The sequence below is a fragment of the Gopherus evgoodei genome, chromosome 23 (genome assembly GCF_007399415.2).
Source record: "Gopherus evgoodei ecotype Sinaloan lineage chromosome 23, rGopEvg1_v1.p, whole genome shotgun sequence".
Taxonomy (NCBI): domain Eukaryota; kingdom Metazoa; phylum Chordata; order Testudines; family Testudinidae; genus Gopherus; species Gopherus evgoodei.
This window is the reverse complement of record NC_044344.1, coordinates 10,185,395-10,329,227: the sequence shown is the minus strand read 5'-3', so window position 1 is coordinate 10,329,227 and position 143,833 is coordinate 10,185,395. Positions and strand designations below refer to the sequence as shown.

The 143,833-nt window shown below is 49.8% G+C and overlaps 1 protein-coding gene across 2 annotated transcripts; it reads left to right on the top strand.

The window, feature by feature from the left end:
• The first annotated feature begins 38,973 nt into the window (after positions 1-38,973).
• CRHR1 (corticotropin releasing hormone receptor 1) lies at positions 38,974-134,635 on the top strand. 2 transcript variants are annotated; one of them, XM_030541562.1, is made up of 13 exons: positions 38,974-39,284; positions 57,378-57,462; positions 90,936-91,055; positions 99,350-99,435; positions 103,140-103,246; positions 105,541-105,661; positions 108,588-108,741; positions 109,681-109,741; positions 110,886-110,958; positions 117,364-117,449; positions 120,131-120,266; positions 120,948-120,989; positions 133,964-134,635. In XM_030541562.1, exons 1-13 carry the CDS (start codon positions 39,249-39,251, stop codon positions 134,150-134,152), a joined length of 1,296 nt encoding a protein of 431 aa, XP_030397422.1. In that variant the 5' UTR covers positions 38,974-39,248; the 3' UTR covers positions 134,153-134,635. The 2 variants fall into 2 exon arrangements, with proteins under 2 accessions (XP_030397422.1, XP_030397423.1); XM_030541563.1 differs by lacking the exon at positions 133,964-134,635 and adding an exon at positions 127,042-127,280.
• Positions 134,636-143,833: the final 9,198 nt, after the last annotated feature.

Below are 143,833 nucleotides of genomic sequence, written 5' to 3'. Positions count from 1 at the left end.
ATATACTGCACCCCGTGGACGGCGCTTCCTGCAGTAAGTGACTGGGGAGCAGTAAAACGAAGGGGTGATTAACCCCTGGGAGCGTGTGCCCAGTGAGAAGGACTTTGCAGTAACAGGGTCCCCCGGGGGATTGCAGCGAGCGGTCCCAGGGGCAGAGGAGTCTGCAGCTTGACCCTGGAAGAGAGGTGGTGACCTCAAGAAGGGCTAGTGCACTAGGGGTCCCCCTGGAAACCGTGGGGAGCGGCAAGCACCCCGGCCTGTGAGTGGCCAGCAGGAAGATGTATGCCAAGCGGCGCAAGTGTGACCTGGTGGAGCTGTGCAAGCAGAGGGGGCTGCACACAGGGAGGCTCAGGAAGGACCAGCTGATTGCCCAGCTGGAGCAGGGAGACCACATGAATGAACGGAGCCCTGTCTCTGAGGGAAGCAGCCGGGCAGATGCAGCGCAGGCACCAGTGTCTGTCCCCGCTGGGAGTGGTCAGCCGGCGGACGAGGGCTTCCCGAGACCTCCCCTTCCTAGGCCTAGGGGAAGGGCGGGGAGGAGCCCAGTGTATACCGAGGGCACCGTGACACCCCCGGCCAGCAGGGGATCTGCCCAGCAAAGCTCACCCCCCAGCAGGGGATCCTCCCGGCAACGCTCAGCATCCGTGGAGCGGACGCGGCTGGAATATGAAAGGGAGCTGAAATGGGAGGAATTCGAGTTAAAGAGGAAAGAGCTGGAGGAGAAGGCGAAACAGCGTGAACATGAGCGGGAGGAGAAGGAGAAACAGTGTAAACATGAGCTGGAGCTGGCCCGGCTGGCGAGCAGTGGGGCCCTGGCTGCGGTGAGTGAGGGGGGACCCAAGCCTACAAAGAGCTTTGATAAGCACTTGCTGCCCCGGCGTAAGGAGGGGGAGGACATAGATACCTTCCTGACGGCCTTTGAGAATGCCTGCGAGCTGCACCGGGTTGACCCTGCAGACAGGATTGCAATTCTCACCCCCTTACTGGACTCCACAGCTGTGGAGGTGTACAGCCGACTGAAAAGGGCGGAGGCAGGGGACTACGAACTGTTCAAACAGGCCCTGCTCCGCGAGTTTGGGCTGACTCCTGAGATGTACCGGAAAAAGTTCCGGAGCCAGCGTAAAACCCGTGAGGTCACATACCTACAACTGGTCAACCGGGCGCAGGGGTATGCCCGCAAGTGGACAGCTGGGGCCCAAACTAAAGAGGACCTGCTTGACCTATTCATACTGGAGCACCTGTACGAGCAGTGCCCGTCCGACTTGAGGCTGTGGTTGATGGACCAGAAGCCGGAGAACCCACAGCACGCAGGCCAGCTGGCCGACCAATTTGTGGACAGTCGGGCAGGGGATGGCAGGGAGGAGTCTTGAAGGAGCAAGCCTGCCTCAACGCAGAGAGAGAGTCATCATGGGACCTCCCAGCGGGGTCCTATGGAGAACCCCCCCAAAAGGGGAACATCCAGCGGCAGGTCCCTCCGACCCACTCAAGGGGACCCACGAGACATGGGCTGCCATCGCTGTGGCCAACGAGGTCACACACGAGCCCTGTGCCCCAAGCTCAGGGACAGACCAAGCAGACCCAACCCGGAGGGGGTGGACTGGGTAAAAACCCAATCGGAGGAGGGGCTACCTTCCCAGGAAAGGGGGGCTGGCAACGTACCACCTGTGGATGCTCCAGGCTCCGGGTTTTTGGTTTACCGGGTGGGCGCGGGGCTGCCCCTCCGGAAGGAGTGCATTGTTTCCCTGGAGGTAGATGGGAGGAAAGTCACTAGGTACTGGGACACGGGCGCAGAAGTGACGCTGGCCCGACCCAAGGTAGTGGCCTCAGATCGGATGGTGCCTGACACCTACCTGACCCTGATGGGCGTGGGCGGGACCCCATTCAAGGTGCCCGTGGCAAGGGTACACCTGAAATGGGGGGCCAAGAAGGGCCCCAAGGATGTGGGGGTACACCGATATTTGCCCACTGACGTGTTAATGGGAGGGGACCTCGAGGACTGGCCTAGTAACACCCAGAGTGCCCTTGTCGTGACTCGTAGTCAGAGTCGGCAAAGGGCACTGCACCCCGACAACGGGGAAGGTACTCGACCCGAGGTGCAGGACCCTAACCCAGGGAGCGGGGAATGCCCAGGGGCACGGTGCAGAGAGCCTGCGGCCTCAGACCCAGCCAGCAAGAAAGAGCCGGTCCCCATCCCTGTCCCAGCTGCTGAGTTCCAGGCCGAGTTGCAGAAAGATCCCTCCTTGCGGAAGCACAGGGACCGGGCTGACCTTAGTGCGGTACAGATCATGAGGAGAGGTTGCAAGGAGAGGTTCCTGTGGGAGAAAGGGTTCCTGTACCGAGAATGGGCTCCCCCAGGGGAAGTAGAGTCATGGGGGATCAGGAGGCAGCTGGTGGTTCCCCAGAAGTTTCGTCACAAGCTGCTGTACCTGGCCCATGACATCCCTCTCGCAGGGCACCAGGGAATCCGACGCACCAGGCAGAGGCTGCTACAGAACTTTTACTGGCCTGGGGTCTTTACCCATGTCCGACAGTACTGTCAATCCTGTGACCCCTGCCAGAGGGTGGGGAAGGCCCGGGACAAGGGGAAAGCGGCTTTGAGGCCTTTACCCATCATAGAAGAACCTTTCCAGAAGGTGGCCATAGACATAGTGGGACCCCTCAGCAAGATGACCCGGTCAGGGAAGAAATACATCCTGGTGGTGGTGGATTTTGCCACTCACTACCCCGAGGCGGTGGCCTTGTCCTCTATCGAAGCAGACACAGTGGCAGATGCGCTGCTGACAATTTTCAGCCGGGTGGGGTTCCCCAAGGAGGTCTTAACGGACCAGGGGTCCAACTTCATGTCGGCCCTGCTCCGGTCCTTATGGCAGAAATGTGGGGTCCAGCACAACTGGGCCTCAGCGTATCACCCCCAGTCCAACGGGCTGGTAGAAAGGTTCAACGGGACGCTGAAGATGATGCTAAAAACATTTATGAACCAGCACCCGCAGGATTGGGACAAGTACTTACCTCACCTGCTGTTCGCGTACAGGGAGGTGCCCCAGGAATCTACCGGGTTTTCACCTTTCGAACTGTTGTATGGAAGGCGGGTGAGGGGGCCCCTAGACCTGATGAGGGACGAATGGGAGGGGAAGGCCTCTCCCGAGGGAGAGTCAGTGGTGGAGTATGTCCTGACCTTCCGGGAAAGACTGGCCGAGCTCATGGGCCTGGCCAGGGAGAATCTGGCCCGAGCCCAGAGGAGGCAGAAGGTCTGGTATGACCGCACGGCACGGGCCCGTGCCTTCGCCACCGGAGATCAGGTGATGGTTCTCATCCCAGTGAGGAGAAACAAACTCCAGGCCGCCTGGGAAGGGCCCTTCAATGTTGTCAAGCAACTGAATGAGGTAAACTATGTGGTGGAGCTGTCAAACCGGGCACATCACCGTCGGGTGTACCATGTGAACATAATGAAACTATACTATGACAGGGGGAATGTGGTGTTGGCCATGTGTGGACATTGGGAGGGGCAGGGAGATGACCCCTTAGTAGATCTATTCCCTGGGACCAAAGCGGGTTCCCCCCTGGAGGCGATTCCCTTCTCTGATCAGCTGACCCCGGGCCAGCACGCTGAGATCAGGGGGGTGCTGCATCTATACCGACAGCTGTTTTCCAACCAGCCTGGATGCACTAATTTGACTGTCCACAGGGTGGAGACCGGGTCACATCCCCCTATAAGATGCTCCCCTTTTCGGGTCACTGGGAAAACTGCCCAGGATCTTGAAAGAGAGGTCAGGGACATGCTGGCTTTGGGGGTGATCCAGCCGTCTTCCAGCCCTTGGGCCTCGCCAGTGGTGCTGGTTCCCAAGAAGGATGGGTCAATCCGGTTCTGTGTGGACTATCGAAAGCTCAATGCCATCACCGTATCTGATGCCTACCCTATGCCCAGGCCTGACGAGCTCCTAGACAAGCTGGGAGGTGCTCGGTACCTCACCACCATGGATCTTACCAAAGGCTACTGGCAAGTGCCGCTGGACGCAGATGCCAGGCTGAAATCGGCCTTTATCACCCCTCTGGGGCTCTATGAGTTTCTGACCCTCCCTTCGGCCTCAAGGGAGCACCGGCCACCTTCCAGCACCTGGTGGATCAGCTACTGAGGGGGATGGAGAGTTTTGCCGTGGCGTATATTGACGACATCTGCGTCTTCAGCCAGACCTGGGAGGACCACATGTCCCAGGTTAAACAAGTCCTGGACCGACTCCGAAAGGCTGGGTTAACAGTAAAGGCTGAGAAGTGCAAGGTGGGGACGGCTGAAGTATCTTGCCTGGGCCATCGGGTGGGGAGCGGCTGCCTGAAGCCGGAACCAGCCAAGGTGGAGGTAATCAGAGACTGGCCTGCCCCCCAAACCAAAAAGCAGGTCCAGGCCTTTATTGGGATGGCGGGGTACTATCGAAGGTTCGTGCCCCACTTTAGTGCCATAGCCGGCCCCATCACTGAACTGTGCAAAAAGGGGAAGCCAGACAAGGTGATCTGGACTGAGCAGTGCCAGGAGGCTTTCTGGGCGCTGAAGGAGGCTCTGGTTAGTGGCCCAGTTCTGGCAAACCCAGATTTTGACAAACCCTTTATGGTGTTCACCGATGCCTCAGACACGGGACTGGGGGCGGTGTTAATGCAAGAGGATGAAAAGGGGGAGAGACACCCCATCGTGTACCTGAGTAAGAAGCTGCTACCCCGGGAACAAAGCTACGCGGCCATCGAGAAGGAATGCCTGGCCATGGTGTGGGCCCTTAAGAAGCTAGAGCCATATCTCTTTGGGCGACACTTCACCGTGTACACCGACCACTCTCCCCTGACCTGGCTGCACCAGATGAAAGGAGCCAACGCCAAGCTCCTGAGGTGGAGCCTGCTCCTGCAGGACTATGACATGGACGTGGTCCAAGTGAAGGGAAGTGCCAACCTGACAGCAGATGCGTTGTCCCGGAGAGGGGACCCTGAACTTCCCCAGGTCACTGGGCAGAGTGACCCCACTCAGTTCAGTCTCGAAGGGGGGAGAGATGTGATGCAGTAGGGACTGTCTGTGTGGGGAGTGGGAGAGCAGGGGAGGACTTTAGGGGATGGACGATGCCAGGGCCTGTAACCTGAGCTAGCTAAGGGAGGGGAAAGGTCAACACCTTTGCCCGGGAAGGGGACAAAGGAAGGGAGTGGCAGGAGGGAAGCAGTTTGAGTTTGGGCTTGGGGCTGTGTGGGCGGAATTCAGGGTATCCTAGCTAGGATCCAAGCACCCTGAAAGCCCAGAAGGACTCGGTGGAGGGGTCCTGACTGTGCCTGCAAGCCCTGCTGTAACCTGTGTTCCTGTTGTCCAATAAACCTTCTATTTTACTGGCTGGCTAATAGTCACTGTGGGTCCCAGGAAGAGGGGTGCAGGGCCGGACTCCCCCACACTCCGTGACAGGGAGTCATTCCCATTTTTGTCTTTGCGCCCCCAGCCGACCTCAGCTAGGGCCAGCCAGGAGCACCCATGAAAGCAGCAGATGGTACAGAACGACTGGTAACCATCTCTGCTACCTTGCAATGGCAAATGAATGCTGCTGTGTAGCACTGCAGTACCACCTCTGTCAGCGGCATCCAGTACACATACGGTGACAGTGACAAAAAGCAAAACGGACTCCATGGTTGCCATGCTACGGCGTCTGCCAAGGCAATCCAGGAAAAAAGGGCGCAAAATGATTGTCTGCCGCTGCTTTCCCGGAGGAAGGATTGAGTGACAACATTTACCTAGAATCACCCGCAACACTGTTTTTGCAGCATCATGCATTGGGATCTCAAGCCAGAATTCCAACGGGCGGGGGAGACTGCAGGAACTATGGGATAGCTACCCACAGTGCAACGCTCCGGAAATCGACGCTAGCCTCGGTACATGGACACACACAGCAGAATTAATGTGCTTAGTGTGGCCACATGCACTCGACTTTATACAATCTGTTTTACAAAACCGGTTTAAAAATCGGAATAATCCCGTAGTGTAGACATACCCTTAGACAAACATTTTTTCCTTCCTCAGAATGCTGTACTGGCCTGGCAACCTGTTTCTGTCTAAATGAGTGCACTCAGAACTGAAGCACTTTAGTACTAGCAGGTGTCAGCTACAGACAATCAAATCATACTAGAAAACAAGTTGAATGGCTCCTTAAGCACTTATGTGTGCGGGCGGGGAGAGCGGGGGTAAGCTGCCAGTACTAAAACAGCCCTAGAATTACTGAATAGTATAGATGACAATTTCCTCACTCAAAAAGTGTTGAATTCTATAGCAGACCTCAACTCAACAGATAAAGAGGAACTGGTTACAGAACTTTAAATGTTAGTGGTAGCTTAGGCACAAGTAATCAGGACTTTATCTCATGAGTTAAGTGCAAACAAGATAAAGCCCAAATCAGTAATATAGATACTTGGTGCTTTAAAAGGGCCAGTTTCACAAATCTGAAGACAATTATGAGCCAATCCAGTTGAGAGAAAGAATTTAAACAGAAAAATGTGAATAAATGGGAACTGTTGAACATTTTATTAGATGCCCAGACAGTCACAACCAAGAGAAAAAACACAACAACATGGCATCCTTGTGGCACCTAACAGACTAACAAATTTATTTGGGCATAAGCTTCCATGGGTGTAGACAAGTGGACTCACCCCTGTGGCACCTCCTGCTGGTGACTTCCAGGAATTAGCTCAATTTCCAGCACACCCTCTGCAGGCCAGTGATCTGCCTGTCCTCTGCGCCCCACCCCCACATCCCTCCCTGGACCCAGTGCCCTTTTACATGGGGTGCTGCCCCCTGGCAGTAAGCCCTTTCTCTCAGGGTCTCCCCTCCCCAGGGAAACCCCCACCTTCTATTCCCACCTTGCCACAGGATAAGGCTACTGCCAGTCACTGTCTAGCCCCCACCCCATGGGGCAGACTGCAGCATCAGCCACTCATCACTGGCAAGGAGGGTTTGGACCAGCTGCCTTGGACTAACCCTGCGCTGCCCTCTGCAACCCCCAGTACCTGTTGGCCTTATGCTGGTCCACAGCCTGAGGCTTTCCAGGCTGGAGCTCCCCAGCTCCTCTGCCTTTCCCCAGCCCTGCTCCACTCAGGTACCTGGTGTCCAGCTCCCTGCAGCCAGGCCCTTCTCCCTCTACAGGCGAAGAGAGACTGTTTGGGCTCGGGCTCAGGCTCTGGCTCACAGCCTCATAGGGGCCAGCAGGACCTGATTGGAGCATGACCACAGCTGAACCTACTTGCCCCAATCAGCCCAGGCTTCTTGCCCCAGCCACAGCCTTCTCCTGGGCTGTTTTAAGCCCTTCAGGGCAGGAGCAGGGGTCCACCCTGCTACAATGGGCTACAGCCCACTTCATCAGATGCAATCAAGAGAGAAGGACATGCTAGTAAAAAAAAACAACAATCTGACTTAGAGGGGAAGAGAAACTATGAAAAAAACTTTGTGTGTGTTGGAAGCAAGTGGAAGCAAGGGAAGGTTGACAGGAATTAATATAAATCAGAAGCTAGAAATGGTAGGAAATTGATAAGGGAAGAGATATCACTGACACCAAATGATCTGGATCACTTGATAAGCTTGGTGCAAGCAAGCAAGATGACTTTTAATGCAGCCAAATGTAAAGTCATACATCTAGGAACAAAGAATGCAGGCCCTACATACAGGATGGAGGACTAGATCAGGGGAAGCAGTGACTCTGAAAAGGTCTTGGGGGTCCTGGTGAAGAATCAATTGAACATGAACTCCCTGTGGAAAATGTTAATAGTGATCAGGAATAATGATCCTGACCTCCTTAGTAAAGCACTTTGAGATCTACTGATGCAAACTGCTAGATCAGAGCTAGTCATTGGGCATGTTTTCCCCATTTTAGAGGAAATTCTGGGGAGAAATATACATTTCCCACAAAAATATTTTTGAGGCTTTTTACAAAAAAAAACCAAATCGAGTAAATAAATGGATTTTTTTTAAAAAAAAATTGTTTTTGAAAATCATTTTTTCTTTAAAAAAAGACAGTTTTCATAAAGTGAAAACTTGTACTAAATACCAAGTTTTTACTCATTTGTTTTTTTCCATAAAAAATTTCAGTTTGGTCGAAGATCCATTTTTCATCAAAAAGAAAAAAGAAATAAAAGGCCAGGACAAATTCTCACCCAGCAGCCCGTGGCACCTCAGTAGGGATACCATTGCACGTCCTAGCAATGCCATGCTCACGACAATGCCCGTGACACGTGGGAGTGCGTTCACCCAGCACAGATGACACAAAGCATTGGCAAACTGCCGACGCTGATTGCATGCCTTTGCTCTGGATATAATGCACCAATTAGCCGGATCATCCGAGGCGCTCGATTGAATGAAAGGGGATCCTGTCCCTTGAAAGGGCATGTTCCATCTTCAAGCCCTACTAAAAATAAAAAGAAAACCAGCTATATGCTTGTGCCATCCCCGGAGTATGGTGTCCCCATCTCCTTCTTCCTGCAGCGCTGTGCAAATGGAGTACCCAAGCGGTGCTCGTCAAGGCAACCACGCATCTAGCTGCTTGGAAAGCACGTCCTCTAGTAACGAACGAGGCATCTCGGCCCTGCAGACCCAGTGCCCTAGAGATGCAGCTCTTCCCAAGCAGGGCGGAGGGAAAACTGATCGCTCCTGGAGTGATATTGTTTAGATTCTTCCCTGGGACCACAATAGCAAGTGACAATTCTTTTCTCCCTGTACTCTCATGGAGTGCAGCTGTAACTAGACACTGAATTCCACCTGTCCATAGAGGCCGGAGATTTCTGACAGGCAGAGAATGCTTCCACTCCAGCTCTCTGTGCCAGGCATGCCAGTGGGATATAGCCTCACAAGGTGACCTTGGAGGGGAATGTGAGGGTGGGGGAAGGCAGGCTTCCTGCTTAAAGAGAGAAAAGATGGCATATGGGATCTCCGGGGAGCTGTCAGAGGAGTACAGACGAGTACAGTGCAGGATTCCAGCTTTTACTGCGGCCCAGATGCAGGCAGAACATGGGAGGCCAGTTTCCCAGTGCAATGTGACAGGTTCATTCTTAAAAACCGCATTGTCATACGTGCTCCTGAAGTCAAGAGTAGAGCTGGGTGAATAATGGAGTTTCCGTTGCACTGGCAATTCTGACTAGTTGTTTCTAGGTGGAACCAACCATGAAAAAATGTGGGTGAATAGAAAAGCTGACAAAAGTTTTTGGCTTGGGTCGAACGGAATGAATTGTTTGGAGACAATCAGGACACTTCAGTTCAACGTTGAGCCTTTTTAAATGGTGTTGAATTTTAAAAAAAATAAAATAAAAGTCAATTTTGAAATGGAAAAGTTGTTTTTTTGACTTGGAAATGGACACGTTTGGTTTTGTCAATGTCGCAATGAAATGGTTCTGTTTTTTCAGATTTTTTGGGGGAGGGTTCCCCTATCAAAACAATTTGGCAAAATTGACATGAATTTGCAAAATCTTTTCGTGTTGTGCTTTTTTTGGGGGTCCCCTCCCCCCAAAAGCTTTGGATGAAAAATTTTACCCAGTTGTACTTGAGTGTGCAAATGCCTTGGGCTTGATTCTGCTTGGGGTCTGATCCAAAGCCCACTGAAACCCACGGATGCTTTTCTGTTGGCTTCAGAGAGCTTCAGATCAGGCTCTCACAGCAGCATGATACCTCTGTTCAAGCATTGGCATGCGTCACTTTCCTCTGGGGGTGAAAAGGTCTTTGCAAACCTGCAAGCCATGCAGGCTTTGGAAATTAATTATTTTGTATTATTATTAACTTGCAGCGACAGCGTTATTATGTCAGTTGAGCTTTATCCAAATCAATTATATGATGTTAATTAAATGTTATTAGCATGCTAATTAAGCCTCCTCTACTCCTGTGATAATGATCATGAGCCTTCTTTTATGGATTGGGAAACTGAGACATGAGGCAATGAAGTGACTTGCCCAAGGGCACGCTGTAAGTTGGTAGCAGAGAGCACTGGAGACTTGGCTCTAATGCCACACCCCCTGCTGTGACACCCTTCTCTGAGTAACTGATCAGCTACAAACCAATCTAATGATGCCCACCTTGTGTCTTGACCACAATCTAATGATGCCCCTTGTCCCCAGGGTACAGATGGGAAACTGAGGCACAGAGAGGTGACTTGCTTCAGAAGCTGTGTTTACCACAAACTGTACCCAGGGATTCTTGCATCTGGCTCTAAATTACACCTACCCCCCAGGGAACACCTTCTCAGAAGTGTATCCCTGCCCCTTGGGCTAGAAAAGCTAGGGAGGTCCTCTCTCCTTCCAGAGATTCCCAGGAAGGGGCTTTCATAAGGTGTTTTTAAGACTGTCCATCCCAACTCAAGGTTACCTTTGTCAGACTTAGCTACTACTATGGCCCCTGTCACCCTAGTATCTGAACACCTCACAATCTTTACCGTACTGATCCTCAAACAGCCCTCTGGAGCAGGGCAGAGCGATTGTCCCTTGTAAAGTGGGAAGAAGTGACTCCTCCAAGGTGACACAGGGAGGCCGTGCCAGGGCAGGGAATTGAACCAGGCCTCCCAGATTGCAGGCTGGTGTCCTGACCACCAGAACGACCCTCTTCTCCCCACGAAACATCCCAAGTAAGCCAGCCCGCTCTGGGAATGGGATTGGCTCAGAGGATGGATGAATCGGTGTCAATCATCTTGATAACTCATATGCCACAGGAGAACCACAAGAGGCTTTTTCAGAGATCTTCCCCACCAGACAAAACACTGTCCTGTTCTTACATTCTGACCTCCTCCTCCCCCCAACCCCCTGTCCTCGCTCAGTCCCCTGTTGGGCTGTGATTCATTTGAGATGGTAAGGGCAAGCACTGGGCCATTCATCTGGCTGCAAATCCTCCAGCGTGCTCCAGGTGCCGGGTAAACACCAGTAATCTCCAAGTGGATTCCCAATGGGAAACTCAACGGGCTATAAATACAACCAGGGCTGGCCATACATTTTTCATCAAAACTGTTTTTCAATGGAAAATGGAGGGGAGGGAGGCTTGACTAGGTATTTTTTATAAAACATAGTGGGTTCCTTAAGAAATTTTTGGCTTTTCATCAAGAAAACCCCAAACTCCTGAACACCAAAATATTTCAGCCAAAAACCAAACTGTTTCCATTTGGAAATCTTACTGCAGCCCCTCACGGGCATAGCAGTTCTGTTGCCTCCTGTCCCCATTCTCATCTCTAGGCTAAGCGCCCCCAGCTGGACCACATCTCCCATGGCACACAATATCCCATAATGCATTGCCTCCCCTCTCAAAGTGATGCATCATGGGATATGTAGTCTGAGAAGGGAGCCCCACCCATAGAAGGGAATGGGAGCATGAGACACCCAAACTACAACTTCCATGAGGCATCATGGCAGTATTTCCAACCCGAAATGGTCCTGTTTTCAGCTAAAATATTTCACTACTTGAATTTCTGCTGAAAAATTGACATGTTCTGTGGAAAAAATAAATAGTTTTCAACCAGCTCTACCACGTCACTTGTGTAATTTTCCCACTGGAATGAGAAAAGTCCTGGAGAATTTATTGTAGATAATATCCTCATATTAAGCCACAGAAGAATGGATAAGAGATAGCCTGGCAAGTATTTACTGTGCTGAATTACTAAAATTGTCTGAGTGCCTAGAATGTTTCTTTTTCCAATAAAGGTTTAACCCTTTCCATAATTCTCCCAACTGGAACAGTGAAGACCGGTTCAAAGGAAGAGAAAGGAGCCCCCAAACAGTCCCATCACTAAAGATGCAGTCCTGCAAACTGCCCCGTGGAGCACCCCAATGAAAACCCTGGGTGCTCCATGATCCGTCGTCAAGGCAGTAGCTTGAGGGATCATGGCTTAAGCATGCCTGGATGAAGAAGTGTTTGGTACAAAGAGAACGTTTGGTGCAGGTGCAAAATATCTCTCTCTCTGCAGGCAATAGCAGAGGCACAGTGCCCTTGCTCCTTCACCAGAAATTCTTAGATACACCCAGACCCAGATGGGGAAACCTAGTAAGGTGAAGTGGTCTGCAAGGCCTAATCATGGAGGAGAACTTGAGATGAGGGGCAAGAGCATTAACTAACCATATTATTGCAAAAGCAGATGGAGATATTCTGAGTGGGTCAGGCACCTGCCTGCATCTTTGACCTATGAACTCTTCCACAGCAAACACTTTTGCAGGAATTCCATTCTAATCAGGCTGAAAGTCATCATCTAGCAAGATGCTATGGTTGCTAGGTAATAACAGCTGGTGGTAACCTCTACACATCTATCCCTTTGGATCCTGCCGATCTCCTAAGTGTTTGATTTTTGGCCGGCATCCTGGCAAATGCCAGCCTCCTAATTAAGGCCTGAGAAAAGTAAAGGGGAATCAGCTCAGAGAGCATACCAGGGACTGGAAGGGAAAGTTGCTGACATATTTTGTTGCTATTATATTTAGGGCTCAATCAAATTCACAGCCATGAAAAATATGTCACGGACCATGAAATCTGGTCTCCTCCCCTGTTGTGAAATCTGGTCTTTTGTGTGCTTTTACTCTATATTGTACAGACAGGGCAGACCAGCGTTTCTCAGGTCCTGACCCAAAAGAGAGTTGCAAGGGGGTCACAAGGTTATTTTAGGGGGGGTCGCAGTATTGCCACCCTTATTCTGCGCTGACTTCAGATCTGGGCAGCTGGAGAGTGGCGGCTGTTGGCTTGGTGCCCCACTTTGAAGGCCGTGCCCCCACCCCCAGGCAGCAGCGCAGAAGTAGGGGTGGCAATACCATACCATGCCATGATTACTTCTGTGTTGTTGCTCTGCTTTCAGAGCTGGGCTCTGGGCCTGAAGGCACCACTCTCCAGCTGCCCAGCTATGAAGGCAGCGCCGCAGCCAGCAGCTGCACAGAAGTAAGGATAGCAGTTCCACAACACCCCCCCCCGCAATAACCTTCCGACCCCCCCCACACACACACATCCTTTTGAGGTCAGGACCACTACAATTACAACACCATGACATTTCAGATTTAAATAGCTGAAAGCATGAAATTTATGACATTTAAAATTCTATGACTGAGAAATTGACCAAAATAGATGGTGACTTTGGTAGGGCCCTAATTATATTGCAACATGGCACTTGCAAAATCTGAGGCCGGCTACATGCAATGACAAGGGTAAGCCGTTGAACCATTAATGGATCCCCATCTGGCTCACCATCTCTTCTCAGCCAACCTGTGCAGCAGACAGACTGCATTCCATCTATCCCACGGTTGGATCTGTGATCAGGGCACTCAGGATCATCACCCTGGGTTTTTCCAGCTTCATTGACCATACGTTGTTGGGATTCCAGGGTCTGCTTTTAATTGCATGTTGTGTTTATGCAGCTGAATTTATAGCAAGCAGGACGGCTGAAAATAAAGCCGGTTTCAGTCGGGGGAAGAGGAGGGAGGAGGAAGGAAGGGCCTGCCCAGCCTCATTGTACCTCCTCAATGGAGAGTGATGTGTCCCACCCGCTCCTGCCATTCCCTTCATGCCAAGCCATCTCCGCTGCATTCCAGAGGACAGGTCTCCTCAGCACTAAAGCCATCACAGCTGGTAGTAACTTGCCCCGTTACTGAGTCCTCAGCAGAGAGGCAAGTGAATTGTGCAATGATTGTCAGATTGGATCAGACCTGAGATCCATCTGGATTCTGTCTCTGACAACGGCCAGCACCAGATGCTGCAGAAGAAGGAGTAAGAACCCTGCAGAGGGATAATCTGCCTCCCATATTAGGTTGCACAGAAATCATTTTAAGCCCTGAAGCACGAGGCTTAATATCCCTTTCAGAATTGTTGTTAGCACGATAACTCTAGGTGTTCTTGTTACCCATAGAAATGTCCAATCCTTCTTTAAACCCTTCTCTCGCTCCACAGTGGGTGCTTTGGGCTCAAAGCTGGTGCTGTGGAGTTATGGGGGCTTTTGCACTACCCCCGTTCTGTGCAGAAAGGACTGATAAAACTGATAGAAGACAACGCTTTTTCACTCAACAGGTAATTTGACTGTGGAACTCACTGCCACAGGATACTGCAGAGGCCGAGAATTTAGTAAGAGCCAAGAGAGATCAGATGTTTACATGGATAACAAGACTATCCAGAGTCATCATAAGTTAACACTAAAAGAATAACAATGGAAGGGAGATAAAACCTCATGCTTCAGGGCTTTAGCTGATCTCTAACTATTAGGGATCAGGATGAGCTCTTCATAGAGAGCAGATTATCCCACATCTGCTCCTGCAGGGTTCTTGCACATCCAACTGCAGCATCTGGGCACTGATTGATCTTGGGTCTGACACACACAATTTCCATGTTCCTAGAATACCCGTATCCATGGCTGTCAAGCTGACACTGTGACCAGCACTGGACCTGGAGCCGGATGAACTTGGTTCTGTCCTCAACTTTATCATTGAATCCCTGGGTGAGTTTGAGCAAGTCACACACACAGTCCACCCCCTGTGTGCCTCAGTTTCTCCATCTGTAACACTGAGGTAACGACATGAGCCTCCCTTTGTAAAGCACTTTGAGCTCTCTGGAGGAAAGAGGGCTATGAAAGAGTAATGTTACTATTCAACCTCAGCTGAAACTCTCTCGCCCTGCAGAGTTATTTTTAAAAACACAACAACCACCAACCCATCACAGCAAAGCAACATTCCTCACGTGTAACAAACACACTCCCTGCACTCTCAGCACATCGTCCACCTCCGGGTATCACAGTCATCCAGGCATGGCCTGCTGCAGCCCTTACTCACCCAGGCCAGGGGCAGTGGAAGAGGGTGTATGGACCCCGTGTGTTGGAATTATTATTAATACAGGGTATCGCACGACACCAGTTCAACCATGAATTCCCTTATTAAATCTAAAGGCCAAATGGTATTTGTACAGTTGCTCCATACACATCTACCAGCTCAAACAATAAGCCAGCGCTACCTCCACGCAATGAAACACACTCATGAGGCTTTGATCAGAATACTCACAAACGGGACCCAGCGATGCTCCGACACACCGTGACGGGCGCCAGGAATTTGTAACGAACCTTTAAGAACTTCCCCTGTTCAGACTTGTTACCAAACAAGCGATGTCAGATTGACTGTTACTAGCTTAGCTGAAAACCGGGCTTTGCCTGGCTTGGGGTCAGTACTGGTTTAAGAAGCACAATCCTTTTTATTCTTCAAAGTAATCAGAACTATCCGTGATAACTGCCCTCCCAAGGACTTTTTCGCCTATCTTACCAGTTCCCTTTTGGGTCCAGTTTTTTTCAATTAAGCCACATTCTAAGCCCAGTCCTTCCCTCAACCCTACCCTCTTTCACGTCCTTCCTCTATTTTATTTAAATTACAAAATGCATCTGTTTCCCAGCATTCCTATCCCCAGGCTACGCTGGCCGCTGAGGGGTTTACTGGGAGACTAGCTGGCATCTCAGCTGAGGCTAACTGCTGGCCTTATAACAGGCTGCAGGCCACCAGCAGCCAGAGGTGGCTGGCACTGAGAGGGGATCCCCTCAGCAATGGATTGGTAAGAAGCCGCCCAAGAGTGGGAGAATCAGAGCATGAATCTGGGAAAAGCCTGATTTAGCTGGAGATTGGTCCTGCTTTGAGCAGGGGGTTGGACTAGATACCTCCTGAGGTCCCTTCCAACCCTGATGGTCTATGATTCTATGAGATGGGAAGCAGCGAGGGAGTGGGAAGAACTGGTTTCAGCTGCTCCATACAGGGTCCTTGGGCTGGGGAAGCAACGGGTGGACCGGGGTTTCCTGCCACAGCGAGCAGAGGGGATAGTGAGGACTTTGAAGCAAAGAGGTCAGGGCCCTGTTGGGCAGAGATGGTCAACCCTTTGCTAGGGTCGTTGGCCTGCTGGTCCGCCAGATTCTGTATTGCCCTCCATGGGGAAAGGCTATAAATGACCTGGCTGGAGTCCTAACAGGAAAGCCCCAAACACAGAACGAAGCGCTTACTGGCAGCGAGGTGGGTGGATTGAGTCAGACTTGCTGCAGCATCCCACAGCCGAGGAAGGCAGGAGCCGGGGAAGGCAGCCCCGGAACAAGACAAGCAGCTGGGCCCTGCTCAGATAACTCACTGAGGAGCAGCAGGGGCTACTTGTCTGATACTCCCTGTGGCAAGCAAGCGAAGCGGTGGAGAGTGGGAAGAATCCTGGCTCCCACCCACCCCACAAAAACAATCACCAGCCAGGATCGCTGCCCTGGTGCACTGGAGGAAGGAGCTGCCCCCAAATAAGGGGAGGAATTGGGACTTTCAGGGTGCCCCGGGGGTGATGCTGCAACACGCCACCCCATGCCCAGCGCAGATTGGGCAGATCAGTGCCCTCCCTGTTTCCCAGATGGCGGGGTGGGGAGTGAGCCCCAGAGGGCTGGCGTCTGACACCCTGAGTCTGCAAGAATCCCAGCGGGTTAACCCGCAGTAAGGTACCACTCAGTGTGAGTAAGGGCAGCCCAAGGTCACAGCCCAGGGATGGGCCCAGCTCCCAGCCCCACTTCTCCGTTTGCTAGACCACACCTGCCCTTTTTTCCCCATTGCTCTCCAGTTCCTTTGTGAGACCCCTGGGTCTGTTGCCAGCGGGGGCTGGAGCTGCAGAGAGGAGAGGCTTGGTCCCCAGCTGCAATCACAAATCTAAGCCTAGCGGGGTCAGCCTCTCTATTTGATTTCAGCATTTCTGGACCCTTTCCCAGCAGCGCGTAAATTGGATTCCCAAGGAAGCAGCCCTAAATAATCCTGGCATTGCTTCACTGCTGTCCTGGCTAGGGAAGAAAACGCAGAGCTTAGAGTGCCCCAGGAGATACAGTGCCTTCCTCTTATGGGCAGTTCTCTCCAAAGCCATTACCTCTTAGACCCAGTGCGGGAACAGCCTCCCACCTATGGAGAAAACAATTGTATGGGCTCAACCCTAAGGGTTGGGCTGGGCTTCAGGCCCTGGGCGCACTGTTTTGGGAGTTCGTAGCCTAGGAATATCGTCTGCTGCAAGGAGAAGATGAGGGGTCAGACCTGGGTGGGTTTGGGCTGAGCAGTACCCAGCTCTGCGGGGCTCCCTCACTTGGGAGAGCTCAGGATCAGACAGGGGAGGGAAACCAGGTGCCTGACCCACAGCCCATTGAAGTCGGTGGACAGAATCCCATGGGATCTGATCCCACGTGAGGGGGACTGGCTGGGAGAATCCATCCCAACCAGAAAGACTGGGCTGGGGATGGGAACTGAAGTCTTGAGAAATTAGGGGGGGACCTTTTCCCTCTCCCTTAACCTGTGTCACCTCCCTGTTCAATCAGATCTGTCTCCTCTCCCTTGCTTGGGCCAGTCACCCCTCCACACACACACACAAACGGAGAAGATCCCTCCCCCCACATACCACTGTGAAACCTCACCCCTCTCTGCCCCAGGACTTGGCACCAAAGCCCCCATGTCCCGGCTGCCTGTCGCCCCCACCCCCAACCCCACCCACAGTGGCTCTCTGCCTGGGGGAGGGCCGAGAGTTGGCAGCCCTGAGGGGCAGGTGACACAGAAAGCTAGCAGAGTCGGAAGGGAAGCTATGGACAGAGCAGGGCAAGATATGTGCCTCCCAGCACCAAGAAACCTGCCCTCCTACCTGGCACAGTAACCCCTGGGAATGCACCTATGCCCAAGTGCCATCTGTCCAGGAATGAGCTAAGGATTCCTACAGAGCCAAGCTGCTTCTGGTCCCTTTGACACGTCACCCCCCTGCCATGCTTGAACATTTCCATGTCCGTTACGCCTCGGGGCTAACCCAGCGGTGGCTGAATGGGGGAAGTTGCCTGATTTACTGCAGTTCTGGGATCCATTGCCATTGACACCAGGATAAGAGAGAGAAGAATCCGGGACAGAGAACGAGAGGGGTAAAAAAGGAGAGAGGCAGAGAAGGGAGAAAACACAAGATGAGACGACAGCGGCTACCATCCGTTGACTAAGAGACAGGAGCTCAGACTGATCTTGGAGCTGGACACCAGGATTTCCCGGGAACCCCAAATGAATTGCTGGCTGGTTAGTCACCCTGCTGCGCAATGCTCGGGCTCGCATGGGGAATATCTCTCTGTGCCAGCTTTCAATATTTACCTTCAGGTAGTTCCAATTTCCCCAGCTGTCAGTCAGAACAACAGTCCTGGGGCTGGCTCCGAGCACAGAACCTCTGCAATGCAACTTCGCTAATATCAACCTGATGCCCATTCCCAAGGGGGGCAAACTGCAGCAGCCCCATTTAAAGAACCAAAGCTTGTGTGACGTTGCAACATTTCACACCTTGACACACTGGTTTGCAGCACAAATGCAACAAGGTCATCCCTGCGGACACATTGGGAACGGAGGGCTCATTGGGGAAATAAAGAGGGAAACTCACAGGCCTGATCTTCCTCTCGCATTGATGTAAATCAGCATTACCTGCAGGTGTCCAGCTGAAGTTGTGAAGAAAGTGTCTTCATTCCTCATACTGGAATTAGACCAGTCCGCGGTTCGCACCCTGACCCTTGCAAAAGATGGCCCCAGGATGTGGTGTAAGTATCAGCCATCAGGGCCTCTGCTGTGCCACTCAGCTGAAAGAGGCCACCCTCAGTGTCCCTATTATCCTATGGCCGCCTCAATCCTACTGACACACGGAGACCACGGCACTTCCTCAGTCACCAGCATCACTTCCTGAAAGCCCGGTGCAATTCTTTCACCCAAACGCTGACCAGACTCCATGCTGCTTAACTTAAGCTTCCCAGGCTGCAGCCCAGCATGGTAGAACTGCAGATAATGGCCCAGCTTGGAAGTCTTCTCTGGGCTCTGCCACAACCCTTCTGAGGGACCTTGGGCGAGTCACTTGACTGCTCCATGCTGCAGGTTCCTTCTCTGCAAAACAGGTCTAACCCTGTCTGATGCTCTGCCATGGCTGGTGGGAGGCTTCCTTCACGGATGTGAGCAAGGGGTGCAGGGGCAGCCGCGAGGCTGATTGTGAGCTGACATGGCCAGGAAAATACGCTGTGAAGAAACTCAGCTTCTTGGGGAGGCCTTGGCTTTGTTAATGACACATTTCTCCCAGCTGACGATGCTGTGAGTTACACGCTGCCTGCCTCTGGGAAGGACTTTCTGTCCAACCTACCCCCGGGGGGGAGGGGGCAGAAGAACGGGCTTGACAGCTGATCTGCAAACTCTCCAGTGACAAGTTTAGAGTGTGATTCCGAGATGGATTTGTTTGTCCTTCATAAAACTTTTATGTGCAAATCCCACCACCCCTGTGAAGAAAAGCAAAAACACACAGGTTGCACTGAATATAAACGTAAAGAGGCAAGATCAGGCTTTACATTTCTATACGAGCCAAATTCCCTTTTCTAATACAGGTCATCTAGTGCCTTTGACTGGTTTCTGAGCATGCCCTCTGTCCAACGGATCCAGTGCTTCCTGGGCAGCACCCTGCTTAGAAGCTGGCCCTCAGCTTCTGGAAGCAGTATGTTCCACAGGTTAATTATGCCTTGGGAAAAGGTCTATGCCTTTTCCAGCCCCAGTGCCAGGCAATACTCCCAGTACTTTTTACTCGTTGCTGGACCTTTGGCCTGAGCATTTTGAACAATATTCGAGGCCTTTGCAGGCTTTTTGTTTCAGTTAGGATGAAAAATCAATACGAGTGAGATCTATTTGTGGCCTGATCTTGTTTATTCATATAGTCCTGTTTCCCTGAATGCAGTAGAAACAGACAGCAGGGAGCATCCTTGTTCAGAAATCCCCACCCTTGCCCCTCCAGTTTTGAGTTCTGTGCCCAAGAAGCCCCGTCTCTCTGCTTCATCTCAGGGCCAAGCTCACAATCCCGTCTGGCTTTCTGCCTTCAACACAGGCAGCCTGCACCTGATAGCCTAGCCCTTACATTTGCAACCAGGGAAACCACCATCAATCTATCTGGCTTAGCTCTGCTCTACCATTCGGCCTGTTGCCTTGGGTGGTCACCCACATTTTACCACATAAATGGGCTTTAATTGCTCCTTCTGTTGGGCCTGAAAGAGAGCACTTGGCTCCCATTGGCTTTAATGAGGTCTGTGAATGGCTTTGCCTCCAAGACCTTCCCTCCACCCCCGATGTCAAGCCATTAGCACCATACAGCATAACACTGTTATAAATACTAGTACAAAGACATTTTCACACCGGGCCACTCTTGCGCTTCTTGAACTTTCCACGATTTCTATTGAATTTATTTTCAAAATGTATCTTTTTTTTTTGGTAGCCTTTGATCAAGTTTGAAAATCCAGCTGAGTTCTTGTTTGCTCTTGAAAGTACTTTCCCTAATTAATGGGACTAATCCCTCAGTAAAGTAATAACGGTTGAAATGAAAGGCCAACAGAGATCTACATTTTACCCCATGGGCTTCAGTCATTTGCATATCTGTGCTCCATGGTTTAGCAGAAAGGGGCAGGAGAGGGTATAGAATTGTCCATTACACTGGGGAACTTTTTGCTTCATTCTGCTTAGCCAGTCAGCGCGTCATTTCTCTTCGGCATCAGTCAATTATTTTTTGGAGAAATGGAGATTCATTTTTCATCCAACGCAAGTAAAACTAATAAAACGCGTTTCCATAGTTCAGCTCCCGCGTAGGGTAAATGTATAAGCCCAATTATTACAACCGGTGGCACGGATGAGCCTGAGTCTCAAACTCCTTAAAGAGACAGCTCACCCTGTGGCAATGCCCTTAGCCTGTAACTGGGGGCATTCTGCACTCCCTTCTCTGTTTAGGGGCACAACACCCTGAAAGCTCTAAGTGGGGACTCAAGCAGAGGCCGGAGGCTTCCCACCACACTCCTGCACAATGGAAGAGGAGGCTAACCCCACTGACCGTTCTTCAAAGCATTTCTCCTTTCCCAACAATGTTTTGCCGGATTCCGCTCAAGCCAGCTGCTCCTCATGTCGTTGCCACTCCCCTGGTTTTCCATGTGGTAGGGATTAGTACCATCTGACCTGAAAACCTCACTCTGAGACAGCTGGTGCTGGAGAGGAGTGTGGGGACCAGGCAATGACATATATTGTTACTCTCCTCAGGCTTTATTGTGGGCTGGAGTTCAAAGGCGAACTAAAAAAGTTTGCAACTGCTCAGGGCAACCATCAAGTCCCTGCTCCATTGAAGACCACATTTTGATCCATGAACCACTACAAGAGCGGGGATGATGCACATCCCTGAGATGATGCACATCCGAGGCCAGGGTGATGCAGGTGAGAGCTAGCGGAAAAAAACATTCTCACCCAAGCAGATCCAGCCACAGAACCACTCCCAGGTGACTCCAGAGGTGACACTGAAAAACCTTCCTCTTGGGAAAATTTTCCCACCATAGGAACAATACAAACTTGACACTTCTTCTAGCTATAAACCTTAACCCAGACACCCCTCCTGCCCCTACCAATCCAAAAAGGAAATTAAGAACATAAGAACAGCCATGCTGGATCACACCAAAGGTCCATCAAGCCCAGTATCCTGTCCTCTGACAGTGGCCAATGGCAGATGCCCCAAAGGGAATGAACAGAACTGGTAATCATCAAGTGATCCATGCCCTGTCGCCCAATCCCAGCTTCTGGCAAACAGAGGCTAGGGACACCATTCCTGCCCATCCTGGTTAATAGGTCCATGAATCTATCTCGCTGTCTTTTGAGCCCCGTTATAGTATTGGCCTTCACAACACCCTCTAGCAAGGAGTTCCACAGGCTGACAGTGTGTAGCGTGAAAGAATACTTCCTTGTGTTTCTCTTAAACCTGCTACCCTATTGATTTATATTCATTACTATTAAATTAATAAAATCTACAGCCAAAAACCCTCCTGCAAACAGAGCTTTTAGCCGAAAAAGGGAGCCAAGCCAGAGACTCATGAAATCTACAAGGGATTTCACTGCTGCCATTGATTTTATGTAGAAGACCGTCAGATACTAGATAGATAGGCCGGCCGGCCAAGAGCACTATGCTAGCCTGGCTGCTCAGAGCGGAGTATTTAATTCATACGAAGTGCCTGAGAGCAAAGGGGCAGTTAAGGAAAGAGCCAGCCAGCAGCGAACAACGGACAGAGCCAGCTAGCAGCGATCAACTGTGAATGGAGCTTACACGGCACAAGCTGCCTGTGTATATGAACTGGCACTTCTGTGACACATCTAGGTTTCGAATGCATCTGCTAACCCCCTCCAACCCCTTCTCTCTGACTTTGCTCCGGAAAGCCTGGGACCATCGCACATAAGCCAGTTTATCAAATGTGTCTATAAGCCACCATCCCCCTCTCCTGCTGGGGCAGATGGAAGCTCCCCGGGGGCACAGGTGCAGCCTATAATCCCTGTCCATGGCAACAGTGCTGTGTAAATAGGAGCTGGCACAGAGCTTTAAATGCCACATTCTTTCCATCCTCTGGGCCGAAGAGTAAATGGACAGGGTGCGAAGGAGCCTGGCAGCATGGTTCTAACCTCACCGAGGTGGGCGATACCTCCCAAACATGTCAAGCAGACACCCATCCCACTTTGGATGCAGCGGAGTCCAACCCAAGGCTGTTTCTGTCCTGCAGGGAGCTCCCTCATTAGTGACCTAACTCACCTTTTTCCCCATGGGTGCATGCGGCCTAGGGTAAGTGCATGGAGACTGAGAGCCAGGGTCCTTGGGCTCTGCTCCCCGCTCTGGCAGGAGCAGAGGACTGGGAGTAAACACTCCTGAGTCCTTATTTTTCTGCCCTGAGTGGGGACAGTCTCACCCTCCCTACTGGCAGCCCCAGTCCAGCACCTGTTAGACACATGCATGGGGGTGGGGGGCATTGCTCCCTCAAACTGCAAGCCTCAGGGAGGTGCAGAATTTGCACACGCAGCCTCAAGTGGTCCCTTTAGCCTGACTGGAACTGCCCCCCACTCTCCCCCCCCACCTCCCAAATACAGAAGTCAGACTTCACCTATGGCCACGCGGTGATAATGAACTGGACCGGGCAGATCTGTCATCAGCACAGCGGTGGGAACTATGCCACAAGTCACATTACGTGGGGCAGAAAGTCACTTTCCTTTGTGGGGGTGGAGGGGTGGGGTTAGCCAACGTGTGGAAATAGCACATGGAGTTGTATGACTGCTCTCTGGCTGAAGCTGAGAGCTCATACGTAATGCCCACCCAAGGAGTGGGGACCAGAGCCCTTCTTCATCCTTTACCACACCAGCTCTCTGTCCCCTGAGCAAGAGGGAACCAGACTTCAAAGAGAAGCTGCTAAGCTTCAATTCATCTGCAAATTTGACACCATCAGCTCAGGATTAAACAAAGACTGTGAATGGCTTGCCAACTACAAAACCAGTTTCTCCTCCCTTGGTTTTCACACCTCAACTGCTAGAACAGGCCTCATCCTCCCTGATTGAACTAACCTCATTATCTCTAGCTTGCTTGCATATATATACCTGCCCCTGGAAATTTCCACTACATGCATCTGACGAAGTGGGTATTCACCCACGAAAGCTCATGCTCCAAAACTTCTGTTAGTCTATAAGGTGCCACAGGATTCTTTGCTACTCTGGATTGAGTTAGTGCGGACGAATGTTCATGTGCATACATCATTCATTTGCTTTGGTTTGGCTGGCCTCCAACAGCTATCCCACATTGCTTTGCGTGTCACTGTGACCAACGTGTCTGTTCACCAGGGGACCCTCCACTGCTCTAGGTTGACCGGATGTCACATTCCTCTTCAGCAATGTAGATTGTCAGCTCTCTGGGCAGGGATCATCTCTTTGTTCTCCATACAGGGCTAGCACAATGGGATCCTGATCCATGACTGAGGCGCCTTGACACTGCTGCAACATAGATAATAATAAATTCATCTGTACCTCAGTTTTCCCATCTGTACAATGGGAATAGCACTTAATGATCTCGCAGGGTAGGTGTGAGGGTATGTTCATGAGGTGCTCAGCTCCTACAGCCATTCACACAAAGCTAAGCCAGTACACTTAGGTTAGTCACCTCCCCCCTCTGCGTTTCAACCCTCCCATACGTACAATGGGGCAAACACTATTTCTCTATCTCCAATGGCCCTGATGAGGCTCAATTAATTAATGCTGCTAAGCCAAGTTGCAAGAGAGGGCAAAGCATCTGGATTATTAAGAAGTAAACTTGCAGTGTATGGAGCCTGCCTGCGATGCATCATGACGAACCCTGCAATGCAAAGGTACGTAAGTAGAGGAAGATTTAATAGCAGCATCGGTTATAATCTCCTTTCCAGAGCCTGCAGGGATTATGTGGCAGGGAGGTTGATTTGGAACTTCTGGGCTGTTTGAAATAGATCCTCTAAGAAAACAAAATCCTTGTCCTTTTTCTGTACCCGCCTGGTTTTCGGGGCTCTGGGGTCACTGCTGGGTTGTCCTCTGGCCAGTAGGGCAAAGATCTTCCAGTGCACCCAGTCCTGGGCGTTACGCTCACGGCATACACACAGAGAGTAAGACCCAAAACAGAAATACTTTCCCGGAAAGACTGCGACATGACATTACTTCATGGATCAGAATCCAGAAATCCGATGTACAGCCACCAAAGACAGAGAGAAACAAAGCAAGCTGTGAACTCAGCCCACCTTCCTTCAGACTGGCTAAGGACCCAGATCACATGCTTCCCTACAGAGCCCCCCTCGCCTGCCAGCAGGACCAGGACACCTTAGAATGTAAAGCCGTCACTTGTAAAGTTAACGCCGTTTTTAATGCACCATCTTCGGCAACAGTTCAAGTCTCAGGTGCGCAGCTGCAGGAAACAGACATTTGAAGCAGCTGTTCCAGTCCCGGGCCCCATAACACTGTGAAGCCCTGGTGATTCTGCTCAGCCTTCCAACCCCTGAATCCTGCTGCTTTCTCACCCATGCACAAGGCGCAGACCTGGTCTTTCATGCTTCCATGACCTGGATCATCTAGGAAGAAGACAAGTCAGGTTTCCCTGAGACAGCAAAGTGCCTCTTGCAGAGTACAGGAAGAGGGATGCAACCTAACACCCCTATGCCAGTCATCCACGATGGGGCCTGGAACCACTGCATCTTAATCCATTAGCAGCTGCTGCCTCAGCTGAAAGCAGCAATGCTGTATGAAAATGCTGAAACAGGATCCTGGGTCTCTAGATGGCCCAGCCACCCCTCTGGAAGAGGGCAGCACACCGTCCAGAGTGGGGGTGGCTTTCACGTACTTTCTCTCCTGGATGTTCCCTGGGGTTGGATTGGGTCTGATCTGTTTCCAGTGCTGGCCTTCCTGAGTCTGCCTGGCCACGTGCTTCGGGAACAGGGGCTTGTTCCTGTTATTTCCGGGCTGCCCGGGGAAGAGCCCTGGAACTGCTTCGAAAATGGACTGCACCCACAGGCTCATCGCAACAGCCACCAGCTAGTAGCAGAGGACCAAATGAGCCAGGCAGGCGTCTCCATCTCCCCCTGCACCTCCTTCCCCACCCTCTCTACAGACTCCATACACCTCCTAAGGAAGCGAGTTGCTTAGGAGAGTGGTACCAGGGCAACCAGACTTGCAGTGTCTGATCATCCTGTAGACAGGTGAATCCAGTAAATTTCATCCCAGCTGACTCCTGCTGCCTGCTGTCAATGTGGGCATCTGGCCAAAGGTGCCAGGGAACGGTCTGAATGTGACACCGGGCACTGTGGTTACATTGCCTCTTTATTTGCAAACTGCTTGTCTGATTAACTTCAGCTTTGGTTGGGAATGTCTCCTTTTCCCATCGACTAGAATTCCGCCCTCCCTCAGCTCCCATGTGGACAGCTTCCTGATGCCGCCAGGCAGAGGGCACGGGGGTGCTTAGGATTTTACAGGGATCAGATATATGCATATTAGTTCACCAACGGTGACATGTAAGATCTCTACCAAGAGCCAGTAGCCTGCTGGTCACTATAGTCACTGTGAACTGCACGTAAGGGTCATATTTAAGCAGATACATATCTACACTAAAAATAGTATTCTTCAGATATCGAAGGTAAACTTGCCCCAGACTCGCTGGGTGACCGTGAAGTCACCGAGCCTCCCTGGGCCTCGGTTCCCCAGTAAGGATAACAGCCCTGCCCTGCCTCGCTGGGGAGCTGGGAAGGTGAATGCATTATAGATGGTCAGAGCGGGTGGTAAAGAGGCCAGAGCAGCACCCAAGACAGACAGCAGCTGGGCAAGAGTAGGCTTCAAATGCTACTCCAGCAGACTAGATGTGATCACTGACCCAGGTGGCCGGCTGCACCAGCTCAAGGGCTTGTTGCTCGTTAAGGCCACCGAGCCATTTCGATCTCGCTGCTTGAAATCTTAACTTTAAAACTACAAGTTAAACCAACTAGTCTTCGGCCTCCCGCGCTGGATCACACCCAGATGAGTCCAATACACGACCTTCTCTCTCCCTGCTTCTCAAGTTGTTTTGCAACCAAGTGGCAAAATCTATTAGCCTGTTTGAACTCTGGGGAGCAGCCTGCATTCCTTGGCTGCCAGATTTTGAGAACACCTTGTTCAGTAAACTTCAGACCTGAGGGGAAAATTCAACCTTTGCCTCAGACCTAATTTATCAGTTTCGATGTTCAACGTGCCTTTGCCTGTGGATTTTAGAGACAGAGCCAGTAAGAGGCTCATGGCAGAGACTCATTGAGGCCCATTTCTGTGGAGTAATTACCAGCACTCCACAACAGCGCTCACCACGGGTGTTTCATCCACACAGCACAGAGCACTTTATAAAGGGTCCCAATGTACAGATGGGGAAACTGAGGCACCAAATTGACTTCTGACCTTACTGTGCCGTTTTCCATGCGTGTCCCAATGCACCGTGGGGCTTCGTGTTTATTGTCTCTTAGTGATCCCAGAACAAAAGTGCTCAGCTGCCGACTAAAATGAATTCAAACTGCGTCATCGCTAGGAATAAAGGTCTGCAGGGCAAAGCAGGCCCACAGTGCAGTCCTGTTACTGTCAGCTGGTGTGCCCAAGTGTCACTGACTGTACTTCAGTACATAATTCTGCAGACAGCATCCAAGCAGAGATAGACTCCATCTGCCTTGCCCTTAGCCAAGCTGCACAGCAGGACAGAGCAAAGGCCAATTGTCCTTTTAGTCGCCAAAGCCAGCAGATCTGACTCTGATGTACCCAGAGGGGCAGCTTGGCTGAATGAGACGATGACATGAGCTTTGACTTTGGGGTTTCATAATGATCGCCCCAAATAATGGTCTTTGAGATGACGCTGCTGGGAACCCAGAAACACAAGGAGCACTTACAGAAGGAGAGGCGGGAAAGAGTTTAAAGGCATAAAAGTCTAGTTCAAACTTCCCCCCATGTGATCTTTCAGCAAAGCTTTTTCTCTTCTCTTTACCCTTCCCTAATACCAGCTCCTGCCTCAGCATCTCCGCCATGTAAAGGAATTTGAGATTTACCATGATGAATGTACTGTCTCCATTTTCTCAGGGACTGGTTTATTTTTCCTCTGCCGCCTCTGACAAGTTGCCTTTTGCCATAAATCCCTTCAATTAGGCCTTTAAAACAGCTCTGCAGTCATTTCCTTGATGTATGGGGTTGGAATTAGCTTAATGTCCCTGGCAGCCAATTCCTTGGCTAAAAATAGTGCCGGCTGGCTTCGCTTCCCCTGCCTCTCCTTCCTTTCTCCTGGCATCTCAGATGCACTGTCATTGAGGTCCTCCTTCCCTGGGACTCACAGACAGCCTGGATGGCTAAGAGTTAACACCCAGACCTAGATGGGAGCCACTCTGCTGCAGTCTGTTCTTTGCATGAACAGATAGTTTGCAGTGCTGGAAAATCCTCATTCCAGGTGGCAATGGCTATCATGCATTGACTTTGTGTGGAGGAGTGCGGGGGTGACAATCCTCTCCTGTGGGTGGACCTTGATGAAGGCTAAACCATGCTGTTGAGGGTTGTTAAATTAGTCCTGCTTAAGCTCAGGGAAAGAGGCCTGTGGCTGGAAGACTGTGGGGTCCAGCTCCAGCTTCTGCCCCCAGCCGGCCGCTGTGTTGATCCAGCGCTTATGCCTCTCTTCAGGACAGGGATCCCTTATAATGCAGCAGAAGGGGCAAAAGCAGATCATGGTTCTGCTAGATGATTTTAAAATTGGGGTGTGCTCACATCTGAGGTTGCCATGTGCCCCCTGCACAGCATCCCCCTGCCCTGCTATTATGCCACTGGTCAGTGCTGAGCTGGTCCCAGGCCAGCAACGGGAGGAGGAGAGGTGAATGGGATAAATCATAAAATCATAGAAGAATCATAGAATATCAGGGTTGGAAGAGACCTCAGGAGGTCATCTAGTCCAACCTCCTGCTCAAAGCAGGACCAATCTCCAACTAAATCATCCCAGCCAGGGCCTTAAAAACCTCTCAGGATGTAGATTCCACCACCTCCCTAGGTAACCCCATTCCAGTGCTTCACCACCCTCCTAGTGAAATAGTGTTTCTTAATATCCAAACTAGACCTCCCCCACTGCAACTTGAGACCATTGCTCCTTGTTCTGTCATCTGACGCCACCGCGAACAGCCGAGCTCCATCCTCTTTGGAACCCCCCTTCAAGTAGTTGAAGGCTGCTATCAAATCCCCCCTCATTCTTCTCTTCCACAGACTAAACAAGCCCAGTTCCCTCAGCCTCTCCTCGTAAGTCATATGCCCCAGCCACCTAATCATTTCTGTTGCCCTCCGCTAGACTCTCTCCAATTTGTCCACATCCCTTCTGTAGTGGGGGCCCAAAACTGGACACAGTACTCCAGGTGTCTTCACCGGGGTGAGTCAACTGCTGCCGCTCCTCTGTCAACTCCACCTGGAGTACAGGAGTCGATGGGAGAGCTCTCGGGGAGGCAATTTATCGCATCTAGACTAGACACAATGAATTGATCCCGGCTGGATTGATCACTACACACCAATCCGGCGGGTAATGTAGATATACCCTCAGTCTTGTAGCCCTTACTCAGGTACAATTAGCCTTTAGAGATGATTGAAATCCTGCATTTCAGTCCCAGAGGAAATTCCAATATCTGCTTTCATCCCAAATTAGGACCAAAAGGGAAAATCTCAGAATTTGTTGCAAAATGAAATAGAGAGCAAATATTTTGTTTTGACTTTATCAGAATGATTTATATTATATTATGTTATTATAGTAATGAAGTCAGAACAAAACGTATCAAAAATTTCCTGCAAAAATGCTTAAAAAATGGATCCATTCCTGTGAAATGTTTCAATTTCATACAAATCAGCATTTTCTGGCAGAAATTGGTTTCCTCTGAAAATTTTTGACCAGCTCTGCTCCCATTATAATCCAAGTTCCTGCCTCCCAAGGTAGCTGATACCAAATGCTTTAGAAGACAAAACTAAAACATAATGGGCCTTATCGTATATAACTATCTGAGGCATTTCTTCCTGACCTCAGTTGGGAGTTACTCGTGCCGTGAAGCATGAGGATTGCTACTCCATGTAATTTTTATCCTAGTTAGTATAATTCCAGTGTAGAGGCTCTTCTTATGCCTATGAGTCGAACGTTTTTTAAAAAATCATATCAAACTGCTTGTTAAAATCCTGCCACAATGAGTTCCAAGGCTATCATAACCTAGTCCCAGATTTGGACCTTAGCATCCAAAATATGGGGGTTAGCATGAAAACCTCCAAGCTTAGTTACCAGCTTGGACCTGGTAAAGCTGCCCCAAAAATTAGAGTGTTTTGGGGCACTCTGGTCCCCCCAAACCTTCCCTGGGGACCCCAAGACCCAAATCCCTTGAGTCTCACAACAAAGGGAAATAAACCTTTTCCCCTCCCCCCTCCAGGTGTTCCTGGAGAGTTACACAGAAACAAGCTTCGTGAATCTAAACAGAGGGATTCCACCCTCCCCGTTTCCAGCCTTGGAAAACAGAAGTACCGAGAGCTAATCTCTCTTCCCCCCTCACCAAGAGGGAATGCAAAGTCAGGCTAGTAAATTTAACACACACAGATTTCCTCCTGACTTCTTCCTCCCACCAATTCCCTGGTGAGCACAGACTCAATTCCCTGGAGTTCCCCACTAAAGAAAAACTCCAACAGGTCTTAAAAAGAAAGCTTTATGTAAAAAGAAAGAAAAATACATAAAAAATGGTCTTTGTATCAAGGTGACAAATACAGGGTCAATTGCTTAAAAGAAATATGAATAAACAGCCTTATTTAAAAAGAATACAATTTAAAACACTCCAGCAACTATACCCATGTAAATACAAAAGAAAAACAATAGAAACCTTACTGCCTTACTATATTTGTACTTACAACTTGGAAACAGAAGATTAGAAAGCAGGAAATAGAAAAATCCTTCCCATAGCCTAGAGGGACAGGCAGAAGACAAAGAACTCAGACACAAACTTCCCTCCACCCAGACCTGAAAAAGTCTGGTTTCCTGATTGGTCCTCTGGTCAGGTGTTTCAGGTACTTCTTTCCGGGTGTAAGAGACATTAACCCTTAGCTATCTGTTTATGACAAAGGCTTAGTGTATATGTTTATATAGGCTTGATATGGAAGCTGTTGAAGTAAAACAGAATTGGACCGTAAAGACTACTGTCTTGTTTCACCACCTGTTGGTGCTCTGGGATGTTATGAGACATAAGAAACAAATAATAAATGGCTTGAATTTTTAAGGCTTTTCATGATTTTCAACTATTTTCTTGGCTAAATACACATCATAATATTTGAGGAGTTTAGTTTGTAAAAGCTGGCTAACCCCCCTTAATAGATTACAAGTGGCCAGCAGGTAGGGGGAAAGTAAGTATATTATAAGTTTTATTGAAAGTGCCTAGAGCATGTGCTCATCAGGAATTGAAAGAATCTGTTCGATTCCTACAGTCCCTTCCATACCAACACTCCCAAAACAGCCTACAAATATAGACAGGAATCACTTCACTTGTCACTGAAATGCAGCCACCACTGGTGCGGAACGCAGCAGGTGTTTTATCAGTGCACAGCAAAACTACCTAAGAGTTAGTTCAGGAAGCGAAGAGGAATTCTGACTCCAACTGCAAAGGCAGGCAGAATTCAGGTGGGAGAAATGTAATTACCGAGGCTGGAATTTGACCAGGAAATCAGATCTTAAATTTTTCTTCTTCTTGAATAAGGTGCCTTGGGATCACTCACGTTTGGTACCCTGATGGTTTTATGTCACATCCATCAGTGAACCTCCTAGTATCTAAGTGCCTTCTTGTTATATTATGACAACACTAGGCCTGATCCTCACATACCTCAGGGGAAGTCATCCACTGGAGTCAATGCATGTCCTGTGAGAGAAGAATCAGGCTTTGTGTATATCTGTGATCCTCTGCTTCTGTTGCCCCATCAGCTGTCACTGGTCTGTGAACCCCATTTTGGAAGACTAAGTCCAGTGGCGCTGGGGAAGGTGGACATGTGGAGGTCTGGACTAGCGTAAGACCCACCCAGACTCTGGTACACGGCTGCATAGGTGCCGATTCCGTGGGTGCTCCAGGGTTGGAGCACCCGTACCTAGGAGCCACAGCTGTTTTGTGGCTAGGGGAGAGGCTTGGGGGAGAGCAGCAGGTGGGTGGGGGCCTCGTGGAGGGGGCAGAGTAGGGGGCAGGAAGAGGCAACGTGAGGGCAGGGCCTGGAGAGAAGGGGCAGAGCAGGGGCTGAAAGCAGCAGGGCGAGGGCGGGGCCTTGGGGGAAAGGGTGGAGTGGGGGAGGTCTCGGGTGGAGTGGGACAAGGGAAAAATAAAAGTCAGCGCCGATGCACTGATGGGCAATGGACTCAGCCACATCCCCACAGCACCTGCCGGATGTACACGATGTGCTTCCCTTCTGGTGCTGGGCCGGCCTAGAGGGGTGGGCAGAGCCATAGGTGCAGCCCCTACCCCAACTCAGACATGCTCTGCCCAGGGGCGACTCCTTGCACCACTTCTCCCACAGGAGCCCTGTTGGGGGAAGGGGTCCCACGGCCTCTCTCCCGCTACAAACACCTCGGCTCGGGATGCAAGAAGTTGTGGGGGAGGGATAGCTCCGTGGTTTGAGCATTGGCCTGCTAAACCCAAAGTTGTGAGTTCAATCCTTGAGGGGGGCCATTTAGGGATCTAGGGCAAAAATTTGTCTGGGGATTGGTCCTGCTTTGAGCAGGGGGTTGGACTAGATGATCTCCTGCTAGTCTATGACCCTTAGAAAGCGCAGAGATGCAAGGAGAGCCATAGCTTCCCTGGAATGATGAGCCCTGAGGAAAGGAACTGTCACTTCCTGGGTCCAGGAGGAGCTGCAGTCTGGCAGGTAGCATGAGAGGAAGGGTGGCCAACTGGGCCTGTTCCTTCCTCTACCCTAACCTGTGTGAGCTTGGGCGAGTCACTTCGCCTCTCGGGGCCTCGATTCTCCAGCTGTACAATGGGGATAATGGAATTGCTCTGACTCACAAGGGGATTTTGAGACTCAATGTGTTAAAGGTTGTGCTCAGGTATCATGGAGACAGGGGCCCCAGAAGGGCCTTAGTTTCCCCATGGCAGCTCTGAGGAGCTAATCCTGACTCTCCCACTTCCCTACCCACAAAATGGAGCTAATCAGCCTGATTTAGCCCACGGGGAGAAGAGGAGTCAGGCTGAAGTGACAAAGGGCTTAGGGAGCTAGATAACAGATGAGGCCCAAGTGTTGTGTTTTGGTCCTGTGTCAATCGGCTGACGCATCGGCCTCAGCTGGCGTGCTTGAGATATGATGTTTGGTTTCTGAGAGGGACAGTTGACCATGGATGGGGTGGTCAGATTTGAAAATGTGTTGGTGGAACATCTCTCTCCACACACACGTTTGGAAAGGATCACCAGAGGAAGGCAAGAGACATGAACAGATCAAAGGGCAACCAGGGCCCTGGAATGACGAGTTGTTACTATTTCACAGTTGCTCAGGCATCAAGACCCTTTAGACAGCTAGACCAGCAGGCTAAGCGAATAAAAACCCAGGGTCTAATGGCTAAATCTCTTCACTAGTCTGAGAAATCTCTCTCTTGCGGCAGCCTTTCACAAGAACGTACCACCAGTGCCGCTAAAGAGACATCCTCCTTTTCCCCCCTTCTGTGAATAAGTAAAAGAATTTTAAATCCTGTTAAATTAATAGCAAACACTGACATTATACGATGTGCTGGGAAAATGTGGAACCTGATGACCTCTAGTATTATAATTAAAATGTGCAGGAAAGGGAAGTCGACCAAAGATTGTAAACTTTAATGCCCGGTTTTACCTCAGGGGCAATCCAGTTAGAAAAGAAAGGGGCTGCATTCATCGGGGTCACTTTTAGTTTAAATGATAAAGCAAAGCAGGCGTATGCTCTCAAATTAGTGAAATACACCTGTGCTGAGAGAGGCAATAAATAAAAGGAACTAAAACCAACTAATGTGTTTATAACATTTGACCACAGACTGGAATAATCAGAAATATAATGTTTGGTGAATAATGCACAGACACAGCTCAGCCAAGCATGCCAAGGTCCCACCATTGTTGTTAGACCAAGGAGATCAGAAATGGGAGATTTATACAGTTGTTCCAGCCAGATGGAGAACTCCAGTTCTTGATGTGACTTTGCAGGATGTCTAAAACACGTTTAAAGACCATCAAAGAATGTGGAGAGAAATTGTATAAATTATCTGGACTTTAAAGTGGCCCTTTTGGCAGTTAGCAGGGTGCTGAGGGAAACGCTGCAACATGAGCAAACATTACGGTAAACTTGAGCAAAGGAGGTACCACAAAAGCGCCCATAAAAAGTGACTTGTGGAGGTAAGTGGCTGAACGGCACAAAGCTGCCAGAGTTGCAGGTTTGTTCAAAGATGGTTGTATCAACAGTTCCGGCCTACCTTGCCTTAAACGAGGTGGTGTGATCAAATATGTTGCACAAACAGACTGGAAAATTCCAATCCCAGCTGCAAGATCTCAAAAGCTGATGTCTACTTCCCAGATTGGATTGGTGAGAGAGGACGGCTCTCATTTTGGTTGGACATTTTGAATCTTCAGAAGATGTGTGGGTCACCATCTGATTGATCCATGCCTGCACCTCCAAGAATAAGAACCAAGTTGGACCACACAGCAGAAACAAGGTAGAACAGCCTATCTCCTTCAGCACATCACTTCCTGAAAGCCAAAGACACCTGGAAGAGAGACGACTGAGGTCCTGGGCTAGCCACCTGGGCATCCTGGTAAAATCAAGGACTTAGGCACCTTTCACTGTCTCGTTCTATTTTCCAGCAATTCAGGTAGCCCACTAACACACTGGGAAAAGATTATAGCTGGGTCTGTCCTTCGCTCCACCCTTGTTTGCAGCGTCAACACCTGCTGTGAACAATAACTGAGCTGAAACTGATGGCTGAGCAAAGATCTGGTGATAAGCATCACAGACACTTTCTCTTGGGTGATGACCCAAATCAGTAAATTGGCCACTTTCTGAAACTGAGTAAGGATGCGTATATGCTTTTTTTATGCATTTTAAAGAGAATTACTGTGTCTTTGTTTTATAACAGGTTAGTCAAGACTGTTGTAAAACAGAACCAGTTGTCGTTGTTAACTAAGAATGTAGTTCTCTGTACACGTGTCTATTATGGTTCATGGTCTCACCTTGCCCTTAACATTCTAGGGGGGTAGAGACATAAAATGAGACCAGCTGTGCATGCTTTTTGAACTTCACTAAGTCTGTAATAAATGTACGAGTTTAGTTTAGATAGTTAGGAGCATTAGATGCTGAGGCTAATATAATTCATGGGGAAACAGGTAACAAGGTTGAATACTAGAGATCCACTGGGAAGAAGACCTTGGTAAACTGGCAGTAACTGACCCAATAGTCTGTGACCTAGCATTGGACTGTTTTTCCTATAGTGTGTTAGCAATCCCAGAGCTGATAACCAACTGGTACAAGTGAGGTCCTATTCTAAGGGACTCAGTCAAAAATGTAAACAAAGTCACCTTCCCTCCAAAGTGACTGAGTATAAGGTGTATGTTCTACTGTGGTTGTGTACTTTGATTCTGAAAACCTGAATGGTTATCTTGACCAGTTTTCTAGCGGATGTTAGCCAAGTCATAGTCCAATACGTAAGAATGTAAGAATGGCCATACTGAGTCAGACCAAAGCTCCATCTAGCCCAGTGTCCTGTCTTCCAACAGTGGCCAATGCCAGGTGCTTCACAGTTAATCATCGAGTGATCCATTTTTGCCTTCTTATATCCTATACTATGAGTTACTGTTGTTAGGGATATTTTACAAAACTCTATAAAACTAAATTCAACTCTTGGGTCCTTTTCTTTAGTTAAGCAATTGAAATTCAAAGAGCCCTAAGAATGGTGATACGAGGAATCAGCTAAGCAGTTGCTTAACTAAGGTTTGTTTTATACCCTAGCTTTCTTACAGTACTGACCTCCTCTTTATCTGTCCAGGATATTCTGAACCCCAGGGTTGCTCTTGGTCATAATAACTTGCAGAAGCAGTGTTTGAACTGACAGGGACCTGCCATTTGAGCTGATGGCAGGGGATGGCTAACTCGATGATTGGCTGTTCTGTTCATTCCCTCTGAAGCACCTGGCACTGGCTATTCTCAGAAGACAGGACACTGGGCTATATGGACCACTGGTCTGACCCAGTATGTCTGTTCTTATGTTCTCTTGCTTCTGCTGGAGGCTGACTTCTGCCACCATGGCTTCATTATGAAGCAACTGCCTTATCTTTGGAATATACCCAGAGAACCAAGCAGAAGTAGGAGAGGGAGCAGGGGGGCAGTGTGACCTAGTGGACAGTGCACTTGACTGGGACTCAGAAGCACTGGATTCTGTTCCTTGTTCTGTCCTCCTGGGTGATGTTGGGCAAGTTGCTTCACTTCTCTGTACCTCAGTTTACACACCTGTAAAATGGGGATAATACTGCTGCCCACCTTTGTAAAGCACTTGGTGATCCACTGATGAAAAGCAGTACATTAAAAAGCAGGTGTTGGTATTATTATGCCGTTCCTAGTGAATAAAGGCTGAATGTCAGGGCAGGTGCTGCTCCCTTTGCCCCAGTTCAGTTGGCCAGTCCAGAGAATAAGGGGAAGCTGGTCCCCATGTGCAAGGTGATAGGATTGGGGTGAACCTTCAAGCAGGGAATTTGCCATTAACTCCTTTTTGCTCATGCCACATGCACGTACCCTGACGTCTTGTGATTGCTTACAGAAAAGGACCTCGGTGACTAGCTGGTTTTTTCCTACTGAGTCTTTTTTTTTTGTTTTTTTCCAGGAAAAAGGACTTTTTTTCTCTCCAGTAGATGTGGAAAAAAACTAGAGACCTCTGAGATTGGAGCTGTTTCACACACACAATGTACGCATGTATCAGATGTTTAAAAGACCAAATGCAAATATAATAGTCCCATTTGGGCATGTTCTTCAGACAGCTTCTGAGCTTTAGCAATAACTTCTTCAACAGGACCAACCACTTAAAAAGCCTGTTTTGGTAACTGGTCATATTCACCAGATAAAATGCTATTGAATCCCTTGATTGTTTCTGTCAAGGTTTTTCCCCCACTTTGAACCGTAGGGTACAAAAAGTGGGGACCTGCATGAACACTTTTAAGCTTAATTACTAGCTTAAATCTGGTACGCTGCCACCAGCCAGAATTTAGTGTCTGGCACTCTTTCTGTTCCCCCAAAACCTTCCCTGGGGAACACAGATCCAAAACCCCTTGGATCTTAAAACAAAGAGGAATTAACCATCTCCCTCCTTTTCCCCCCAGACTTTCCCCTCCCTGGGTTGCCTTGAGAGGCTTCTCACCGATCCAAACTCCTTGGATCTTAAAACAAGGAAAAATCAATCAGGTTCTTAAAAAGAAAGCTTTTAATTAAAGAAAGAAAAGGTAAAAATTAGCTCTGTAAAATCAGGATGGAAAATGCTTTATAGGGTATTCAGATTCATATAGACCAGAGGGACTCCCCCCCACCTTAGATTCAAAGTTACAGCAAACAGAGGTTAAAATCCTTCCAGCAAAAAGACACATTTACAAGTTAAGAAAACAAACATAAGACTAATCCGCCTTGCCTGGCTATTACTTACAATCTTGAAACATGAAAGACTGATTCAGAAAGATTTGGAGAACCTGGAATGATGTCCCGTCCCCTCTCAGTCCGGAGCGACCAACAAACAACACAAAAAGCACAAACAAAGACTTCCCTCCACCAAGATTTGAAAGTATCTTGTCCCCCTATTGGTCCTCTGGTCAGGTGTCAGCCAGGTTTACTGAGCTTCTTAACCCTTTACAGGTAAAAGAGACATTAACCCTTAACCATCTGTTTATGACAGTTTCCTTCACAGGCACCAATTTCATTCCAGGCAGGTATATTCCCAATTCATTTCCCTGGGGCTGGCTAACCCCAATCACCCTTCTACAAGACCGCACCACATTCTATCACCATTGCCCCGCCAAAGCCTGCAGGAGTAGTTCTGGAAGCAGGGGTGCGGAGGGTCATGACTGCAGAGTGCTGGCGTGCACCTCACACAAAGCAGGATAACCCAGGGTCCCATTAATGGAGATTGACCCATAGGAAAAATGTTACAATATAACATCCCTGAACACTTCAGTAACGCCTCAGTACACTACAAGGGCTAGGACCGTTAGGGAATATTACATCCATCCAGGTAGCCCGAGTATTATGGCCCCCAGAAATGTAGCAATGTTATTGCATTGCAATACTTTGAACCACTCCTTGACCTCCTCTTAGAAAGTCACCTCTTCCTCTGCTGGCTTCTCCTGGAAATGATTCTGCCCAGGCCCACTAGGCAGCCAGGAATAAAATCCTCTGCCCGATCTATCCCTCCTGTCCTGGAAACAAATTGAAAATTGTACCCTGGCTCCTGGAATACCAAGAAACAAAACAAGAAGCGGCAGCTATATTGTCCTGACTCTATCCCCTAGCAGTCCCAGGGAAAGTGACCATGAGGCTGTCACCCCTGGGGGCTCTCTCTCAGCTCTCTTTCGGAGCACTTCCCAGGCTCTCCTGGAGTGGTAGTTAGAGCACTGGAGGTTAAGAGCCAGGACCCCTGGATTCTACTCCTGGCTCTGCCACCGACTCACTGTGTCCCCTTGCGCAAAGTCACTTCCCCGGTCTGTGCCTCAGTTTCCCCTGCTGTAAGATAGGGATAAATTACACTGATTTTAATTCGGGTTCAAAGTTCATTGGCGTCGGAGTTCACAGGACTTGCTCTGAAGCTCTCACGTTTCCTGGGTCAGACAAGGGACTGGGGTATGGGAGATGAGCCATGTGTCTGCAAAGACACCTGTGAATTAAATCTGGGGGTTGCAGGTTAGTGCAGGGCTGTCATAGAAGGAGACGGGGGGTGCCCTGGGCTGTGGAGGGGGATAATCGCCCTAGGAGTGGGGGTGGAAGGGGGAGGCAGACTCCCACAAGGCCCAGAGCTGCTGAGACTTTCCTAAAATCCCCTGCCCAGCCGCATCTCCCCCAGCAGAGCCGGAGGACGGAGCCAGGGCGCAGTACCGCCCTAGGAACACCAGAGGCGGCTGCTGGCACAGGCGTGGGTCCCAGCCCCCCTAGCTGCGGGCAGGCGGCAGAGATCCACCCCCACCCGGGACAGCTCCCAGCCTTTGTCCCGCTCCCTGCAGCCTGCTGCCTCCCGGCTCCGCCGTGCGCCCTGCGCCCCAGCCTGCCTGGCGCGCTCCGGCCGGGCTCCTCGGTCCCTGCCTTGGACAGTTTCCCATTGCCATGTCCGGCCGCGCCGGGCGTCCCACCGGCTCCGCGCCTGCAGCGCTGCAGGAGTGAGTTAAAAATACCCAGGATCCTGCCTCCTCCCCCGGCCACAGCCTCCCCCCTGCAGCCGATGCGCCGGGCTCAGCCCCTGCAGCGCCAGCCTCGCTGCTGGCATCCGCCGGCTGACCCGCTGCTGCAGGAGAAGGGACTGGCCGAGGCATTAGGGAGCTGCAGAGAATCGGGTCCTCCCCTTGGCTGGGCAGGTTGGAAGTAACTGTTGCAAAGGGCGAGGGAGTGGGAAGACGAGGGGGGAGGGCTGTGGAGGAGGAGGAGGAGAGAAGCTGGTGGGAGGATGGCGAGGAGAGATATAAGCCAGCCCCATCCGAACAGGGGAGCTGGAAGGTGGCGATCCAGGAGCCGGAGAGGAGAGAGTTTATAACAGGAGGACATAGGCTGGAGCAGAGGGACAGCGCCTGCTCCCAGAGACCTTGCTCCCCAAGCTGGGAGACCTTGGCTTCCTCCCAACCCCTTCTCCTTGACGAGAGCCTCTGAAAACAGCCCAGCGCCTTGCTCCCAACCAGCAGAAGGGAGCATGCCTGGGGCAGCTGGGCCGGGGAGGAATTAAAAGCCCCAGGATGGTGCTGTGGACATGTCCTCATATCTTCCTTCAGGTAAGAGCCTCTCCGGTTCTCCTGCTGGGTTTGCCAGCCCTGTCCCCCGCCCCAGAGATAGGGCCCCCTTGGGATGTCGTATCCCTGGATTGTGAAACACTGGGCTGGGGATTCTGCTGGGTGACACTGTAGTTTGGGGAGAGTGCCCTGAACAGAAACATCGGTGCACATACCAGATGAACTTCCAGCCAGGAAGCAAAGAGAAGTGGAGGTAGTTTCTGCATGACTTTGCTTTCATGCAGATTAGAGTCAGTATTGTGAGCTGGGCACCCACAAGGAAATGGGCTTAAAGGACATTCTCTGGTGTCCTAGAGAGTGAGCCAGCAGTGAGAGAGTGTCAGTCCATCTTTCCTCCAAGCAAATCCTCTGGCATGATGCTCCGCACCTCTCTTGCTTCATTTCCTAGTAAAGCCATCTGCTCACCGGTTTCCTTAAACTGCAGGAGAGGAAAGTCCCCCTCTGCCTTGGCTGGGAAGAAGCAGTCATGGCAAATACATGTCATGCCCTCCCCACCTGTGTTTCGAAATAAACATTCTTTTCAAAGGAATATACTTTAAAACAAAATTGCTCTGAATAAAGCAGTCGCCGCCTTTCATTTTTCAGAGGCGCAGAAAACGCAACATTCCAACTGCTCAGGAAATGACATTTCTTTTTCTCCCATGAAAATGTTCAGGGTTTCATTGAGAAACCAAACACTTACAAACCGAATGTTCTTCCACTGCCAAATGGGGAGGGATTGTTTTTCGATGAGCATCTGAATGTTTTTCACCAAACCGGACATGTGGATTGAAAAATGCCAGATTTTTCTTGACCAAAAATGTATTGACAGAAATGTGTTTGACCAGCTCTATGCAAAACACTGCGTTAATGGCACAGTAAAGGCTGCATTCTTCAAATGACAGTCAGCAAATGCAGAGGTTTGAGTTCTATCATCCCTTTTAGCACAGTAGCAGTTTGCACGCTGTGTGTCTGCATGTTAGGTTGTATGTTGTACAACAGGAATGGTAAGCAGTATTTAGATGCTCATTTTAAGCAGCAAAACTAGGAGTCAGAAGTGCCAACAATCGCTAATAATTGTTCATAAGTGTTAATAAGCTGTCGGAAGCTTCTGTCTTGAATGATCTGAGTTTCGGATTTTTAATTGGGCAACCATCCTATTGCATTAACAGAGTGTTTTGTAGCTAAATTCCGTGGTGGTTTTTTTAACAAAAATAATGGGAAATATTGCCTGTTTCGAGTTAGAATTTAAATGGTTCTCTATACTTCCACTGTCTTTGATCGCAGAAATAGCTGAACCTTTCCCCGATCATTCTTTCTAAGTTTAACTCACCCTTGGGCAGAGACCAGTTCTGGAGAATTCCATCCCAAACGATTTGAGAAATTATGATCAGTTCACAAAGTGGGGTAGAGGGATGAGAACAGAAGTAATTGAGCAGCCTTAGCAACAGTAGGTTCGAGATCTGTGTGTAAAATAATCAGTAATATGCCTGACTCACCATAATAAATTTACATCTCAATGCGCCTCTTAGAGTCATGGAACTATACGGCTGGAAGGGACCTCGAGAAGTCATCAGGTCCAGTCCCTGCGCTCAGGCAGGACCAAGTAAACCTCACCCATCTGTAGACTATCAGTCACTTTGCTTCCTTCCCCAGACCTGAGGAGGAGTTCTGCATAGCTTGGAAGCTTGTCCCTTCCACCAACAGAAGTTGGTCCAACCTCTCCCACCTTGTCTCTGTCATATCCTGGGACCAACATGACTACAACAACACTGCAGACTAGAGCATCCTTGACAGTGTTTGTCCAAGCTGTTCTTTAAAACCTCCAAAGATGAGATTTCAAAACCTCCCTTGGAAGCCTGTTCCATAGTTAGAAAGTTTTTCCTAATATCTGACCTAAATCTCCGTCACTAGGATCCTGGTTTAGATGGTTATCTGAACTAACATACAGTGTACTCACCTCTGATGGATCACACCATGCCCCATAGCTCCCTTCCCGCACCAATACTTTCCTCCCAGCACCTCTCATCAGTTCCTCCCAGGCAGGGCCTCTCCACGGAAAGGCTGGTGGTTTCTTACCATCCTGTCTATGTAGAGTAGCTGGACTGTTCTCCAGTGTCTTCAGGGGCAAACCAGGCATGGCCTCTGTGTTGCTCAAGTCCTGGGCAGTCTTTGCAGGGCTTGAGAGAACTAAGAGTCCCTCCTCCGTGGCAACAGAGTGGAACAGAGATGTTCTGAGTGGCTCAAAAGTCAACCAGGGCCCCGGAGACAATGAGTCAATATGGCTTTTTCTAACTCTGTTGACCACCCAAGTGAGTTCAACCAATCAGGGAACCAGAACCAATGTCAAATGATTTACGCAGCCAATCACAACCATGCAACCCAGCCTGAAAGAAGTCAACCTAAAAAGAAATAAAGTCATTTAAACTTTAAAAAAAAATAGAAAATTAAACCCCTCCTCCAAGTAGAATGTTTGCTCCAAAAAGAGAGAACTGCCAGAGATGCCATGAAATCCACTAGGGACTTTGCTATTGCTGTCAATTTTGCGCAGATACTGTGGTGCTGGATGGCGGTAAAAAATCCAGAGAGAGAGGTGAAAATTTGCTTCAAAAAGTTCACCCTTATCCTACAAGTGATTAAAAAACCCAAAAATGTTCATGTGACATTTCGTCAAGAAATGTTGACATTTCATACAATTACTGCAATTTCCAAATTGTTTTACCAGCCACAAAATTGATGGGAAGGGAGGTGGGGGAAAGAAACCTTTTTGCTGCCAATCTTTTGCCCGGCTCTAATAATAGTAATAATGAAATTCAAAACGGAGACACCTCTGCTCAAAAGCCTGAGGGAAGTGTGTGTGTGTGTGTGTGTGTGTGTTTCTGTGTCTGTGTATGAACTCATCACCTGGATTGTGTCATGTCTCCAGCAAATGAGATAATAGTGCAATCAGTGCTATCAGATGGCTGTACAGAAATACAATCTGAGAAGCCAATGGGAAAATCAGAAACCCTGTGTAGAGTCCCTGCATATGTTTACACAGATCCATTGGAAGGTTTGCGTCCCAAAAGCCTCTCTTGAGTGGTTAGTCTTGAGTGAATAGATGTGGAGTTATGCATCACCAGCATTTTTTTCACTGCGTCTAGGGAAAGATTTAATCTAGCAGACAAAGGAATAATGAGATCCAGTGGTTGGAAGCTGACAGTAGGCAAATCTAGACTGGAAGCAAAGCCCAAATTCCTAACAGGGAGGACAATTAACCCCTGAGACCAGGAGAAGGTGGATTCTCCATCATTTGAAGCCTTTACATCAAAGCTGGAGGTCCTCCTAAAGCACATGGTCTAGTTCACCTGGAAGTTACGGACCGCATGTAGGAATCACTGGGAGCGGTTCTCTGGCCCGTGTGATGCAGAAAGTCAGACTGGGTGAGCACGGTTGTCCCTTCTGGCCTTAAAAAACCTATGAATTCGTGCCCTCCCGATCCCTGCGGAGTCACTTTGTACAGAGCACATCCACTCTGAGCATGTCGGCCAATCTGAGTCTCTCTCTTTGAAATAATGCAAAAGATGGGGGCCACGCTACAAAGCCCTTCAATAAACCGTGACCGAATCCCCCTTGGAAGCTTATTTCTGTGCAGTGAAAGGTTGCCCTGGATTTGGGGCTGGCTCCTTTCCCTTAGAATCAGAATTCTGCCTTCATTTCTGTACTTATTGATTTTTGGACTAGGAGAAAACCAGAGACGGTGAAAATAACAGAAATTCATCTACAAACAGGCTGGGAAGGGGAGCTGCTGTGAGAACCAGCACAGTTTTCAGTTAATCGACAGGTTCATTGGAGTGACGGCGACTGGAGAGGAGACTGAGTGATGAAGAAATTCACTCAGAAGGGCCATTTTTCTTATGCCGCAATATTAGACTCCTCTCTAGTCAGTCATGTTCTGAGGAACTCACCTGAAAAATAGCTGACACACATAAGGTTGAAGCACTATTCATTTTTGGCTTGTGTCTTTTTCCTAGTCACTCTCCCTAAATCTGGGCTCTGCATTATGTCCCCTGTCTGTCCCATGAGCACACACAGAGAACAGCTCCCTTCATATAGTGCCTACTCCAAGGGGGTAGGTCTGTCTTTCTTTTTCATGTACAGTCCTTCCCCAGTCTGCTGGTGTTCATAGCTAAAGCTCTGTGTGAAATCGTGGCTTCATTGAGGTCAATGGTAAAACTTGCGTTGACTTCAATGAGGCAAGAAGTTCACTGATTCCCTGGCAAAGGAACCAATGTGATCTATATATGGAGATATACCTATCTCACAGAACTGGAAAGGACCTTGAAAGGTCATCAAGTCCAGGCCCCTGCCTTCACAGTAGGACCAAGTACTGTCCCTGACAAATGTTTGCCCCAGATCCCTAAATGGCCCCCTCAAGGATTGAACTCACAACCCAATGCTCAAACCACGGAGCTATCCCTCCTCCCATCTCATCTGAGCTCCTGCAAAACACCTGCCAGAGAACCTCACCCAGATATTCCAGAAAAACTTCTCCCTTTACATTGTAGAGCTCAAAGTGCTAAATTAAGGATGAGTATCATTATCCAATTCCATGGATGGGTAAACTGAGGTGCCCACAACCCCTGAGTGAGATGGTAGCAGAACTCAGGTCTTGTCCCAGGCAAGAACCACAGTGGTCCCAGTTGCAAACTCTCAGCTAACTAATTATATTTGCACATCCCGTGCTTGTTAGAAAACTAAAGCTGCAGGGCTGAGCTGAAAAGTTCACCTTGAGGGGATATGTTACCACCAGAGCTGTTCAGAAAACGGAATTCCCATCCCATAGGAGCCCTGTATTTCAACGTTCATTTTTGTCCTGAAACGGGACCAAAATATGTTGACATTGTGTTGCCGCACAAAAGGCCCCCAAACAATTCCAGATCAGCAATGTCTGAGCATATCATTTTTGACATTGTCACTTGAAACAAAACATTTCACTTCCAAAACATCGGTGGTTTGGACATTTTCCAACCAGCAATGTTTCAAAATGTCAATATGAAATGAAATGTTTCCATTTAGAATTTTCCTGTGGGAGAAATTTGTTGAAATTGACATTTGCCTATGAAAAAGGTGGTTTGCCGCGCTATGTTGGGAGAATGCTTTGGTCAAAAAAACGTTGACTGGCTCTAGCCAAGAAAGACGTCCACAGCACAGGAAACTTACAAAATACTGTCCCTGAGTCTGTCTGTATTATTATAATTAGCTGTATTACTTTGTATTGGTAGCATCATAGAGCCTAGCAGTTCTAGTCAGGCCCCCATTGCGCTAGGTGCGGTACAAACAAAACAAAAAGACAGCCAGTGCCCCCAAAGAGTTTACAATCTAAAGAGACAAGACAAGACCGACCTCGGGTGCAGGAGGGGAACAGATAAAAACACAAGCAGAGGGACCAACGTATATCACTGTATAATCTGTAACAGGGCAGCCTGCCCCTTTAGGCGCCAGGAGGCTCGGGACTGGTCAGCCCCATTCATTTAGCCCAGCCCTGATACACACGTCCGGGGTGTGCATTTCAGAGGAAAGTGATTCTATGACCCTATTAGCCATGCCCCTGGTGGCCATTAACCCTACCCATGCCACGGTTCGGAAAGGCACAGCTAACACAGCCGGACGACCTTACCTCTCCTCACACCGTGCCGTAACCATGGGAAGGTGGCTAAGGGCCGCTGGAGTTTGTGGGCCCAGCTTTGCTGAAATGGCAGTGGGCAAGATCAAACCGCATGGGGTGATGTCAGATTGGGGTCAGCCGAGGGGGCATGGGGGGTGAGCTTGAGTTCTGGTGTGAGCAAAAATAAGCGATAAGGACTGGAAATATTTAGGGGCGTTGTATTTTGGGAACCCCTTGGCCAAATGGCCTCAAATTTGTGCTACCAAGACAACCCTGGCCCCCGATGGAGCTTGGGAACTTTTGGGACAAGCTGAGCATGCATGTGGCTTTTAGGGCACTTCGCCAGTAAACAGCAAGCTCCTGAACTGTAGCGGTGCCACTGCCCCACTTTGCTCACTTAACCCTCTATATCTCTTACTAGATATATCACTTCCTCCCTTAAATACTCCAAGAAATGACCGACTGAAACCGAATAGAACTGCAGCCCCTTCGCTCTGCTTCTTCTCGGGGGCTCTCTCAGCCAGGGCCTCTGCTGACTTGCAAAGCCCAGGGAAGCTGTTGTGCTTCTGGGGCCGTGGAAGAAAGTTGTCCGGCCTTCAGCTTGGCAGCCTGGCATGCACCGCCTGTCAGGTCCGCCTGCCTTCGACTGGCCGGTGAAAATCCTTGCTGTTCAAAGGCAGTGCGGCGGGTCCCTGGGATCTGGATGGAACCGAGAGCGAGTGGGAGGGTGCTGTCACGTCTCTGTCCATCCTCCCCCTTGGTTTTGGTCTGGTATCGTCAGAGAGGTTTGCCACGGGCTCCTTACAGGGCGCTGTGCCTCCCAGGCTAAAGTCTGAGTCCTCCCCCGCAGCGTCGCACCTGATTGGGTCGAGATGGACTCCGGAAAGGCAAAGCCCTTGGGCCTCAGCTTCACTTTACGGCTTCACTGACTTGGTGAACTTTTCACATGCCTGTTGCAGAGGGATAAGTGAGGACACCAGGCAGGAGGGAGGGGGGATCCTCCCTGCTAGCAAGAGATGAGGGATGCATCCACTCTGTCGCCTCGGCCGTTTCTGGCCCTGCCATCAGGAATTGCAGAGCTATGTAACCCTGGATAGTGCCAGGGGCCAGGGGAGTTAACCAGGTTCTATCACACTGCAGGAAAGGACCATGGTTCTCCAGGCAGGAACAGTCTCTGGTTTAGGGCTGGGTTTTGACTGATTTGATTCATTCCACAGGCTGCATCAGCCCAGCTGGGAGCTAGCGAGCCCCCCTGGGTCTGTCCGTGTCCAGCCAGCCTCAATACAGGAGCCCTTTGATGTCATTACTGCAAAGCCAGACACTACAGGCTGTTTGTGAGCTATTCGCTGCAAGTATTTGCCTCTCACCCTAAGCTGTGGGGCCCGTCCCTTGATAATACCTGCCATAGCCATTCTACATCACTTTTCATGAGTAGAGCTCAAATGGGGAAACTGAGGCACAGGCGTGGGCAGTGTCTTGCTCCCGGTCACCTACCAAACCTGTCAGGGCTGAGAATGGACCCCCAGTCTCCCAATGCCCGAGGCAGATGCATCATTTCTTTCCCTGTTTAGACAAACAATCCTTTATGGGTGACTTCTGCTTCCCGCTGAAAATGAATTGCGCTGGCTCCCAAAAGCTACAAGGTGATTAAACGCACCTCAGCCATTGCTGCCTGGGCACGTGCACGCAAAAAGTGAGCTGATGCAGGGGAGGCATGGGCGTGGTCAGAGCCACGTCTGACAGTGAAGGGACCAAATTCTTTGCAGGGAACTCTCAGCTGTGAAAAGGCCTCATCCAGAGTATTGTGTCCAGTTTCGGTCCCCTCACTACAGAAAGGATGTGGACAAATTGGAGAGAGTCCAGTGGAGGGCAATGAAAATGATTAGGGCGCTGGAGCACATGACTTATGAGGAGAGGCTGAGGGAACTGGGCTTGTTCAGTCTGCAGAAGAGAAGAGCGAGGGGGGATTTGATAGCTGCTTTCAACTACCTGAAAGGGAGTTCCAAAGAGGATGGAGCTTGGCTGTTCTCAGTGGTGGCAGATGACAGTGTAACCCTTCTGCCCCTCTGAGTTGGCAGCAATAAGGGCCGGGTTCAATATCCAGGGGTTCCGTTTCAGTAACACAATGCATAACCGGCTCGAGCCCCCACCCAGTGACCTGGGACACTCACATACCACACACCCCAGGCGCCTCTAGGAGGCAATACTTCCCCTCTCGCAAGCACGGAGTCTGAGTGTAGCAAAATCTTTTTAATAAAGGAAGGAATTAATGCGGCATCCCACTGGAGAAACACCACAAACAGGGTTATAACACAAACCATAAACAAAAACCCACCTCCAAGTACGTTTGGCACTGTCCTTTTTCCCCTTAGGGTTTTAAGTCCAATCACCCCAAAGTCCAACAACTCAAAAGTCTCTGGTCAATGCCACCCCAGAGTTCGAGAGTTTATCTGTAGAGGTCCCTCCCCGCAGCCTGTGTAGAAAGGGGCACCTTACGTGGTCCGGGGCCAACTGCCCTGCCTCTCCGTGGGTTCTGCTTCCGCCTTCTCCACGAACTGCTCCGCTTTACCAGCCACTCCACGCTGCTCCTCCAGCCGTCCTCAGAAACTGCTCCGCTCCACCAGCTGCTCTGCTCCATGAGCTGCTCTAGTTCTCCCTGCAAACTGCTCGGCTCCGCTCGCTCTGTGGGCCGCTCCACCCGTCCCACAGCTACTCCACTCTGCCAGCCGCTCTGCTGCCACCAGCTGTCCCGTGATCCGTCCAGCTGTCCCCACAACTGCTCTACTCCACCAGCTGCTCTGTTCCACAGCATATCTTCAGGCTCCCCCACTAGTTAGCACAGTACTCAGTGCTCTCAGCTCAGTTATTTCAGCTCTTAGTGAGGGAGCCCCAGTGCTAGTGCACCATTAGCCCAAAGTGAGTTGAGTTCAGCTCAGTAACCTGTATTTAGATTCTTGAGGGAATAAAAAAAATCAACTCTGACATTCCAGAGTGGAGAGAGGAGGGGGTAGAACTGGTGCTTCTAGCTCCACAAGGAGACTGCACCCCCAGGCACAGATACCTGTCCCCAGCCTCTCTCAATTCACTGGGTTTTGGAACCCATGTCCCTTGTCTAGCAAGTACTACCCAACTGAGGGTGAGTCATTTGTCACCAAGCAGTCCCACAGCTCGGCAGTCTGGGATAGGGTAGGCGTGCCTATGCAAATACACTCTCTGACATTCTTTCCACCAGATGTCAGGGTAGAGCTTATCCTGACTCTGCTTACATCAGAACAAGGAGCAATGGTCTCAAGTTGCAGTGGAGGAGGTCTAGGTTGAATATTAGGAGACACTATTTCACTAGGAGGGTGGTGAAGCACTGGAATGGGTTACCTAGGGAGGTGGTGGAATCTCCTTCTTTAGAGGTTTTTAAGGCCTGGCTTGACAAAGCCCTGGCTGGGATGATTTAGTTGGGGTTGGTCTTGCTTTGAGCAGGGGGTTGGACTAGAACCTCCTGAGGTCTCTTCCAACCCTGATATTCTATGATTCTATTAAACTGCCCTCTGTCTCCCAGCACTTGTCACGGACACCCCATGAGGCGCTGCCAAGAACACAGACACTAACACAGCTGCCTGGCATGTCTTTGTTCTGCAACGCACGGAATAGTTTGCTTAATAAAGCTTAGTGGCTCGCGCTCCAATTTCAGCCCCGCTGAGAGGGGGAAACCCAAGCTCCATCGCCCATTGCTAATTAGGCAGCTGCCCGTCCATCTTTCTGCTCCGAAGCTGTTGCAGGCCTTCAAGCCGCCCCGCTCAGGTCTTGTCCGGAGCAGGGAAATGCTTGGACTTGGACATTAATTAATTAGGTAATGGCTCTGGACACTTTGGAGATGGAGCAACACTCAGCGTTAATCCTAATGAATGAGGATTTCGCTGTTAGGTCACTGGCGGCTCAGGGGTGGTCACCATGTCTCCGTGTCCACCGCTCACACACCTCTTAGCAGCAGTCACCGCCAGGGCTCTCCTCCGAGCTGTTTCATGCTAACAAGTGCTGACAGCTTGTCTCTCAGCCACTGCCTTTCTCTCCAGCAGGGAGGAGACCGGCCCACAAAGTACATGGTCAAGGCCAGATTCTTCTCTGAGGCTAGGGAGGAACTGGAAAAGTAACGCACAAAATCGGAAATGCACGCTAGCCTCGACCGGGCTGGGAAGTGTCCGGAGATGCACGCCAGCCTCAACCGGGCTGAGAAGTGTCCGGAGATGCACACTGGCCCTGACCGGGCTGGGAAGTGTCCGGAGATGCACGCCGGCCTTGACCGGGCTGGGAAGTGTCCCACCCAGCAATGGTCTGCCCAGAGTGAAGAGGTTGGGCTTGATGTGCATGAGTGCAGGGTGGGGCTGGTGGGCCTGTGATGTCCCGGGGATCAGACCAGCTGATCTGTGCTCCCTTCCAGCCTTAAATTCCATGAGGGGGGCGGTGCCAGAGAGTGCGTTGCACAGGGGACTTTATAAAACCGAACAGGGGCTGCAGTGGGAGCCCTGACTTCTAGCTGGCAGCAGGGCCCGATCCTAATGTCACATTGGAGGGCGTAAAAGAGGAGTGCGTAACTACGCTGCAGCCAGTGATTTACACTGCGGGGAGGTGGTGGCGTGAGACCAGAGAGCGTGCCTCAGGTAGGGTTGCTTAGGGTTTTATTTAGTTCTGAAGTCAGTGTGGGTATGTCTACTCTGCCGTTCGACTCCTGCGGCTGGTCCGCGGCAGCTGACTTGGGCTCAGGTTCAGGGGATGTTTAATTGTTGTGCAGACATTGCGGCTTGGTCGATAGCCCACGCTCTGGGACCCTCCCCCTAGATCCTGGGCTCTAGTAGGAGTCCAGATGTCTACACTGCAGTGGAACAGTTCCTGAGCCCAAGCCGTGCAAGCCCAAGTCACTTTCACAGGCCCCTCTCATCCAGCAGAGCCCAGGGTCCTGGCTGGAGGCTCTCGCGGTCAAGAACAAAGCTCAGAGGCTGGCATGTTATCCAAATGTCTGTGCGGTGCAAATTCCCAAAATGGCATGCCCGCTTCAGGTCCCTTTTACACAGGAAGGTTTGTATCAGATTAAAGAGCCCAGTGGCATGTAGCAGAATTGGGGAGTAGCCTTTTAAATGGTGCATGACTTCTCCATCCGTCAGTCCCCAGGTAAAAGCGAGGTCCTGGCAGGTTATATTCATCTAAGAGCCGCTGGCACTTTTGATAAGAAACAAGGTGTTAGCCCAGGTGTCTTGATTAAAATGCACTTCCCTAAAATCTCCCTTGATACTTTCAACTGGATTTGCCCCTCTTCTTCACTTCCAGTCCTACTCTGTTCTGTAGTGCTGTTAAACAACACGCACGTTCCACCCCAGAGATGGCTGCATTCCAGCTTGCCTCAAGGAGAAAGAAAGGGCTGTGAATCCCTTGACATTGAAATAACTTCCTTGTGGACCAGGGCTTCCCTTGTGAGGAGAATGTTTTATCCCAGGGCTCTGCCTCTCTGTCTTAAGCAGGATCCCTTGAGGCAGAATAGATGAGATGTTCATTTATAGGTCCCCCAGCTTTGAAACCATGGCACATCTAGCTGGTGGATTGACCCAGCCTAGATATTACATTCCTCCCATTCGTGACCCTCCAGCTAGCCAGCGAGACAGGCTGGGGCTGTCCCTTTGAAAAATGGAGTGGGTTGTCTCCCACCTCCCACATCCGAAGTGCCATCACTTATTTTTAGACAGGAGACAATGAGCTTTTCCAATTAAATCCGGGCAGTGGCAGCAGCCATCAGATAGCATCCAGGTGGATTCAGCCTACACAGTCAATATTAATATCAAGCCTGTTCTCAGAGTCAATGTTCAGGTTATTAATTCCGGCACTTCGGGGGCAGGGAGGTAGTGGCATGTCCTTCCTGAGTGTCGAGCAGCTGTGGCTTTAATGGGAGTCCCAGGCTCCACTGCCCCTAAACCCGCTGGCTTGGAAAGGTATCCTGGAGACAAAGGGAGAAAGAGAAAAAGGAAATCGATTGCCAGGGCAGGTCAGCTCAGTTCACACAGGGAAATCTCCCAGCCTCCGGCCAAAATGCCAGACCCACCTTTCAGAAAAGTCTGCTACCCCGTTATTGGGGGGAACTTTCCCTTTTTGCTGGGGACTGAACTTGCCACTTCTGGCCATGCTGGAGGAAGCCACCGTGTTGCGAAAGAAGCTGCCGGGCAGAATTGGCAAACAAACTTCCGTAAGTGGTGAGGTCTCCGTGGTGAGCAGACTGATCCCTCTACATGCTGCTTTTGGATAGGAAGACTGAGAGTTCGGGTAAAAGTGCCAGAAATGCCGAAATGACTGTGACACCCTGGCACCCCGTTATTCACCATTGTCATGTAATGAGGATCTGCCTTACACATAGCCTGTCTTGTGAGGTGTCACTCTAAAAGTCTTGATCTGCTCGACGTTAATATCTCATTGGATTGCATGTGCTATCGTCGTGTGTGAAGTTATGAAGTTTGGCTAGGTAGGTGTTACTGAAACGTTGTGAGGTTGAAAACACCCACAAGCAGCCTTTCAGGTACAATAGTAGAAAGACCAAACAATGTGAGTGGCTTATTGAGGAAATGCACACAAGCACCAGGATTACCCCAGGAACTGTGTGCAGAGCACTGCACAATGGGAACTGTCTGACCCAGGTCACAGCAAAAGAGCTTTCCAGCAAGTGAGGAGAAGAGATAAAAGGGAGAGAAATGACATCATGATGGTACCTCACTCTCCCTACAACAACAGACCTGAAAACACCTGAGGAACAGGGACTGCACTGGAGAAAGTAATGGTCCCAGGCTACAGGGATTTTTAGCCTGAGTGTGAAAACCTGGGAAAGCCAAGGCGACTCGTGCCTTAAGAGTCTGCCAGCCTGTTTATCACTCAGGGTGAGAATTTGCTAATTTATATCCTACTTATCTAGTGTGTTAAGCTCAGTTCGCGGTTTTGTTTAAGTACTAAGGTTATCTGCACAATGCAGTTGCAGCGTCTTCAGATACTAATTGCCAGCTCTTCTATAGCACTTTTCCTAAACCGTCCTCAAAGCTCAACCCAGTCTTTACTCCTCACCGCCGGCGAGGCAAGGAAGTGCCATTACCCCCGTTTTGCAGATGGGGAAGGTAGGCACAGGGAGACCGAGTGACTTGGCCAGCATCACACAAGAGAGCTGTAGCAGAGCAGGGAATTGACCCCTCATCCTCTACACTAGGGCCCTAACCACTAGGCCTTCCTCTCGAAAACAGCTGCTGAGGAACATGCTGATGCTTCGCAGACTAGTGTGAGAAAAGCCCCTTAATCCAGCCTCCACAGCTGGCCTGCAGACAAAGAGAAGGCTGAAGCGTTCTTCATTCCCAAGAGTCAGGAACATCCCAGGCGTAATTCTATTCCCAGCATCCCGCTATAATTACCTGCTGTGATGCCAGAGGCTGTGCAGTGATAGCCCAAGCACCTGTCTGGCATTGCAGGAGGAACATCTGAGCCCCAGCTTGGGGAAAACAGGCCTGGAACCAGGGCCAGAGGGGGTCCTGCTGACTGTTAGCTCTGATAAGAGCTGCAGAGCAAACTCCATTCTAAGCCTCTGCTCCTAACTCCCAGTCTGCTATTGCCCGTGGCTGGGCCTACATTTTCCAAAGTTACTAGTGAGTCTGGGGGCTTCTATTCTGTTCTGTCCAGATTCTTGTCATCACCGCAGTATCTGAGCGCCTTCCATGGGCCTGACCCTTGTGTTTGTTCTTATCCTAAAAGTGCATGCAGGGGAGGGTCTCATTTTGATAGGAGGCTTTTAATTATTTTTAGGGGGTGAAAAGTCTTCAATGTACAGGGGCCCAACAGGAGACCCCTCGAAGGGGCCAGACTTTAAGAGAGGGTAGAACACCTAGCACCATGAGAATCAGACTTCTTTTAAAGGAGTCCCCAATCTGAAGTACCCAGGATCACTAGCCACTTTGGATAGCACGGGCCTCAGTCTCTGCCCAGCGATGAAACTGATCTGCCGTCCTGGAGGATGAGAAGAGAAAGGACACTTTGCCCTCTGAAAAATATTCTTGCCATTTATTCACCATCTCTAAAGCCAAAGCGGTGAAGGGCTGAATGCTGCAATCGAAGGAAACAAGCCCTCAGGGTGGATCATGGCACTGCCTTCCCCTGGCGGGAACTGGCTTTGATGTGACTGAGCAAGGAATGTTTGGCTTGAAATGGGATCCCAGAGGGTGAAGGTTATGGGAGCCTGGTGTGCCACACAGGAACTAAGTCCGATGTAAAGAGATGCAGAGCTCCAGTGGAAGGGACTGAAGATGGTGTCAGCAGTGGGATCATTGGGACAGGACAGTGAGTATTCTGAGCTGTGCTGGGAGGAGGAGGTCACATGCACTGGGGCATCAGGGACTTTTGCAGTTGTGCCGAAAGCTGTACGAATTTAAAAAAAAGATGGGGCAGGAGACAAGGACTGAGATGCCCAGAGCTACCCTTCTCTGCCAGCAACTCACAGACCAGCCGTGTGGTTCCCCTGCTGGCGAAATAACTCCCAGTGCTGGAGGTGTGGTGTGAGAAACCAGTTTGGGCCAAGTACCCGCATTCCCTAGCCCCGTTGCAGCAGGCGCAATTGAGAGATTCAGACATTCCAAGGCCAGAAGGGAGCACTGTGATCATCCAGTCTGACCTCCTGCGTTACCTGCCCTGAAATAATTCCTAGAGCAGGCCCGCGAGAGAAACAGCCCATCCTGCTTTAAAAAATTGTCAGTGATGGAGAACCCCCCACGGCCCTTGTTAATTGTTTCAATGGTTAATTACTCTCACTGTTAACAAATTGTGCCTTATTTCCAGTCTGAATTATACTCGCTTCAGCTTCCAGCATGGGATGGGATGATACTTTTCTCTGCTAGATGGAATAGCCCATCATTAAATACTTGTTCCCCTTTATAATACTTGTCGGCTGTGATCACCCCTCCCTTGGCCTTCTCTTTGTTAATTGAGTTCTTTGAGTCTATCCCTATAACGTATGTTTTCTAACGCTGTGAATCATTCATGTGGCTGTTCCCTGAACCCTCTCCAATGTATCAAGATCCTCCTGAACTGGGGGCACCTGAACTGGACACAGGATTCCAGCATCAGTTGCACCAATGCCAAATATACAAGATTGCCCCATTTACGCCTTCCAGGATCACATTACCTCTTTCAGCCCCAGAGTCACACTGGGAGCTCATGTCTGGCTGATTATCCACCACAAACCCCAAATCTTCTTCAGTCAGTTCTTCCCAGAATAGAGTCCCCCCCTTATCCTGAAAGTGTGGCCTACATTCTTTGTTCCTAGCTACATACGTTTGATTTTTTGCCCCCAGGTTACCAAGCAATCCAGATCGCTCTGATTCCATATCCTGTCTTCTTCCATATTTACCACTCTCCCAATTTTCTGCAAACTTGATCAGTGATGAGTTGATGGTTCCTTCCCGGTCACTGATAAAAATGTTCAATAATCTAGGGCCAGGAACTGATCCCTATGGGGCCCTTCTCCCCCTAGAAACAGACCCACTTGATGATGATTCTCCATTGATGGTTTCATTTTGAGTAATATCAGTTGGCCAATTTTTAATCCATTTAACGTGTGCCATGTTAATTGTATATTCTTCTAGTTTTTTAATCAAAATATTGAGTGGTACCAAATCAAACACCTTACAGAAGTCTGCATGTATTACACCAATACTGTTGCCTCTATCAATCAATTTTATAATCTCATCAAAAAAAGATATCAAGTTAGTTTTAGAGGATCTATTTTCCCATAAACCCATGCTGATTTGCATTAATTGCATTATCCTCCTTTAATTCTTTATTAACCGAGTCCTCAATCAAGTGCTGCATTATCTTGCCCGGGACTGATGTCAGGCTGACAGGCCTATAATTACCCAGAACAGACTTGGTGGAAAGGAGAGTCAGCTGGAGCATCATGACTGTAATAAAAGTCTGGAGCCTTTCCCATCGGTGGCCTGGTAGAACAGCCAGTAAGAGTAGCCTTCACACACGCCGCAGGGACTTTTCATCCTGAAGGGACCCTGAGAACTTAGAGTGACACACAAACCAGAGTGGGGTGGAACATCTGGCAGCATCACAACCCTGAACCAGAATTTGGGGCAAGAAGCAAATAGACAGAGCCCTGGTGCTTATCATACACAGCAGCAAAGAATCCTGTGGCACCTTATAGACTAACAGACATTTTGGAGCATGAGCATGTTAGTCTATAAGGTGCCACAGGATTCTTTGCTACTTTTACAGATCCAGACTAACACAGCTACCCCTCTGATACTTTACATCATATACACAGCGTTTCACTAGAGCACTTTATGGGCACTAATTACCTACCCTTCTTAACAACCTTCTGAGGGAGAAAAATAATTATCGTCCTGTTTATACAGATGGGTAAACTAAGGCAAATTCTGTCCTGGTTAGTGCAGCTGCACCTGGGATGAATATGACCCAGTGACTTCCCTAAGGTCACACAGTGAGCCAATGACCTTACTAGGAATAAAACCCAGGACTCCCTTCTCTATAGGGTGACCAGATAGCAAGTGTGAAAAATCAGGAAAGGGACTGGGGGGGCAGGGTAATAGGAGCCTATATAAGAAAAAGCCCCAAATATCAGGACTGTCCCTATACAATCAGGACATCTGGTCATCCTACTTCTCTATCCCCTAAACTCCCCTCCACAATCTAAGAATAGAATCCCGGAGTTCTGACTCTGGTTCCCTGCTTTAACCACTAGTCCCTTCTCCCATCCCAGACCTAAGAACAGAACCCAGGAGTCCTGACTCCCCTGATCAAAGCACTAAACCAGAGGTTGGCAACCTTTCAGAAGTGCTGTGCCGAGTCTTCATTTATTCACTCTAATTTAAGGTTTTGCGTGCCGGTCATACATGCTAATGTTTTTAGGTCTCTTTCTATAAGTCTATAATATATAACTAAACTATTGTTGTATGTAAAGTAAATACGGTTTTTAAAATGTTTAAGAAGCTTCATTTTAAATGAAGTTAAAATGCAGAGCCCCCCGGACCAGTGGCCAGGACCCGGGCAGCATGAGTGCCACTGAAAATCAGCTCGCGTGCTGCCTTCGGCACTAAACCCTTCCACTCCCTCATTGTAACACTAGGCAAACCCATGCTCCCAATGGAACACAACGTGCCCTCGGACAACCTCCTTCGTCGCAAGTGACTGAGGACCGAGCCCAGGCTGCTTTGCAATGAGCAGAGCCTGCCGCTGAATGTCCTGCCGCGAGGGGAGGGCTTGCTAAATGACCTTCCCGGGCCATTTCTGACAAGCATCCCAATTATTTATCTTCGTCAGAGGGAGGCGGTTTTATTCCGGGGACCTGGAGCTCAAAGCTCATCTCAACAAACCACACGACAGTACATCAGGATATAACGCTGCACCCGAAGAAATCAGAGGCGCTGCCTCTCTCCGCCAGCGGCTGCAGTCGAAGGACAGCCCTTGCCTGGCATCTTGCTTTACCACGGGCCAGAATTTTCCCAGGTGCCCATAAATAAAGCAAGACAGACGGGTCAGTGGCGAGGGGGCCAGCCTGTGTGTTAGGAGACCTGAGTTAGCATCCGCTGTGGTACACGCTCTCTGTCTGACTGCGGGCGGGTGATTTTATTCCAGTTTAATGGCTCCATTTTGGAAGCACACTAATCACTGAAGAATAAAAGTGACTTTTACTCCGGATTAGAGTGTCCACACAGGTAGCGGTGCCAGAGCAGCTTGTTCTACAATAGCAATTCTGGGTAATTTCCCCAATCAGACAAGCCCTTGGGTTTTGCTTTGGACATCCACCAACTTTAACCAGGTTTGTGACTGTCTGTAGCTCAAAGACCCCCCCGATGGACGCCATTAACATCTTCCAGCTTAACAATGTAGTAAAAGTCTGTGATTTTATTAGCAGCACTATAGTATTTATTATTTGTCTTCCATAAGGGAACAGGGTTTGAATGTGAAGACAGCTTTGCAGGCTTTTTCTCTCACCGCACCATGGTACCTGCAACTGCTAAGGCTGAACAGGAAGATGATAATTGTTGTGCCATTGCTAAATAGGGTCAGAGTGGGTTGCAAAGTGTTTCCTGGGGCTGTGGTGGGTCAGAGTAGGTTGCAGTGTGATCCCTGGGGCGGTGGTGAGTCTGAGAGTCATCCCAGGAGCAATTCCTCTGGCTCCAGGGGCATTACGCCAGGGATGGATTTGGCTCTGAGCAGCTCATTGGGCCAGGATCAGGTGGTTTTGTGCACAGTCCTCACTCAGAGAGGGTTGATACAAGGGAAGGTCTCTGAGGCCCCATCAGGAGGCTGGGACAATGTGACCAAAGCAAACCTGAGTTACGTACGTGAGATCAGAATCGCCCACTGTGACAGCCACCCACAGCCCTAACAGCGCTTTCTTCCTCCTCTTCTGTCTGCAGGTATTTATCCTCTGGATTAGCCCCGTCTTGGCTTCCATCCAGGATCAATACTGTGAGAATTTACCTCCGAGCAGTAACACCACTGGTAAGCACGCTACCCACCCTCCCCTCCACCAACCTCCCTGTCCCATCTAGCTTTGTTCCTGGTGCTGCCAAATGGACATTAGTGATCAGGTTGTCCACTGGGGTAAGGGCTAGTTGGGCTGAAGGGCTCTGGGGTTCCGCTGGGGTCAAATCGCCCATACTGCAAACTCAGGGAGGTTTTGTCCTGGGTGTTAGAACCTGACTCCCAGCTCTGGCTCAGACCTCGCCCCAGTAGTTACAAGGACACCCCGAGACAGATTCTGGGCGGGGTCTCTAACTGGTGCAGTATAGACCTCCTAGCCTTCTGTTCTTGGCGTTGTGGGGCTCAGAGACTTCAATCCACCTTTATGCCCTCCTAGGCCTGGGGTGCTCCGTGGGCCGGAGAGGCCCTCAATGTACCTCAGCCAGCCCCAGGGGGTGGTGAGGCTTTTAAGCTCCTTTATGCTACTCTGGTCCTTGTACACAGGGGACTGCACGCCAGCTGAGAACTGGCGGAGTGCAGACATGTTCCATCTCGCTCCCTCCTGCCCCCTGCGCTAGAGGGGCACCAGAGCTTTGTGTCCGCTCAGCACTCCCTACAATGGTGGGGGAACATCCTTGCTGGCCAGTTAGAGCCACATTACATCATTCATATTTTGGGTGTTCGCCCTGCACTATTGATCATCAGCCTTGTCGTCAGTAGAAAACTCTAGGCAGAAGGAGGCGATGAGCAGTGAGCGAGAGCTGTCTAAGAGCAGGAGACACAGGGTGTGTCCACACTGCACACTAAACCTGGGCTGTGACTTGGGTTCGAGCCCAAGCCCCCACTTCCATCCACACGCCTGTCAGTCTGACTGGCACCAAGGACCTGGCTCGTTGGATCCTGTTTGGGGCATGGGTCAGAGCCCACGTCCCGCTATGACTCAGGTCCAAGCCCTGTCATTTTGCAGTGTGGACGCAGGCGAAGCCACAGACCCAAGTCAGAAGGTCTGCGTAGTGCAGCACGGATGCATGCGCATGGCTGTGAGACCCAGATCTGGCCACTGCAAACCCAAATTTACCATGCAGCATGGACATTCAAGCGTGAGCTTGGAAACACCGAGTCCCACCGACCCGGGCTTGGGTTGCAGTGTAGACGTACCCGCAGAAACCCAGAATGTCAGCCCCTGAGAGGACTCAGAGACAGAAGCAGCAAGGCAGAGCTGGTGGGAGCTGAGTTTGAAGGGGGAGCAGTAACTGAGCAGGGAGCTTGGAAGAAAGCTGTCGGTGGGAACGGAGCAAAACTCAGGACCCCCAGGGACGAGAAGGCTCAGGCAGTGGCCCCTCGGAAAGGGGAGGCTCCAGCTGGGTCAGCGGAAGCCAAGCCCAGAAGCCAGAGGGTTCTTGTGGGGCAGTGGATCCTGCTGAGAGGGGTACAGGCATGGAGGAGCAGGACAGTGCAGGAGGGGGAGCTGCTTGGGGGAAGATACTGGACAATGGGGCCCTCAATCAGGGCCAAAAGGAACTGGTAACAAAGTGCTGCTATTAACCCTCAGGTGGGTGACTTGGAGGTGATGTCTCTGGAGAGGGGAATGGAAAAAACCCTGCAGTATCTTTCTTTATTGTGGGAATTGGAGAATGGTTTTTATTACAAGGTTGGGGGTGGGGGGGGGAGTTGCTGCACTGTATGTGAATAAATTATGCCCAGAGGCAGGCTTTGTGTTGGACACAGAGAGATTATGTTCCTTTCTTGGGCACACAAAAGGGGAAACTGAGGCAGGCACACTTCTTGTGCCATGGCCTGAGGCTGGAGGGTGCCTCAGGTGGAGACTCGCTCTATCACAAGTTGGAAATATACTTCTACAAAAAATGAAAGCTGAGATTATCACCTAATCCCATGACTCCAAGAGCTGGGGCTTTACAAAAAAACCCACTAAATGTCATGAGAGTTGTGATAGCACTGAGTGAGCTGTCAACACTGAGTTTGGGCCTGATCCTCAGCCAGCATAAGTCAGCATAGCTTGGGTGAAGTCAATGGAGTGATACTGATTTACACCAGGAAAGGGTCTCCTGTCTCTCTCTCCCGCTTCAGTCACTGAGAAATCCCCTCCAGGGGACACAGCTAACCTTTGGTTAGGTGAGAGAGCTAGCTAACTGGGCCTGCTGTATAGCCAAATGATTCTCCTCTCTATAGCCTGCAACTGGTTTTGAAAGCAGATCTGGGCAAATCACAATTTTTCCATTCACTAGCCATTATAAAAAAAATCATTATTTGGTCTTTGGTCTGAAAATTAAATGTTCACAAGCATTGACAAATCAAAAAGATAAAACACAGGTCAAATGAAACGTTTCATTTTGATTCTGACCATTCTAAACTTGTTTGATTTTTTTTTTAAAAATACAGTCATAGAATCATAGAAGATTAGGGTTGGAAGAGACCTCACGTGGTCATCTAGTCCAACCCCCTGCTCAAAGCAGGACCAACACCAGCTGAATTATCCAGCCAGGGCTTTGTCAAGCCTGACCTTAAAAACCTCTAAGGTAACCCATTCCAGTGCTTCACCACCCTCCTAGTGAAATAGTGATTCCTAATATCCAACCTAAACCTCCCCCACTGCAACTTGAGACCATTGCTCCTTGTTCTGTCATCTGCCACCACCAAGAACAGCCGAACTGCATCCTCTTTGGAACCCCACTTCAGGTAGTTGAAAGCAGCAATCAAATCCCCTCTCACTCTTCTCTTCTGCAGACTAAATAAGCCCTTTTCCCTCAGCCTCTCCTTGTAAATCATGTGCCCCAGCCCCCTAATAATTTTCGTTGCCCTTTGCTGGACTCGCTCCAATTTGTCCACATCCCTTCTGAGTGGGGGGCCCAACACTGGACACAATACTCCAGATGTGGCCTCACCAGTGCCAAAGAGAGAGGAATAATCACTTCCCTCGATCTGCTGGCAGTGTTCCTATTAATGCAGCCCAATATGCTGTTAGCCTTCTTGGCAACAAGGGCACACTGTTGACTCATATCCAGCTTCTCGTCCACTGTAATCCCCAGGTCCTTTTCTGCAAAACCTCTGCTTAGCCAGTCTGTCCCTAGTCTGTCGCAGTGCATGGGATTCTTCCGTCCTAAGAGCAGGACTCTGCACTTGTCCTTGTTGAATCACATCAGATTTCTTTTGGGCCAATCCACTAATTTGTCTAGCTTACTTTGGACCCTATCCCTATTCTCCTGTGTATCTACCTCGCCCCCCAGCTTAGCATTATCTGCGAACTTGCTAAGGGTGCAATCCATCCCATCCTGTAGCCAGGTTTCTATCCACCTTATAGTCCATTCATCCAATCCATACGGCCTTAACTTGCTGGCAAGAATACTGTGGGAGTCCGTATCAAAAGCTTTGCTAAAGTCAAGATATATCACATCCACCTCATTCCCCATATCCACATTGACTCTTCTTAATCACCTTCCTCTCCTCCAAGTGCTTCAAAATGGATTCCTTGAGGACCTGCTCCAGGATTTTTCCAGGGACTGAGGTATGACTGACTAGTCTGTAGTTCCCCAGACTCTCCTTCTTCCTCTTTCAAAGATGAGCACTATATTTCCCTTTTTCCAATCATCTGGGACCTCCCCCAATCGCCACGAGTTTTCAAAAATAATGGCCAATGGCTCTGCAATCACATCATCCAACTCTCTCAGCACCCTCAGTAGCATTGCATCCAGCCACATGGACTTGTGCATGTCTAGCTTTTCTAAACAGTTCTTAACCAGGTTCCTTCACCACTGAGGACTGGTCACCTCCTCCCCATACTGTGCTGCCCAGTGCAGCAGTCTGGGAGCTGACCTTGGCTATGAAAACCGAGGCAAAAAAAGCATTGAGTACTTCAGCTTTTTCCACATGATGTCACTAGGTTGCCTCCCCCATTTAGTAAGGGCCTCACACTTTCCCTGACCACCGTCTTGCTGCTAACACACCGGTAGAAACCTTCTTGTTACCCTTCACCTCCCTTGCTAGCTGCAACCCCAATTGTCCTTTGGCCTTCCAAATGAAAGGACATTTCTAAACAAAGTCATTTCAGACTAAAACATCATTTGGAAAAAGATGAAATGAGCTGTTTTGCCTTTTTCTAGGCTTTTTTGGGGGGAGGGGCAGTTAATGATGTCTCTCGGGGTGTGGATTTTCCACACTCCTGCATGACATCTCTATGGGTACGTCTTCACTACCCGCCATATCAGCAGGTAGCAATCGATTGCTCGGGGATCGATATATCGCGTCTCATCTGGACGCGATATACCGATCCCCGAACGCGCTTATATCGATTCCGTAACTCCACCAACCCGAACGGAGTTGCGGAATCGACAGGGGGAGCCGCGAACATCGATCCCGCACTGTGAGGACGGTGAGTAATTCGATCTTAGATACTTCGACTTCAGCTACGTTATTCACGTAGCTGAAGTTGCGTATCTAAGATCGATTTTCCCCCATAGTGTAGACCAGCCCTATGTCCCTGTAGCCTTTCATTGCAGAGCAACCTTTAAATGCTGGTCTTGGTTTCTCTGTGAGAGCCCATGACGCTCACAGCCAGCCAGTAGAGGGCGGTCACAGACACACAGTCATTCACCCGCCCCAGGAGAGCACAGGCTGCTTATTAGCATTATACCTGCACGACAAAACAGACATAAGCTAAGCAACGGCCACGAGGAACACTGTGTCTATCTGACAAGCCCTGCTGAGTGCTGCCTTTAATAATTGGTATTCGTTTCTATTAATTAAATACTCCCAGGTAGTCCAGGCACGGGCTTTACTGGTAGAGTTTCTCCTGCATTAGATTTGCGTAGGAATTAAAACACTGCCTGTAATTTGTGAGCTGAGTCATAGTTAGCTCCATGGCTCCTGAGCTGTTCCCTTGCAATAAGGTGGCAAGTTCGCATCCCCTTTGAGCACAGGAGAGTCACTGCCCTTTGATGGACCTTTGGTCTCCCGAGTGAAACGAGTTTGGCAGGTCTCAATCCGGCACCGCCATCACAACTGGCCTTGTTGGAAATCTACACCTTGAAGCCAGAGGTGAAATAGGTCATGGAGAATGATCCCCCTTCTCAGTGGGGAAAGTGGGGGGCAGGGGTGCCTTGTTACAGTCTCCATGCTGTGCCTATCCAGTGTCCTGCAGGCCTTTCCGGCCCCTCTCGCCATGCTGGGTTCCCATCCAAAATGAAGGTCTTTTCTTTTTATTTTCCCCACCAGCAATTAAAACGCATCAGTATTTCCCCCTGAGGACAATCGCATCTCTGTGTCACGTAGCCAGCGGGGCTGGGGAAGGATGCAAAGGAAAGCAAGAGCCTCACTAGTCTCTTGCATGAAAATGCTGGAAAGTTTTATTTTCCAATTTGCATGAAAGAAACAGTAGCCTCAAAGAAATCTCCTGGCCTGACCCAGCCCCTGTAATCGGCGCCCGGTCAGGGTGACTGATGGACTCAGAGGAGCCGTGCTGATGGATGATCCCTGCCACGCAGCTCCAGTTAGCATGCCTCACAAACTACTTTCTGAAATTAAATATTGGCACCGGGGCAGGGTGACTCCCTCCCTCTCTGGCTGGCTGCTGCTGGAGAGTAGCGAGCCTCCAGCTGGCAAAGCAAACACTCTGCATGCTCCACACAGCAGGGGAAGGAGGGGGGCGAGGGAACCCCGCCTCAGTGCCAGGCTCGGGAAAGAACTGGCCGCAGAGAGCGAGCCGTATGGCTGCGGCCTAGGATCGCGGCTCGCAGCACAGCTGTCGGGAAAGGGCTGGTGGCACGGCGGCAGCAGCTCGCCCCCTCCTTTGGGAGCCCGAGTTCAGGCTGTGCAGGTCCGGAGCAGGATGAGAGCTGGGAGAAACACAGAAGGGATGTCCACACTTGCAGCTTCAGGAGACATACCCATGCTAGCCCTGATCAGGAGAGTGCACTAAAAATAACGTAGCCACCACAGTGCAAGCAGCGGGAGGGACTAGAAACCCCAGGTGGGTACCTGTCTGAGACCCCAAGCATATCCTCAGGGTGGCCAGCCCCTCCTGCCACTCACTGTGCCATGGCTACCCTAGACACATACGTGGTTCCTGGGAAGGAGGTGCCAGTGGTTTGCATTGCTCTACAGCAATCTCTTTGGCCAAGGCATGGAGTGGTGTCGACAGCCATAAATATCCTGAGAAATCAGGAGGATCCACTGCCCACCTCAGCTTCCCTTGAGGCACCGCTCCCTCCCCTGAGGTTCTCCCCTCACATGTAGGGTTCTGCCCTTATACGCCCCTGGAAGGTCCTGGCTCCCATGGGCCCCTGCTCCTTCTGAGACCCACACCAGGACCCAGCTCCCATGAACCCCTTCTCCTTCAGAATCCCACACCATGACTCAGCTCCCATAGTCCCCTGCTCCCTCTGAGCCCCAGACCCAGCTCCCATGAGCCCCTGCTCCCTCTGAGCCCCATGTCAGCATCCTGCTCCCTCCAAGCCCCAGGCCTCAGCTGCTCTATTTCTTCCAGCTCGAGTTAAGGCTCTGATTCTCCTGCCCCACACCTCAGGTGTCCTGCATTGGCACGACCCCTGTGCTGCCCTGCAGTAACTGAGCAAAATCAAGCCTTTCACAGTTACGAGGAGCAGATGTCTGTATTATTATTATCCATTGCTAGGACTCTCAGGTTAGCAGCTAGAGGCCTTGCTCAGGGATTGGGACCATACTGTGTCAGGCGCTGTACAAGCCAGTATAATAGCCAATATTCAAAAATAAACTCTAGTGCGAGAGGGTATCGGCCAATCACCCCAGCTACTAGGGGTCTGGAAGATGTTTTCCTGGAGGGAGGTTATCCCAGAGCAGTCAGCTTCAGAGTTTCTTGGGCCTTCTTTAGAAACAGCTGGTGAGGATGCCGTGCTGTCTGGAGTAGCTCATATCAGACTGTGCAAAAGCAGGGCAGACCCCCCAAACTTGCGGTGCGTTCTGTGATTAGATTTCACCAACCCAGTACCAGTTCTGAACTCCTGATGCACAAAACCAGTCTTACCATGGAGCCCCAGACAATTCCCTTGAGCACTCTGGCCTAGCTTGCACCTAAGCTTGCACCTAGCTTGCACCTAAGCTGGACTTAGCGATAGATCATCACTTATACCAAAGATCACGAAATATTCAGGTTCCCAGGAGACCAGTCACTTACCTCGGGTCATTTGTACCTTAGATCTCACAGCCAAGCCAATCCTGTAACAAACTAATGAAGGCTTTACTAACTAGGAAAAAGAAACGAGAGAGTTATTTACTGATTAAAGCAAGCAACGTATCTTACCAGTGAGTTACCGACTTTGGTTCCAAAAAGTGACAGAGTTGTAGCAATCTGTCAGCTCTGAACATCCTCTTGGGCTAACCCAGGTTGGCCTGGGGGATGTTTGCTTTTGTTTCTTAACCTCAGGCCGAGGCAGTCCAAACAGCAAAGAGATGAAATATTTTCACGTCAGCTATTTTCATTTCGCTCTTCCGGAATCCAAACGGATGGGACGAGCCCCTCAGCACGTAGCCTGTGTAGAGCCAATTAGCAAAGTCTGTCTAACATGATGTGCCACAATGATCCATCTAGTTCTGATAATCCTCCCTAATGGTCGGGGGAACCACTGCGCCTGCCTGAGTTCACAGGCGCAGAGCAGGCATTTGTACAGTTACAGAGCAAAACTTACCCATTACCTTAGCATGGGATACAGACATTACACATCCGATTAACGCAGGCAGCAACTGACATTCTACAGAGCAGGGGTCAGCAACCTTTCAGAAGTGCTGTGCCGAGTCTTCATTTATTCACTCTAATGTAAGGTTTCACGTGCCGGTAATACATTTTAACGTTTTTAGAAGTTCTCATTTCTATAAGTCTATAATATGTAACTAAACTATTGATGTATGTAAAGTAAATAAGGTTTTTAAAATGTTTAAGAAGCATCACTGAACATTAAATTAAAATGCAGAGCCCCCTGGACCGGTGGCCAGGACCTGGGCAGTGAGTGCCACTGCAAATCAGTTTGCGTGCCGCCTTCTGCGCGCGTGCCATAGGTTGCCTACCCCTGTTATAAAGTCTAAATAGTTCCAAGTCCAATACCTGTCTTGAACAATAGTAACATACTGGTTGGTCTGGTTTCCAGCAATGAGTTTGTCAATACTCAGCTGACAGCTACAGCCTTGGGAAGAGATGGTCTACCAGCATCGCCGTCAGAGACAGGATACTGGTTAGAGGGACCAGTGTTCTGACCCGGTCTGGCACGTCCTGTGTTCCTAATGAAAACAGACAGTCCTTGCCTCAGAGAGCTCCTAGCTCAGGATTATGACAAGGTGAAACAGACAAAAGAGGATGGAGAAACGAGACGATGTCTGAGTAAAGTGAGGTGTAAATGAGGGCTCTTGATAGTCCCAGGTTGAGTGGGGCCAAATTTTTCACACACAGCTGTTTTCGGCAAAAAATGACGGTTCAGGGCCATCAAAAAGTTTATCGAATACATGTTGATTTCACCTAATTTTTCATCTAGGAAAAAAAAAACCTTCTAAAAAATTCCCCCCAAAATCTGTTGTTGATGTTTTCAAAACAAAACATTTCTCTTTTTCAGTTTGAAACAACTTTTCATTTCAAGATGCTTTTATCTTATTTGTATTTATATTCAAAAATGTTTTAAAACGGTCGAAACTGAAACAAAACAATTTGTTTGACCTAAAACCTTTTTTTTTCAAATTTTCAATTCGCTGACAGGCTTTTTCAGTCTAACCCAAAGTGAATTTTCCCCCAACGTTTTAAAATTGCCACTGAACCCGAAAAGGCTGCTTTTTCACCCAGCTCCAGTTGCAGGGGGTTGCCAGCCTGGCTGAAGGCAGAGGGGGGTCAGTTGTTGGCATCACCATGGGAAATTCTCCATTATTATTATTATTATTCTGTTATTTGTATTGTGGTAGGACCTCGCAGCCCCAGTCATGGACCAAGACCTTGTGACGCTAGGCACTGTACAAAGTCAGAACAAAAGGAGATCCCTTCCCCAGAAAGCATCCAATCTAAGGGCACGTCTACACTTTAAATGCTGCCTGATGCTGCTGTGAAGACGCTCTATGCCGACAGGAAACAGCTCTCCTGTCGGCATAGTTAATCCACCTCCACCAGAGGCGGTAGCTGTGTTGGCAGCTTTCCCACCAATGTAACGCTGTCTACACCAGGTCCTAGGTCAGTAGATCTATAGTTTCACACCCCCAAACAACGTAGTTACACCCAAGTAATTCTGTAGGGTAGACCCGGCCTCCTTTGGGACGGAGACTCCTTGTGTACCAGGTTCCCCCTCACACACGCTCCAGCAAAGCGACGCGATGAACTTACGAAGCCCAGGGTGAAAACAAGGCGTGTAATGGAAATGCCAACACAGCCTTGGCTGAGACACAGGGCAAGCAGGAGTCAGGGACATAATTCATTTGTTTTCCTCTCTGAAGGGTTTCATTACCTTGCTAGTGCAGGTGTCATTTGTCCTTGGGAGTGTTAGGCGGTGATAAATGGCATTTGGTTTTCTCTTATTCATCTTCCCTGATCCGCAGTGTGCCTGGCTTTGTGGGTTCTTGATCTATTTCATTCCCAATAGTCTCCTGATCAGGGGCCATTTGTCTGCCTCCTGCTGCATAGCTGCCTAGATTGATAGACTCACGCAAAGAAAGACTGATGGATAGACACAGGGACCGAGGGCTGGCTGGCTGTCACAGGGAGAAGGGAAAAAAGTAACCCTTTCAGCACCGTGTCCACCCAATGAAATGGAATGTGGGGGCCTCCCTGACCCATTCAGCAAGACAGCCGGTACATTACTCTACCTTAATATACCTGCTCCATTCAGCACGGCGGCCTACCTGGTATGCTCAGCAGCACAGCAGGACCATTCTGCTTGGCTGTATCTGGAACGCTGGACCTGTGCTTGCTTCATTTTCCCATCAGTTCCCATCTGAGCAGCCGGGCTATCAAAGGTGGAGTGAGAAACCAATTCCTTTTGCTCTCTAAAACCAGACTCTTTCCGGCAGCAGGAAGCCTCATTCACTGACTCTGTCACCTCACCAGAGAGCCGCCGCGAAAATCGGGTCAGAATGGAAGGTGAGGTTGGTGGAGGGATAACACAGCTGATGAGAAAAGCATGACTCTAATGTCCAGGACCGTGGGGGGCTACCGGGAAGTGTTGCCGCCATGAAGACGTGGACACTGCTCCTCCAGGGTTTGGACTCTGGTCATATAGAGTTTTACTGGGACTGTCCTTAGTAAAGCCCTGGTCAGGGCAAAGTGCCAGTTTCACTTGGAGGAAGGCAGCCCATCTGAACGCAGGTCTGGGAGACAGAAGTTCCTGAATGCTAGACTTGCCTGTGCCTCTAGCTAGCTGTGTGACCTCCCTGCTTTGCATCCCGAGTGCAAGCTGGAGATGATACTTAGCTAGGGAGAAGTGGGTAGGGATAGCTCTGTGGTTTGAGCATTGGCCAGCTAAACCAGGGATGTGAGTTCAATCCTTGAGAGGGCCTTGGGGGAAAAATCTATCTGGGGACTGGCCCTGCTTTGAGCAAGGGGTTGGACTAGATGACCTCCTAAGGTCCCTTCCAAACCTGATATTCTGTGACCTCTTTAAAGGGGGATGGGAGGAAGGATCCCTCCTGTGCTTCACAATTCTTGAGAGATGCTAGGGGATCATTAATCAGAGCACATAGTGAGCCAGTTACACTCCATCTCTTTGATTTGTCCTGATATTGTCTCGGGTTAATCCATTATTGCTCACCACCAGGCTTTCTGCACCTTTTTTGGAAGCATCTAGGTCTGGCTACTATTGTCAGACAATCCTGGTCTAATCCAGTCCAGCAATTCCTATGCTCCAATGAGAGTAGAGAGGGGTAAATTACAGGTGATTTGTAGGTGAATTACAGTTTGATATCAGCATAAACCACCACTTGGTAGGGAAAGGTGTAAGCTTAGGACAGGAATTGTTTGATGCTTTTCCACAAACAGCAAATTTCCCCTTCTGCCTTCTCCGGGCAGTGGGAATTTCTCCACACAGCTGCGCCGGGAAAGACTGCAAAGGACATGTTCTTCTCTAATGCCTGCTCTGTGGAAATGTGTCCCAAGTTGTTCTACTTGTGTCGCTTTTCTCTGACAATGTCCCCCCAAATCCTTTGGCTGACAAGGAGCTGAGAGTTTGGGAAAACAAATACTGGAAGGAACTGGCTGGGATGTATGAGCATCAATGCCCTCCGCTGAGTAAGAGTGGGATTGTTCAACTGTGTGTCACAGGCCTTATACTGCTAACAGCAAACGGAGATTCTCCTTTAGCTCTAGTGGCAGGGGCCTGGGCTTGCGGAGCAGGAGGATTTGAGTTCTCTCTCTGTTGCCTCCCTGAAGTTCTGAGTGGCTGTGGGGGCAGCGTAGTGTCAGCAAAGTCCCCAGTGTGTTACAGGGTAATAAGAACAATCTATTGCCTTTTTCATCCAAGGCTCTTTTAAGCCCCACTGGCTTTTTATAAATCAAACGTGCAGTCCCTCGAGGGACGGCGGCTGTGATGTGTGCATTATAAGCAGCCGGGACTCTCTTCTGGCCTCCGTTCCACAGATGCAATTCCTGCTGGGGTCAACACTTGTCTGAGAGCTTGTCTACACGACGCTGCAGTCTGGAGTATGGGGTGTGACCTGCAGAACACTCCAGTGTGGTGCACTCTAACTGCCCCATCTAGACCCCGCTGGAACCAACTAAACGGTACCGAGTGTGCATTAACAGAGCCCTGTTTAAATGGGACAACATCAGCATGAACTCAGAACCTTTTAGTTCACGCCAGCAGGGTCTACACAGGGCAGTTAGAGCAGAACACAGCAGAGCGCTCGACAGGTCATGCCCCCTGTAGGCAGCTCTGTGTAGACAAGCCTTAAAACACAGCAGAATCAACTCCCCTGTAGACCTAAATTACCGACCTAAAAGTCCCAATTCTTCAACTGAAAAACCTCAAAAACAGACTCCAACAAGAAACCGCAGAACTGGAATTAATTTGCAAATCGGACACCATTAAATTAGGCCTGAATAAAGACTGGGAGTGGTTGGGTCATTACACAAAGTAAAAACTATTTCCCCATGTTAATTTTTCCCTTACTGTTACTCACACCTTCTTGCAACTGTTTGAAATGGGCCACCCTGCTTATCTCTACAAACGTTTTTTTTCTTCTGCTGCTAAAAGCCCACCTTAATTGATTAGTCTCGTTAGAGTTGGTGTGGCAACCCCCATTTTATCATGTTCTCGGTGTATATATATCTTCCCACTGTGTTTTCCACTCCATGCATCTGATGAAGTAGGTTTTAGCCCACGAAAGCTTACGCCCAAATACATATGTTAGTCTCTAAGGTGCTACAAGTACTCCTATCCTTTTTTCCCCTGTAGTGCGATTTCCAACTCCCTTGATTTCAGGATTTCTGCTGCTGTTACCAGGCGCGGATCCCAGCCACCTGGGCAGATGAACTCAGGATAACTGGATTAATCCATTCTCATCTCTCGATAAGTAGATTTCATCTGCAGCCCTTTCCCTTGGCATGCGTTTCAACTTCACGTGAGCCAGCAACAACAAAACTGCAGGGGAATTTAGGAAACCTTTGTTCGGGGTAATTTTAAATTAGGAGTTTTATAATGAAGCTAACGAGAGCCACACTAGGGCTGTGATATGTAATTAGCTAATGTCTGTGCAACGCTGGGGAACTGGCATGTGCTCATAACAGGAGGGTGATTAGCCTCAAGAGCGGCAGGCTGTTGAGCTCGGTGTCCGCTGAATACAGAGGAAGAGCTTCCTGGCATTTTGCAGCGAAATCGCTTTTCGCATCGAAAAATATTTTGGAGATGGGTTTTATCTCACTTAGGTTCTTATCCGGCCCCTTTTCTGATAGCACGTGAGCCCCTCCCAATCGTTAATGCATTTCTGCTCCCAACCCCACTGTGAGGCAGGGCAGGGCTAGTCTCCATGTTTTCAAGTATGTCACACTTGGGGTGTGATTCCCAGCTGGAGGAGACATACCAATGCTAGCTCTGATAAACAATCACGCTAAAAATAGAGCGTAGCCTGTCCAAGGCTCTGGGTACATATCTGCAGCAGTGGGAGTGGCTAGTGGCACCATATATATAACGAATATCTCAGCTAGGTACCTAGCTGGCTGGAATAATGTGTTAGCATCCTTTCGTCTGCGAGAGACGGTGGGAATTGCAGCCTATGATGCGGATGGTTTGTAATATCTCATGTGACTGAATAGTCCAGCCCAAGACTTGCATGATTGCTGGCAGTTATTGCAAATGTCTGTATCTTGGTTGGGAGCGGCTTGCTTCCTACGGGCTCTTTTCTCTTCAAGCTGTAGGAGCCAGCTCCTGTCATGGACTTTGATGCCCCGATGGAGGCGATGACACCACTTGTTACGATCACTTGCCAAGACTTCCCATTGGTCAGGATCAGTTCCAAATTCCTTCATATCTCGCTTGCACGGTGTCTTTATAGTGAAGCTTGGGACGTCCTGTTGTTCTTGTTCCCTTTGATAGTTCCTCGTGTAGCATGTCCTTGGGTACGTGTCCATCTTCCAACCTACTCAGATGGCCCAATCTGTGCAGTTGTCTTCACATGAGCCTGGCTATCACACTTCGTAAATTTGCCCTTTGAAGAACCTCTGCATTGGTGACTTTATCCTGCCATTTGGTGTTGAGTATGTGGCGTAAACAACCTAGGTGGAAACTCTTCAAACTTTTTTCCTGATGAGCGTAAGTTGTCGATGTTTCCCCACCATACATGAGAGTGCTGAGGACACAGGCTTAGTACACTAGCATTTTGGTCTTGATGGTCAGCGTTGAGTTGTTCCATGGTCTTTTAGCTAGTCTGCTGAAGATAGTGGCAGCCTTTCCAATGCAAACATTTAGTATATAACTAACATCTCAGATGGCTACCTACCTGGCTACACTATTTTTCGCACACTAGATTGACCAGACCTAGCATGGGTATGTCTCCTCCAGCTGGGATTACATCCCCAGCTCAAGGTGCAGATGTACCATTAGAGATGAGACATACAGGAACTAAGTGACTTGGCCAAGGTCATAGACGAAATCTGTGGCAGAGCAGGGCCTTGACCCCACAAAATTCCCAAGTCCTACGCTCATGACATAACCACTGGATCATCCCACCTCTGAAAGCAGAATTTCAGCAAAGCAGTAGCAGTGAGGAATTTTCTTTTGTAGACATAGTATTGCCAACCCTAAGTGTTCAAAGCTCAGGCCTCCAAAATTTCAAGATTGCCTTAAAATCATGAGATTTTTACAAACCATAAATGTGGAGTTTGTTTTATTTCCCTTCTGGGTTTTCAGCCTTTAGGGCTCACATTTTCATGTTTCCCTCCACTAAGAATAGCTCGAGTTAATGAAACCTGAGAGTTTCACCTAATCCTATGACTCTAGGAGCTGGGGCTTTAAGTGAAAACGCATATAGAACGAGATCTGCAATAAAACAATGTGAGATGGCAACACTAAATGTGGAGGAAAGCAGGCTGAATATGTCTGAAGGGATTAATCAGTGTTAGGTCCTTGGGGGTGGTTTTGTAAAGGCTGCAAACCGTCTAGGAAGGGTTTGGGACATTTGTTCTTCCTCACACATTGTTAATGCCCCTAGATGCACCTGCAGTGCCAGTTCCCGCTCCTCCCTTCAAGGGGATGAAAATGAACGCGCAAACAAGCCACCTCTGGTTATCCCCAGATCCTGCTCGGCAAAGAGATAAGAATCCCAATTCCAGAGCAGTTAAAATCTGAGCCCTCACTGATCTCCACGGTTTCCCAGCATGCACTGCAATCATCTAAGCCTCTTGGGTGGCTCTGATGGATCAGGCCCCCGGAGCGTCTTATCAAGGGGATGCATTCCCAAGAGCTAAGCCTCGAGGCACTCCAGGTCTGTCTTGTGTATGCGATAAGCACAAGAAAGCCAGGCGTTAAGATGTCAGCTTGGCTTCAGGTTATCAGGCAGCCCCATCTCACTCTTGCTGGGAGTGGTTCAGAGAGAATGACGGAACGATCTAGTGCCATAGCTGTTGCTACCCGTGAGAGATGGGCCCAGACCAGAAGCTTCGGGCAAGTCCTGAGGTTCAGAGGCATTGTAATGTTTGTTCCACAAGGAGGCTGGGTGGGAAGGTGCGTTCCCTCCAGAGAAGCATACCAGGTGAAAGCAGGGAGCACCGCTGGTGAGGTGGTAGCTGGCACATTTCCCTTGGCGTTAGTGCCAGCAGGGTCCGTGTTCGTGGCGGTGCCATCTTTCAGATGAGGCCTAAAGCCTCCATTAAAGAGCCCGTAAGAGAGGGATGTTAAGGTTGGTGTTCCAGCCAAATTCCAACTCGGGCAATTCCCCTGTACTTCCCTAACTCCCCTGCCAGCTCTGGTTAGATTTGGGGTTCTTCTTCACTACAGGCCTGATCCGCTGCTCATCTGTCCCGCAGCGAGTCGAGAGTGGTTCCATTAGCATTACCGCAGTTACACCAGGGTAAAACCAGGTACATGTGAGACGTGGCCTCCTCTCCTCATCACGTAGCATTGCTGTGTGTTGTTTAAGAGCCATATCCGTCAATCTTTTCATCCAGGGGACGTGGGTACGGTGACCCTAAAGTTCCATTACCCACTCCACAGGAATGCTGTAATTAATGCTAATTAATTAATTGGGAGTGCTTATGAATGTTTGTGAAGCCATGTGGAAAAATATTATGGGATCATGTAATTAAAGGCATACGCACAAGGGGATGAATTAAGGTTGCACAGGCAATTAATTAATTATTTATTATATTATATTATATTATATTATATTATATTATATTATATTATATTATATTATATTATATTATATTATATTATATTATATTATGGCTGTTGATTAAGCACAGCTAATTCACGCCATTAACCAAAAAAAATCACAATTTTCAAAATTAAGCACTGTTTTAATAGCCCTGTAAAACAGTAGAAATACCAATTGAAATTTATTAAATATTTTGAATGTTTGCCTACATTTTCAAATATATTGATTTCAATTACAACACAGAATACAAAGTGTACAGTGCTCACTTTATATTATTATTTTTATTACAAATATTTGCACTATTAAAAAGACAAACAAAAGAAATAGTATTTTTCAATTCACCTTATACAAGTACCGTAGTGCAATCTCTTTAGCGTGAAAGTGCAATTTACAAATGTAGATTTTTTTTTTTGCTACATAACTACACTCAAAAACAGAACAATGTAAAACTTTAGAGCCTACAAGTCCACTCAGTCCTACTTCCTGGTCAGCCAATCGCTAAGACAAGCAATTTTGTTTACATTTACCAGAGATAATGTTGCCCACTTCTTATTTGCAATGTCACCTGAAAGTGAGAACAGACGTTCACATGGCACTTTTGTAGCCCGCGTTGCAAGGTATTTACATGCCAGATATGCTAAACATTCATATGCCCCTTCATGCTTTGGCCACCATTTCAGAGGACACATTTCCATGCTGATGACGCTCATTAAAAAGATAATCTGTTAATTAAATTTGTGACTCAACTCCTTGGGAGAGAATTATATGTCTCCTGCTCTGTGTTTTTCCTACATTCTGACATTTATTTTATGTTATAGCAGTCTCGGATGATGACCCAGCACATACTGTTTGTTTTGAGAACACTTTCATTGCAGATTTGACAAAATGCAAAGAAGGCACCAATGTGAGATTTCTAAAGATAGCTTCAGCACTCGACCCAAGGTTTAAGAATCTGAATTGCCTTCCAGAATCTGAGAGGGAGGAGGTGTGGAGCATGCTTTCAAAAGTCTTAAAAGAGCAACACTCCCATGCGGAAACTACAGAACTCAAATCACCAAAAAAGAAAATCAACCTTCTGCTGGTGGCATCTGACTCGGATGATGGAAATGAACATGTGTTGGTCAGCACTCCTTTGGATGGTTATCGAGTAGTACCTGTCATCAGCATGAACGCATGTCTTCCAGAATGGTGGTTGAAGCATGAAGGGATATCTTTAGCGCAGCTAACACGTAAATATCTTGCAATGCCGGTTGCAACAGTGCCATGAGAACGCCTGTTCTCACTTTCAGGTGACATTGTAAACAAGAAGCAGGCAGCATTATCTCCTGCAAATGTAACCAAACTCGTTTGTCTTAGCAATTGGCTGACCAAGAAGTAGGACTGAGTGGACTTGTAGGCTCTAAAGTTTTACATTGTTTTATTTTTGAATGCAGTTATTTTTTGTATCTAATTCTACATTGGTAAGTGCAGCTTTCATGATGCTCCACTACAGCACTTGTATTAGGTGAATTGAAAAATACTATTTCTTTTGGTTTTTACAGTGCAAATATTTGTAATCAAAAATAAAGTGAGCACTGTACACTTTGTGTTCTGTGTTGTAATTGAAATCAATATATTTGAAAATGTAGAAAACATCCAAAAATATTTAGATCGGTGGTATTCCATTATTGTTTAACAGCACGATTAATCACACAATCATAATTAATATTTTAATCACTTGACAGCGCTAATTATATTATATTATAAAGTCAAAATGTTGGGGTTTATGATGTGTCTCCCAATTCCCACCTCTATAGTTGCTGATTCTGCATTCAGAGTCGGCCGTAATTTTGAAAATGGCACTGTGCTAAAATGTTCATTTTCATGCCTTCTTCCATGGTGTTTCTTACACGCTCAGCTCCATATCTCTGGGTCCCACAGCCAACTCTCCATTCTCATTTGATTCCCCCCTTAATATCACATTCCTTCCACAAGGCCTTTTCAGTCATGCTACTCAGAAAATGGGCAGGTGGGTTCCCCATGCAAAATTTCAACTTTTCATAGAAAACCTGAAAACAAGCCAAAAATGTGTCTGCAAACCCAATGTTTGCATCCTGTACACACCTGTTTTCTGACCAAAATCAAACATTTTTGGTCAAAAACTGGACAAAAAAATCAGTTTTTAGTCAACATTTTTCAGTTTCCAGTGAAAAATCAAACATCTTCGACGAAAGCAGACATTTTCTGCTAGGATTTTCATTTCATGGAAAACCCCATTTTTGGATGGAAAATTTTTGACCAGACTTACACTTCAGTGGCGATCTCTCTGGGATATTTGTCTAGTCTGGGAAGATAAGTTGTGCCCGAAAATCCATTAATGAATGTGCTTTAAATAATGTGGTCTTAAAGACGACTTTGTACCTGGTCTAGGCAGGGCAAGTCCCATTTCATAATGTGTTACGTGAGCACGGCCGGTCTACGAGTAAGCCTAGGGTTGACTCTTCCTAGCTACTGGGTGTATATGATCCTCCGCGTTATTTGTACCTGAACTGCTTTGTGTATCTTAGGGTACATCTATACTACGCGCCGGATCGGCAGGTAGTAATCGATCTGTCAGGGATCGATTTCTCGCGTCTCACGTAGATGCGATAAATCGATCCATGAATCGACGCCCATACTCCACCTCGGCGGGAGGAGTAAGCAGCGTCAACAGGGGAGCTGCGGCGGTCGACTTGTCGCCATGAGGCCGGCCAAGTAAGTCGAACTAAGATACTTCGACTGAAATTGCGTATCTTAGATTTATCCCCCCCCCCCAGTGTAGACCAGCCCCTTACAGATCGTAAGCCCCACAGGGCTGGGTCCACCTCTCCTTCTCTGTGAGTTCAGGCAAAAGGACCACTATAGGTCCTCAATAAAGGCTAATAAAATAATCCCGGTTTTCTGACCTCAACAGCTGTAGAAGCGACAAGAATCCTCTGCAAGGATCTCGGCAGACCAGGCACTCAGGCTGGGATTTTGAGTGCCAATGGGAAGTACGTGCCTAACTCCCCTAGGCTCATTTGAAAATTCCAACCTCATGTGCCAAGTTTCCACTTTAAGTAGCGGGCACTGAGCCCAGTGGAAAAATCACAGGGCCCAGGGGGTTGTGAGACAAGTCGCTATCCATGCCCGTCTTTCACCCCTGCACAAAGGACCAGCACAAAGCTTATGCTCCTGGATCTTGAGTGCGATTTTTCTTGTGCCAGCTCTGAACAGGGGTGAATTTGACCCTAAATGCAGAATATTACCCCAAAAGGATATAAAAAAAAATGTTAGCTGTCCCATTGTCAGTGTGTGCAGTTTCGTCATGACCCGTCACCATGACCTCTGGGCATCTGATGTAAATGATGCAATCACTGAGGGTAAAATACTCTATACGAATGTTATAATTTTCCAAATATTGAACATTAGAAACCTAGAAAATTGCTAGGTAAGGGGGAGAGATAGCTCCGTGGTTTGAGCGTTGGCCTTCTAAACCCAGAGTTGTGAGTTCAATCCTTGAGGGGGCCATTGGGAGATTTAGTTGAGGATTGGTCCTGCTTTGAGCAGGGGGTTGGATTAGATGACCTCCTGGGGTCCCTTCCAACCCTGATATTCTATGAAATTTAAAAGAAATCCAATAGGGATCAGGGCCCCATTGTGTGTGGTACTGCTCAAACACAGAGGAGAGATGATCTCTGCCCTCAGTGGCTTTACAGTCTAAACAGGTGTTTCTCCACTAGTGGGTTACAACCTTTGGAGGGGGTGTGACAAAAAAGCATTAGACGTATTACAATCAGATGCAAAGGAACACTTGCTGCCTGTGCACCCTTCCCCATCAAGGTTAACTGTTCTGTGCCAGCCTCTTGAACTGCATGCCCAGCTTAGCATTGTGAGCATAACAGAAAGTCAGAGGCTTGCAAAAATTCCTGGCTTGGCATGAAGGGTTGCCAGCCTGGAAGGCTTGAATAACTCCCATCTAAAGAAAGTATGATGGGAGTGGGGCTTTAAGCCTTATTATTAGGATTTATTCTCTCTGGGGAAGCACCCAGCAGCTGGCTTTTTACAGCAGCTGTTATGGGAGAGCTATTTGCAATGAGACAGGTCAGGCATTTTGCTCAAAATGGAGCCTGGTTTTGTGCTAATTCCTGGTGCAAACCATAGTTCTGAATGTTTCCAGTGGGACCTCTTCAGCCCTGACCCTTTGTTAGGGAAAAATCACTGCCGTTTTAAAAGCCTCTTTCCAATGAAGGGGGCGATGCTTTTCCAAGCTGCTCAGCAGCAGCCACTCGAGTGGAATTGTGTGTAGTGCTCTCCATTCCTTGTTGTGGCAATTGCGCCAAGGGTGTTCATTTGAAGTGATCCTCTTTGCATGCAGGAAGCCACTTACGCTTTGATCCTGAGCACTGCAGAGATTCTAAAGGCAGATCTGCCCTCTGAGAAGCCACAGAGCAGAGGGGTCATTTGCTTATGGGCCCAGGGGGGCAGCTGCTGCCCCGAACCTTTGTTCCCCCCTTCAGACTTTTCATAGGTCTCTGTGCTCCACTTTTTGACCTCCAACCAGACTTTATAGGCTATAATATAATTGCATAGCATAATTGTTCTCTATGTCAGAGAGTCTCAAACTGGGGGTCGGGACCCCTCAGGGGGTCATGAGGTTATTACAGGGAGGGGGATCGTGTGCTTTCAGCCTCCACCCTAAGCCCTGCTTGCCTCCAGCATTGATAATGGTGTTAAATATATTTTAAAAGTGTTTTTTAATTTATAAGGGAGGAGTCGCACTCAGCGGCTTGCTGTGTGAAAGGGGCCACCAGTACAAAAGTTTGAGACCCACTGCGTGTATGCTGACCCAACTGTGCCCCTGCCACAGTCACCGTTTCTGAAATGATGCCCCTGCCACAGTCACCGTTAACACATGGGCAACTGGCTGGTGTGGGGCCAAGAGGGTTGGCAGAACAAACAATGCACTGAAGAGGGTGCTCCACCGTGCTACAGGAGGGTGAACAGGCGAAAATGGGAGACAAGGGAGAACAGAGACTGGACTTCCAGGCTCCGGATCAAAACATAGGCAGGTGGGAGAGTATCTATGGTCCTTACCTGGCTCCAGTCGTGGTAGGATGTGAATGCCTCATGATCTCCAGTGTATGTGTCCTCGCCAAAAAATATCATTTGTATAGTTTACGGCAGAAAAATATTGTTTTGGCAGGAAACTTTCTCAGCGCAAAATGTTGGACTCGCTGTAACAATACGATGTTTAGCTCTTCTTAAAGTGTAAGATCTTCAGGGAGGGGCCATCTCTTTGTTCTGTGTCTGAACAGCACCCAGCCCAACACGGCCCTGGCCCTGGGGCTCTGAGGTGCTACCACCTTGCGGAGGATAATAATGATACCTCTGTAAACCTGAAAGCATTTTTAAAAGGCGGGTCAGCAATATTTTCCATCAGGGAATGGACATGAAGACCTTACAAAGCTTTTCCGATGAAGGGCAGCTCCGCACAGAAAAGTTAGATTGACCCAGCTGCATTTTTCGGGGGGGGTGAAAATTCCGTATCCCTGAGCGACATGGTTAAGCTGACCACTGTAATGCGTCAGTAGGGGTCACCCAGCAGCAAAGATGATCCGCCTCCCCGAGAGGCTGTAGCTAGGTGGATGGAAGCCTTGCCACCAGCTAATTAAACATGTGCACAAACCTCTTAAGACACAAAACCCCAATTCTGTTCTTAAAAAGGTAAATTTTATTTTTAAAAAAGGAAAGAAAATATATCCGGGAACTCAGCTATTGCGAGATTTTTGAAAAGCAATCACCAGAATTAAGCAGCAAGCTTAGCTCTCTTGAGGTCCAGCTTAAAGGTTACAGGTAAAGGCAAAAGCCCTGGGGGTTGGCACAGAGGAACCACAAGCCATAAAGAAATAAAAGGGATAAACTCTTCCTAGACATTTCCTAATCTACTTACGTATCTGGGGTTTTAAATGAGTCATTCCTAGGTATGACACTGATGATTTTTTCATACCTGGCCCAAGTATTTCACAGCATAGCTCAGCCCCATCCACCTCTCCCCAGGAGAACAACAACAGACAGACAAAAGGGGAGTCGTTTTTCAAATTTAAAAAGTTCTAGCCTTCCCATTGGCTCTTTTGGCCAGGTGCCCACTCACTTCCTTTTACCTATGCATAGCAATGAGACTTTTTTTTTAACACTTTACAGGTAGAGCAATTAGAGAACAGGTACTAAGAGGGATTTTATAGCTACTGGCTGGCTGGGTGTCCATAAAAGGGACCGTCCCTCTCCCCCCTCCCCCACTTCATTTATCACAGCCCGAGTAAGAAGTTGAGGTGACTGTGAGGACAGACCCTAAGACACACTTATGACCCAGATCCATGACATAACTAGAGTAGACCTTGAAATGATGGTGATCCAGGCATTATTAGGGTGGGAGAAGAAGGGACTGTGTTTGCCTTGTCCTCAGGCAAATACTGGAGTTTGTCAGAGGATCTGGAAGTTGCCTGCTAATTGTTTCCTCCTCTGGTTCTACCAACTGAAGTGGTTGGTGGAATATAAGCAGTTAGTGGCCTCTCCAGCTACTCCTGCTGGCCAAAGCTTCAGGAAGATCAGACCCTCAATTATTCTGGCCCCACTGCTGCTGGGCCAGCTATACATGTGCTGCCAGAGTCTGCAGAAAGCCTGAAACAATGGGTCAGAGAGGTGTGAACCAACCCGAGCATCAGGTTGTTAACTCTGAAGCAGAATGGCTACAATGTAAATTTCAGCAACTTTGCTAACTATTCTATTGCTTATCAAAACACAAAAGGAAGCAGAGAGACAATCATTTCATGAAGATCGGCACCATGCACTGAGAGCAAACCGCCTCCTTTTGGCATCTTGTTTTAGCTTCTTAACTGGGCAGACCTTGGTTTAGCGGGAGCTGGGGAGGGCTGCCCCACAAGGACTGATCCAAAAACGTCGCAAACATTGGACTTTGGACCTATCAAAAATTGTCACAGAACGTGTGTCCTTTTTCCTTGAAAACTTCCCGTGTTTTGTCAGAAAATCAAACCTCTGCAACCTACACATTTTGGCTTAAAATTATAAAAACTTGGGGGGTTACAGTTTTCAGATGAACATTTTGTGGTTTCTGATATTTTTCCCAAGCACAACAAAAAGTTTTAAAGATTTTTTTTCATTTTCATGGAAAGTTCCAGTGGAAACCCCACTCATTTTCTGACTGGCGATATGCACAATTCATTCGTAGTTTGCCCTCTGGGGCTGGTGGAAGCAATTGAAGCAGAACATACTGTTTAAAGCTCTTTGGACCGTTGGGTTCCAGGGACTATATTTTCATAATTGCTCAGCACAAAAATTTCATGACTGGGGCTAGATTTCCTGAAATGCTTAGCACACTGCAGCTTTCATGCCAGGGAGGGCCAGATTTTCAGAGAAACTCAGCAAATTGATTTTTTTCTAAAGAAAAGTCTGTTTTGATTTGAATCGAATAGAAATCAAATTTGTGATTTTTTTTCTTTTTTTTAATGTAGGTTTTGAGCTTGTTTTTAAAATGTGTCATCAAAAAAACTAAAAACCGACAAAATGTTGGTTTTAAATGCAATAAAATTTGTGTTTTGGCAAACAGTTGGCACAGTTGAGCTAATATGGTTATTTTTCCGAATACTTTGCTATGATTTGCAAGGCATTTCATTAAAAAAAAGCCCACATTTTGATCAAAAACACTGCCCCAGCCCTAGCTTAGATCCCTGAGAATGTTACCTTGAGGCAATCGCTTTCCACACACTCGCTTTCTCAGCCATGTACGACTCCCTTGGGGTGCTGCTGGAATTTCAATCCATAAAGGTCAAATTAACAACATCAGCATTTCTTTCCCCTTCAGTCTTGCACGTCTTTCACACAGATATAGACGTACCAAGCCGAGGAACTAAATTGGGATTTCAGAGACGGGTGATGTAAAATGATCAGAAGTCTGGAAAAAATTCTATCCGAACATATTGCAACCATTGAGCGTAGAGAGCAGATGAATAAGAACTTGGACATACACAAACATTTGACCCCTTTAACCAGACTGGTATATTTAATGCTGTACAACCCCCTAAGATGGACACGGTTATATTGGAATAAAGTGCTTGTACTGAATAGCTTTTTCCCTATAAGGGAACAACATGCTATGCCAGTACAAGGCCTCTTTATACCAGTGTAACTGCATCCACACTAGGGGCTGCACTGCTCTAATTATACATCACACCTGTGGCTTACAGAGATATAGAAAAGTTGCGTGTACAACAGACCTAAGAGAGGACATACTGGAGATACACAGAATAATGACTGGGCTGGAGAAGGTCGGTCAGACATCTTCCATTCGCCCTGTTTCAAGAAGAACACCACCACTAAGCTCTTCTATAGCACTTTTCAGCAGCAGATCTCAAGGCTCTCCAGCACCTTTAATTGAATTAGCCTTACAAGTCCCCTCAGAAGCACGGCAGGGCAGTTCTCCCCATTGTACAGATGGGGAACTGAGGCCCAGAGAGGCTAAGTGTCATCCCCAAGGTTACATGGAAGTTAGGTGGAGCAGGGATTAGAACCCAGGTCTTCTAAATCTTAGGCTAGTCCATGAAATATGAGACTCTATAAATGGACTCAAACAGAGAGGCACTGAGGGAAGTAATGGAGAGGGCGCTAGCTCCTGGATTAGGATGCGAAACAGGTGAACAGGGGTGATTTAACATCTCTGAGGAGCAGGCTGTGCAGCTTTCCAGACAGCTGTTGTGTGTCACTACCTCCCAAGGACTGCTTTGCAGGTGAGCTGGGACATGGGATGACCAAAAAGGAAACAGAACAACTGAGTGGCCACCTTTGGGTCTGGATATGCTCAGGGTTTAACTGATCGCCATATTTGGGTTCAGGAAGGACTTTTCCTCCAGGGCAGACTGGCAGAGGCCCTGGACGTTTTTCGCCTTCCTCTGCAGCGTGGGGCACGAGTCACTTGCTGGAGGATTCTCTGCACCTCGTGGTCTTTAAACCACAATTTGAGGACTTGAATAACTCAGACATAGGTTAGGGGTTTCTTATAGAAGTGGAGGAGTGAGATTCTGTTGCCTGCATTGTGCAGGAGGTCAAACTAGATGATCGTACCGGTACCTTCTGACCTTAAATCTATGAGTCTGAGTATCCCTCTTTCTCCTGCGGAGGCTGCAGGGAGAGGCTCTCGCCAGAGAAGGTGGGAGCTCAGAAGGTGCCGATGGCCCATCATGGAGCTGACAGCATGGGTGGTTTTGTAGACTTGTGCCCATGCTGTACATATGCTATAGGGGTCTTTGCTGACCCTGGCTGTATAACAGCTGTCCTCTGGGGATCTCAGAGAACTCTGTAATTCCCACAGCGCTGGGCAAAGGAACCAGCATGGCTATATGCAGCATTTAACTCCCACTAAGGCCAGTTGTGGCCTTGTGCAGGCTCTTTGCAGGGAGGTGAGTTTCATCCTGCAAGCGTCAAGGGTGAAACCCATCAATCCTTTCTATTCTGTGCTAAGCCTACCCCCTGCACCGTCCTACCCGAACATCTGCACTAAGCGACAGGACTAACATCTGGCACGTGTGGTTCGTTCTCTCTCTCATCCTCTCCGCAGGGGCAGAATGGGGTGCGCAGTGGAGGGGGCTGTTTTGATTTTTTGCTGTGTGGGGGAAATTTCAACACTCACATTGCTGTGTCTTTGTACAAGTGAAGGTAAGTTGAGGAAGTGCTCCTGGCACTCGGAGCAGAAGGTGGGGAGGTTTGGGATGGTCCTTAGCTCCTCGGGAGCTCGTCCCCTCATCTCAGACCAGCCCCGTAGCGAGCTCGATCTCCTGCACAGATGAGCTTTCCCCCTATGACACAAGGTTATGGCATCTGCAAACACAACTCCCATTCGCTTTAGGGAGAGTTTAGCTGGGTAAGAACTGAAAACCAGTTCAGAGTTTGGGCTCAAAGGCATTGTCAGCATTTAGCTGGCTGAGACTGAGAGGTTGTGACATGCCAGAACCGCGTGTATCATATTTACATTGTATAGACACCAGCTAGTCACGTCAAAGCCACGTTCCTCCTCCGGGGTTGCAAAAAGGAAGAAGAAAGAGACGCACATGGTGTAAAGCTGGCGTGTTGCTCGCCGCGTGCATGTGATTTCCATCTCACGGATGTGCTCATCACAGAGCCCTTTGTCAGAGTGTCGTACCGGATCTGTGAGCAACCTGAGATACAGAAGGGAGCAGCAATCATGGATCCGAGAGCTGGAACCGATTTTAAACTCACCCAGCGGCATGTGGAGAAATAACCCCTGCACTGCTAGATATTCGGGGGGGTCTTTCTCCAGTCCAGTTTGAAATAGCTCAAGTGCTGGCATTTCCACTGCCTCCACAGGGAGTTGATCAGGAGTCTTATTTCTTGATGGCAAGCCCACATTTCCCCGAGCTCCTTGCCAGCCCACAACTCAGACTGGGGGAGAATTGTATCTGGGTTTGGACCTCTTATCCATCACGAAGACAGGACCAAGCTCTCCAACTCGTGGCTCAGATATGCACCAGCTTAAGCTGTAAACTGCTCTGCCAAAGGCAGAGTGGACGCTCTTACTTCAGTTTAAATCCTACCTTTTTTTTTGGTTTATCTTAAGTCGGTTAGGAACAGGTTTCAATTAATGAATAGGGCTTGTCAACATGGGGAGATTTACCAGCACACCTCTGACAATCTCATTAGCCTGCTGTGGTTATGCCTATGTGGATACCCTTATCCAGTGATAACAGTGCTTTTTTTCCAGTCAAGTCTGTGCTGCTTTCAAAGCGACGCACGCTAAACGCAGAGGAAGGCATTCTGCGCCCGAGCACAGCCGGTGTGCACCAGTGTATCTCACCAGTGTGCACACACATGTGCAAAGATCCCCTCGGCCTCTTATTGTCATCACGCTGGGAAGAACATAAACAATGACACTCTTATAAACAATTCTGCCAAGGCCAGAGCAGGTGTTTGCAGAAAGCAGCTTACAGAATAATTCCCTCTAAAATATGGATGGGCTGGAAAAGAAAACATGGATGCATTTCGTATCTGATCAATATAATTTCCACACTAAGCAGTGCTCTAAACGCTGGTAACCAGGTGCAGCCAATGGGCAGCTAGTCATGAGGGACAAATGGAACAGAACCTCATAGACTTTAAGGTCAGAAGGGACTATTATGGTCATCTAATCTGACCTCCTGCACAACGCAGGCCACAGAATCTCACCCACCCACTCCTGTAACAAACCCCTGACCTATGTCTGAGCTATTGACGTCCTCAAATCGTGGTTTAAAGACCTCAAGGTGCTGAGAACCTTCCAGCAAGTGACCCATGCCCCATGCTGCAGAGGAAGGCAAAAACCCCCTAGGGCTTCTGCCAATCTTCCCTGGAGGAAAACTCCTTCCCAACCCCAATTATGGCGATCAGCTAAACCCTGAGTATGTGGGCAAGACTCGCCAGCCAGAACCCAGGAAAGAATTCTCTGTAATAACTCAGATCCCACCCCATCTAACATCCCATCACAGACCATTGGGCATACTTACCTGCTCATAATCAAAGATCAATTAATTGCCAAAATTAGGCTATCCCATCATACCATCCCCTCCATAAACTTATCAAGCTTAGTCTTGAAGCCAGATATGTCTTTTGCCCCCACTACTCCCCTTGGAAGGCTGGTCCAGAACTTCATTCCTCTAATGGTTAGAAACCTTTGTCTAATTTCAAGTCTAAACTTTCTGATAGCCAGTTTATATCCATTTGTTCTTGTGTCCACATTGGTACTGAGCTTAAATAATTCACCTAGCAACACCCATTTCTTTTATTATGGCAGACCACCAGCTCTGCTCTAGTTAAGGTTTAGACTGTAAAATCTGCACAGTTAATCTGATTTCCTTGAAACCTGGTGTGGCTCATGTGCTTCCAGGCCAGCTTCTGGGCTGTGAATTAGATTCATATTCCATCCCACTCCGGCTGACTGGGAGTGGGTCTGGGCCCTCCAGTTCCGTGATGTCAGCCCCCGCCCCACATGCTCTGCTTCAGGATCCTGTTCGCATTCAGCAGGACTTGCCTGGTGACTAGTTTCGGCCCTCAGCCACCTCCTGACGAGGGAGCAAGGCCCAGCTGCTGACAGCTATCGAAGCCCGTAACTCCCAGGATCTGGCGCTAGGTGCTGTCATTCAGGATCCAGCCTCCCAGTCACGCTTGTGACACTTACAGGAGACGAGGACAGGGAGGGCCCAGCCCACATTTAGGGCCTGGACAGATTCTTCTTTCCCGCGGCCCTGCTGCCTCCCCCCGAGACTGCCGAGCAGGCTCATTTTGTATGTCACACACACACAACGCTGACTGTAGGGCATGTGAAGGGTGCCAGACTGATGTCCCTGTAGGCAGAAAGCGGGCACTGCCCGGGCAGGTCAAGAATCCCAGGCATACCTTGCCACAGGGATATCCGGCCGTTCCGGCCGGGGCACCAGTGTATCACTGAAGCAGGGTCGAGGGGCTGCAATCCCTACTTTGGGCAGATCCCCTGGAGCCTCTCGGGCAACACAAAGGAGGCAGACATCACCTGCAAGTCCCCTGTTGGAGGAGGGCCCTGTGGGCATGCAGCCAACGTAGCCGGTTCGCCCCCATCCCTGCAGCCTCCGGCACAGTCCAGGCTGGGGAGGGGGAGTGGCTGCCGCACCCTGGACTCCAGCTAATCCCAGATGGCGCATGGTCCCTATGGGACTGCTGCCAGTTGGTGGAAGTTAAAACAACCCTAGAGCTCGGACAGTGAGTCAGGGGCACAACTGGCTGTTGGGGTCCAGCTTTTCCTCCTTTCCCTGCGCCGGGGCTGCCGGGGGGCGGGGGCTGTTTGGAGGAAAGGGGCCATCCTGTGTTAGCCCCCCTCACCCCAGGTTCAGTGCTCCTTCCCTGCTTTCACTGGGCTCCTGTAGCCTGGCTGGGAAGTAGCCAATGGAGCAGCCACAGTGCCTCTTCTCCCTCTCTCGCAATGCAGCAGGCGGCCACTGAGTGAGCTGCTGAGATGCTGTTGCAGAGCTTAGAGCTGCCCCAGGGCTGCTCAGGATGGTGACCTAGAGGCAAAGGGCTCAACAGTTCTTTCCAAATCCCCCCGACCCGTCTGTCCCCACCACTGTCTGAGCTTGGACATTAACTGATCTGCCACTGGCCACAGTATTGCCTTAGCTGCTCTGCCTCAGGCCAGCTGCTGGGATGTCCCGACCCCACCCGGCCGTCGCAGTCCCAAAAAGGCAGCAGCTCTCAGCTCTCTGTGCACCAGCCGCAGGCAGCTCCGTCAGTAGGATTGACTTATGGGGTTTGTTCATTGCCTGATGCCATAAATCTTTCATCTGCGGAGACACGGGACCCGGCTGAACACTCTGTCACAGGGTCAAGGTTGCGGGACCTGGCTGCTTGGCAGAACTGGGATCTGAATCACCAGACAAAGGCTCATTGAACGCTGGTCCCGGTGCAGGGCGGGAGACAAAGCAGGGGCCTATTCATCCTGAATAGTGGTGGTTGCATTAGAGGACCCTGAGAGGAAGGATGGGCCAGTGGGTAGGTCACTCCTCCTGGGCTTAGCAGCCTCTGGGGGAAATCCCTGCTGTGCCACAGATTCCCTATGCAACCTTAGGTAAGTTCCTTTGTCTCTCTGCCTCGATTCCCCATCTCTGCAGTGCTCTCCCTCACAGAGGCATTGGAATGCTTAAATACAATGCACAGCCAAAGGTGTTCAGCTATTACCCAGGGGGGGTATATAAATATGGGGAAATGTTACCTGGTTGAAAAGTGAGGGGAGGTTTACACAGGCTCCTCTCCCCAGTAGAAACGGCAGCCTCCAGGGCGTGTGTACCAGCCTGGCAGAGCCCACCAGCACTCCTGCTGGTTGATAATGCTCCGTTGAGATCGGTCCAGTGTTAATTCGTTTCTTTTGGGCCCACCTTTGTTTTGTATCGTGCTAATTCTTTCATCAGAAAGTCACGAGGTAGGATGTCAAATGCCTTCTGGAAATGTAAGTATATTACAACAAGACAGCTGCCTTTATCAACCACGCTTGGAATGGTCTCACCGAACAATAGCACGTCTGTCTGACAAGATCTAAATTCCGTGAAAACTATTATTGGCTGGTATTAATTATATTTCCATCCTCCTTTCACTCTGTATTGATAGCACACCATATCCGCCATTCCATTATTATGCCCGGGGTCAATGTCAAGCTATGTAAATCTTTAGTTATTCAGGTCATTCTGTTTATCCTTTATAAATATTCTGACTTCTCATTTTTCAGTGCTGCATCACTATGCAGACCTCATGCCTCCCAGCTCCCCTGTGATGTAGGCAGGTGATATGCCCCATTTTACAAATGGGGAAACTGAGGAACGTGGGATTAAATGGGATCTGCCCAAGATCACACAGCAAGTCAGAATGACCACCATGATTTTTTTTTTCCCAAGGAAAGGGCAACTTAAGGTTGCTACAGCAACATAAACGTTAGTAAAAATAGAGTTATAATTAAAAACACCTTACCACTGAAAAATATGGAATTGTTTCCAAAACTCTGAACGCTTTTACAATTCAGATGTAGAACTATTGGGAAATGATTTTTTTCCTGCAATAATTTTTTGAGGAAAACATTTTTTTCAGCAATTTTTAAAAAGGACTCTGCGTTTTCATCAAAAACTCATCAAACAGTCCACTTTTAGTTTTTCAGTGAAAAACAGATTTTTTTTTGCACACATATTTGCATTTTATCAAAAATCCAATTTTTTGGCCAATTGTTTTTGGCCAGCTTTATTCATACGCAGTGTAGAAGAAACGTAGACACCTGAACATGAATCTTAAAATGTCCATTTGCAACCAGAACTCCCTCAGAATACACTGCAGCTACCAAGATACACTTGGGTCTATTCTGCTCTCATATCAACAAAAGTATGGAGTAACTCCATTCAAGTCCTATGTAGAATTGGTGTAACTGAGCTCAGATTCACACGCACAGTATTTGAGATGCGGAGTTACTGAAAGCTAGTTGGAAAAGAATGAAACCACTCATTTCAGGCCAGAAACTGCTGCTGATCTTCAATAACTGTAAGTGCTTTGCACTAAACCAGACAAACACCTTTCAAGGTCTGTTGCACACCCCTCTTCAACTGCAGAATGTTAATTATTGAATTATGTTGACATGACACAGAGAAATCGGTTTTGTATCTAATCCTCAGATGTAACAAAGACATATTTTGCTGCAGAACATCCTGTACTATGTTAAAATATATATAAATAACTCTGCAATCTGGCCTCAATAAAGCCTAAATTAACACACTGTGCTTTCATTAGCCGTATTAGCCATGGCCCGCATAGAGCTGATTTCCTGTACAGTACCACAGTTTACTGAGTGCTAAACCCACACCAAGAAAAGGAGGTCAGAGTTAAAGCCACCATTAAAATTTGATGGTGGATTATTCCGCCTGCAATGCACCGAAAATCTTTTCACGCAGAAAGTGTTACGCACATAGCACTACGAGTGCAGAATTATTTTCAACCCTGAAAGCAACATGCTTAATTCCAGGTGCCACAAATGGACTCCAGCCGATGAACATGTGCCCAAAACATTGTGAGCCAAATCATGCCTCTTGTGCTGCCCCAAAGGCAGCATGATGCACAAACTCCCTCTGGGTTCTTCCAGAGGACCGAGTGCTTGAAAACTGAATAGGAACCAACCGAAGGACCACTGGAGGGTAGGGGAGCCTGCAAAGGAGTAATGGGAGAGAGGGGCAGGTGCCACAGAAGGATGAGCTGTTGCTTTTTCTCAGTACATGCTCTGCGCTGGTCGACTGGGTTGTGAAACAACTACTGGCATCAAATGAGTTAATAAAACTATGTGTTATACCCTGTTAACCATGCAGCTGCCAGCTTGCCCTACTGAAACTTGAATTCTAAATTACCTGGAATAAAGTATTATTGCAACCTGGGGGGAAGGAGAGAAGGAAAGAGGAGGTTTCACACTGCAAACATGGTGACACCTCAACAGAGGGGGCTCTCGGTGCCACAGGAAACCCCCTGGTACCTTGTTATTCTCTCAGTGTATACATGAATTTTTTGCTGTTTCTATAGACATGGAGGCTGAAGGCCACCGTGACTGCATCTCCTTCCACCAGGGCTCAGCGCTCTACTCGAAAGATCCCAGGTCAAGCTCCTTGGCCCATTCAGTCCTTCCTTGGCCAGCAGATGTGGGTTTTTATAACAGGTGCTGCAACTAGGGATGGTTGGAAAATGTCCATTAAAATTTGTTTTTTAACAGAAAATTGGCTTTTCAGCGAAACAAAATTTGTCAGGAAAAATTTCTGCCTTTTTTGAAAATTTTGTGAGGTTTTTTTTGGTCAGAAACCCAACAGTTAGCTAAGATGTTGTGGTGCCTCATGGGAGCTGTAGTTCAGCTGCCTCATGTCTTCATTCTCCTTCATGAGCCAGGTTCCATGGTCGGACTACATCTCCCATGATGCACCATATCCAAGGACTCCCAAGATATAACTGCTTCTTCTCACTATGAGGGGACACCATGTTGCATCATGGAAAATGTAGTCTGACCAAGGAGCCTTCCTTATGGAGGAGAATGGGAGCATGGGGCAAGTGAACTACAACTCCCATGAGGCAATTGCAGAAGAATTTCCTAATTGAAATGTTTTGGTATTTGTGCACACACACACACACACCATTTTCCAACCAGCTCTAAACATAACCAAACAACTCATTATACATAAGACAGCAGGAAGCTCTCATTTATTGTCACAACATTTGGTTCCCTCTCACCAAGGATGGAGCTGAACCACCCAATTGAGACTGAAAGTCTCTGCTGCCTCCCTCCAAGTCCAAGTCCACCGAGGCCTGCTTATTATAATCCACTTTGCACTGGAGTCTGAAACACAGGTATCCCCAGACAGACTCCAACCCAGGGTAGGGCAAGCATTTCCCCAGTCACACCTACGTTCAAGCTAGTCCAGTTCCTGGGCTTGCCTTCACTAGGAAAAGAAGTGTATTTTTACAATGAGATAAGCTGTTGCACATTAGCTGTCTTGCTGTAAAACGCGAGTGGAAACCATGATGTAGCAGTAGTTGCTGGCTGAGATAAAGGATGGAGGGGGAGGATTTAAGGCAGGTGCTTCCACACTGTGGTCCATATACCACTGATGGTACATGAGCTTAATGTTCCGTCCGTTGCTTCACAACAAGTTTTTAAGAAGGTGGTTCATAAATTGGTGCGGTTTAGGAGCTAGTGGTGTAGAGTTTCACCATAGCCAGCTACAGCAAGGTAACCCTTCCCCGTGCCTCGTCTCCACTAGGAGCTTGCAACGCTGTGGCTCTTTCAAGTTCGCTATCTCGTAAGAGAGACCTCTTTTTTATTGAGTGAAGAAACAGGCTCTGACAGTTGCCGGCAATGACGGCTTCAGAGCAAGAAAGCTTCCAGTGTGTTAGGGAATAATGGGATAGAGCAAGCAGCTGGGAATGGGAATGAGATACAGTGAGAAGCCAGCAACAAATCCCCTAGCCCACCATACCCCCAGCTCTGCAGGGTTCACTCCCTTTGCTCTGTTGCCCAAGGGGTGCTGCGGCGGGCAGGGGAGCTCCATGCAGGTAACTTTGGGATCTCTGGTAACCCTCTCCCCTGTCTCTCTCAGGTCTCCAGTGCAACGCCTCCATAGACCTGATCGGTACATGCTGGCCCCGGAGTGCTGTGGGGCAGCTGGTGGCCCGCCCCTGCCCCGAATACTTCTACGGAGTCCGATACAACACCACAAGTAAGTCACGTGGGTCTGATGGGGAGGTAATGGGAAGGGGGCAGCAGCACCAGTGTTACTGATCCCCCAGAGATGAGTGTGGCATCAGATTCACACACACAGGGCTATGACAGGGCAATAGGGCAAAAGGAAAACCCCATTCATGGCTATCAAAGAGCCTCTGCTTATTTTGTCGTTGACATGGGCACCTGCCCAGCATGCGTGTGGTGCTCAGAAATCATGGAAGTGGGAAATAAGCACCGTAAGTCCATATCAGTGTGCTTGAGAGAAAGAATAGTAGGTTATTATCTAAAGTGCCTGGATCAGCCTCAGGAGTAAATATGTGGGTAGAAAGTGGGTCTGTGCCTCTGTTTTTAGGAATGGTCTCATCCTTCCACAGAGAAAAGGAAGGAAAGTGCAAATTTCCAAGCGCCCTCAGACATAAGGGCCCTGAAGGGAATTGTTTTCTGCTTATTCTTGTTCACGGCATTTTAACGAAAATCACTTGCAATGGCTGATGAAGTTTTGCTGAGAGCCAGAGGTTGGGGGAGAAGGGGGTGGGAGAAACCTCGAGTCTGGTTAATGGCTAAGGCACGGAGAAGGGTATCTTTTTTCCCCTCAAAAGTGGTGATAATTATCAACCAAAAAAAAATCCATCAGAAACATGAATTATCCCCGGCTCTCCCAGGGAACAGGATAATGGGTTTATATTTCATTACTGTTCTTAAGCTGCTGATTATCATTATTGTCCACATGGCGTTATATTTAATGACTTAATGATGAGACCACCTTTGTGATGTCAGCTTGTTGTCATGGGGACTTTCTGGCAATGCTTCTTTGCAAGGCCGCGTGGATTTGTTTGTTTGATCTCTGGGGTGCCTTCACTGTTGGGAAGGTAGCTTTGCTCAGTGAAATTGAGCAGGTTTATTTTCTTCCTGCCTGGCTCTGCTTTGATGTCTTCCTTGTTTGGCAAAGCATATTACAGTGCCTCGCTGGTGGCTTTGCAACCCGGCACCACTAGCCAGCGTCTTCAGTTTATTAGGAGGGGAGATGGGCTCACGAACAGAGATGTAAAGGATGCTGGTCACTTTTTTCTATCGCTTTCATGACCTTTGGGCTTGCATTTCCTTACAATTTCATGGCTAAATTTATACTACGTGAGGCTAAGCCTTGGTCATTTCAGAGCTATTTATTTATCAGAGGTTCCTATTATCTTAGCATCAGAGCCGCATACAATCTTCATCCTCACAACATCCCCCTGAGGTCAGGCAGTGCTCATATACCCATTTTACAGATAGAAAAGAGAGGCCTCAAAGGTACTGAGATTCGTAGTTAACAATGGGAACCTGGGTCTACCCAAGTCTGGGGCTGGCGCCTTGACTAGTGTACCAGCCTTCCAAATACCTGGCATTGGGAAATTTCTTCCACACGCTGAGCCTCTTTGGCCTGCGGAGCAGGGATGGGAATCTTCCACGAGGTGTGCAACTTCTGCTCAGGCGAGGAGGCCACGGGATCTCCCAGCACCGCCACCTCTTCTATGATGCCTTTGCAAAAGAAAGCAGCCAAGCGAGACGCACATATTCAAAAAGTGATCTCCTGTCTGCCGTGAGTCTGGTTAGCATGTTGTGTGGCAGCCCTGTGTTAGCCCCTGATCCAGCAAACACTGGATCATATGATCCCACGGACATAGATTCTAAGGCAAAAAAGGACCAGGCCGATCAACCATTCTGACCTCCTGTATAACACAAGCCAGGGAACTGCGCCCAAAATAATTCCTAGAGCAGATCTGACCTCACTGGCACTCCTTGCCTTGGCCAGGGCTGCCAGGTCAGGCCCACAGAATGTGACTAGGACTTGTGGGAAATATTCTGGCTAAACTATTTTTCAATGGAGAGTGGGGTGTTTGGCTAACTGGCACCCTTTCACCACAAGGAAGCGCTTTCCACGGAAAATCTCCAGATCTCATCGCAAACGCTTTTGGCTGAACATGGAAGTGTGTAAGCCTGTGGAACATTTTCTTATCTTTGATTTTTGAAGGAAAAGTCCACATTTTCCATGGAGGGTGGGGGAAGAGCCCATTTCTTCACTAGCTCTAAATGTGAGCTCTTAGAGAGCGCCTAAATGCCTTTTGAAAAATTAAACTTGGGCTCCTATATCAGTTAGGCCTTGCAATGGGGCTAAGGGCTTGTCCACACAGTCTGCAGCACTGAAAATAGCCATGTAAACACAGAATATCGGGGTTGGAAGGGACCTCAGGAGGTATCTAGTCCAACCCCCTGCTCAAAGCAGGACCAATCCCCAGACAGATTTTTGCCCCAGGTCCCTGAATGGCTTCCTGAAGTACTGAATTCACAACCCTGGGTTTAGTAAGCCAAGGCTTAAAAACCAATGAGCTATCCTGGAGCTTGGGCTCTGAAAACTAGAGAGGGGGTAGGCTTCAGACCCTGGATTCAGCAGCTACATGGCCATTTTTATAACACTGGCACAACCCCCACCAGGCCCAGCCTGGGAGGCTCGCTGCCGTGAGCTGTGTAGATTTATCCTACATGACTTGCCCCAGGTGACACAAGATATCGGTGGCAGAGGAGGGGACAGAGCCCGGACTCCCAAGTCATAAGCTATCCCCTTAACCACTGGGCCATCCTTCCTTCAGAGGGAATCACTGTGGTTTTATTCAAACGGAAGCTTTCCCCCCCCACAATTCCTTTCTCACTGCAGCAATACTGCCCTTGCCTCAGCATTGTGTGTTGGATGTTTATCATTAGCCGTAGCGGCTAGCAGCTCTCATCATGGACCACCATCCCATTGTGCCAGGTGCTGTACAAACAGAACAAAAAGACAGCTCCTGCCCTAAAGAGCTCCCAACGTGAGCAGCCCTTTGACTTGCCTTGTTGAAGCTGACAGCAGGACCCGTGACCCAGGCATTTTCCAGTTCCTCAACGGGTGCAATCAGCATGAAGAGGAATCTGACAGCTGGTGCTTACATTCACGTACTCGCTTCCACTCTCTCCCGCTCAGCGGCCTTCCCACACAATAGCTCCTCCACTGCTTTGTCCTTCGCCACATCCTGGCACCTGGCACTCTCGGAATTAATGTGCCCATCTGCCAGCGCTTTGTACTCACAGCTATTGACCCGGTTCAGTTAGTGGGCATCTGGAGACCTGAGTGCTACTGCCCGCTGTGTGACTTTGGGCAAGTCACTTTGCCTTGAATCCTTTTAAGGGTCTGTGAATTGGGTGTGTGTGTATGTGTGTGTGTATGCGCGTGTATATGTGTGTGTGTGTGTGCACACCACTGCAATCTACCGGGTAAAATCAGAGCTACTCAACTGTGTGTCTTAGACCCAGTGCTGCTACTAGCAAATGAAGATTCTCCTATAGCTCAGTGTCGGGGGACCTGGGCGTTGAAAGCGGGACAGGCTGAGTCCCTAGGTCGCTCCTACCACTAAGCTCTGAGTAGCCGTCTTGTGCAGTGTAGTGACAACCAGGAAGCTCAAGGTGGCTCCAAATTTGCAGTGTTGTTTGAGACCCCTTTACCCACCCAGCCCCACTTTTTGTTTGTTTAGCTGTTTTGTGGGACTTTTAGAATTCACAATACGGTGCAGACACCATCCAAGCGTCCCACAAACCTTCACCTCTCCTTGTCTGACCTGCATAGCACAGGTCTGTACATTTCACCGGTTACCCCGTATTAAGTGCAATGACTTTGGTTAGACTCAAGCATTTAAGTCCTCCTGAGACTAAACAGCTGTGTGCCGCAGGCAGAAACCATGCCCGAGGCCCCTGCATTGGCAGGGAATTGATTAGGTGCCAACCTGTGCCACCTTGGAAATTCTTTACCGACTCCCCTCTGGTGATCAGTGTGACCCTGAGCTTGTGAGTAGGACACACCAGCCAGGCACATAGGAAAGAGTCCTCTGTACCTCGTGCCAATCTACTTCAGTGTTGGCCATGTCCTGAGTCCAATCCAGTTTCCTGGGTTCTCTCCAGATTTTGCATCCAGTTTGGATTCCTCGTGGAGCATAGGTTAGGTGACCAGACAGCAAGTGTGAAAAACGGGACAGGGATGGGGGGTAATAGGTGCCTATATGAGAAAAAGCTCCAAATGTCGGGACTGTCCCTATAAAATCAGGACATCTGGTCACCCTAAAGGCTTTAGGAGCTGAGAGGCTGTTTTAGGTGTAGACTGGTCTCAATCTTGCAAAATGTAGCATTAACTATTAACCCAGTGGGCTGTGAAACACACAGTAACATTGCCCTGGCTTCTGATCATTATCCCAGTGCGCACCCCTCGTGTGCACACACACAGAGCTGGAAAGTGTCTCCCCTCTAGCTTGCAGTACTCCCTGCTATTCCAGTCCTGGGATCCCCGTGCAATTCTGCCAATACATCTCTCATCCACGGTACCTGGTTATTACAGGCCTAGACCCAGAGCCGGCTCCAAATTTTTTGCCGCTCCAAGCAAAAAAAAATGTCCACGCCCTCCCGGCCTCACCCCAGCTCCGCCCCTTCCCTGCCCCATTCCAACCCCTTCCCCAAATCCCCAGACCCACCTCCTCCCCCGGGCGCACCGCATTTCCCCTCCTACCCTTCCCTCCCAGGCAAGCCTAGGAGGGAGGGGGGAGAAGCGGAGCGGCGGTGCACTCGGAGGAGGAGGCGGAGGTGAGTTGGGGGGGAGCGGTTCCTCTGCCCCCCAACAGTTACTTCCTGTAGCCCTCCCCGTGCCCCCCATCGCCTCAGCTCACCTCCACTCTGCCTGCTCCCCTGAGCGCGCCACCGCCGCTCCGCTTCTCCTCCCCCTCTCCCAGGCTTGCTGCAAAACAGCTGATCCGCATGGAAAGCCTGGGAGGGAGGCAGGAGAAGTGGAGCGGCAGCGCACTCGGAGGAGCAGGCAGTGGTGGAGCACAAGTGAGCTGGAGGCGGGAGTGGTTTCTCTGCCCCCCCACCCAGGGTTACTTCCTGCGGCCTCCCCACGTCCCCCACCACCGCAGCTCACCTCCGCTCGGGGCCGGCTCCCGGCTTTTTGCGCCCCAAGGAAAAAAAAGAAAAGGAACTGGAGCGCCGCCCCTTGGAAAGTGCCACCCGAAGCACATGCTTGGAGTGCTGGTGCTTACAGCCAGCCCTGCCTAGACCTCTGCTGGACTGACTGCAACTCCTGTGTTGAATTATGCAGCGAACAAACCAGCTCTACCGTCGTTCATTAGCACTGGCGGCCTTTGTGGAGAAACGTTGCCGTCGGGGCTGTCAATTACTTGCAGTTAGAGGCACGCGATTAACGCAAAACAGAGTAACTAGATTTTAAAAAACAGTCGTGGTTCATGGCAGTTGTAATCGCACTGTTAAACAATAATAGGCCCCCAATTTACATGTATTATAAATGCTTTGGAATGCTTTTCGACATTTTCAAAGATGTTGATTTCAGTTACAACCCAGGATACAAAGTGTACAGTGCTCGCTTTATGTCATTATTTTAGATTACAAATGTTTGCACTGTCAAAAGATAAACCAAAGAAATAGTATTTTTCAGTTCACCTCATACAAGTACCATAGTGCAATCTCTTTATCGTGAAAGTGCAACTTACAAACGTAGATTTTGGGGGGGGGGCTACATACCTGCACTCAAAAACAAAACCATATAAAACTTTCGAGCCTACACTTGTCCTGCTTCTTGTTCAGCCAATCGCTAAGGCAAACAAGCTTCTTATTTGCGATGTCACCTGAAAGCGAGAACAGGCGTTCGCACGGCACTCTTGTCGACGACGCTGCAAGGTCTTTCTGTGCCAGATGCGCTAAACATCCGTGTTTAGCTTCGACATTTGTAAGTTGCACTTTCACTTTCAGCATAGTTGCAAATGTAGAGAAACATCCACAAATACTTAGAATACGTTTCAGTGAGTATTGTTAGTGTTAAATGGCGCAATGAAATCTGCAATTAAGCACGGTTCTTTCTATTTAATCTCATGGTGAACAGCGAATATATTTTTGAATCGTTTGACAGCCCTAGTGTCCGGGGCCAGATCCAGGCACCAACAAAGGAAGCGGGTGCTTGGGGCGGCCAATGAAAAGGGGCAGCACATCCAGAGTCTTCGGCAGCAATTCGGCGGTAGGTCCCTCGGTCCCTCTCAGAGTGAAGGACCCGCCACTGAGTTGCCATTGAAGAATTAAGCGGCACGGCTGAGCTGCCACCGAAGTGCCACTAATCAGGGCTTCATTTTTTTTTTCGCTGCTTGGGGCAGCAAAAAAGCTGGAGCCAGCCCTGCTAGTGGCTGTATATTGACCGGAGGGGCAACACGAGAGGTGAGTGTGATAAATTAGCCTCGGGCTTGGGTTTGGGATCAGCACTGCCTGTCACAGCTCTGTGGCATTTGAGGGCATAAATTGATCCGAGGGGAGGTGATGTGCAGGAAGATGCTGTGAAATCATTGCACCATCATTGCACCACCCTTGGGTGGGGGGTTGTTTGTTTGTTTTACTTAACAAACAATCTAAGGGCTGTCTGTGTCCCTGTGAATTCTGCATGGCTGGCACTGTAATGTGTGGTCTCTGATTCACATTCACAGATCTCTCATCACTAATCTAGCCCTCCCATTTGATGGTGTGTGTGAAGTGTGCGTGAGAAACAAATGGTGCGTGATCACATCTAGCGGCCAGAGGCCTCCAGAGGGGGATGAAAGGACAGGTTTCCCTGTCCAAGCCATTTAGCTATGGGCACATGGATACCATGCTCATCACTGGGCTATCTGAGTGCCTCACTGCTGAGGGGCGGGGGGTACACAGGGTACCAAGGTGTTCTGTACAATCACACCAAATGGCAAAGGGTTTGTGGCTCCATCCCACCGCAAAGCCGGCACTACGGAGGTGGAGGGTGGCCGGCAGGAGGAAGCTAACCACATCCCGGCGTGGGAAAGGTATTGGCTTCGTGTGTCATTCAAGAGAGGGTGCCCCCTGCTACGGCGCTCGGGCATTGGGGCCAGCACTGTCACTGAGGGGAGATCACCCCCCACTGCTCTACCCGCTCCACTGCCTGCAGCCCAGCGCCTCCTGGCACCGCACTGAGGTTATCGCTGGCACCAAGGGGCTGAGACAAAAACCAGAGATGAGGTTTTGTCTGGTATCCCACATAGAGGACGCCATTGGCAAGAGCGCGCCACTCCACCTCCACGGGTGAGACTTTGCGCACACGCGTGTGAGGTCATGCTGGGCGGCGCGGTGCGCTCTTTGAAATGGTGTCCTCCGTGCAGCATGACCTCACCTGCACCATGCTCGCGAGGTCATGCCAGCGGGGTCGGGGTCACGCGGGTGGGGGCAAGCCGCACCAATCCTGGACGTACCGGCCTGTCCGGTATTCTGGGCTCTGAAACCCAGGCTCCAGGCCTGTCCGAAGCAGGTAGCTCTCCAACAGGAGGAAAAGCAGAACAAGAGACTGGGCCCCAGTGTGGTTGGTGATGAAGCAGCTGAGTCTGGGGGGCAAGGGGAGCTGCTGGCAATGTCCTGATGAGAGGTGGCAAGAAGAAAAAGGCGTCTCCGGGTGAGGAGAAAACTGAAGCTTGGGGTATTTCCTTATTCTAGTTCTTTGCTTATCGGTGACTAATGTCTGCCGTGAACAAGGGGTTATTGAAGGTAAAGTCTGATTCAGACTGGTTTATACAGCCAAACGGGAAACTGAGGCACAGTTTGGAACCTGGGCCTATGACAGGTCCCTTCCGGCCTTATAATCTCTGAATCCGATTTCTCTAATAGGGCACAAAGGCTTGTTTGCTAATAATAGGCCCGCAATGTCCCCCTCGCTCTGTCATTCCGCTGGTGCTAACGCTAATAGGATACTGCTCTGGGCTTGCCGCGGGAGCTGCCTTCTCAGCTCATGGTGTCTAGAGTTATCCCTGTGAAAATGAAATTTGCCGATATGCTAAGGAAGTTGTTATTGCAGGGAATAAGGTGCCAGCTTCACATTATGACCGAGAAAGTGTTGAAACAGAGAGGGAATGATCATCCGGGCGAACAACCAGTACGAAGGGAAAATTACCACTAGCCCTTTCCTCTAGATTTGCTTTTCTTTCTTTCCTTCTTGGCTCCCGCTTTCATCCTTGTTTGCAAAGAAAGTTTTTGAAAGAACAAACGTGGCAAACGGGTTCCCATGTTGAAATAATAATAATCAAGTCAATGAGTCGGTATTACAGAAAAAGGATCCAGTTGGCCCGGTGCCATGGCAACCTGCAAATCTCGCCATAGCAACTTGCAAATCTCTTTTTTAAAAAGGTTTGTGCCCAGCGCCCTGCATCCTGTGCTATTCACTGTGTTTGTGTCTCTTTCTTCCAGACAACGGGTACAGAGAATGCCTCGTGAACGGGAGCTGGGCAGCGCGCGTCAATTATTCCCAGTGCCAGGAGATTCTCAGCGAGGAGGTACGTGCCCACAGACCATTGGACCCAGGTCGTGCTTGTTCCGGGGGGTTGGAAGGAGGAAGAGGAAATAAAGTCGCAAAAGGAAGCAGGTGTCTTCAGGAAGTTTTAGGGTTTGACAGTAACAAGCTTTGGTGGATGGGCGTCTTTAGGGAGAAGAGTAGCACATGTAAGGATGAGGAGACATCGTTAACAAGTCATCAGCGGGGAATCAAACCTAAGGCTGCTGGATCATAACGCGCAAACCTTTGCTCCCTGATTTAAACAACTGGGTGGTGTTAGCCAGGCCCACAGCAGGGTCTCTGACTTCTCTGTAAGTGACCCAGGCACCGCTACCAGGGGACAGAATGCCACACTGAGTGAGCGTCAGTTACACACTGTGTGCGGCCTGAGCCATCCGTGTTCACAAGCAGCCATCTCGATGCACCGGGAGCTTTTAGGGTGGCCACCTAGGGAGTAAAGGACACGCTGCATGAGCAGCACAGAACAAAGTGTATCCCAGCCCACAGGGTTTTACACGTGGCATGAAATAATCCATTGGCTGCACAGGGTATGATTCACAGCTCAATTATCACTGAAATGCAGGACAGAGCGTGTCCTCTATTGATTCGATAGCAGGACATTACACAACAAATCCCTGCATCCCTTCAAATAAAGCACCCTAGGAACCATTGTCAAGGCCAGCGCTACTCAGATTGAAGCTGCAAGTGGCTCTGTAATGTGTCTCCTGTGGCTCTTTGCAGCACAGATTAAGACACAGCATGATAGAATATTAATCTAAGTAATTAACCAATCAGGATCCTTTTACTATGTTATTAACCAATCGTAGTTGATAAAATAGTAATACTTGGTCAATCATTTTGCTGTGAGATAGATAGATAGATTGATAGAGAGATAGATAGAGGGGGTGGATGGGGATAGATAGATAGATAGATAGATAGATAGATAGATAGAGGGGGTGGATGGGGATAGATAGATAGATAGATAGATAGATAGATAGATAGATAGATAGATAGAGGGGGTGGATGGGGATAGATAGATAGATAGATAGAGGGGGTGGATGGGGATAGATAGATAGATAGATAGATAGATAGATAGATAGATAGATAGATAGATAGATAGATAGATAGATAGATAGATAGAGGGGGTGGATGGGGATAGATAGATAGATAGATAGATAGATAGATAGATAGATAGATAGATAGATAGATAGATAGAGGGGGTGGATGGGAATAGATAGATTAGATAGATAGATAGATAGATAGATAGATAGATAGATAGATAGATAGATAGATAGATAGATAGATAGATAGATAGAGGGGGTGGATGGGGATAGATAGATAGATAGATAGATAGATAGATAGATAGATAGATAGATAGATAGATAGATAGAGGGGGTGGATGGGGATAGATAGATAGATAGATAGATAGATAGATAGATAGATAGATAGATAGATAGATAGATAGATAGATAGATAGATAGATAGATAGATAGATAGATAGATAGAGGGGGTGGATGGGGATAGATAGATAGATAGATAGATAGATAGATAGATAGATAGATAGATAGATAGATAGATAGATAGATAGATAGATAGATAGATAGATAGATAGATAGATAGATGGGGTGGATGGGGATAGATAGATAGATAGATAGATAGATAGATAGATAGATAGATAGATAGATAGATAGATGTGTATGGGGATAGATAGATAGATAGATAGATAGATAGATAGATAGATAGATAGATAGATAGATAGATAGATAGATAGATAGATAGAGGGGGTGGATGGGGATAGATAGATAGATAGATAGATAGATAGATAGATAGATAGATAGATAGATAGATAGATAGATAGATAGATAGATAGATAGATTAAATGAAATAATGAGCTGGGGGGCAGGGAGCTGGGCAGCCTGCGTCAATTATTCCTAGTGCCAGGAGATTCTCAACGAGGAGATACGTGCCCTTGTTCCCTGACTTAAACAACTGGGTGGTGTTAGCCAGGCCCACAGCTGGTCTCTGACTTCTCTGTAAGTGACCCAGGCACCGCTACAAGGGGACAGAATGCCACACTGAGTGAGCGTGAGTTACACACTGTGTGCGTCCTGAGCCATCCGTGTTCACAAGCAGCCATCTCGATGCACCGGGAGCTTTTAGGGTGGCCACCTAGGGAGTAAAGGACACGCTGCATGACCAGCACAGAACAAAGTGTATCCCAGCCCACAGGGTTTTACACGTGGCATGAAATAATCCATTGGCCGCACACGGCATGACTCTCAGCACAATTATCACTGCTGCTACCCACCCTCCCAGGCCTTAATTATAAAAGCGCTGGATTCAAAAACGAGCTAGATAAGTTCCTGGAGGATAGGTCCATCAGTGGCTATTAGCGAAGATGGTCAGGGTGCAACCCCATGCTCGGTGTGCCCCTAAGCCTCTGACTGCCAGAAGCCAAGAGAGGAAGACGAGGTGGCTCACTCCAAATTGCCCTGTTCTATGCACTCTCCCTGAAGCTCTGATACAGGCCACTGTCAGAGACAGGATACTGGGCCAGATGGACCATGATGTGACCAAGCGTGGCAGCTCTTACATTCTTCAGACCATCCTTCCCCTGTAGATTGAGATTCTAGCCCAGCTTTTCAAAAGTGGCCTGAGATACAGGGGGTGCCCCAGACTTCGGGTTCTCAAGCTGAGACGCCAGCTAGGGGCTGAATGGTCAGAATTTGCTGACCCACCCATACTCCGGAAATCAGGTCCTGGGTAAGTGTCTCCTTTGAAGCAGCCCACATTGAAGGACCCCAAATCACTAGACACCTTTGAAAAACTTCACCAGCCTTTCCAGTTTAATGCTTGCGGGTGTTAGACATGAAACAGGGAAGGAACTTTTAAAAAATGTCAGGCCTGATTTTCACTGATGTCAAGGACAGCTTGCGCTCCATAAAGGGCCCTGCAAGTGGGAGTGAATTCCGTCTACGCTTGCTTGGACATCTTCCGCACTGTCAGAGCCTTAATGTCGATGCAAATCAAGGCCGTGAATTTTTGTCTTGAGATATCCTGGTGATTGGCTCCATGAGGTCTGTGCCAAGATCTTATATTTTCCTTTTTTGCCACTTTCTAAAAGTTTTAATAAAAAAAAAATTTAAGCAAAGCTCCCACAGCAGGGCTGAGACGTTATCGAGCACAGGCTCGTGTGCACGTTCGGTCTCATCTCCTTGCAGGGCTTTTGTGGCCAACAGCGCCCCCTGCGGATTCATTGTGCTCCTCCGCCCTGGGCTCCTCCGGGCCAGGAAGGAGGCAGCTGCAGGTACCTCTGGGCCCTGCACTATAGAAAAGATGTCAAGCAGCTGACTGGAATCTAAAGAAGGGCAGCCGCATGGATTAAAAGAGGCTTGGGGACCCCAAACCCCCAGAGCTGGATGGAGAGAGGCAATAGGACAGAGTGGTTAGAAATGCTACGAAAAACCCAGCGGGAACCTAGCATGGTGTTTGCAAACCGTCACTCTGCTCACGTGTTAACTGTATTCCTTCCTCCTGCCCTACGTCTGTCTTGGCTACAGAGATGGTAAGCTCCTCGGGGCAGGGACAACAATGACAATAGCGAGATCTTTTGTCAGTAGGTCCCAAAGCACTTTACAAAGCAGTGGCCCTCGGTGGCCACCAACTTCCAGCTGATCAACCGTTGCTGTGTCTTTTCTCCCTCAGCGGAAGAGCAAGCTGCATTACCACATTGCCGTCATCATAAACTACCTGGGCCACTGCGTCTCGCTAGGGGCCCTGCTCCTTGCCTTTGTCCTCTTCATGCGCTTGAGGTAAGAGACCCAAGAAGCGGGTGTCCAAGTGGTGTCCAGGTTTTGTTCTCCTCCTTTCTCCCACCAGTGAGCAGCCAGAGATAGGTCCTCTCGTGCGGCTTGCTGGGATTGAGACGGAAGAACTAGGCTTGGTCAGAAACATTTTTGTCTCCATCTACATTTTCCATGGAAAATTTCAGTATTTCAGCAGAAATTTGAATAACAACAAATTTCAGCCAAAAACCTCAATATTTTGATTTGGAAATGCCTCATGGGCATTGTAGTTCTGGTCCTTCATGCTTTCATTCTCTTCTATAGGCCAGGCTCTCTAATTGGACTACATCTCCCATGATGAACCACAGTCTTGGGGAGGAGGGATGGTGCATTATGGGAGTTTATCCCAAGGTGCATCATGGGAGATGTAGAGCAGCCAGGGAGCCTGGCCCATGAAGGACAATGAGGATATTAGGCACCTGAACTACAACTCCCATGAGGCAGTAAATCAAAACTGAAATATTTGAGGTTGTGGCTGAAATATTTTGACTGGGCACCTTTCGTTTTTCAACAACAAAATTTCCAAGGAAAGCAGGCATTTTTCACAGAAACAATTGTTTAGTTAAAAATCTGATTTTCTGACACAAAAATAGTTTAGACAGGAAATTTCCAAGCAGTTCTAGGAAGCACTGTTTTGAGCCCCTTCTTGCATTTCCCATCTTTTCCATTTTCCCCAACAGTCACTCCACACAGACCTATAAATCGGAGAGCTTGGGGAATGGATCACTACCTCTTTGCATAAAAGGCGAACTGTTCGTGTCATTTTCCACTCAGTCGGGTTGGTGGACAATTTTTCAACAAAACAATTTTTGTTGGAAAATTCCAATTCATTCAAACCAAAACTGTTAGCGAGAAAGAGTCTGATTTGACAAAGTTCCCCCTAAAAAAAGATTCAAATTTGTCAAAACATCCCATTACGAGATTTTCTAAATGAAAAGTTCCAGGTTGAAAATGACTTTTCATTTCAAAATTTAAGCTCATTTACTGTAAAAAAATTTAGAGTTGGCAGAAAATTTGGAATTTCTGACTTTTTGTCCCAATTCAAGATGGGAAGGTTTTTCAAAATTCCAAATTGTTCATGGGATTTTGACCGGCACTGGGCCGGGCTGCAATGTTGGTGCTCAGCTTGGGAGACGTTCTGTGCAGCACGGGGCAGGACGGCCCAGGGACCTGAGTGCAGGAGCTTTTACTCTTTAGAGCCAGGCCAGCAAACACAGCCTGATTCAAGCCAATGGGCGTTACTTGTACCTGCAGTGAGAGACTAAGGCCCCGGGCTGTCCATGACTGAAAGTGATGGTGGCGTGGCTGCCTGTGTGAAATGAGTCAGGTGTGGAGAAGGAAGGAGACAGGCCTCCATCCCACAGAAACAACCACCGGCACGAACAAAGAGCCAGGAGGCTTTACTAAGGGGACCTGGCTGGCATGTTGTCCTGGCTCCCCCAAACACACACACTCGCTCAGAGGCTCACAAACAGGGGCCTTGCAGACACAGAGCCAGAGGGATTTGCTCAGGAGATTCGGCCAGCATGTCCTGGCTCTCTTTCTCTCTCTTTCTCTCTCTTTCTCTCTCTCTCTCTCACACACACACACACACACACACACACACACACACACACACACACACACACACACACACACACACACTGTGGAGAGGCACCACTAAGTCCCCTCTCTACAGGGACATAGGGTCCCTCTACACAACAATTAAACACTCATGGATGGCCCAGGTCAGCTGATCTGGGCTCACAGGGCTGGGGCTGTAAAATTGTGGTGTAGACTCTCGGACTTGGGCGGGAGCCTGGGCTCTGGGACACCCACCCTTTAAGTCGCTTGTAGGTCACCAGTTTGACTGCATCCCAGCTCAGTGGGGACGAAGAGCTGCTTCCACCTAGTAGAAGGCTGAGATGAGTCTTACGGTGTTTGGGGCGAGAGCCAGACCTGTGAGGGGTTGTGTCACCCTTTTAGATACAGAGTATAACCCCTGGTGTGCTGGGGTTCACTGCATCGGTCAGGCCAGCTGAAACTCATCATCTGATCCCAGGAGCCCCTTGCCCTCTGGCCGTGGGGAGCTTTTAGGGTCACAATGAGTTAGGTAGGTTCTCAACTCCAGCTCCCCCATCACAAACTCCCCCCCGCGCGTGGCACTGATTGGCCAGCTCTGCAGGTGGACTTCAGGGAGGCGGGGGAAAGATTAGATAGAGCAGAGGTTGGTACCGCTTTGACTCCGAACGGCCCCATCCCTTCCCCTCTTGTGTGCTCAGGAGCATCAGATGCCTGCGGAACATCATTCACTGGAACCTGATCACAGCCTTCATCTTACGAAATGCCACCTGGTTCGTGGTGCAGCTCACAATGAACCCAGCCGTGCATGAAAGCAACGTGGTGAGTCCAGCGGCGGCCAGGGTGGGCTGCTACACGCCCAGCTTGCCGGGCATTTCCCAGCTCAAGTAACCATCACAGTGACTCTGCAGCAGCACTAGCTGGTCACATGGTTCCGGGGGGCATGGGGCACTGGGGGCACTGAAACCCCCGGCCACCGCAGCTTTGCTGCTCTTTTTAGATGTGTTCACTAGATTAAAGCTAGCGTTGGTCTGGCCACCCGGCTGCAGTCACAAACCCGAGATGCAGTGGAAACATATCCTGAGGGCGCCGGGCACTGCCCAGGGTGGGCTGGAGCTCACCTGGTGCAGCAAGTAATGCCAAGTACTGTCGCACACCCAGCATACCGGGCACTGGTCAGGGTGCAATGTTGCATGCCTGGTGTCCCAGGCACTGCCTAGGATGCAGTGTTGCACATCCAGCGTGCCAGGCACTGTCCAGGGTGCAATGTTGCACACCCAGGATACTTGGCACTGCCTTGGGTGTCATGTTGTACACCCAGCGTGCTGGGCACTTCCTTGGGTGCCATGTTCCATGCCTGGCATCTTGAGCACTGCCTTGGCTGCCATGTTGCACACCCTGGATACTGGGCTCTGCCTTGGGTGCCATGTTTCACACCTAGCATGCTGGGCACTGCCTTGGGTGCAATGTTCCATGCCTGGCATCTTGGGCACTGCCTTGGGTGCCATGTTGCACACCCAGCATGCTGGGCACTGCCTTGGGTGCCACATTGCACACCTGGCATCTCGGGCACTGCCTTGGGTGCCATGTTGCACACCCAGGACACTGAGCACTGCCTTGGGTGCCATGTTGCACACCCAGCATACTGGGCACTGCCTTGAGTGCCATGTTGCACACCAGCATGCCGGGCACAGCCCTGGGTGGTTTGCAATACCCAGCATGCCGGGCACAGCCCAGGGTGGTATGCGATACCCAGTGTGCCGGGCACAGCCCAGGGTGATATGCAATACCCAGTGTGCTAAGTTGTAGCACTGGGCGGTGCTGCCCCCACATGGCACGTGTTTCCTGGCCCCGTGGGCGAGCTGCTGCCCAGCCCGGTTGAGCGGTGGGCCCTTCAGCCGAGAGTTGTCATGGTGACAAGTCGGTGCAGCTGCGGCTAGAGCGGCACTAGCCAAAGAGGCAGGAGTTGCCAGCACGGGCATCAGCCCCTGCTCATGGCAGTGACCGGTGCTGTGCACGGCTCCCAGCAGGCAGGCAGCTCAGGCTGGTTCCCAGTGATATAGGCTCCCCCAGTGTAGAGGGCAGAGCCCCAGGTCACAGCAGGACCCACTGAGAGAAGCGGGCCCCGCTGGGTCTGTTGGGGCCCCACTGAGGGGATTCACAGCCTCATTATCTCTGAGTCCCACCGGGGACCTGCAGCAGCAGCAGCCTCAGCACAGCTGTCAGGGACAGGGGAGCCCATCACCACCCCTCAGGGCCCTGGCTTGTGTCTGTTGTGTGAGTTCATCCCCCGGAGCAGCCTGCCTCCGAGGGGACGTAATTAACCTGGCGCTCGGTCTCCAGGAGACATCCCGGCCCCGAGGCCTCCCCGGCAAGTTAGTGCAGAGGGGAGGAGACGTGCACCCCTGACCTTTGCCTGGGGAGGATGACAGGGGCCCCAGAGTCAGTCTATGGCCCTCCCCCCCCGCCCGCCCGCCCATAGATCTGCCTCTCACTGCTGCTTCCAACTGAGGTACCGGAGCCCCCAGGGCTCCTCCCTGCTGCCCCCCACCCCCACAGACCTGGCTAGTTGTCTGCAGGCGGATGTGCAGCTCCGTGGGTTCAAACCCTTCAGGCTGCCCTGGCTGGACTCCCAGTGGAGTCCCCCAGGGGTGCAGGCCAAGGGGTAAATATCCCCGGCTCCCGCCAGCACCCGTGGTGAGAAGCCACCTTGCAAACGCCTGCAGAGTGGATCCCTTAGCGCTAGGGCACAGGGGCGCTCCAGTGCTTTGCTTCTCGTGGCAGCGCCGGATTCTTCACAGCCGGCAAAGAGCTGAGAATGGGGTTAGGTGCTGGGCAAACTCCCCTGCCCTCCGCTCTGCTGATGCGCCTTGCTCCTGAGCCACCGCCCCCTGCCAAGTTCACACCCAGGGCTGGGATGTGTCCAGCAGGACCGGCCCCTTCTAGCCCTCTCCCAGCAGCCCTCGCTTTCAGGTCAGCCCAGCTCCAGCCAGGCGTTGTGGGCAGTGATTTGTGGGAGATAGGGGGTTACATGGTCTCTGGGAGGGGAGGGGAAAGGAGAGGCATGAACCGTAGCAGAGGAGAAGAAGCCAAGTCCATGTCCAGGCCACCCCTGGAACATGCTCGTGCTTGGGGCCTCTCAGCAGGGAATCGCCCACGTGAGATGCACGATGTGCAGTCAGCCCTGGGGGTGGGTATCACGCTGCAAGCAGGTCGCCCCTTGAGTTAATTTATTGTATAAGGAAGGCCATGGAGCGAACCAAGAGGCGCAGGGATGGCGCAGTTAGGGGACTGGCCTGGGACTAAGGTGACCTTTGTTCAAATCTGTGTTCTGCCACCGAGCGCTTGGGCTAGTTTGTGCATCAGTTTCCCATGTGCCGCAGAGGGATAATGGCAGCGTCCTGCTTCAAGGGAGTGTTGTGAGGATAAATAAATGAACAACTGTGAGATGCTTTGATGCTACAATAACGGGGACTAAATAAGAACTAAAGTAGATTCGAGAGAGTTGTGTTCTCTGCCACTGACCCACTGGGTCTCCTTAGGCAAGTCACTTTCTCTGTGTGCCTCAGTTTCCCCTCCGTAATATGGAGCTTCCTACTTTGAGCACCTGTAGGAAGTGTGCTGTCTGTGTTCAGCACCAGATGAATCAAGCAGCCCAGCAGGGAGAAGAAACTCTGAAATTGCTTCATGATCTGTTCCTAACACACACCCTTTCCTGCTTCCTTTGTGTCCCTCCCCACCATGGCAGGCCTGGTGCCGCCTGGTCACAGCCGCCTACAATTACTTCCACGTCACCAACTTCTTCTGGATGTTCGGTGAGGGCTGCTACCTCCACACAGCCATTGTGCTCACCTACTCCACCGACAAGCTCCGCAAGTGGATGTTCATCTGCATCGGCTGGTGTAAGTCCCAGGGTCGGTGCCAGCGCTGCATGCATGGGATCTGTGCAGACAGCAGGGGTGGACGCCAGCGCTGCATGCGGGGATCTGTGCAGACACCAGGGTGGACGCCAGTGTTGCATGTGGGGATCCATGCAGACAGCAGGGGTGGGCACCAGCGCTGCATGTGGGGATCAATGCAGACACCAGGGTGGACGCCAGTGCTGAATGCAGGCGATCTGTGCAGACCAGGGTGGACGCCAGTGCTGAATGCAGGCGATCTGTGCAGACAGCAGGGGTGGACACCAGCGCTGCATGCGGGGATCCGTGCAGATACCAGGGTGGATATCAGCACTCATGCAGGGGATCCATGCAGAGCAGACAAGCACAAAAGTCCCATCGACATTCAGTTGGGCCCCTCTTTTTTAAATCATGTCAGTGTGCCTAGAGAGTGTTTGTTGGGCACATTCATTTATTAGGATCATTATTAGTGTCCCTCATACATAAGGTGGACTTTTAAAAAAGAAATAACTTTCACGAGATACAAAATCTTTAATCTTAAAAAGGAGAAAGCTGCTGACTAAAATGTATCCGCATGAGTCACCAGTAAATCTGGATGAACGGACTCTTTTCCCTACTCGTGCTGTCTTTGTTTCAAAACGTTCACCTCGTTTTTATTTTGACATTCACACTTCCAAGCCAGCCCGATATTGGCTTGAAAAAACAAGGAGGTGGAGGGGAAACGTTCATGAAAACATCACCTGCATTTGTCCCAATTTCCAGATTTTGAATTTGCAGATTCCATCAGAAACCATCTTCCAACTGGCTCCCCCCCGAGCCGGCGCTTTGGGGGCAGTATCTCACAAGTGCCCTCAGAGTCCTGGTCAGGAATCTGGAGTAGATCTTCCCAGGACCTTCATCCGTACTTCTTTCACTCAGACCAATCTGTTTCTTTCCTCGCAGGTATCCCTTTTCCGATCATTATTGCCTGGGCCCTTGGAAAGCTGTACTATGACAATGAGAAGTAAGCCTGATTTTTACTACGTCTATTATCATCGGGAAAATATTGATATTGACGCGCTGCTCGGGATGGCTGCTGTACAAGCAAAGAGGTGGATATGTTCCCACCCTAAAGCATTTGCGGAAGGCTGGCTATATGCAGGAGGTGGGGAAAGTCAGACAAGATTCTTCCCGGGTTTGGTGCTCAAGCCCTAGTCCCGCTCAGTGACTGGCGGCCGCTGGGCTTTCCCCTTGACGTGATAAGTGAGGATTGAAGGGGAGACGTTGGTCTGAGCCTGGAATCCTACAAAGTGTTTGCTAAATGGAGCTGGGATTTAATCTGCCAGCAGTTATACGCTGCCTCCGCCTGTGCTGTTTTCACAGAGACCTGCTAAGGGAGGACTTAGCTGGAACGTGATGTGTTCATCATGTGAACTGTGGGGTTAAAATTAGCCCATTTTGGCACCTGACAACTTGCCTTGTTTTTCAGCCGCGGTTTTGCCTTGTGACTCTAAGAGCTTTCCCGCTCCCACAGGAGATGCACCGGTTGAGATGTCCTTAAAGTGTGGCAAAACCCGGGTTGTCCACATGGGATGTTAGACTTGTATACTTCTACCGCTTTCGTTATACCCTTCTAACTGCCTGTGTGGATGCTGTAATTCCTGGAGAACAGAGTCTCTTCAGTTTAGATTAGACTACTTCCGAAGCAACATAAACTAACCCTCGACATAACTAAGGCTCTCTTAAAGCTTGCTTGCACTTGAAATTTAATTTAGATTAGGGTAAAGTGTGAATTTAAAGTGCCATTGCTCTTCCTAACTCCACGCGTATGCCCCCTTCTTCCAGAATAAGAGTGCCTGATTCCTCTTTAGTTAAATTAAACTAAACCAGAACAAGGTCCTTTTATTCCAGAAGAAGCCTATCCACACATGGAGCTGATCAATCATAGCTATTCCAGAATAACTCCAGGTGTAGACAAGCCTCCATTCAGGATTAAGATACTCCACATGGGGAGTTATAGCCAACGAGTTATTGTGCTTTAAATTCACACCCTACCTTACACTGATATAACTTCCCATGTAGACAAGGCCTTAGGAGGGGCTCTTTTGAGGAAGTTGTGCTTAGATTCATGGCCCTGATCCTGACCGCCCTGTTTGCTTGACTTGCAGATGCTGGTTCGGGAAGCGAGCAGGAGTCTATACCGATTATATCTACCAAGGCCCCATGATCCTGGTGCTCCTGGTAAGAGCAGATGTTCTTGCTCCCTTGATGATACCTTCACTCTTGTCCTGATTGTGATGGCCACATTCTCCTAAGCTGCTCAGGCCTCTTCAGCCAGGGGGAGCATCCCTGCCCACGGGATGGGTGAAGGGGGAAAGTTTCTTAGGAGAGCATCTGCCTCAGCAGATTGAGGTCTCCTTAGAAATAACCACAACCCCTCAGTGTTTCACCCCGCCGAGCAATGTCCCAGAGCCAGCCAGTCGGGGTGTCTGACACTCAGCTGCTTCTGTGGGGTGCCCTGGGGAAAGCCTGCGGGTACCATGACAGCCGTTGTACTGTGATTTGCTGGCAGCCCCCTGACAGAGTGATGTGAGCAAGGAGAGTGAGGGCTAAGGACAGACCAGTGCACTAGCTGGCCAGCATTGCTTTGAGCAGGAAAGACAGGTTAGAACGTGACGCAACTGCCGAGGTCAGCACTGGACGTCCCAGCCAGTGCAGTTGAGCGGATAACGAGACAAGGCCCTCATCAAACCGTATGATCCCAACCCAGCTGCTAACCCTACCACACTGCAAAATCTGACCCCCTTGGCTCTCAGCTGATAAACTCTTTAAGCATGTTGGCCATTTTTTCTCTGTACGGCATCTTGCACCCTGATCCTCCAGGTGCTCCCACCATATAAATAATAACTGGAAATCACACTGAAAATGGATCCCCTTCCTGCACCCCCAAGCTATCCTACACCCCAACTTCCAACCCCACCTTTGCACCCTGCTGGTAGGAGGCCCTCCCTGCTTGTGGCCTCTCCCAGCCGGAAACCACCCTCCCACTTGTAACCCTGGGTCTCTCTCTCCCGTTCCTGCCTCCCCCAAATTCCAAACCTTCCCCCGCTGCAGCGTTATCACTGCTCCCCTCTTTTCCCAACTGCCAAACGCCTTCTTGGGTCTGAATCGAGTCAGCTGTACAGTGTAGGCAGCTCACTGTCTGCCATGGACATCTACCAACCATCCCAGATGGGCACTATCCTGAATTCCATGGCAACGTGGTTTGCCCAGATTAGTAACATTATCTATTCCTTGGATTCTCCCAGCATTTCCAGGCCCAAGGCAAAGATCAGTGCCCCATTGGGCTAGGCATGGTACATACCCAAATCATAGAATATCAGGGTTGGAAGGGACCTCAGAAGGTCCTCTAGTCTAACCCCCTGCTCAAAGCAGGACCAACCCCAAATAAATCATCCCAGCCAGGGCTTTGTCAAGCCTGACCTTAAAAACCTCTAAGGAAGGAGATTCCACCATCTCCCTAGGTAACCCATTCCAGTACTTCACCACCCTCATAGTGAAAAAGTTTTCCCTAATGTCCAACCTAAACCTCCCCCACTGCAACTTGAGACCATTTCTCCTTGTTCTGACATTGGGTACCACTGAGAACAGTCTAGATCCATCCTCTTTGGAGCCCTCTTTCTAAAGCAGCTATCAAATCCCCCCTCATTCTTCTCTTCTGCAGACTAAACAATCCCAGTTCCCTCAGCCTCTCCTCATAAGTCATGTGCTCCAGCCCCCTAATCATTTTTGTTGCCCTCCACTGGACTTTTTCCAATTTTTCCACATCCGTCTTGTAGAGTGGGGCCCAAAACTGGACACAGTACTCCAGGTGAGGCCTCACCAATGTCGAGTAGAGGGGAATGATCACGTCCCTTGATCTGCTGGCAATGCCCTACTTATACAGCCCAAAATGCCTTTAGCCTTCTTGGCAATAAGGGCACACTGTCGACTTATATCCAGACCAATGACAGTGTCTGCCCCAAAGAGCTACAGCCTAAGGGTAACATTGAGAGACAACAGGTCATTGCGACAGCCAGGGGAACACAAGGCAATCCCGGTCGGCAGAACAGGCAGCAGACGGTATCAGCACACTAGCTGCCTAACCAGCATCTAGATTTTTTTCAGGCTCATGGTGAAGGGGAGTTTTGAGGAGGGCGGCGAGGTGGTTTTGCTGATGTTTACAGGGAGCGTGAGGGGCCACGCTGGAGAAGGTACGAAGATGCATGTTAGAAAATGTCGCAAATGGGCACCAGAGGCTAGCGTCTCTGGCCGAGCAGAGTAGGGCGTCAGCATCTGGGTAGCGAACGAGTGCCAAGGCGGGGATAGGCCATGAAACGAGACGAGCGGTTTGTGTTTGATGCAGTGGAGAAGGTCCAGTGGAAGGACCCCGGGGCAGAGTGCTGGGAATCAGCAGCTGAGCCAGCACTCTGGTCACCGGTGAGCAGCCTGGGCCTGATTGAGGAGATCAGATCAGAATGGGGGGGGAAGCGAATGAGCCCCTTAAGGAGGAGGCTGGAGAGAAGAGCGTAGGGAGGCCGTGTTGGGAGAAGGAGCAGAAGAGAGAGAAGGACTAGTAGGGCTGACAAAAGGAAGTTCTCTGGGAGGAGACACCTCTGCTCCCCCCACCTTTGGAGAAGGGGCAGTAAAACTGGGGGGCACTGAAAATCCTGCATCTGCATTCGTACGTCGAAGGTGGTGGAGTGAAACACTGCCCAGAGGTATAGGTCTGTGCCGAGCAGAGCGTGCCCCGTCCCAAAGGGTTTGCAGTGACAAGCCAGGGCGATGCTGTTTGAATGGATTGATCCTGTAGAGATGCCAAAATGTTCCCCGTGCCTGGGAAGTTCCTTTTAAAATGGTCCCAAAGGGAACATCCATTCCACCGCGTCTTTGCTACAGGAGCTCACACAGCACGCGTCAGACCAGCCCTGGTTTCTCAAGACCCGTTAGGATCTGAGTGCGCTTGGCGAGGAAATGAACCAGGACTCGCCAGACGGGATTCTTCACAAGGTGTTGGAGAGGCCACCGCGGGCACCTCAGCCACGTGGCGTTGTTTCTGGTCCTTGCTCAGCTAACCAGCCCTTGTAAACAGGAGAAGTGAAAGAGTGAGACACGGCTTTGCTCTGGGGCAGGTGGGACTTAGGATGTGGTGGCAGGAGGGGAAACGCCATGTGAAAGGCCCCTGTGGCTACTTCTCCCTTCTCACCGATCAGTAATAATACCCAGCACTTTTAATCACCGGTATCAACTGGCCTCCCCTCTATTCCTCTGGCTAATTGGGCCTGGCTTCTCATTTCCCAGCCCTTTAGGTAGTCAGACAGGTTTTAATCTGTGTCGCTTTTGCTTGGCCCTGTCTGCAGCTCCCCCCATCACCTCATTAATGGAGCAGCAATCAGGGCTGCTGCCCAGCAGTGGATCGATTGCCTCCGGGACTCACAGGCACTTACTCACCTTTCTCTTTCTCTTCCTTCTTTGCCTTTCTTTCACCCCTTTCTCCACCCCTCTGTCTTGTAACCCTTCCCCTCCAGCTCTCCATCTCCCACCACTTCTCCCCTCCCCTGGAACAAAGCCCAGACGTGATACTGAAGTTGCCCCGCGAATGTCTTGCTAATAAAATGCTTTGCAGGGGCTAAATGACGCTGCCCCCTTCTCCCGAGTGCCATCCAGCCTCTGCACTGAATGAGGCCGGGTCCTGTGGAAATCGTGAAAGACTCCATCAGAATTAGAGCGGGATTGACATTTTTTTCATCAAAGCTTTTTTTCCAGCAAAAAAAAAATGACTTTTTTAAAATAAAACTTACATTGTTATTTTTGAGGGTTTTTTGATGAAAAACCATAACCCCCCCTCCCCCACCGAATTTTATCATATTGAAATGACTCCATGAATTGCCCCAAAAATGGAGGCAAAAGAGTTTATAAGTGCACGTAATTCCTCCCTTGTGAGACGGCAAGATTGGGGCAACTCAATGATTCCACATCACATGGGCCCCATTTAGGACCAGAAAGCTTGTTTTCCTACAGACACCCATTGGGATCTGAGAGTCAAGCTGGGTCTTTTCCTTTTCCTTCACCATCCCCAGGACTAAAGGAATAACTGAGGCCCTCACTAGTATGTCAAACAAATTGCTGGCTACGTTCCAGTCTGATACACTGGGCCAGACCCAGGGGCTTGAGAGAGTTTCATAGACTCTCAGAAGATTAGGGTTGGAAGAGACCCCAGGAGGTTCTAGTCCAACCCCTTGCTCAAAGCAGGACCAACCCCAACTAAACCATCCCAGCCAGGGCTTTGTCAAGACAGGCCTTAAAAAACTCACGGGAATGGCTGATTGGAACTTAGTTCTGTGGCTGACGCACAGGAAGGACTAGACTGTAGCTCACTTGCCCAGAGCTCTGCTGACTCTGCCAGGTGCCAAGCAACGAGGGGAGACGATCCCCCCAGTGCAAGGGGATCACTACAGAGGCAGTGTAGCCAGCCCCACACCATCGCACCAGGGCAGGGTGCAGCCAGTTTTTCCACCCTCCCTACAGCGCACTGCACTTAGTCCAGCTCGGCTCCCGGGCCACAATATGAGCCCTTTGAGATCAGACCTGCTGCCTTGAGATGAATACATCAGTCGCTGGGTGCCGGGCACCCAGCGGGCATAGGGCAGGTGGCCCGGCTCTTGGGGGGATCTGCTCCCCTCTAGGGCCTGTTTTCCCCTGCCATGCCATGCAGCAGCATCTACTCCTGCGTGCAGTGAGTGAGTCTGGCTCGGCCACGTCTGATGCCCGCCTCATGCCAGGGTAATCACTGACGCACAGCTCAAGGCAGGGGGGCATCCGGATGGATGGGCAGCAGCTCCTGTCCACTCAGAACTGGCCCCCAGGGAGAGAGAGCACTTGTCTCTGCCACATAAGATTTACAGAGGGGCTATTTGATTCCCTGTTCTAGTCTGACCTCCTGTATATCACAAGCCCTTAAAGTTCAACCAGTGATGCCTGGATTGCGCCCAGCGACTTGTGTTGGCCTAAAGCATTAGCCATCCACCTCTCCTGGCCAGGGCTGACAAGAGGGGGGAAAGCCAGTTCAAATTATCGGGGCCCAGTGGTCCGGAAGGGGGCCCGGCTTCCCCAGCTTCGTCGGCCCTGTTTAGCCGCTCCGCCCTTGCTGGGGGGGCCCGAAAAAAAATTTTTCATTGGGGCCCAAACCCGCTCTTGGCAGCCAGTCCTGGCCTGACCTGCAGCCAGATCCAAGCCACCCTTCTTTCTCCACGATCAGGGAGACAGCCAAGCTGCGTGGCCCCAAGCAGGATAAACCACTCAGCCGGGTGGCCCCAGACCGACCGAGAGGCCCCAGAAACACTCAGGAAGCCGGAGGGGCACAGCGTTTGAGTGACAGACGCAGCCATGGCTGGAAGGGAAAGTTGCCGAGAGGACCCAGCCAGGGACTCCAGCTGCTCAGAGAAAAAAGCAGCCAAAGCAGGAACCTTGGGACATTCAGAGAACTTTCCATCGCCCCTGCCCTGTCCCCCTCATTCCCTGCCCTTCCCTTTTCTTCGTTTTCAGCTGATCCCCTCCTAACTCACGGCTATGTGTTTCTATCCCTTCCCTGCTCCGGGTCTGGCTGCTCTATTTCACTTGTAAGCTCTTCAGGGCAGGGACCAGCAACTACCCTACGTCTGTACAGCACCTGGCACAGTGGGGCCCCATTCTTGATTGGTCCTTAGGCGTGACCGTAATAATCATGATAAATAACATGCTCTGCAGCCTAGCCACTAGAGGAGGATTTGACGCATGCTTGGCCAGTGGGTTGCAAACTACTGCTAGCCGGCAGGAGAACAGTGGAGAGCAGGAGTCCAGACTCTGGGCAGGGAGTGTGGCCTAGTGGTCAGAGCCAAGGTTAGTGACAGACTAACTAAAGCACACACGTATTGAGCCCATGGCCTTTGAAAGCCTCGTGGCTGAGTGGATTAGCCACAGAGCTGCCGCGTTAGAGGCCTGGGTCAGCAGAAGGGTTGGAAGTGGCACAGAAACAGACCCAGCAGCCAGTCAAGGTGGGAATTAAGCACCTTGGCTTCTGGCTCTGGGCTCTGCCGTCCCCTCGGGTGTCGGGTGTTTGGTGAGGAGCTTGTGCCTGACAGCCAAACGCATGGCACATCCTGCAAAATCCAGTGTGCTTAGGAGATGTGACACCCCACCCACTGCCGTTACACCCCTGAGTACCATACCTGCAGCTCTGTCCACAACCCCAAGCTTGCCTGCTAGTCCACTCCCGATCCTTTAAGGAGGGACCAATTGTGCTAGCTTCTAGGGGAACTTAATGCTACAGACGGATGCCTGCTAGGAAATGGAATGAAACACCAACCTCATTCCCCGTGGTCATGAAATCAGGACCCAGTGCAGGTGTCCAGAGAAGGCTTGTGCTATGGGCAGAGACTCTGCTGGTCTCTGGGCACTAGATTTTATTTTTTCAGGAGTCTTTTTGGGACTGTTAGTCTGTCTGTCTGTCTGTCTGTCTATAAGGTGCCACAGGACTCTTTGCTGCTTTCAGGATTGTTCCACGGCATGCGGGGTGAGGCGTGGGAGCCATGTGAACACTGGCGATGTTCCACCTTTTGTCTCTTGCAGATCAACTTCATCTTCTTATTCAACATCGTCCGAATCCTCATGACCAAGCTCCGAGCCTCGACCACCTCGGAGACCATGCAGTACAGGTAGCAGCACGCACGTCCGAATGCCACTGACAGCCCGCGCTGCGGAGTGACAGGTTGGCTGAGGAGGGCCCCCAATTCACTTCTCTCCTGGCATACGAATAAAGCACCAGGGAGAGCTGCCCCAGCTAGCCACCGGCTGCCCAAGGCCTCCATGGGCCTTTCAAAAGCTGGGCAGTAGTCACGGCATGGGAATGCCCCGGCCTTGCCTCTCTGCTCTACCCTCGGCACTGGCTGCTCCTAGCACTGGGTCCTGGCCACCAGCTCCCTGAGTTCAATAATCTAGTAACTCCGGCTCCTAGACCTGCACCTCTTAGTCCGTCCTGCACCCCAACACCCTGCCCCAGCCCTGATCCCCCTCCTGCTCTCTGAGCCCCTCAGTCCCAGCCTGGAGCACCATCCTACATCCTAGCCCCACCCCAAGAGTCTGTACCCCCAGCCGGAGCTCCCTACCACACTCCAAACCCCTCAGCCCCAGCCTGGAGCTCCCTCCTGCACCCCAAATCCCTCATCCCTAGCCCCACACCAGAGCCCGCACCTCCAGCTAGAGCCCTCGCCTCCCCTGCACCCCAATCCCCTGCTCCAGCCCAGGGCCCCCTCCTGTGCCCTGAACCCCTCATTTCTGGCCGCATCCCAGAACCCACACCCCTGGCCCAGAGCCCATACCCCCTCCCACACCCCAACCCCCTGCCCCATTCCAGAGCCCCCTCCCATGCCCTGAACCCCTCATTTCTGGCCCCACCCTGGAACCCACACCCCCGGCCCAGAGCCCATACCCCCTCCCACACCCCAACCTCCTGCCTCAGCCCAGAGCCCCCTCCCATACTCCGAACCCCTGGGCTCCACCCTGGAGCCAAGACCCCCCTCCTTCACCCCAAACCCTTCATCACTGGCCCCACCCCAGATCCCACACCCCCAGCTGGAGCCCTCACCCCACCCTCACCCAACCCCCCTGAGCCAGCCTAGTGAAAATGAGTGAGTGAGGGTGGGGAGAGCAAGCGACAGAGGGAGGGGCGGATGGAGTGAGCAGGAGGCGGGGCCTTGGAAGAGGGGCGGGGCAGGAGGCGGGGCAAGGGTGTTTGGTTTCATGTGAGTATAACATTGGCCACCCTATGTAAAGATCCCTGCTCCTGGCTCTGAGAGCACTCTGGTTTTGCCCTGCTGTTCCTGGCCAAATGTTCCCCATTCCTCCCATGCACTTTGCCATGCCCCATCCCAGAGGTGGCTGCATTTCAGCAGCACTGTCTCTGAATCCATCTGGAGCCCTCATTAATGAATGATCTCCTCCGATTCCTGCAGGGGCATTGGGGCCCCAAGGGGTGCTGGCAACTTTCACACTGACGGGGACTCAGGCAAAAAGGACAATGATGCCAGGCCCTGCTAGACAAGCGCGACAGGTGAGGGGGTGTGATGGGCCAGGCTTTCAGAGGCTGGGGTCTCCCTCTGAAAAGCGCCAAAGTGACTTCAGAGCACATCCCCCATTAACCATAATCACCCTGATCACTCAAAGCTTTTGAAAATGCCAGCCAGCGAGCCCATGCCAGAGACTGCGGGCTGCTGGGTCCTCCCCAAAAGGGAGCAATTAGTAGCTGGATGACTGTCTTTGCAAAAGCCTCCCGCAATGGGAGCTACCCTTCTGCTCCCCACAGCTGGCCCTGCCAATCCTGGCACGGAGGTGAGAATTAAATCGCCACTTGGGAGCAAAGCAAAAGACTAAGTAGGAGGAATTAATCAATGCAGCTCAAACACCTGCCTGCCAGAGCTTTTGCCGCACGTGGCACAGAAAATTTAACCCTTCGTCTGCTGGGCAGCATGTTCGAAAATGAGACAATTGCCAAGTCCTACCATTCCAGGGGTCTTGCAGGGATGCTAGTCCAGATTTTTAAAACTAGTTATGGGGCTCATTCCCATGGGACTGCCTTTCTTACAGGAGCTTAACGTTATTGGGGAAAGCTTCCCCTGCAGGACAGGACCCAGGATGTACCTAGCACATGGTTGAGACAAGGATGGCTTTGCACTTACCTTGACAGTTTCTGAGGCTTAGGGACAGCCAGAGCACAAGATTGTGTCCCCGCCCCTCCTGGCTAATAGCCATTGATGGACCTGTCCTCCATGAACTTAGCTAGTTCTCTTTTGAACCGTGTTATACTTTTGTCCTTCACAACGTCTGCAGGCAATGAGTTCCACAGGTTGACTGTGCATTGTGTGAAGAAATACTTCCTTATGTTTGTTATAAACCTGCTGCCTATTCATTTCATTGGAGTGACCCAGGCACCATTCTGGTCAGGTGGTCGGTAATATATTCCTGCTGCTATACTTATATTAATCAAGCATGAAACGTCTATCCAGAGGGATTCTCTGGCACAGTTTGAGTCATTTAAGATTTTTCCAATATTTGATTCCGTGCTTTCTTTCACATACAGTGCCACTGCCCCACCCACACGACCTACTCTGTCATGCCTAGATAGTTTGTACCCCGGTATTACCACAACCCATTGATTATCACGTTCCAGCGAGTCTCTGTGGCTGCCCCACTCCCCTGGCTCACAATAATCCGATTGCTGTACCTTTGTCCAGTAAGAGACAATGATCCCAGCCTCCCCACTCGGATCTGCCCAGGGTAGCGGCAGGGGGAGGAATCTGTTGCGGTCCTGACGTGGTCAAACCCCATGTTCCTTTCTCAGGAAAGCAGTGAAGGCCACGCTGGTCCTGCTGCCGCTGCTGGGCATCACCTACATGTTGTTCTTCGTGAATCCGGGGGAAGACGAGATCTCCCGGGTCGTTTTCATCTACTTCAACTCCTTCCTGGAATCTTTCCAGGTATGCGTCCCAGGGGTATGCACCCAGCATCATCCCCTCCTGGCCAGAACCCTGCCTACACAGGCAGGCCCGTGTATCCCAGCTGGAAAATGTACCTGAAGTTGCATCAGATGCACATCCTGGGGATTCAGAGCTCCCCAGGCCGTATTGAGACCAGTGGCCACCCTCAATGCTGGGTTCTACACGAAACCCTGTGAAATGGCAAGATTTTTGCCAGACGGGCCCCACACCTCAGCAAACCAGAGATTGGCTTAAAAATTGTGAGATTAAAGGCATAAATTGAGGGGAATCTATTTCTTTGCCTTCTGATTTCTGAGCCTATCGGTCACAGCTAGGGTGACCAGACAGCAAGTGTGAAAAATCGAGACGGGGTGAGGGGGAATCGGAGCCTATATAAGAAAAATCAGGACTGTCCCTATAAAATCGGGACATCTGGTCACCCTAGTCACACCTCGCTCACATTTCCAGCTTTTCTCTGCAACCACCAGGGCTAGAAACTTCCTGTTTTGCAGCCAAGATTCTCACTCCATCACTTGACTCCAGGAGCTCGGGCTTTAAGCAAAGCACATATGACAAGAATGGACATGTCTGATCAATGCAACGCAGGTGGCTGTCAGCCCCAGAGCAGCCCGTGGGCCCTGGTCCCCCACAGATCATAACAACTGTGTTTCTTTCTTCTAGGGCTTCTTTGTCTCTGTCTTCTATTGCTTCCTGAACAGCGAGGTGAGCGTTTCCTGGTGAGGTGGGGGGATGGAAGGGGATCTCTCAGCTTTACAGCTCCCACATGGTGGTTCCCTCTGTGCCTGGCAAATGAAACAGCCCTGCTTGTCCAATCTGACGACTGTATTTATGGATGGGGAGATGGGCCCAGGACTGGTCAACTGGGAGACCTGAAATTTAGAGTCATAATGGTGGTTTTAACATGTGTCCAAATCAACTGGCAGGGGTATTAAAGGCCTGGGACCGAGTTGCATCTGCAGACCTGGGTGCGGTCCCAAAGGAGTCAATTCATCAATAGGAGCCATCTTCCTCCGGCACTGCCAGATCTGTTCCCGCAGAGCTTGTAATCGGCGCTATTCACAAATACTCCAGCTCCCGACCCTGCATTTCAGGAACAAACTCAGCACTGCATCGTCTGGAAGGCCAGGAGGCAGTCACAGCTGTATGCAGTTGCTACAATCCCTGTCTGTACTGAACAGATTCTAGGACTGTCGCCCTCCTTGGGATTAATTTCCAAGGTACGAATATGTGTAAGCAGGAGACGTGCACGCACGTCACTTCTGGGGAGAGCAGGTCAAAAAATGGCAAGTATTTGTCATGGGAAAACCTCAGGCTTGAATCGCTTTCATCAGAATTTCCCATTAAAATGACTTGGGTTTGGGAGTTTTTTCAACAAAAAAGGAAAACTGGAAATAAATATTTTCAGTGTCTTAAAAACATGTATAGGGGGGAAGTTGGGTTGGGGAGGGGGGTTGGTGAAAAGGGTCAGATTTTGCAAATCAGAAACCAAACATTTTCCTGAAAACCCAACATTTTCACCAAAGGCTTTTGCTGAAAAACAATTCGGTCTTGGGAAATGTCCGCCGGAACGAAACTTTTCGGACAAATGTTCAGTTTGGCCCCATTTTTCATTTCACTTCCTTTTCCATGAGGCCATTTCAGCCAACTCTGCTCCCATGGCTGGAGAAAGGGTGCCGCTGGGCTGGCTGAAGGAGCCTGGGGCTATGTTGACACAGCGCATGGGAAAACTGTCACGACGAGATCCCAGTCCAATTTGTCCATTAGGTAGGGTTCCTGTAAACCCTTTCCCAAGATGAGCAGAGTTTGCCGGGATGGCACGCCAGTGGTGGGTGCACCATCTGTTTAAATACAGAGATCGTTTCCCCAAACCTAGCGCATTGTGACCCAAGAGAAAAGGAACATAGCTGGCCAAACCAAAGCCCCTCTCTGGACTGATCAGTTGTGTTTCTGTGTTTTGCACAGAATCATAGGACTGGAAGGGACCTCAGGAGGTTGTCTAGTCCAGTCCCCTGCACTCATGGCAGAACTAAGTATTATACCTCCCTGCAATTGCTAGCTATAAGAACAGACGGCTGGGTACCAGACAGATACAGCAGATCCCAGGGGACGGGGGGCATAAAAAGCCTTTTCCGATGCCAAAGGAAAACACGGCATCTCTTTGCTGTACCCGTCCATAGCCTTTTCTCGGGGAGAGACAGCTCCCAAGCCAGCAGCTCTGTGAGCTAACCATCTGGCGTTTGCTAAAGAATTCACCCACCATGGCTGCTTTCTGTCCTGGGATCTTGGTGGATGGATTTTTTATTATTATTATTTTCAAAGACTTTCTTTTTTAAACCGTTTCCCACCTTCTGCAAAGCAGCAAAATGGTCTAGTTAATAATTCAAAGATGAGATTGGCTTTGCCCTCCCCGCCACCAAGGCAGGGGCGTTTGTTCAGTCACTGAGGCTGATTGATGCTCTAAGCCCCTTCAGGGCTTTGATAACAGGCAGTTTGCTGCTGTCAGTCAGGCCAAAATTGACCAAGGAGCAACCAGGGGAGCAGATCACTTGATGATCTCCTGGTCTGTTCATTCCCTCTGAAACACTTGGCACTGGCCACTGTCAGCAGACAGGACACAGGGCTGGATGGACCTTTGGTCTGACTCAGTCTGGCCATTTTTATGTTCTAAATAGGCCCAAATCCTCAAAGGTGTTTAGGCTCCGAACCTCTGGTGGAAGCACTTTAGGATTTGCGCCATAATGCCTGGCACTCAGCTATTTACCAATTCATCCTCACAAAGCTATTTACCAATTCATCCTCACAACACACCCGTGGAGAATTAGCCCGGCCCCCGTTTACAGAGAGAGAACTCGAGAAGTAACATGGACAAGGGTTATGCAGTGAGTCAGTGGCAGAGTTTGCAGTGCAACTGGCATCCTGACGCCACTTCCCTGCCCTAACACTAACCAGAACTTCCTACCAAAGCCAGGCATAGGAGCCAGTGAGTCCCACTCCATGTCTCTTCCTCTAATCATGTGACAGCATTCCTGCCCCAACAGTCACTTCCAACAGGGAAGGAACATTAGCTTGAAAGGGGCTGAAAAGATAAATGTGCTGGAATGGCTCCTGGGGAGCTTGAAACCCCGAGGGGAAATGTGGGATGGGATGAACTCAGAATCCAGGGGGCTTTGCAACGCATGCTAAGATCAGCATGGAGGGGAAGGGACAGATGTCTTGGTGACTGGATGCATTGCTGCAAATTAGCCAGGGCAGTGGAGGAACTGAAAGTGGGACTTCCAACAGGGATTGTTGGGAAGCAGCTCGGAATCCTTCCTGAGCCCACAAGGAGGGAGCCAAGATGGGGACAAAGGAAGGCCAGTGCTGGTTTTTCCGGGTTACTCATGGAGGGTTTTAATGCAGCGTGTTGGAGACCAGGGAGCCGATGTGTGACTCTGTTATCAGCTTCCCTGCAGACTAGCTTGTAACCTCCTTGGGGAAGAGCCCTGACTCCTCTGTGTGCCCTGAGTCCTCTTGGCATTCAGCATGTGGTAAATAATAACAGCACCCCTCTGTGGAGAGGTAGCAGATGTCGGGACCTTGCAAGACCACATCCTGTTAGAGGAGAAATCGGTAATGTGGAGGCTGGGGATATTGGTGTAATTTCTTTATTTACTGTATATTCATCAGTCCTGGAACAGAGGTGGGCACAGATAGCACACAGGCAATCCCCTCTTTCAGTACCCACAGCCAAAATCCCAATGCCCAGCTCCCAACTCTGTCCCCAGAACAGACTCTGCTTACAGAGGTTAAGGCAGAGAGCAAACTCTCCTGCTACTTGCAACAGCTCGCCCCAAGGAAACTGCATCTGAAAACCAACAACACAGCATTTCTTCCAAGGCTAAAAACTTGTTCACACACTAAGAAAAAGAATGTGTAGGTCTATATGTAGCACTGCCGTCTGATAACAATGGCAGGGCTACATAGAACAATGATATTATTTGAGATGTGTGTTCCAAAGCATGTTTCCTGTCTAAGTCATAAAGAAACTCGAAGCCTAGAACAAGGGGAAGATGCTGCCAGCTACTGAATTTGTAGCAGGTGGAGAGAGCCTATTTTTTTCCATGTGGATCTTTGACCCGAACTCCTCTTCTCCTCCCTCATCTCCTGTGTCACAAATCTGCCTGTCATTTCCTTCTGCAACATCCCGCATAGGCTACGACTTCCCGTCTGTCTCTTTCCTCCTAGGTTCCTACAGGTCTATTCTCCTGCAGCAGCTGCTGTCCAGCCACATCCCCAATCACAGCTCTCCAGAGTCTAGCAAGTGTAGAATGCTGCCTCCCTCCTCAAAGAAGCATGGCCCCATGCACCCCACTCACCAGCACAGTTTGGACCCAGTTCAAAATCCACCTTCCGCTCCACCTTTGACCTTCTCTCTCTGTACAGCCCTCCCCACTCCCTTCCTTTAGCATTGGCTTCCTCTCTGCCCAACCCTATAAACACCGTGGGTGCAAGAGCCTTCTCCTCGGCAGCTCACGCCATCAACAGCAGCCTCCTTGTGTCTCTAAGTGCAGAGTCCTGCACTTAGGATGGAAGAATCCCATGCACTGCTACAAGGTGGGGACCGACTGGCTAAGCAGTTGTTCTGCAGAAAAGGACGTGGGGATTACAGTGGACAAGAAGCTGGATATGAGTCAGCAGTGTGCCCTTGTTGCCAAGAAGGCTAAAGGCATATTGGGCTGCATTAGTAGGAGCATTTCCAGCAGATTGAGGGAAGTGATTATTCCCCTCTATTCGGCACTGCTGAGGCCACATCTGGAGTATTGCGTCCAGTTTTGGGGCCCCCACTACAGAAAGGATGTGGACAAACTGGAAAGAGTCCAGCGGAGAGCAGAGGAGAAGCTGAGGGAGGCTGAGGGAACTGGGGTTATTTAGTCTGCAGAAGAGAAGAATGAGGGAGGATTTGATAGCTGCTTTCAACTACCTGAAGGGGGGTTCCAAAGAGGATGGAGCTCGGCTGTTCTCAGTGGTGGCAGATGACAGAACAAGGAGCAATGGTCTCAAGTTGCAGTGGGGGAGGTCTAGGTTGGATATTAGGAAACACTATTTCATTAGGAGGATGGTGAAGCACTGGAATGGGTTACCTAGGGAGGTGGTGGAATCTCCATCCTTTAGAGGTTTTTAAGGCCCAGCTTGACAAAGCCCTGGCTGGGATGATTTGGCTGGGGTTGGTCCTGCTTTGAGCAGGGGGTTGGACTAGATGACCTCCTGAGGTTCCTTCCAACCCTGATATTCTATGATTCTCCATCTCATCACCGGGCTGTCGGGGCCTCCCATAGGATTGCAACAGGGCAAGCTGGGCGAGCAGTTGGCATTTGCCCCTGTGAGCAAGTAACAGGCAGCTTAGGATGGGACCCCCGCTGGAGACGACCTAGGAATTTCAGTGCTCACCCAGGGTCATGAAGCACCGAGATGCAGACACACCCAGTAGCCATTACATAGACCAGGCTCTTCAATCCCATTCCTAGCTCCACTGTCGGACAGGACATGCTGCTGGGCTGCGTGGTGCATGTGGCCTGGTTCTGCTGCAGCGCCGAGACCGGATTGCCTGCCGGGGCGGTTCTATAGGAAACAATTGTCCCCTGCACTGACTCAAGTAGCTCAGAGCCAGGGGAACGGAAAGGGGGCAGTGCCAGCTAGTTAGCAGCCCAGCTTTCCGAGTGTTAAATATTTGGAAGGCTAAGGACGGGCACTAAGAAATCTGTCCCCACACAGCTGTTTCATCCACCCCAGCGGCTTCTGTTCCCATTGGTGGAATTCACACCTTGCTGTCAATAAGCCACCCTCCTGCAGTAACTCTTTGCGTCTGGGAGGTCAGACTAGATTAGCATGATAGGCCCCGCTGTCCTTGGAGTCTGTGAATCTCTGATATTTACCAGCCACCCAAGGCATCTGCGCCGCTCTAGGTTAGAACAGACACAGATGCGGACCAGACAAGTAATAAAGGGACTCTGTGAGCCCATCGCTTGCTTGCCCTCCGTCACAAACGGACAGTCTCATTTTTCTGAGCCGCTAGCCCCTTTTAATTATAGCTGCAGCCTGGATTTATCTCCTGCTCGCTCTTTCATGTTCCTGGAGCTGGGTTCATTGCTCTCGTTTCCTGTCAGATCTTTAAAGACGGGATTTATTGAGGTCAGTGGCCAGCCCTGGAGAGTGACTAGCCGGACCTGGGAGTCAGGCCCCTATTTCTGGCTCTGGGAAGGAGGCTGCCTTGTCAGTTAGAGCAAAGGGTTTGGAGTCAGAACTGCTGGGCTCGAATCTCCCATTGCCATGACCCAGCGGGGTGACCTTTTGCAAATGCTCTGCCCCCCTATCTGCCTCAACTCTCCCCCCGGCACACTGGGATAAGAATTTTTCAGAGATTTGTAGGCTCTGGGGGTCAGAAGGCTGCACTCTGATCACCTAGTTTGATCTCCAGCATAAGGCAAGCCCCAGAACTCCAGGATGACCTTGGGCAAGTCATGTCTCTGCTCTGTGCCTCAGTTTCCCCATTTACAAAAACAGGATAATGCCATGAACTGTTCCTTCCTCCTGGGGAGCTTGAGGGCTTAGTTCATTGATGTCTGTAACCTGCTTTCAGCCCCTTAGCTCTAAGGTGTATTGCAAGGCTGTGCAGTGGGAGAGAGAAATCTTGCCCCAGTTCTGTCTCAGGTCTAAGGAAAGCCCTTTCTGGCAGCATGGTAGTAAATGCCCTGTGTGCTCTGCAATGTGTTGGCAGGTCCGTTCCGCCGTGCGGAAGAGATGGCACCGGTGGCAGGACAAGCACTCCATCCGCGCCCGCGTGGCCAGAGCTATGTCCATCCCTACGTCGCCGACACGCGTCAGCTTCCACAGCATCAAGCAGTCGACGGCTGTCTGAGCGGGGAGGAAGCCATCATGCAGGATGGGGGCCAAGGTTTGCAGCAGAGCCTCCGCTGCTTGCACTGCAGACTGAGCACGGCCTATGGATCATGTACTTCCAGGATGGACCCCCGCCCCACAAGCCCAGTGAAACACAGCAGAGCCCCAGCGGGGACTGTCCGACACCAAAGAACCCCCTTGCCAGTGTCTGCCCTGGGAGACCAGATCTCAGAGAAGCTCTTTCTTATTCTCCCAAACCCTTGTGAGGCCAGAACCCCCCTGGTCCAGGACTGTGGGTCTGGGCAGTATCTGGTGGCCCTGGCAAGTCTACAGAAACTGAGGACAATGATCCAGTGAGGGCTTCACATTATCCCAAGGCCGGCTGAGGGCAGAGCAATTCCCCGAGTGATGCCGGGTTTGCTGGAGATACGGCAGAGTCCAGCATCCGACCCAGTCCTGACCTATCAGCAGGTGTAGCGGAAACCCGTGTTCGTCCAGTGAGAGCCCCGGTCCTGCTAGCACTGGTCACATGGCTGGGATGTGACCTGTCTGCATTCTTGCCTCTCTCTCCATTCCTATGCACGTCACTGTGGGTATAAATTCCTCACTCTGGTTCAGCAGCCACACGGCAGGCCTGCATCCAAAGGTGTCGTGAAAGCCCTATTTGTGGCATATGGCGATGGCACCTCGGGAACGGCCCTGTCAGAAGCCACTGCCACCCCATGGCCCTGCTAACCCATTCTAGGGGGCAAGGCTGGTAAACGCTGCTTCCAGGCTCCTGCTGCCAGCGCAGGTGACCTGAAGAACCTCTGCAAGCAGCGGTGATGGGGAGGGATGCCCTGATGTGCGTTAACCCAGAGGACAGACCGGCTGCTTGGGCCACGAACGCAGTTTGCCGGGGGCCATTCCTGTGCTTTGCCTTATGCCTCCGTTTTATTACGACCCTGTGATTATTCATCCCCCCACATCCACCCTGTCGCCCCGCACCAAGCAGGACACCTGGCGAGGTCACGCGGCAGCTCCTGCCATGCAGCCTGCTGCAGCACTGGGGTCCCCCTGCTGCCCCCCCCCCCCCACCCCAGCACACGGTGCCTGGCAGCCAGGCCCACACGTAGCTGTGTGAATTCAGCATTTGTGAGAGTAACCTGAGCCTGAGACTTCACTGCAGTATTTGCCCCAGGGACCGGCCCTCATGCTCACTCCTCTGGCGTTAGGAAGGCAGCTCCCATTGAAACACCAGGGAAAATTGAACTGGGGGTGTGTTGGCTTCTGCTCATGGCAAGACGAGGATTTGGAGGACACCTGGGTTCACACCCAGGTCCTTGGGAAGAGGGAGCCAAGAGCACCACAAAATCTTAATTTCTCCCAAAGCCACACGCACACATACACCCTCACACACACATGCACTCTCCTACACACACCTACACACTCACAATCATGCAACTCACACACACATAAAGCACCTTGGTTTTATGCTTCATCAGACCACACGGCTTTGATGTATTTTTTTTCTAACATAAGCAAAATTTGGTCCAACTCTACTGCATTGACTACAGGCCGCAATTCCCGCAGGAGAGCTGTGGGGATGCAGGAGGGGCTATGGGGCTGAGCTGCCCCCTGGTCTCAAGCTGCTCTTCCGGGCTTTGTTCCCGAAGGCGTACAGCTGAGATGGAGAACTACAGAAAGCATGGAGCCATGGGTGGCATGTTCTGAAACCTGCAGTTTTACAATCCAGCTACTTCCGCATATTTATGCATATTCATTTAGTATGCAAATTAAGATCTTGACTCATTTGCATAAACCCTCCAGATTTCTGGATCTTCGGCCTTGTATGGCTACACCCTCTGGTGGGTAGAGTTGTGTGGCAAACATTCCCAGCTGCCCTGAACTGCTTTAGCTGAGAGCCAGGAAACAGCTCATTTGTGGGCAGGGTTTGCTTGTGCCTTCTCTGCGGAAAAATTGCAGATGGCTAACAAAGAAATGCAAATCCTGCTTTTCTCAGCCCATAAACTCCTGGTAGTGACAGTGGAGCTAGTCAAGAATTCTTCAATGAACCGGCTTTTCTTCCAAAAATGTCCATTTTTCTTAACTGCAAGTTTTCTCAGGAACAGCTGAGTTATGACGAATTCTTCAGTTGTTGAAAAGAAAGTTTCGAAGTTCCAGAAAGGTCCCGTTTTGACGTTTTCTAAATGGTTTTCCAAGTCAAAAGCACTTTTCGTTCAGAAATTAAAGCTAATTAGAGTAACGACATTTTTTAAAATATATGGTTGAAATTGAAATAAATGTTTCAATTGGCTCAAAGTGAAATTTGGGGGAGGGAGGTTGTGAGGGGGGTGATGAAAATGTTTGAGAGTTCCACTTTTCATCCCAACTTGGGACAGGAAAAATGTTCAAAATCTGAAAAATGCTCATGGGACGGGGAATCTATTTCCCACCCAACCCTATGTGACAGACCTACACCCATCTCCTTTTACTGACCTTTCTCCGAAAGTCCTTGCTCGGCATTATTAAGTTCTACCAAAAGTGCCAGTGTCTTCTCTGAAATACCCCTCTCACTCCATGGCCCTACCTCTGTCTATGGCCTTAGAGAGACCTAATCCAGTCCGCACTTCAAAAAGGATGTTCAACAACTGGCGAGGGTTTAGAAAAAATCTATACAGTTGATTCAGGGTCTGCAAAAACTGCCTTCCAGTGAGAGTCTAATGGAGCTCCATCTGCTTCGTTTATCCAAGATGGTTAAAGGGCAATTTATTTGTGGTCTATGAGTAGGGTCCTGTTTTTCAGGGTTTATTAACTTCATTGGGGAAGGGTATTTTTAGCCATTTTTTAGTTCTGTGTAGCTATCCCAAAGCTGGGTTATTTTCAAGGCTTTCCCTTTGGATATACACCTCGTACTGTAGCAAACTGCACTGTGTAGGGAAACTGGTGCACACCAGCAAGGTTTACACAGACCAATTAATGCACAGCACGCTAGTGCGCTTTAGAAGTCACACTCCCGTAGTCCGCATTGGTGCTCCGTGTAGACAAGCCTATAGATACAAGCTAGTGAGTAGGGACATCACCTCTGTAAACACACAGGGGCTGGGAAAGGGGTGAAATCCATGCAAATTGAGAAACCATTTCTGGTGTTTTTCAGTGTTTACTGGATAAACACTGGTTGATTTGGGGGTTCTGTATCTGGGGTGTTTGATCAGTGTTTATCAGTTAAAATCTGAACACAGAAGCCTTATCCAGCCATACCTATGCCAAGAGCATGTATCAGTCATAGAGGCCTCTTTTAGGTAGCTGGCAGAGGCAGAACAAAATCCACCAGCTGGAAGCTGCAGCCAGGAAAGTTCAAAAGGGAAACCAGATGCACCGAGGGGAATTAATTCTTGGAACAGATTAGCAAGGGGCCTGGCAAATTCATCATCACCGGGAGGCTTTAAATTGAAAGGGGCCTGTCCTACTGCCAGAATCACGGTGATGTTTTCAGGACTGTGGTATGCAGGTGGTCAGACTAGCTGATCATCAGAGTCCTTCTGGCCTTAAAATCTATGACTTCACAAGGCTGTGCTATTCAGAGAAGGACAACTGGGGTTGGTGACCCAATGCTAGCCAGGCAGCATGTCTCATTCCAGGAAGTACCACTCCGGACAGGGTGAGCCTATACCAAGCTTGGTTCTCTCTGGGGTCCTGGCCAATTCTCCTGATGGCCATTGCTTGTGCTTGTTTGAACTGTCCCATGTTCCCCACACACGCATGTCACATTTGTGTCTGACAGTTCCACATGGCTGACGAGCCAGCAGTTCTCACAGCAGAATATTTCCTGGATGGATGGGGTGTAGGAAGGATCGTCTGTCTGGCAAAGGGGCTAAAGCAGGGGTGTGGTTTGTGGGTTCCATTTCGCCTTAATCCTCCCTGAACATGAGCTAGTTAGTGCTCGGGGGCAGGTGGGCCCAATTCTAAATTTACCAACATGGGGTGAAATTCTGACCCCCATTGAAGTCAATGGGTGTTTTGCTATTAACTGCACTGGGGCCAAGATTTCATCAGTGTTGCCATTACAAACAGTTCTAATAAGGGCAAGGATAGGGCACTTATTAAAGGGCAGGTTGGTATAATGGTTAAAGGGCTGACTAGACTAGCTTCCTTCTGCTTTAGGAGATGCATCATTCCTGAGGACCCCTGGCGTCTAATCCCCACTCTGCCACTGACTCGCTGTAGGACCTTGGGCAGGTCACTTCACCTTTCTGTGGCTCAGTTTTCTCCACTATAAAGTGGGGCTAATGATACTTCCACAAAAGTAAATTCTGAGGCTTCACATTAATATTCACAAACACTTTGTTATCCTGGAATGAAAGGTGCTAGAGGGGAGAAGAAAACACACAATGAAAAGTGTTCCCTGAACTGAGCTCCATCTCTGGACCTTCCATGACCAGCTGCCACATGACCAGAAATTGCTTCACGACCCACAGGTCATTGAAAATGCCCTAAATTGATGCTGAGGGTCATAGTTACCATGTTCTAACTTGAAGATGTTGCTCTCTCATTGGGGTGATTCACCAGCACACGGTGATGCAGCAACATCATGGCATCCAAGCCACATCACAACCTGAAGACAGAAGTTCATAGATACCAAGGCCAGAAGGGTTGCTTGTGAGCATCTAGTCTGATCTCCTGTACAATATAGGCCATAGACAGGACTTCCCCAAAATAATTCCGAAGTGCTGCAGCATTGTGGAGAAATGAGTAGAGCTGGGCAGAACCTGGATTTTCTATTTCAAAAGGAATTCCACAATTTCTAAATTTGTTCCCTTCCAAACCTGTAACAAACAAACAAAATCTAATTTTCCTGCGAAAGGAAATTCTGGGAGGAAAAATCACTTTGGGTCTATGGGTTTCATGTTGGTAAAATCAAAAAACATTTCATTTCAATTTCAACCTTTGGAAACCCTTCCACCTTTTTTAAAAATATAAGAAAACGCAATACATTGCATGTCAAAAATCATTTCAAACTGAAAAATCACAGCGGTCCACGCCAAAAATGTCGAGCTAGGATAATATCAAATTGCTTCATAGGGGGAGGTTTTGCCAAACACATCATTATCAAATTGACACTTTTTCTCAGTATTTTGATATCGGCAAAACAATATTTCAATAAAAACGTGGCGCCCAGCTCCAGGAACAAGGCAGTGGCTCAGGACTTTGCTGATGGCATGTCAGAGCCAGGAATGGGACCCAGAAACCAAGGGCGGCTCCAGGCATCAGCACGCCAAGCGCGTGGTTGGGGCGGCAAGCTACTGGGGGTGCTCTGCTGGTTGCCGCGAGGGCGGCAGGCAGGCTGCCTTGGGCAGCTTGCCTGCGGAGGGTCTGCTGGTCCTGCGGCTTCGGAGGACCTCCCGCAGGCACATCCGCTGAAGCCACGGGACCAGCTGACCCTCCGCAGGCAAGCTGCCGAAGGCAGCCTTCCTGCCATGCTTGGGGTGGCAAAATGCCTAGAGCTGCCCCTGCCAGGAACTCCTTGTTTTCCAGCTGGATGGGATTCCCTGCACCAGGCTGCCACGTAGAACCTGACTCAAACGAACCCGTTTACAATAGGCAAAGTCAAACAACGCTCACCTGCTCCAGGGTGTGGAGGGATCTGATACGGAAAGTGAACTCTAAAGAGAATGAAACGAGCACAAGCAGATCCAGGAACGGCATTCATCAGATTCCAGGGAAACTGAAGCCGACGTGGGATGCCCAGCTTGCTGTCAACCCTACATCCTGCCAGCTCTCTGCCAGTGCCGTGTGGAATGGCACCAGTGCCCCATGAGTTCACGGTCAGATTTTTGCCCTGCAGCCTAACACCTCATCAAATAACCAAAACAAACATTGTCATCCCACAAGCTATAAAAACTGCTGCCTAAACAAACCATCACCTCCAGGCGATTCCCACCCATCGGGATACACTTTAACATGGAAATCCATCAGCCCCGAGGACCAGTGCGCTCCCTCCTTGGTATCCCCTCATGAGGGCCACTGACCTTAGTTTGCCCTTGGGTGCCCAGGAGAATGGATGCAGGACGATGCAAGTTTGGGAGACCTCAAGCTGGCTGACTAATCCCTTTCTCCCTCTCCCTGTATCCTGCTCCCAGGGGCCAGCATGGAGGGGCCTCACCAGAACAATCACCTGCATAAGGATTTGGAACCATCTCACCTAAGAGCCACAAAATGAAACCCTGATGCTTTATTTTGCTTCTCCGAGAGGCCTCGCTTTGTCCAGGCAACAGAACAGGATTTCCGAGCACTTTGACTAGCACACAGCTTACATCCCAATCAGCAAGGCCATACTGCCATTGGTACATCATTGTGTGCAGATTTCACTGCCGCCCTCTCTCAGCAAAGGGCAGCATTTCAAACTGGGAGCTGAATCATGACCCAGAACCCCCAATCGGCTGCCCACGAGATCAGTTTGATGTATCCATTGTATGCTAGTGGGAGACATCAATGGAACTTCTGCTTCACAGAAGGGATATGCCCTGGGAGTGTTTTCACTGTACATACGAAATGATAACGTCACTGACTTTAAGAAACCACTGCAAAGTCCTGGGTCGAAGAGCGTTTTAAAAGCAGTGCATGTCATTTTGGCACAAAGCAATCTGATTTATTTTTTTCAAAAACGACAACAGAAAGCAGCTCTATGTGTGTGTCACTATTTATTTCATCCTCCTGTTATGCAAGTGTTCAGATGTACACAATTTGCTTTAAAAATCTGTGTGTTGCCCGGTGTACTTTCAACTCTGTTCTATTAAAACTGCTTTTAATTATTTCACCAGGACTTTGCGGGTGTGTTTGTGCCCTGGAGAAGGAAGAGTTGGTTCAGCCATGGCTCTTCACACCTCTTGAATGGCACCCCGGAGTCCTGCCTTTTCTCCGCACGTCTAGGACACCTCAAGAGGGACTGCTTCCAAAAGACTAGAGCCAGGAAGGGGCTGAATACCCTCAGATCCAAGGGCAGCCGATGATGGTCATCAGAAGCATCAGGGCACAAAATACAAAGCCAGGGCACAAAATACAAAGCAGAACCTGCTCCTGCTATTTCTTTTTGGGTACCAAATGAACTAAAATTGGGTGATGATCTGTAGAATTAACCTGGCAACTTGGAAGGCAGTGTGGCCTAGTGGACAGAGCTGAGAAGACATGGGTTCTCTTCCCAGCTCTGTCCTGGGGCAAATTACTTACCCACTCTGCGCTGCATCTACTGCTAACAAGTACGCTGTGGGTATTACTATTCCTGTCACTTTAATGTGAGCCCCATAAGCCCGCCCCCTTTGCACCTCTGTTCCCCATCTGTTACGGGGGTCATGATATGCGAGGGGAGTTGGGTGGGATCAGCGGTGTGGTTTGCAGACAGGAAGTGCTAATTATTATTATGATATGTTTGAAAAATGATTACATGGCTGAAGGACATAAATTCACACCATGCATAGGAGTTTATTACACACAGAGCGGTGGCGGAGTGTCACCTTGCTTATTAGGCTCAGAGACACTGTCAATCAATTGATTACAATAGAATATATAGATTTTCCATGGGTGGGGAAAGTGACATGGTGGGCAGTTCTACACTCCGGGATAGGTTTTGCAGCAAGACAAGATAGCACAGTAGCCAGTGGATAACAGGTTACATAATGTCTCTGCCCATGGTCTCAAGTTAGCAAGTTAACATTTAATTAATACTGTGATGAAATGTTATTAGTATAAAATATATATGTTGAATTCTGATTTGGGGTCCATAGGAATGGAGCAAGTCTTTTGATTGTCCAGCAGGTACATTCCTAGGGATTAAAGCAAAGAAACAGTGAAAGTATATGGCAATAAAGATTGTCCACTTTGTGTCTTAAGGCAGGCACTGGTCCCTGGGAAGGGAGGTGGAAGAATGCCATATCGTATACTGACATGTGCCAACTTTTCATAAACTCAAGGTTGGATCTGTGGGAAGAACGTTCCCTACAGAAGAGACTGACACAATAGGAACAGGGATCCTTCGTTCAGTCTGCAACTCTGAATAAGATACAATTATTTAGTTCTTAGATCCAACACCTGGCAATTTGCTGACCAGGCCTATTTTTGCAAAACAAGATTATCGTGTTTACCCCAGCTTTCTCTTAGCTAATCACTATTTGCTAGGCCTCTGGTCTCTTGACCAAACTCTGGACTTCGGGTCTGAGAAAGAGCTGGTACAATCCATGTACCAGGTTGTTATATAAAATGCACATGGATTTTAACCCTTCAATGGCTCAACCTGTCAATTTCTACATGTAGCGGCGAGCGCCCCCTACTGTGCCAGCCCACTCATAGAGCCTCCCAGCATTGTACTGGGCTCAGTGCTGACTTAGAGGGCAGAGCGCCCCCTACTGAGCCACCAACACCATTCCCAGCACCACAGCATCCCCCCTACCGCCACTTTGGGGCATTTTAATCAGAGAGGAGAGCGCCCCCTACTGAATCCCCTGCACAACTCCCTACAGAACAGCGCCCCCCAGTGAGTGTAATCCAGTGGGGCGATTGGTTCAGGACTAACTCGGAGGCTGAGCAGTAGCTACAACGCCATTTCAGGCAGAAACCAGGTTGACCTTTGGCCTCCCTCCCCCGCCTCCCTTTAGACTGTGAGAAAATTCACAGACTGAGGTGGTAGGGCTGGAAAACCATAGCGTTATTTGAATTTCTGCATGAGGCCTCCGAGGCTGTTCCTCACTAGCTGGGCCAACCTATAATAACATTGCAATGCAGTTCCTCGAGGGCAAGGCCAATCAAAACTGATTGTCATGCCACGGACCTCTGTTTACCGCTGAAACTCGGACACAAACATCTCTGTCTGGTCAGGTTAGTCTCATGCAGAATTAATTCACGTGTTGCGCCGAGCTTGAGGGGCAGAAGCACTAGGCACATAAATATAAATAATAGATAAATCTATTAATTATATTATTACATAAATAATAATTATAGGTTCCTGCTGATTACATGATAATTATATTTAAGAGAGACAAGGTGGGTGAGGTAACATCTTGTATTGGACCAATGTCTGTTGGTGAGAGAGAAGCTTTCGAGCTACCCAGAGCTCTTCTTCAGGTCTTCAGCCCAATGTCAGCTTGAAAGCTGGTCTCTCTCACAAACAGACGCTGGGTCAATACAAGATATTACCTCATCCACCTTGTCTGTCTAATATCCTGGGACCAACACGGCTACCACAGCCCTACAAACATTAACTGAAGTTCTCAATTCCCAGATTAATGAGCTGTTGCTTGCTGTCCTCAGATCTCCTGATAAGCTTCTAGCAAGGCGAGATGATCCTGTGGTAACCCTCCAATCATGTCCCAATATGTCTCGGGAACAAGAGATGCCCTGTTCAAACACAGGGTGTAGGACTTCCTGGGTAACGGAGGCCACCCCACCGTATCATCCCATTCATAAATTTATCAAGCTCCATCTTCACGGATTCTAAAGCCAGGTGGGACCACAATGATCATCTAGTCCGGCCTCCTGGGGTCTCCTGGCCCCACTGCTCTTACTGACAGGCTGTTCCAGAACCTCCCTCTGCTGCTGCTTAGAAACCCTCTTCTCATGTCAAGCCTACATTTCATCATGGCCACTTGATCCACATTTGGTTTTGTGCCAGTCTTGTCCTTTGGCTCCAGTACCTCTCCTCCCTCACTGGGGTTTTCCCCGAGGCCCTCTACATCGAAGCAAGCAAGGCCTAGAAATCAGTGTCTCTACAACCAGGCTCTGCACTGGTCACTAGATGGGTCTTTGACTCAGTTTAGTTAAACCCGCGGCCCTTGGGGTCACGTCCATTCAGAGACATTCTGTGGGCCACCCTTCGGCTTTTTTAATAGTTTTATGCCAAAGGAAGGCCAAAAAAAGCCACACGGGAAGAGAAAACCTCCACAGCCACTCTGAGGAGCATAGGTGGGTGGAGGACTAGCCAAAACCTCCCCCAGCAGTGAGGGACTCTCCCCAAACCTAGGCTGAGCTAATAGGTACCCATCCAGTTCCACATGGACTAATACCCTTTTTCACAGGCATACATCCCCGCTGTCTCCCCTTCCTCCCACAGGCTTCGTCCCAGCCACAAACGACATACAGCACTAGCCCACTGGCCTGACACGTGAGCAGGACATGCTCTGGTAGGAGGCTCCCGCAGCTGAACACGCTAGCAGCACCAAGCAGAAGGCACCGTGCACGGGGACAAGTGGAGGCACAAGGGACGAGTGCTGTTCTTTTCCCTTTGGGTAAGTGACCCGCCCCCCGCCCAGCAACAGAGATGCCTGCAGGAGATGCTGTGAAATGCTCCTCAGTTGGAAGTCACAGGAGGTGCAGTCCCGGCCGGCTTCCTTCATACAGAAAAGAGGGTGTTTTGAAGGGGCAAGACTGACAGCCTTGGAGACCACAGGTAACATTTCCAAACATACCCAAATCCCACTGAAAGTCAATGGGAGGTAGGTGCCTAAATCATTTAGGTGCTTTTGAATGTTCCCCCCGGGCAGGTATCATCCCCACCCATCAATGGGCCTCACCCTTGCCCCACTGGAGGGGTCAGCTGGCAGGTGAGTTTCTATGGCCCATTCCATCCTTACCCTCTCTAACAAAGGCCAGATTTTCACGTGCCCAGCTCCCCAGCGGCTCCCCATTGACCTCAAACACTTTGGAAAAACTGGCCAGTCTGTTTCACTGCCTAACCAGGAGTGGCACTTTTGAGAACAGGGCCAAGAGGCACCAGAGAAGAGCTGGGCTGAGGCCCCCAGACATGTTACATGAACCAAGCAGCTGGCAGGCAGGTGATGACAAGTTGCAGTTGCTACCCAGCTAGGGTGGCTGTAAAGAAGACACCTAAAGGTAGAAAGCTCTGTAGGGTCTTGCTAGTGCCCTGGGCTACCCAGTTCCCCCCACCGTGGCCAGCCATTGACCCTCCTGTTATTGCAAGTGCTGTCTTGGGCGCCTGGATGCTCGTGTCTTTGGAGTTCATTCTCCGACTGCATCAGAGCACGGAGCATTTTACAGAGTGGCAGAGTTTAATGATTTCCCACAGCGCTAGATGAGGCTAGAGAATGATGTGGGAGGATGCTCAGTAGGACGGGGGTGTCCTGGGGTCCCTCTTTGGCTGGGGGCTGAGGCAGATTGAAACCAGGAGCCCCCACAAATTCCTTCAATGGGACGACACCACAAAGCCCAGAATGCAACGTGGGAGAGACAGATGGCAGGCGGCATTTCATTTAGCTCCCTTGATTTGATTAACAAACGAAGTTCTCTCCAGGGGCTGCCTCCTGCCTCACAAATTGTGCCGGCTCAGCCTTCATCATATGGGGTAGCGTCGGGGTGACATTTAGCGCCCTGCTCTCGGTCTCCCGGGGACTGCGATCTTGCGAAGACAGCCCTTCCTTGACAGCAGTGACAAGACCAAAACAAAAAAGGGAAAGGAAAGAAGTCGAGAGCTCTTTGTCCATCGCTGGAATTTACCCATTGCTGACTGCACCCCTCTGCTATTAACAGGTCCACATCTGCCGCTAGCAGATGCAATTCCAGATCCTGTATAAACCTTGGGGAGCCAAAACTAGAAGCCAGGGCTTTGGCTCCAAACACACAAGTCCCTGAGCTAAAGGAGCACTCGCCTGACGGATACGAACAATACATCTATTATTGTCTCTGTTTGCCCAGCTGCTGGATGGGGACAAAATACACCCCCCCTACTTAGCTACCTTAAGTATGTCGACAGCTCCCTATTACCTGATCACCTCTCACTCATTGCATTCTTCTCGGAACCGCCTTTCGAGTAGGGCAGTGTTATTATTCCCATTTTCCAGATGGGAACAGAGGCCAGATGACTACACACACACAGTGACTCGAATATGGGGCTTATAAGTGCTAGACTAATACCCTAACCACTGCACCAGCCTTCCTAGCATCATGAGACTTCCATAATCCAAGGAGCACCCAGCAGGACTCTCAGTTGCCCAGCAGGTCCAGGAGTAGCTCCTCTCCACAGGAGCCTTTGCTCATTGCCAGACCCGAACGTCCATCAAATCTGTGGAAAGGCTGTGAAGTGTCCACATCACTTTGTTTCCCTCCCGTTTATTTTTTGTGTTTGAAAAAAAGTCCCAGCCAGAGGTTCCAGCTCCCCAGTGCTCCAAGAAGTCTGTTTCCATGCCAGAACCACATCATCTGACTAATCCCTTCTCCGTCAAGGTGTGCCAGGGTCAATCTCCCCATTTTACAGATGGAGAAATGGAGAAGTCAAGTGTTTTGCCCGCAGTCAGGAAGTCAGTCCGTGGCAGCAATGGGAATCGAACTCAAGTTTATGCTACGAATTAAGCCACACATCCAGAGACTGCTCATTCAGGACATGTCTCCATGCCCAGCCATGGACTAAACTTGGGCACAGTCTCATTCATGGCATTCAGTCTGTGACAGCAACATCAGAACCAGGCTCTACATGGAGGTCACTATTCAATCAGTCCCCACGCGCTGTTGGGATGGACTATTCCACCCAATTGGAGAGTGCAGGGGACCCTTGTTCAATATGGTACCGCTGGAGAGTTCATTGCCAAGATATAGCAGGTTTTTGGGGGTGCACTTTAGGGGGCAGCCACCACACTAGGCACTGTACATGTTCGCTGTCCGTATTTTAGAGCCTGGATTTGATCACAATGTCACCCGGGAAGGATGTTGGTCCCCGGTCACACCGTCCCTTGGGCCAGGTTCATATGGGCATACAGTCCCCCAGCTCTGCTTCTGCAATGGCTTTGCTACAAAGGGGATGTCTACACTGCAGCCTGCACCCATGTCTGGGCCAACTCAGCTTGCCAGCATCCCCACCGCAGGCTGCACAAGGCTTAGACATCAACCTGGAGAAGTGACAGTCCTAGGGCAGGATCCTGGGCAGGGATGCACAGAAAAGTGGTGATGGAAGGAGGAGAAGCAGCAAATTAAAGTCTCAGGCTTGGTGTAGGACAGAGAGTGCCCCACCACCACCTCCCTGGGTGTATGCTTAGCATTTTCCAACCATAGCACAAGGACAGAGAAAGGAGAAGGGGCTTGAGAAAGGTCACAGGGTGAGTTAATGGTACAGTCAGAATGGAAAACTGCCCGCAACTCCCCCTACCCATTCTGGGGCCCTGTGCCTGGCCCCACCTTGCCAGCAGTTCCATCATTTACTTAGAGCTGGAGCTTGGATTGCGCACTCCACAAACGGGCTCAGCTGTCTCTCAAAGCTCTCATCAGTACAACTCCACTGGGAAGCGACACACGGAGTAATATAGGAACTGAGAGAGGGGTTCAGGCCTTTTAGGCATGCTGCTAAACTCCAGGCCACAGCAGTGTCCAGTAGCAGTGAGTTCCACCGGCTACATATGAAAACATATTTCCTTTTAACTGTGTAGCTTCCTGGGCAGGGGAGAAAGGACTTTGTCAGAGAGCTTTTTCAGCCCCCGGTCAAATGATGCCAGCCAGTTCTCCTGGCTCCACTCTTCTGTTGATGCACTTGAGGCGATTAGAGGTGTGGAAGGCATGTGAGATGGGTTCTATCACAGTCCATTCAGCTTTCTACAGCGGTTCTCAAACTTCATTGCACTGTGACCCTGTTCTGACAACAAAGTTGACAACTACATGACCAGAGGGTGGGGCAGGGCCTGGGGGCCGCAGCCCAAGCCCCACCACCTGGGTGGGAGAGAGGGGGCTGTAGCCCGAGCCCCACCACCCTGGATGAGGGTGGAGCTCGGATTTCAGCTTCAGACCCCAGTCCCAGCAAGTCTATGCTCGCCCCAGTGACCCAATTAAATGGGGTCCCGACCCACTTTGGGATCCCGACCCACAGTCTGTGGCACCAGATGAAAGAACAAGGAGCAATGGTCTCAAGTTGCAGTGGGGGAGGTCTAGGTTGGATATTAGGAAACACCATTTCACTAGGAGGGTGGTGAAGCACTGGAATGGGTTACCTAGGGAGGTGGTGGAATCTCCATCCTCAGGGGTTTTTAAGTCCCGGCTTGACCAACCCCCTGCTCAAAGCCGGACCAATTCCCAACTAAATCATCCCAGCCAGGGCTTTGTCAAGCCTGACCCACGTGGCCCTGCACCTCACGTGTAGGATTTCTACATTCTCCTAGTCTGACCTGGCTGTGTCTTAACACCACTTTGCACTCGTATAAGTACTGACACAAGGCAGGGAAGAAACAGGCCTCTGCTATGCTACTTTCAGCTGGGTAAACTGAGGCACCACATTTCCTCCCAGCCCCACAGGTCACATGGCAGAGCCAGGAATGGAACCCAGGCATCCTGAGACTCAGTCACATACTTAACCACATTCCCTGCTGGGCCTCTATAGAGTCCCCCGCTTAGTAAAAAAAAAAAAAAAAAAAAAGATGTAAATGGCATTGATACACAGCAGCCACATGCAGGGCAAGCAGGGGTTAAGTTCATCCCTACAGGCTGGGGCGGGGAGGGGAAAATCTCATTTCCTGTTACAGCTGAAAATGTCAAATTTGAGCATTTTTATTGCCGTTTGCCCAGAGACATCTCCCCCTGCCCCTCCCGCCCGTATTATTATTCCGACCTCATGAAACTCTCAAATTAATATTTAATCCTTCCATTCCCCCGCACTTGCCTTCCCTGCTCCCCCGAAGGAGCCCGGCTCCCATTTGTCAGAGCAGTCGCAGTGACAGAGCTTTACTGCTCTCATGAAATTTCCAGAGAGCCGGATTGTTCCCGCTTGGAGGAAACGTGAAGGCAGGACACACAGTCTGGCCTCTGCCCTGGGAGATGACCCCGTCTGGGGAGACTTTTTAAAGGGCTAGTAAAACATGCCAGATGGAGAGTGCTGGAGGCTGACATCCCCCAAGCCACAAAGCGTGGACTCTAGTTCCAAACCACTTCCCACTGACCACGTGCAACCCCTTCTGGTGAGACGACAGTGCCGGGGCTCACTGGGTCCCAGTCCTGTTTGCTGAGGTTTCTGATGAAAGGGCCCATTATGCCAGTGGATTTGGGGATGGGGTCACCTGTCCTTTGGGACTTAGAGAACCTTTGGCCTTAGCCATCCCCCACCCAACACCTTGCTCCATGCCTGTCACTGACTCATCAGCAGCCTCTTCCCACCCCTGGCTCTGGGCTACAATGACAAAGGAGAGCACTGGGCTTGGTGTGGCTGGGGACTGCTCCCAGCTAGGCAGGAGGCTTGGAGAAGCAGCTCCCCTGCATCTTAGGCCACCCCAGCACTCTCCGGGGACTGGCTGAAAAGAAACCTATTTCTCAAAGCATCAAGTCTCCTGTGCATGGCCGGGATGGGGAACAGACACTGGCTGTGGTCATAGCTATGTTCTTTCCCTGCCTTCTGCAGGTGGCTGGAGCCTCTCTGATTCTTATGCCTGCCAGCAGGATGGCTAGGCCTAAGCCATCAACCACCTGCCCTTTTGGAGCTCCCCAAGCATCTTCAGACATGCTAGCCTTTCCTGCTCTCTACACCAGGGGTTAGAAAACCCCCATAGTCCTCATCACTGTACAACAGAGGGTCAGGATCATTATCACCATTTTACAGATGTGGAAATCAGGGCCACCTCCAGGGGTTTTGCCCCCCCAAGCAGCCAAAAAAAAAATCCACGATCATGATCTGCGGCAATTCAGCAGGAGGTCCTTTGCTCTGAGCGGGAGTGAGGGACCCTCCTCCGAATTGCCACCAAATAGCTGAATGTGCTGCCCCTCTCTGGAGTGGCCGCCCCAAGCACCTGCTTGCTAAGCTGGTGCCTGGAGCCAGCCCTGGGGGAAACTGAGGCACGGTGACTTGCTTGAGGTCATGCAGCAGGCAGTGGCAGAGTTGAGAAGAAAACCCAAGTCTCCTGACTCTCAGGCTTTGGCTTTCACCACAGGGTCACCTTTCATCAGAAAGTACCTGGGCACACAGCAAACTTTAGAGGCTGAAAGGGAGATGAGGTCAAAGCCTGAGCCACGAGTGGCTTGGAATCCTTCCAGATGGCACCATTGCCTTCATCCTCAATACAGAGGTGTGGCCCACTGAGGGGACTGGTCCCAGAATATGACACCCTAATTTGATCCAAATTGAAGCACACTTGGACAACACAACTTGGTAAGGCTCTAGTCCCTTCCACATTCAGCCCACTGTCCGGATATTGGCTAAGGATGAGGAGGAGGGGCACTGTGCTGGCTCGCAATGTGAGCTGTACCATAGGGATAAGAGAGAACCTTTCCTGCCTCAAAGATTGCTTGCAGTGTTTCTGCAGCCGGGCTGGTCACAGGATATGAGAGAGACAAGGTGGGTGAGGTAATAGCTTTTACAGGACCAACTTCTGTTGGTGGAAGGGACAAGATTTCAGCCACATGGGGCTCTTCATCAGGTCTGGGAAAGGCCACGCTGAATGTCACAGCTAAAATCTTCTGGCCTTCAAACACTCCCCCAAGCTCGCCCAGCTCACCATCAGAAGCAAGCTCCCCACAGACCAGGCCAGACCAACACAAAGTGGCACCAGAACCTGCCAGAACAGCAGCTGCAAAACCTACCATAAGGATCAATATCCCCACCACCACCACCACCACCCCTTTCAAGTTTCATAGGTCCTACCCATGCCTGTCCCACCCCGTGGGGTACCTTATCCAGTGCACTACATGCCCCAGTAACAATTATGTGGGGGAAAACGGACAACCCC

Excerpts from the sequence above, each read along its gene's own strand:
- CRHR1 (XM_030541562.1), top strand. The coding sequence starts at position 39,249 with ATGGTGCTGTGGACATGTCCTCATATCTTCCTTCAG. Across the intron at positions 91,056-99,349 it reads AGTCCGATACAACACCACAA|ACAACGGGTACAGAGAATGC; the intron begins GTAAGTCACGTG and ends TCTTTCTTCCAG. Across the intron at positions 120,267-120,947 it reads CCTTCCTGGAATCTTTCCAG|GGCTTCTTTGTCTCTGTCTT; the intron begins GTATGCGTCCCA and ends TCTTTCTTCTAG.